This window comes from Mercenaria mercenaria, chromosome 6 (genome assembly GCF_021730395.1).
Source record: "Mercenaria mercenaria strain notata chromosome 6, MADL_Memer_1, whole genome shotgun sequence".
Taxonomy (NCBI): Eukaryota; Metazoa; Mollusca; class Bivalvia; order Venerida; family Veneridae; genus Mercenaria; species Mercenaria mercenaria.
Window position 1 is genome coordinate 26,529,890 of NC_069366.1, and position 144,179 is coordinate 26,674,068.

Consider the following 144,179-nt stretch of genomic DNA (forward strand, 5'->3'; position numbering starts at 1 on the left):
TCATCCAAGACTTCAAGATAACAAATATTCTGACCAAGTTTTATAAAGATAGAATCAAAAATGTGCCCCTAGGGTGTAAACAAGCTTATTCTTTGATTTGACCTGGTGACCTAGTTTTTGACCCCACATGACCCAGATAAAAATTCCTCTGATATTTCATACAGACAAACATTCTTACCAAGTTTCATGCACATCAAATGAACGAGACTGTTAACAAGCTTTTCATTTGATTTGACCGGGTGACCTAGTTTTTAAATCCATATGACCCAGTTTCGAACTTGGCCTAGAAATCATCAAGATGAACATTTTGACCAAGTTTCATGAAGATAAGGTCATCAATGTGGTCTCTAGGTTATTAACAAGCTTTTCCTTTGAATTGACCTGATGACCTAGTTTTTGACTCCACATGACCTAGTTTCGATCCAGGCCTAGAGATCATCAAGATCATCATTCTGTGCAAGTTTGTATCAAATCAAAGCATAAATGAAGCCTCTATATGGCTAAAAGTGCCAAAATAGAAAATTTTGCCGCTTTCAGGGGCAGTAACTCTAGAACTCATGATGGAATCTAGCCAGTTTTCGAAAGGAATCAAGATCTTATTGTGACTTAAGTTGTGTGTAAGTGTGGTTAAAATCAAATATAGAATGTCACTTCTATCATGTTCACAAGATAAAAAATAACAAATTTTGGCTCTTTCAGGGGTTAATAAGAGGCCATAACTCCGGAACCTATGAATGGATCTGACAGATTCATCATGGAATCCAAGATTTATTGTTGTTAAAGATATTTTGCAAGTTTGTATCAACTCAAAATAGCAGATTTTGGCCCTTTAAGGGGCCATAACTCTGGAACCCATGATGGGATCTGGCCAGTTTTCGAAAGGAACCGAGATATTATGCGAATACAAGTTGTGTGCAAGTTTGATTAAAATTGATTGCAAAATGTGGTCTCTATCGTGTTCACAAGAAATTGTGAACAGACGGACGACGGACGGACGGATGGACGGACGACGGACAAAATGCGATCACAAAAGCTCACCTTGTCACTACGTGACAGGTGAGCCTAAAAGATGTTTGAACTACATTTTATATACATATATTAGTTTTTGTCTTAAGTTAAGGAAAAACCTTTTGAACTGACTTGAGAAATGCCTATGCATTGATACTTTTGACAAAGATTAGTGAAGAAAAAAACATCAAGTAATGCATGAAAAGAAGTTGTTTATTTTTTATAAAGTTGGTTGTTATGTGCCCTAAGAACAGTCATGAAAGCAGTACCATTTGAACACATATGAAAAAGGATGCTTCTGACCAAGAGCATCTATCAGGCGAGAAAGGAGAATATTTGCTCCGATTTTGATGTCTGAAAATGGCTTAGATTGCTGCATTTCCTCTTGTAGAATTTCACTTTACCCAGTATTCGAATTATCCGTGTAAGCAGAGGGTTCCTGCCAACCTGATATGCTCGAAATATGTTGTCTGAAACTGCTTAAAATGTTGTCTTGTAATAATAGGACGGACGCCCGAACGCCCATTCCTGTCTATAGTCCAGTTATTCAGCTTCGAACAGTATAACTGTCAACGATTGTTTGTTTGCATTGGCTTAAAAGGGGCAATAAGTCTTTTTGATTTTCACAAGTTCTCTTGGAAGACTCCGAACCCCATCTACACATGCGCTTCGATTAACCAAACTAGCTGTGTTTTGTCGAAAATTACCTAAAGCCGCATGATCTGTCTATTCTGAAGAAGAACCCCGAACCCCTATCTGTACTAATATTATCCAGACTAGTAGGGTGTGATGTCAACTTGATTTACTCGGTGTATATAGACGCACAATTTCTCTCTTTCAGGGAAGGCAACCACCCCCGCCAGGACCCCCAGCCCCACCGACCCGACTCTTGGTATATACAAGTCACTACTGAACTTAGCATGGAGACATACTTAGTGAACTCTATGGAGAAATGTTCAACATTAATGTTTTGTACTTAAGCCCATGTACCCCGCCCTAAAAAAACACCCGTAAAAACCCTTGTTTTTTTTTTATTCCGGTCTGGTTACGATATTGTTAAACGTTTTGTTAACTAATGCGAAAATCACCACGGGGGAAGTTAGTTCCATAAAATTGCGCGCACAGACTCCGCACAGCAGCGATCATATATCAAAAGTTATTTTTCAAGATTTGCTTCACGCGGACTGTCGTGGACGGCAGTCTGACTTCAGTATTACTAAATATATAGCAACCTTTTAGCGTTTAAGAAATACGACAGGTCTGCATTGCAAAGCGGTAAAACAGCTGTAAAACATGCCCTTCCAATAGAAGTGGATGAAAGTAACTACTACAAGATGACTGACCACATCTGTAGTAATGAGTGTAAATGCTTGAAAACTAGAATGTTGATGCCGTGTCGAGTCCATTATTTGTGGACACAGTGCCACAATAATTGAAACGATTCAGCCAATTAAAAAACTGCTTCAGGCAAAGATCTGACAAAAGGTTTGATCCTTACAATAAGAAAAATGTTTTTTTCCCTTGTAAAAGCTAAGGCTTAGACAAAACCTTATATGCTCCATGCATGTCAACGTTACAACCTAGAAAAGCTCTAAAATCACTTTGACCCCTAAGCATGACATTGACCTTTAAAATAGGATCTCGGGTTTGCGTGCGACAATCAGTCTCGTTGATGCAAATATTTCTGCAAAATAAAAATAAGATAACTCCATGCATGGTCCGCGCAAGATCTGCCACGGTCTTTGACGTCTAAGTGTGGTCTTTGAGATAGTTACCAGAGCGGTGTTGTACATTTCATGACCTTTTATAAATAGACACCAGCAAACCTGCTATTTTGTTACTTGGTTGCGTTATACGCTTCCAAAGATTCTTTTCACAGAACTTATTAGGCAGGATCGAACCCAGTTAACATATTTCTAGTATTTAGCCCTAAAGCACTCACTTGAGTGTTTGTAAACAAGTTAAAGATTGCATGAAGATGGACATTGATTGAGCCCGAATTGCCATGTGATATACAAGTAACAGAAATATCAAATAACCAAGCCAAAAAAAGAAGATAAAGACAAGAAGGTCGGTGACAATAGCTTGAGCACAGACCTCTGGTCTAATCTAAAAAAAACATCTCAGAAAGAGGATAAAAAAAACTTTAGAAAGGCCCACAGACTCCAAGTATTGTGAAAGTCCTTGAGAAACGGTTAAGCACTCTAACGGAAGTCGAACAGGCAAACGGCAATATGAGAAAGAAGGCAAAGCATAGAGTCTATACAAATTCTCGAACATTTTAAATGAAGAAAAGCAATAGATTGACGTGAGCAAATAAAACTTTGATGAATTCCATAACACTTCATCTGCTGTATTGCTTAGAAGATGAGAATTTGGGTGACTTTGTGTGTATCTATAATTTCAGTGTGGATGTTTAGTGAAATGCTCCGGTGAAATCTTCTTTTACATTTTATTTATTAAAAGACAACCGTTAACCAAGAAGATTTTTCGAGCATCTGTTCGCTAGCTGTGCCCGGAGCAATACCAAGTAACTCGGTACTCCAGAGTCAAACTGTTCGTTCATAAGACAAGAGCAGGCTCAGCTGCAAGAACCTAATGAAAACCCAAACAAGGTAGATATGACCAAAATAATGTGTATTAATCTTTTGTCTACTGGCGGCAAATTATCCTGCCTTTGCGACCAGGCAGACCACAATCAGCCATCACATCCGTGCAGGCTTATCATGATCTGCACTGTTCGCTATTCAGTCAGTACATTTTCACTGAACATCCCTTTGAATAATAAATGGTACTGCCCAAATTGAATGGCGGACCACTTCATTGTAGAAATTAAGCAGGCTAAAGGTTAACAGTTACTGGACAAAGGAGAAGATTCATGAACGATGTCAACTGGCGTATTCGGATAGTGGTAAGTCAAGTGAGTAGGAGTCTTAAATTTCTCCGTGTACATGGAACACTCGACATAAACAGCGTAATCGGGGCGCAAATATGAACGCAGACGACATCAATGCGGTTATGTTGATACGGCAAATGTTTATGGAGCAAGCGCACATGAGATTGTTAAAGCAGTACCCCGAGACAGAATACATCAAGGCATTGTAATAAGGTACTACTATGGGGTGACTTTGTGCTTTACAATGGCCAACCGGACTGCATCATGGTAAAGACTGAAAGTCCTGTATGTGACAGGAATGATCAGAACAGGACAATAATTCATTTAAGACTTGTACATAGTACATCGTCATACAAAGAGTACATAAATACAAATATTGTGTACCATATGATCATGTGTTTAGTTGCAGACAACATTTTATACAGAATAACAACGTTAATAGTATAAAGTATGTAGAGGAACAACAGTATGAATTATAAAATGCTTTTGTAAAAAAGCGCATGTCTCCCCCAATGCAAAGTCCTATAGGCAAGAAGTCAATAGGGGTCAGGAGCAAAAATCAATGAGACACTGATGGTTGGCTGCAATAGGGATCATCTACTTGGCATGTCCAGTCAACCCGCTAAATTTCAACACTCTTGGCCTAGTGGTTCTCCAGTCACTGTTCAGGCTCCTGTGACCTTGACCTTTGTTCAAGTGACCTCAAAATAAATAGGGGTCATCTACTCTGCATGTCCAATCATCCTATTAAGTTTCAACATTGTAGGTCAAGTGGTTCTCAAGTTATTTCCAGAAAATGATTTTACATGAACAGACCACTGTGACCTTGACCTTTAACAGACTGACCCCAAAATCAATAGGGGTCATCTACTCTGCATGTTCAATCATCCTATGAAGTTTCAACATTCTGGGTCAAGTGGTTCTCAAGTTATTGATCAGAACTGGTTATCAATGTTCAGGCCCCTGTGACCTTGACCTTTAACGGAGTGGCCCCAAAAACAATAGGGGTCATTTACTTTGCATGAACAATCATCCTATGAAGTTTCAACATTCTGGGTCGAGAGGTTCTCAAGTTATTGACCGGAAATGGTTTTCAATGTTCGGGCCCCTGTGACCTTGACCTTTCACAGAGTGACCCCATAATCGTTAGGGGCCATCTACTCTGCATGACCAATCATCCTATTAAGTTTCAACATTCTGGGTCAAGTGATTCTCAAGTTATTGACCGGAAATGGTTTTCAATGTTCAGGCCCCTGTGACCTCGACCTTTAATGGAGTGACCCCAAAATCTATAGGGGTTATCTACTTTGTATGTACAATCATCCTATGAAGTTTCAACATTCTGGGTCAAGTGGTTCTCTAGTTATTGATCGGAAATGGTTTTCCATGTTCAGGCCCCTGTGACCTTGACCTTTGACGGAGTGACCCCAAAATCAATAGGGGTCATCTACTCTTCATGATCAATCATCCTATGAAGTTTCAACATTCTGGGTCAAGTGGTTCTCTAGTTATTGATCGGAAATGGTTTTCCATGTTCAGGCCCCTGTGACCTTGACCTTCGATGGAGTGACCCCAAAATCATTAGGGGTCATCTACTCTTCATGACCAATCATCCTATGAAGTTTCAACATTCTGGGTCAAGTGGTTCTCTAGTTATTGATCGGAAATGGTTTTCAATGTTCAGGCCCCTGTGACCTTGACCTTTGACGGAGTGACCCCAAAAACAATAGGGGTCGTCTATTCCAGCAGCCCTACAACCCTATGAAGTTTGAAGGTTCTAGGTCAAATGGTTCTCCAGTTATTGCTCGGAAATGAAGTGGGACGGACGGACGGACGGACGGACGGACGGACAGGGCAAAAACAATATGTCTCCTGGGGGAGACATAATTATTTTAACAGTGAAAGTCTTACAGACATAGCACCTTTAACATACTTTGCTAGGTTTTTTATAACAGCCTGTTGAGTGTTTGTAAACAAAATTTATCATTTTAAACATACTATGCCATTACCAGTTATGCTGGAAATTGTGAAACTGAAAGTTCAGAGGGTCATCTTTTAATCAAACAGAGCCTTAATAGATGACCTGACCATCACAACTAAAACCAGCGTACAGCCAAATGGATGCTCACGCCTCTGGATTATGTAACAACCTCGGATAAAGTGAAGTTCCGATCATTATGAGAAGATGGGTAGTAAAAAAGACGTATCATCTGGAACCAACGTGATGACATTCCATCCATCACTGCTAGTTCAGGCAAGTGATTCGTCAAATGGTCTCCCAAAAGTTCTGATGTTCATATAAAGGACCATATTCCTGGGTAAGTCCAAGCCTTGACTGTTTCAACATGGAATCCTGTCGATCATTTTTGACTTCCTATCCCGTATGAAACAGCAACATTATGCCATAGAAGAATTTGAGAGACTGTTAGATTGTCGTATGTGTCAGATGGCTTGAATTACGACCAAGATATACAATTATATACCAGATTTAAGAACATATGACACCGCGGAAGAAGAATCTATTCATGGGTGTTGCCGTTGTCCATATAAGAATAGATCTAGTACACTGTAGTTAATAGACTGAAAGCCCATCAAGATGCAAAGACTTTTTTGGGACGAACTCGGCACCAAAAAAAAGACGTTCTACAAGAAAGTTAAAGATGGAGGGCGCCAGGTACTTTATAGAACTTTCCACAGGACGAAAGAAGGCTTACTGGGGAAAACAGCAAGAGACAAGTAGTACTCCTAAAGGCCGATACAAGCGGATTAGCGAATTCAATCTATGCGGACTTACAGACACATTAGAACGTGAGAGGACCAAGAAGAGAAGCCCAAATAAGAAAAATATATTGAAATGCTGATTGAGTTTAAAACATGTTTTTGTTTGTGGTGCTTAGCCACTTGGTGAGTTGTTGCAAATCAACGAGTCATGCATCTATCAAGAGCATCGCCTCTAATTTTGTTTGATGATTTGAGTACATTGGAAAGTACTGAGAACTAATGGTATTATGCAAGTTTTAAATAACATCATATGCATCAAAAAACAACTCTAAAAGGTACTGATAAAGATCATCGTGCACGAATAACTTCTAACTGGGGTATAAATTTTGCATAAGGAACCGAGTGTATTAAGCACCTCATCACACATGTTTATAGTGTACAATGAATCGATCATAAAACACCACATTTTGCAGAGCACTGAATTTGTTATGGTACAGTATAAACTCAAAAGGCAGACTGCAAAATGCAACCACAATACATCTCGTCTTATATAACGAACTCCCAAAAGTTTTTAATTCTTTTACAGTTAAACTCGGTATCTCGAATTCCAAGGAATCGAGTTTTACTTAGAGATAACCGAAATTCGACTTAAAATATTTTGTGCATGTGTTTTAAGGACGGGGCTTGTAAATGCCTTGGAGATAGCAGGAATTTTAAGATAAGCGCGTTCGAGATATCTGTTGTTTATTGTAATTCAATCGTGTGGTAAAAAGGGTGGGGGTACTTTATTTTCCTATTTGTCGTATTCACATATTATAAATGTCTGACAAATACCAAAACAAACTATTTTTCAGAATGTAGACACGTCATACTTAACTCTACAGAAGGCATTGAGACATTTTATCCAAAATGCTTCAAAAATCTGACTCACATATGAAATAAGCACAGAAGAATGTTGCTTTTACACTTGACTTTATTTGCTTTTGACTTCAACAATGTATATGTACCTATTATCTACTATACTTATATATACATTATATATGTAATCTATATACATTCACACTTTTACTCATCGTAAACATTTCTTTCTTTCAAACTACACTTGGTACATAATGGACTTTTAAAACAAAACAACATTGTTTCTACATATTACAGGTACTATGCAAGTGAAATAGTTTGGCAATCATTTGGCATGGAATTATCAATTTGTATACAAAAACATCCAAACGAGACAATACATACAGTAAAAATGCCACATGCTCAAAATATTTGTTAAGCATAAATATTGGAAATTTCATTTATTTTCAGAAAATGACAGAAAATGAAAGGCAGTTTAATCAATGAGTTGCACAGTTTTTAGCTTTTTTTCCACCTATTTGAATTAGTAAAATGATTATAAATTATTGAGAATTTATGGAGTGAAAATTTGAGGTTTTTACACATCAGACAGTAACACCAATACAACCTTTAGACAAAAAAAGATGTATATACTTTTTGTACTAAAGAAAATGGGTATTAACTGTGTACTTAACATGTGGAGAAAGCATGCATACTATTATTATCAACAAGAAGTGTGTAAAATTCATTAGAATGAACATTTAATCAACAACCTTTGAATGAGGATTCTTAAGAAAAAATAATGTAAAAATGTTCAAAATATTTGAAATATTGTGGCAGAGTTTTATCTCAAATTCATTCAATACAATCCAAACTGGAAAATTTCTGTGAAAAGTATACAACTATATTTACAACACTTTACATATTATGACATATAACTGAGATTCACTTTTTTTTCAATTCTGTCTATATATTTCCCCTAATTTTCCATGGCCATAAAAACATTTTAAATTATAAAATAACTACATGAAATACAGACTTTCCTCTAAAACTAATCAGTTGCACTGTAAATTAAAACTGGACATAGCTTTGAATAAATTTAATTACTGGAAATCTGGGACATACATATGTGTGACATAATATGTATACAAGATTGTGAAGATGTGTTATAGGAAGAGCTCATTTTATTCAATTACTACGACTGCAGGATGTAGAAAATCAAGCATCTTTAACAGTCATTACAATTATGTAACAGTTAAAATAGAATATATATATTGGTTAATTTAAGCTAACAATACCTAATCACATAAAAATCAACCGGCAGAAATCTTGTGATAAAGATAAACTACAAATTTCATCGTTTTTGCCACACAAAGACAAGAAATTTCATGAAAAGTTTATAGAATTTGTTCCTAAATGATTTTCTAACAATCAGATTCTCACCTAATTCAATTAAATAATAATTAAATATAAAGGATTTCGCATTATCACAGAACAATTTCAATTATGCATACATCTGTAATATTTATAAAGCCCAACATTAGAAGATACCATTTCTATTTTTGAATCAAAGATGGCTGGAAATCACATGACCAAAAATAATCTCCAACTCAAAGTCATTAAGATGCACTGTGTATTCTTAACTATTTATTTTCACAGAAATCAAAACTATGTGCTAGACATACATCATTTATGTGTCAAAAAGGAAGAAACCCTACACTGTTTAACAATGCTGCACTAAAAATACAGCAAAAAGGGCTTATAGGTTAATATATATTCTTAAACAAAACCTAACATTGATAAAACTATATTGTTTTCTGTGTATGTAATATTAACTCCTAATTTTGCATTCTAGGATATTTAGTCTTCATTTTTTTATTCTAGGACACCCAAAATAAGTTAAGCAGCATAACAAAAGCATTGGCGTATGTACTACATCCACACCAGTAAGAAAATTCTTTGTTTTAGAGGTTTCAAATGAAATAGAATAAAAATTACATATTGAATTAATAGATGAAAATCATATATACATTTTAACAAATAAACTAAAATAACCATTAAATTTGTGTATACACACAAGCACCATTGCGTGAAACATAATATACATAATAATAAAATTGTAAAAAGTGCAAAAAAGAAATGCAGGCAAATAAACAGCAGAAACATCTGTAACAACTATTATAGACTATACATAAAACAAATTGCGTCCCAGTTTTATACTTTGATATGCATATAAAAGCAAAGCATTTGACATGTGTGTAACAACACAGTGAAACATGCTATAAAAATCTTTGGTGTAAAAATGACTAAATATATCATGACCTTATTCATGTAAAAGTCAAAAGAAATTTAAAGCCAGATGGTCATTTACATTTCTTGTTGGTTACTGAAGGTGATGCAGTTGGTCACATGGTAAGATCTTGTTACTGCTGGGCAAGGAGCCCTTCCAACCTGACCTTAATAAAATGTAGATCAATTTTGCTTACCACAGGGCTGGGGATCTAAGTAATTATGTTTCAAAGACCATTGTTTATAAAAACCTCGAAGAATCTATATGAACACCTAGCAATTAATTCCAGCTGTGCAAATTTAATATAATATAGACAGTGTAAGCATATGTTGGGGTGGGGGTTGGGGGTGAATACAACAGTACATGAATGCATTTTTTTTTCTTTTATGGTCAAAAATTAAAAATAAAGTAGAAAAATGTCAAAACAATGTCAAAAAAGCTGTGTTCGTTTTTCAATCACATAAAACCCAGACAATATAATGGAGACAACTGGGTATTAAATTTTGTATGCCATGACCTTGACCTTTAGTGATATAAAAACAATAGGGCTCATCTCTATACCACAGACGTTCATCCTACCATTTTTGACAGCCTGTGCCAAAACGTGCTTCAGATATTGATCAACTCCATTAAATTTTCCAATTTCAAGGTCATTGTGACCTTTGACCTAATGACCTAAAAATATTAGGGGTTATCTATTGACCAAAGGTAATAATTCTATGAAGTTAAAAAGCAGTAGGCATAATTGTTCTTAAGTTATCAAGCAACAACTGTTTTCTGTCTAAAGGTCAATGTGACTTTGACCTTTGACCCAAAAACTTATAAGATAATAGACTGACCAGGCAAAGCACTCATAAGTTACTGATCTGAAACCAAGTAGTCTAGTTGCCAAAGGAAAGACAGACCTACAGATAGACATGGCCGGAGTAAAGCAATATACCCCGTTCAGAGTAGGACATAAAAATTCAACTTCTCTTATTCAAAGCAAGACCAAACAACTTATTTTGAAGAACTCAAGTTAAATCTGCATTCAGATGATGTCCTTATTTCATTTAGCTTATAACAAAAACATCTATAACATACTCAGTTGAAAACAGTTTTTCTATCACATTCTGGACTTAGAAACTTCTGTTTGCAATGAATATTGGTTTATCTAACGTTTTGTTTCTGCAGAAATAAGGACAAAAATTATAAGGAATTTAGAATTTTAAGAAATCAATCATTTTTTCATGATGCAGTCCCCAGTGAGTGAAGCTAATTTCTAAGTGCAATGACAGCTTACAAGATATAAACAACCTAATATTTTCACTGTACTCCCTAAATAGCAGGACATTGTCTATAAAATGTAATTAATGTCAGTGAATTCATGTGAAAACTGTGTATATTCATTAACCTTTAACCTGCTGGTGGCAAGTGATTTTGGCTTTGCGATCAGTGCAGACAAAGATCAGCCTACATATCGTGCAGGCTGGTCATTGTCTGTACTGTTCACTATTCAGTCAGTATAATTTTCAGTGAACACCCCTTTTGATAATAAATGGTATTGTCCAAATTGAATGATGGACCAATCCATGATAGAAATTTAGCAGGGTAAAGGTTAAAGTGACCTGTAAGAGACTGACAAAGTGAAATAGTTATTACGTGAAATGTTGTGTAATATTTAAGTAACGGGCAACTTAAGTAACTTTGCACTCTTGGTACATGTATTTTAAATTTTTTACAGGTAAACAATAAATTCATTTATTTAAACTTGGTTATAAAGAAGTCTTAAAGCTTATGAAAAAGAGTGTACCCTTTTCAACTGTGCACCAAGAGAAAATTAAGTACTGGTACCCTATCAGGTGTGGTTTGTGACTCGAGCTGGTTTTAACCCAAGACCACTGATATGAGTGGCCAACACTAGATACAGCTGCATCTGAAATGTTTGTCTAATTTTGTTGCATTGTATTGTCAAAGTTTTGGGTTTTTTTGCCAAGAAAACTTGAATTAATAAATTGTAATTTTTTTTTATCAATGTGTTACTTTGATTGACAATAGGTAACATGTATGCTTAATAATATCTGTAGTACATAAACCAAGATACCGTTATGCTACAAAAGTTACTGTTATGTTACAAAAGTTACCTTTATGCTACAAAAATTACCTTATGCTACAAAAGTTACCTTTATGCTTCAAATGTTGCCTTTATGTTACAAAAGTTACCTTTAAGTTACAAAAATTACCTTCACTGGTAACAAAATACATTTTAGATACAAAAAAGTGCTTTAACAATTATGAAGAAGAGAATGTAACTATATTTATATACCTATTAAAAAACGTATTTCATGTTTCTAAACAAATACTGACTTCAGAAGATGTCTTAAACATCAGTTTAAGTAAGAAAGACAACAATTATGGAGCAAAAACACAACACATTTTACTTCGCTTTTTTCAATGGAAATAGTGTGTCAATTTTAAAAGCAAGCAAGCACATTCTTATACAAAAAAAACCCTGAAAAAATACTGTGAAGTTTACTTGTGGCAGCGTCCAGATAAATGACTTTACTATTATAAAAGACCATATTGCTGTGACAACATTAAGCGATATTGCAAGAATTTATGTCTGTGACTAGATAATTCCATTTTAACTGTCTTAAAAATCTGCAGGGAGAAACAAATGTCAAGCCCCTACAATGCAAAACTTGTAAACACTATAAAACTTGCGTACATTGATGGAAAAAAAGTAACAAATTTGCGTAAATGAGAAATAATGTACAACCTGTAACAATACAGTATGAACACAGTATTATGAACTTGTCTTAACAATAACATGGAAAAACAAACCATATAGAGTAAAATTTTGATATAGTGAAGAAATTATCTTTTTTCATCCAGCCTTGCTCTTTAAGTTTAATACTGCAGGAAAATACAAAATTTTCTGAAGATGAATGTATACTTTTCATATGTTCATTTTATCAGAATTATACTGCAAAAAACTGAGGCAACAAAGTTTACTGTTTTAGATACTTCTACAAGATGTAATGTAGCTTTGATAAAAGTCAAAACTTAACCAATACTAAATACGAAACAAAATAAAGAAACCAAAAATGATAGACATGGTCCAGAGATTCCTGCAAAATAGCTTTATATTTTTTGCTATAAATTGAAATAACATTTTTGAACTAGCTTTTATAACCATTAATTCACAACCATTGAACACTTGATACATGTACATCATACATTCTAGCAAAAATTGAAATTATACATGTTTACTGTGTTCTGACATTTAAAATCTAATAAAAATCGCAGCACAGAAAACATCAAGAAATCTTTGACTCTCAAAGGTATCTGCTTTCATGTACAAAAAAAATACTCAAAACAGTCTAATGTATAAAAAAGTAAGGTCATTAGAAAACAATGTTTGGTTGACAGACATTAGGTCTTCCACAAAATGTGTTAACCCCAATTCCTACTCACTATTTCAGCATGCACTATGTCTTTTTAGAGTTAAACCAAGTGTTATCCTACTCTGTTTAGTGTCTAAACAAAAATACAGAACAAAAATCTAGATCAAACTGTCTGAAAACCAAACATTTAGTTTTTGCAATGACCTTAAAGCTTAACAGTCACTTTAACAACAAAATGGAATATATACATTCTATGTGATATATATATATATATGAACAAGTAATTTTTTTTAAAAATCTTTCAACATTTTTCTCCAAAACCAGTGTACTTCAATTCCACATTAGTACTTTTTCAACTATTCTGTCTTCAACAGAAGTAACTTTTTTAAATCTTCATCAAATTCAAACTGAATTTCCATAAAATCTCCAAAGAAAACATTTAAAGTTTTGTTTTCTTCCTAGAACACCGATCTAGTTTGAAAAATGTTGTGTTTTACAACATTAACCACATAATACTATATTCAGTGAGACTAGTGAGTTAGTGTAATACTTCTTGGCCAGTCACAACACTTTTTCACATTTTTCTGACATAAAATGTTTCACTAGTTACAACAAGTAAGTTTCAAGGATTTGTGTCCGAGTCTGTGCATTGAGTCAACCGTGCTTATGGTTTACCATGGTTCATATTTCAGCTGCACAATACAAGCACGGGGCTTTTTGTTTTTATCTATCAGTTTACAGGAATGATATTTCTGCCATATTTCTATCTATTCTTAGTTTTACTGATATCATGACGCCTCAACCTTTGGTAACGAGGCTCCAACCATATGCATGCTTCGTACATGGTGCTCAAGAGCTGCTGGTGTAGGAAATGATCGGCTACAGAGATGGCATGATGCTTTCCAGCCCCACCCAAGAGACATGTGAGGGGGTGACACCATTCCAGACGATCCATTTGAGTCTACACTGGATGGTGATGTTTTCTCTGATGACCTTGACCCTGATGAACCTGTGGATTTCATGCTGAGATCAAGTTCTCCTGATTCTGCATATTTTGGTTTCTCTTCTCGAGACGGGCTGCTTTCAGATTTACGTCTTTCATCATTTGGGGGCGACGACATATCTTGTTTCATTCGGCTCATTCCAGGCAGGAGAGCCACATCTGACAGAGACTTTGGGGGTGTCGGAAGTCCATTCATAAATGGCGGAAACTGAAATGGGTAAAATTCAGGCCTTGGCGGGAAACCATGAGGCAGATAAGGATTTTCTTTATGGGCAAGCATGAATGGTGGCTCAATAGACATACGTCTTCCACGTCGACTGGGGCTGTTGTTCCACATATGTGTTCCCATGTGTACCTTAAGATTACCTTTTGTCGTAAAGGCCTTGCCACAAACATTACATTTGAATGGTTTGTCACCCGTGTGAGTCCTAATGTGGATTTGAAGTGCACTTGCACTGGAGAAACCTTTCTGACATACAAGACATTGATGCTTAACTGTTGGGTTTTTACTAATAAATGGAGACTGGTTATCAGAACTGGAATAAACACCTGAACTTCTACTTGCTGAGGAAGATGATGACTGAGTAGTTACTGACGAGGAGGATTTTTCAGGTGGTGTCGAAATGTCTTTTTTCGTAATGACCTGAGATTCCACATGTTCTTTGTGACGTATTTCTGTATGATGAGATTCTGTTGAATCATCACTATCTTCGCTATCATTGTCATTCTGATTTGGAGTACACGTGTTATTATTATTGCTTTCATAGTCACCATTTTCTGACCCATCATTTAATTTATGTGTAAGTAGATGTTGTTTCATATTACCACGTGTTGTAAAAGACCTATCGCAAAGGTCACACTTATACGGTCTTTCACGAGTATGGCTGCGATAATGAATGTCTAGCGCACTCCTGCATGCAAACACCTTATAACAAACGTTACATGTTGTCGATTTATTACTACCATCTACTGGTCTGCCATCCATGGCACCAAGGAGATAATTGCACCCTAGACTTCCATCGCCAACGCTTCCAGGAGTTGAAGCTTTCCGACCTTCATCTGATCCGGATTCTGAGCGAGGTGACACTCCACCTTCTCCAGTAGAATACGATGGAGCCAATAGAAATGGAGCTGCATGAAACTGAGACAGAGGGTTTCTAGCCATGGTAGTATCAATCTGGCGTACTCGTTCCTCTAGAGCGGCTAGCGATGTGGAATAAGCATTGAATTTGCCTTCTTGTGACGGATTTGAGTCTTCCTGAAGGTATTTTGGGCTGGAAGATCTTGGCAGACATGAAGGGAAGGACAGGGCATCACTCGACTGGGGAGTTCTTTGGTTTTCATCACTTTTTTCTACCCCATCTCTGGAATTGTCTGGCGTGGATCTGCCATCGCTGCTTTCCTGATTCTGTAATATAATTTGATTATTTTAGAATAAAAAAAAATTGTCTTGAAATAGCAGTTTATAATGAATTTCAGACTATTCTGTTACTAAATCTAAAGCAGATTTCAAAACAAATTCAGAACAATTCCATGACCATTTTCGAAATAACACCAACTTTATTGAAAAAAATAAATAATATATATATAGTGTAAATCATATCTTTCTACCTTAGCTAAGCGAGTGAAATTTATACTATGTTAGAATCGTAAGCAACTAAATTCTGGACTACTTAAGTTTTGCTGTTCACCTAAAAGATTTAACAGACATTGTTTCTTAGTATTTGTTTTTATAAAGCAAATTCTGTTCAGAAAAAAATCTCTTTAAAATGGAACTTTTTAAACTTAGGATTTTAAAAAATGTCCATTGAATCAACAGTAAAATTCTGTCACTGTCTAAATATGTTTGATTGCTTTAAACTGATATTCATTTTTATATCTAAACAAAACTGTGGGATGAAAAAGATTAAGTACCAGTCCCTCCTTCTTGGCTTCATCAGCTGCAATCTTATTGGCCTCGTCATCCATTTCATTCTGTTCCTCATTGTCACTCATGTCCTCAGTACCCTCCTCAATGTCGTCTGCAAAATCAGAACCAATCTTACAGTTTCTGGTATTTCTAGTTTCTATTTTTTTAATTAAAAAATGGAGCTAGATAAAGTGGTCATTCTAATAATTATCAAAACATCATACATGTAGTTGAAACTCAATATTCTCAACTCTGCTCATGGGGCCTCAATTAGACTGATATTCACTGGAATTCTAGTTTTGGTGTTCAGGCCATCAAGTTAACACAAGTGAAACTTCCTAATCAGTTTGAACTGTTGAACTGAATTTCAAAGAACAGTTAGAAATAATTAAAGCCTAGCTTGGAAAAAGAATTAACCCAAAAATATGGATAGGATATTTTTTCTCAAGTCAAATTTCACTTAACTTTCTCTAAAACTGCTCAGCACTTATATTTTGTTTAATTTCAGCATCAATTTTTTTGTTGGGTTCCAGTCTGAATTACTTCTAGTCAAAGAGAATGAACATTCATAAAACTAAGAATGATATTTATTTGACTCTGACAAAGATGATAATTATCTCACCTGGCTCAGATCTCACGCTGCTTGTAAGTTTCTCCTCCTCCCGATCAACTCTTGGTTTCTTGCTAAGATCCAGCTCTTTCTCATATTCTTCTGGGTAGTGACGCTTCATGTTCATACCAGGATGACCCATCATGCGGTCATCCATGCTGGGCCGGGACGATGCATACATGCCGAGATGACTCAGTCCCGGCAGAGTTGGAAGTCCGGACATTCCAGTATGACTGCGGATATGTTGCTGCAGAACGAGAAGATTGGTGAATTGTTTATGGCAAACAGGGCATTGGTGCATCATACGAAGAGGAGGTTTTGCACGATGAACTCCCATGTGTGTCTTCAGATTGCCCTTAGTTGTAAAAGATCGGCCGCAGATCTTACATTTGAATGGCCGTTCTCCCGTGTGAATTCTGTAGTGCATTTGAAGAGCGCTTTTGCAGCTGAGAACTCGGTGACAGATCACACACTGGTTTGGGTCAGTAAGTTTATGCTCTATGTTGTCAACAAGCTGCTGGAGTTTGCTCGTCTCCGATTTGTCGATCTCCATAAACTGTTCTAGATTATCATCATTGTCCAGGATATTTGATGGCAAGATAGTGTTTCTGAATGGATCATTGTTTGACATTGCAGATGAGGTCATTATTGGCGGTCTGTGGTGAGGAAATGGTGGTTGAGATGGAAGTGGCGACATAACTGGGTAAGTACTGACCAGTGGTATACTTGACATTGGCATCACTGGACTAGGTTTACTCAAATGGCCTGATGAAGCCAAAGAGGATACTGAAGACTTTACATTTTCTTTTATGTCTGGCGATCGTCTTGGAGGAATATCTGACCTGTGGCGATCAGGACTAACTTCTTTCTTAATATCAGATGGCCTTGATTCTCGTTTTGGGCTTGAAGGTCGTCTTTCATCGAAGTTTGATTTTGGAATCATTGAATGTGCTGCGATTGGCTGTCTCGGGGCAAGATGTGGCGGGGGAAACATAAAGCCATTCATCAGACCAGGCATCATGAATGCGGGATTTGCAAATGGCGTAAGTGCTGCGGCTGGAAACGGTGACCCTAGAAGAGGCATTGGATTTTTATCCATGTGCTCGGGAACTGGGTTTGGATTCATTTCCACATTTGGAAACTCTGCCTTGTGTCGCTGGAAATGTACTTTGAGATTTCCACGTGTTGAGAATCGGCCGCCACAAATGTTGCATTGGAATGGTTTTTCCCCTGAAAATATATAAAAAAAACATTGTAAACAATATAGCCGTAGGAAATGCTAATTTCTAATGAAACCGAAATGCATGATTACAAGCTATCTTCTTGTCATACAGGAAAATACATTGTTCCACTAAGGTTAGGTTACACTAACATCTTTACATCCATCACTTAGCAGTGACTTTAATAAACAGCTGTATTCAACAATTACATGTATTTTCAGAAACCCAAATACATCTACATGATATATTCGCAACATATGAACAAAAACCAATTAATGACAAAATGTCTCAATAAAAGAAATATAAAATGAAATTTTCAATCTCTACCTCAGAATCTAGCAGTCTGCGATTTTAATCAGAAATCTCAAATAGCAAGTTTCCTACGATTTATTACAATATATTCCAATCTGTTTAACTCGTCAAAAGTCTTCCCGCTTAAGTTATCCCCGACTATTCGCTTCATAAGAGAAGGGATAAAAGTGTCATAAATTGCTATAAATTGTCTAGAAAAATAAACTTTTCAGGAAAGAATGTGCTGATATGTCATAACTTTCACAATCTATTTGTAAATAATTTCCTCATGATTTATACTTATTGGCATATGTAAATGGTAATAAAATAGCACAGAAGTTAGACTTAGTCTCCCGTTTCAATACCTGAACACTATAGAATTCTTCTGGGAAATGTAAAAGTGTCTTGTCTATCATATATCACCATCATTTCTAAATGTACCTGAATTATTTAAGACCGTAATACAAGTAGTCTCGGGTAAAAATAATTTACCATTGAACCTCATTATTAAAATGCTGTTCACTTTTTTTCTCTCTACATCTTAAATATTAAAAGCATTTTTCTATAGTTTTGTCATGTTCAAATCTATGGTTCTTCAGTCTCAAAATCTATCAGTATATACACATTCTTTTCTCAGAGCCTGTTATCTTGATAGTTCATCTTTAACCATTTTTAGGTTTCTTTAGGTTAATTTCAAGTCAACATAATCATTTGTATTCTTTTATTATCAGACTGTCTCAAAATGCCATATAGGGTATTTTCTATGGAGAATTTTGTGAAGCGTAACAAATTCTTCAGTCTTATTACTGAAGAAATACCAGTTCGCACACTTTTACGATTTCCCGATTACAGATCAATTACAGTGCAGTAGATTGCGAGCCATACGTCTAACAGAAAATGGAAACCTCACAACTGTAGCAATCATATATCATATGATTAGAAATGATAAATGACCATAAAAACCTTATAACTTCATACAGATGATAATAAATATCATCGAAACTAAGCTGCCAATTATATCGAGGAAGACCCCTTGACACGAGTCTTCATAATTTCCTGGGGAAAACAATCGGTGTTAATACTCAATCAGCTTCCAGACGCTGATATAAACACGAGGATTTTATTCCACAGAATAACTGCGCCAATTAATCATAATTTCTTATACGGAAATATATAACTTGTAATAAGTTATTAGTCTTTATTCTACGAAGCAGATGTAAACACGCTGTGATGAGTCAAAGGAAATAGGAGAGATTTCTATGCTTCCAAGTGATCTTATAGATTTTATCAATTTGATTTACAAATTCCTAGAATAATATGAACTTTGTACATGATTTGACGTCTATTATTCCATAGGCTATTTTTTTATGACTTTTATTGAATTACAAATTTGAAGGAAAAAAGTATTTATGCCTTAAAATATATTATTAGCCATTTTAATTAACAAAATCCTCTTTGAATCATGCATTACTGTGACTTCATTTTTGATATATCACTTTCAAAAAAAAAAAAAAAAATTCTATTCAGACAAAATTCATGACAATTATACTTTCTCATAAATTAACTTTTCAAAACTGACTTTTGCTCATCTTGAAAGTGCTTCCAATATAATTATGGTTTGAAAATATTGATTAAGTCCTGGAAATACAGTAATCAAGGTTGATATTTTTCTTAATAAATTTTCATTGACTGTCTGGGTAGTGTTACAATGTAATTTCTCAATGTCATCTCCAAGTAGTTCCTTCAATCTGAATAGTGCGAAATTATATTTGATATAATTGAAATTGGTAATAAACAACAATAACCAGGCAATAATTCTCCCGTGATCATACATTCTGAAGAGAAATGAAAATCATACAGATATTTTTTTATTAATCTAGCCTTTACGAAGAAGATGAAACACGTTTCGTACAAGAGAACTGGAATTCAATTGTCCATGCTAAAAAAAAAATGAAAGCAAAATGTTAATATATTTTCTATATTGTATTTCTTATTAATTTAGACAATGATATTCTGTGTCCATTTCCTGATGTACTATCTCAGATATCTAATGAATATAAAGTATTAATTTTTTTCTCACATTGATTTCATAAGTTTCTCACAAAGATCAGATGAATTTATCATTGAAGCTATCTCCTATTTCTGATTTTGCTGTTTCTTTAATCAAAGACCCCAAACCTCTTACAGATAAAGGATTGTTTCTGGAAAGATCCAACTAGTGGAAGAAAATGAAGCTATACATGCTTGTATAAAGCCATGTCAATGGCAACATATAATTTTATGCCCTTTAATACAGTCACAAAATGACCTCTTAATGTAAATCTGTTCAAAATATCAGGGAAAGGGTGGGAGAGGGGGCTGAAAGGGTGGGGGGAGGGCAGGGATGTGGGTGTGTTGGGTTGGGGGCTGAGTCGGGTGGGTTTGTGTTTAAGTGGGTGTTGGCATATGTAAAGCTTTTACACCAGCAAACTTTTATGAAATTCAATCCTTTGAAACAATGAAAGACTTTTTTAATTGCCACCCAATGGCTGACAGACAGAATAATCTTGCAAACCACTACGATTAACCATTTAGATAGACAAAATCAGTACTAAATTTTCGAAAAGGTCAAAATTACTTCTATTTAATACCAAATATCATTTTTTTTTTTTTTTTTTACAAAAAGTGAAATGAGATAGAGGTTGAGAATGATGTGTTTTAGAAGTTTGGAGGAAAAGATGAAACAGAAGCCTATTGGAGTTATCTTGATAACTCTGTCATCCTGTAGCAGCCTAGTAGTGGTGTCTGAAAGCTTACAACTGTTTCCTGATAGACCTATCTACACTGGTGGTAATAGATAAAATCACTAGAGTCCTTCCTATATAAACCTTGCAGAACATTTCATTTCAACCTGATAATAGGTATATCATTTTTTTATGTATTATCAAAAAATTTCCTGATGTTTGTAGAATCTGAGAGCAAAAATAATGTTTGGAGCGTTATCTTCGAGTTAAAATGTATTTCGTTTGTTCTGTTGAGTTCTGAAATTACACCGAGACATATTTTACGTTAAATGCGAGACTTTCCTGCTGTAATGATGGCCAAGACCCCCTGGAGTTTGTCCTAAAGATTTTTTTTTCACAGAAAAAAGGGGACCTTGGTAGAACCTCCAACCTTCCTACAAGATCACTGCTTAGCTTCCTTACATAAAAGAAGTCAGACAGACAGACAGCAATGATGGGCAAGCCTTAATGATTTTAAGTCAAGCACTGCAACCACTCGGCCATGGAGCACTACAACCACACGGCCACGGAGCACTACAACCACACGGCCATGGAGCACTACAACCACTCGGCCCTAAAGGTAAATTTTACAGCATCACAAACACCAAAATACAAACAGCCAAAAACATTTTCAACATAATCAATTATCAGAAAAAATAGCACATGTTCTTTGGAGAGTTTATTCTCTTATGCTTATTCCTAAATATTAATCTAAGATACGTACATGTCCAAAAATCTGAAGTGGACAGCGCCGCCCCCAAACCCAAGGGTACACCGTCCACGAAAAACGCATCATGTATTGGCTCATCTTAAATAGAAGAAAAGATGCATTTTAACAATTCTTGTAACAACAGCTTCTGTTTTTTGTTAAACCTGTTATTATTAATTTCTTTTTGTTCAAAGTAACACCAAAATGTAAATCAAACTAAAAACATACTGTTCCGGAAATTCTCCTGTATTCCGAATATTGCAAAAATTAATTAAAAATGTTTTTGGCTGTGAAGTATTGGCAGTTCCTTGAGAAAAAGAAAAGAGAAGATTTAATCAACGTTGTCAGATCTCATTTATTTATCTCAAACAATAAATCAATTTTCTATAAGCACTTGAACCCTTATTATTTATTGAGAGTTCGAGAAGAGCATCTAGTTCATAAAGATATAGATGCCGCTAATTGACAGGTCCGGTTATCAATATCCCGCCTCGCCGCCAGCAAATACCTGCAGCAAAATGGCAGCTGAAGTCACTTTTATCTGCGCAATATGGCAGCTCCGTTAATATTATAGTTAGAATATATCACAGGACACAGCAGTAACACATTTTAAGGTAGCAGTTTTATTGGCGGTCTCCGAATTCAACGTGGAATATCAGGAACAATTGTGGAATATCAGTGACAGGAGCAGATAGTGTCAGTAGTGTCAGTTATTAGTATTTTATACTAAATTAATACACAAACCAACAATGATTTATTTCCGAGAATTTCACTTAGAATAACATCGAAATGCTACTTTTAACAACTACTGTTCATGATGAAGCTTAGACCGCAACAGAAGAACTCCAGGCCTAATAATGCCAAAATTAAATCATGAAAGAAAACAAGAGCATGTGGGAGGACAGAAATTATACAAACATGACAACTTACATGATTTTTACGACTTCCATACCAATGCTGAACAAAGATTAAGCCTGTTCTAACAAGTGTCAGGATATCATATAATCTATATTTTATCCCTCTTTTTAACCGGAAACAAGTAATCTGTTTCACAATTTGTAACAACTTTTGATAATCTGAGCTGCACCATGAGAAAACCAACATAGTGGGTTTGCGACCAGCATGGATCCAGACCAGCCTGCACATCCGCGCAGTCTGGTCAGGATCCATGCTGTTCACTTTAAAAGCCTGTTGCAATTAGACAACCTGTTAGCGAACAGCATGGATCCTGACCAGACTGCGCGGATGCGTAGGCTGGTCTGGATCCATGCTGGTCGCAAACCCACTATGTTGGTTTTCTCATGGCACGGCTCAAATTTTTTGCTCTACAAAACACATTTTCCCAGTCTTATACCATCCCTCTAAAACAGACTTTCGGATACACTTACTAAATGTTAATATAATTCTAAACTTAAAGTTAAGAAACAAATATTAAGGAATGCCTTTATAAAATCTGTTATAGTTATAGATTTGTCAGGACTTGGCAACCTTGAAGTGTGTCCACTTTTTCAAAATGCAAGAAGTCATATTACTGGGGGATATATCATATTTTACTTCTTAAAAAACACAATGTCTTCAAACAAGAGCAGCCTATATATATAACCAATCCAGTTTTCAAGTAGTTCATTAGAGCTGTGTTCCCAAAGTTAGTCACTATAACCAATGTTTCTAATATAGCATGCTACAAATCTTTGATTTTCTGGGCAAAACTCTGACATGGGCTCCCATGGGGGACTCACTTAATTACAGCGACCCTAGGAAGTTGCAAATCAATCTATTATAAATCTGTAAATAAATGAGCATATCATCATTGAGGAAAATTGTGGGAAACTTGTGCTAGGGTCTCCCATATGATTCCACCCTGCAAACTTCTCTGTTTTAATTGCACTTTCTTTGGTCACATACTTGTGAATTCCAAATAATAGGAAAATGTTTTGAATCAAGAGATTTTTATACACCTAAAAAAATAACTGAAACAAATACCTTGAATTAATGGATCTTACCACAAAATGAAACTTACTTTAACTCATTTTTCATGATTTTCTAGATGTCATTGAATTATTTTTTTTCTTTTTTTTTTTACCGAGTTAAATTTCTGTTATAACAGAATTGTAGCTTTAATAATATATAAACTTTTATATATAGGACAACACTAAGAGTTGTCAACTTCTCTTTATGCACACAACCATAAAAAACAAATGTCCTGCTGTAAATCCAGGAGCCACCAATGCTATCTTCTTCCTGTATGGCTTTTATTTGTTATAATCAAACATTTATAAGAACAAGAAATCAACTGATACTTTGTTCATTTTCTACCTAAGAACTTAATAAAAAGTATCTTTATTAAAAAGGATTATTTTATTTCTCATAATTACATGTATAATGCATCATGTTGACTCAGTGTAATTATACAGTACCTTCAAATTCTTTACATGTACAGAAAAACTGTTGCTGTGTGTATTTTTGTCTACACCTGAGTTGCCTCCCTTGGATGACTATTAGACTATTAAATTGCATAAAAAATGACTTCACAAGAAAAGTCCTTTTGAACTTATTCTAATTCAGTTCATGACTGAAACATAACCATCCCAGAATAATTGCTTCATTAATAGTCAACAATTTCTATTTCACTTTCAATAATGTAAATTGGGAACAAGTCTCAGTCAAATAAAGGTCAGTTTATAATGGAAGGGTCATTTGCATTTTATGTCTTTGTCAATTATAGCCCAAAAATATAAAACTTTTTCTAGTGGTCAGCCTGTTATATAATCTTCATAGAAACCCTACAAATAACATGAAATTTACTATTCTGCATGAGTGGACACATCTATTTGCGGATAATATAATTTCGCCCATTTGAATTTTGTATCGGTCATTCTCTGTCCTTGCCAGACAATAGAATCACTTGAAAAGTGTCTCATATGGCTAGACATTTCCTTCTTTAATATAATATGTTCATAATTAAGGTGCAAAACGCTACAGTGAACTGAACAAATGTTTTGTTTTTCTCTACAATATGCGATATAAATAAAAGTGCCCACTGATTTGTACAGAAACTTAACTTGATTACATTTTTCATTTTCATGGAAACTGTCTAGACGGTTGAATAAATCTAAATTCACATATGCCTTGAAAATGCTCTAGGAAATTTCCAATAAATAAAAATGTAACAGAAAAATTAATTTATACAGACTTTTCACAGTTCAACTCACTGGCAGAAGATATTCTTTCAATAATAAAAGCACTTCTGAATGTACTCAAAAAATCAATAATTTATACCCAGTTTTTCTTCTTGTTTCTATTATGAAAAATAATATTTTTTATTTTTACATATCTTTTTTATTATAAAATATGAGTCACACTTTTCTCCTAATGATATTCAGGTCACTGTGACCCCCTAAAGTATCTCCGACCCTTTACCCAGGTGTTGTAGCATTATAGGTGATTAAATCAACATTTTCAAATTTAATGTCCATAGACATATTTTCTGATCATTATTCAAGATAACTTTCAAAATTATGTCCATCTCTAGGTTAAAGGGGTCCGACTATTTCATTTTTAATGAGCTCAATACAGAAACCACCCAGGGAAATTGTCCGAAATTGTACAAAATCGTTTGAATCAAGATGCTTATGTAACTGCCCTGCGGTTATGCTTCAGAATTCCATTTTGAAGTGAATGGATTTAATTTCATCTTTTAAAATTAATGGTTAAAGAAATATATCTAAACTGGTGTCTTTAATGACACGATACATCAGGTATGACACTTGGACAATGCGTCTTCAGACAAAACGTGTCCATTTCAGCAGTGCAAAGGTCACAAATTTCATTTTGATTATATAGCCCTAGAGGCTGTGTCATAAAATATAAAATATACACACAATTACTACAAGTGATACTTACGATTTATCTTTGACAAAAAATACTAGAACAAAGTACTATTTACCAGTTAATAGAACAGAACCATTTTAATGTCTTTCTGACATTTTATCCCATGTTAAACCCTCATCTAAGGATTCATGCAATAAAAAAAATTGTGTAAGTAAAACATCTTGCAAGAGAAATATTTTTTTAAAAAGCTTATATCTCAAACTTTATATGAATGTTGCATAATGTAATAAATGCTAAAAACTGCTGTTCCATTTTGCCTGATCCAACTCAACCCATAGAATGTAGGTTTAAGTCTTTGTTGGGGCAATGCCTCATCATAATTCAAGTATTTTTAAAAGCTTTTGTTCTCCATGCAGTAGACTAAAAGAAAATTAATTAACAAAATTTCTACTAATTCTCATTATATAGCATACATGCATGCATCACAATACAATGTAACCTATCTTGAACAAACAACACAAGAAAGCCTAAAATATGTTTGTTGCAACATGTACAGCAATAAATTTTGCTCTGGAAGAGTTTTTCCAAAGAATTTTATCAAATTGGACTGAAAGTAATTTAGGTGTTTGTAGGGAATATTTGCCCTATTGAGGTGTCACTGACAGTGGTTGTGTAAAATCTAAAAATCAAAGCAAAAATCACAACTCTTCCGTTACCTCTTCCTGTATAAGAGTTACAGCCAGGAGATAAGTTAATCTTTTGTGAAGCATGCAAGATGCATGTTCACACAAACGCCAATCTCTACCCTGAACAATTATAGGAGTTACATTTCATCCCATGCTGATTATTATAACATAAATCCCTGAACAATCTTACATTTTCATATTCCATGAACAGTTTCATTATCAGAATTTCATAATCTTTCATTGGTTCAATAGTTTCTCTTTTATGCAAATTTTCCCATTGGTTCATTAGTATAATAAATCTTCAATTTCCCTCTCATCTTATCAATTTATTTGCTCGAAAATTTGATCAAATTTGTCTCATCAGCCCTTTATCTGTCCTTTATCTGACAACTCCAATCTTAAACAGGGCCAAACCGTCTTTGAATGTATCTGAACCGTAACAATAATTCTAGCCTCCCATAGCTCTTGATGGTTCAGTAATACCTATTACCTAATCAACATGATTTCATTCAATCTGAAACTGACAGATACTAGAATGAAAGAACTATAAACAAGTGATAGACAATCACAGATGTATTAACCAGTAGATACATTACATTTCCACAACATCTGATCACCTTTTAATGTCCATTTAAAGGGAGATAATTTGAACTTTGTAACCTATGAGCATTCATTCAGCAGCAAATGAAGCCAGTTATTTTCTTCATGTAAGTTATAAATGTAAAAGATTTATGGCTGGAAAATGTTCAAAATCAATCCCAATTCATAAAATACTATATAATTCCTTCCACTTTTTTTCAGTCAAAAAATATCTTGAAAAGACATTTTAACTGCAAAAAGAAATGCTTCTTGATTCTTACTTAGTTAATTTTCACTTAATTCAATTTTCACGTTGAAGAAAAACTTTTTACGGAGGCAACTAATTTCAATCGAACTATACTACAGTTACATGCTTTTTATATGTTCTTATGGAGATTTTCACTCTGTAATTTCAAATAAGTTTAAAATAAACCCCAAAAAAATGTTCGCAGCCCGTAACTATTTTAAAGCGGCAATAAACATCGAGTGCTTGTCGTAGATTCCAATTACCCGCAGTTTCAATGCATCAAAACAAATTTCTGTCATGTGAGCACACCAAATTATAGAATTTGCAGAAATAAATACTGGAAAATTCTATCAATTTTAATTAGCTGTTGTAATTAGCCAAGCAAAAAGAAATTGTAATTAAGGTTTGTATTCCTGTATCCCAAATGCATATCTAATAAAATGTTCACATGTGTGAGAAACGTTTGCGTAACAATTGCCATTTTGAGTCTAATAAAATTCATCAAAATGTAACCGAATGTGAGAAAATTACCATAAAAATGCCAAAGAAACTTAGTTCTAACCCTATCTGTTCACTCTGTCAGTTTAAAAATTAAATTTAAGCAAACGCTATTGAGATAATTGGTCAGTAATTATGCATCAGAATTCCGTCTCATTATCAGGTTTGGAAGTCATGAAACACTGAAATGGTATTGTTAACAGTTCTTGTTATATTTGGTACCAAGAATAAAATAATCACTAAATTAGGACTTTCTCTCCATCAGCAACTGAGATTGTAGCAGAAATCTCTCCATGTTACAAATGAACAGAAACCTATGGTGGCACAGAAGTGCCATGGGCAGATATATGTTCTTCTGTGTAAACACACATTAGTCTTTGCCTGAACTCGCAGTAACTTTTGTGAGCAGGAGGGAAGACTTCCATGTATGTACAAGATAGTTTTTGCATATACGAGGTAGCTTTCCAATGTGCACTACTGTTTGTGCTTGCCAAAATTACAGCGTATGCATCTAAAGTGACCATGTGCACTCGCAAAGACTAATACATGCACATGTGAAAGAATGTCCTTACTGTGCCACCGAAGAAACCTTAGTAACCAAAGCTATGCTGAGGGACATGGAGGCAGTTGCCTTGATGTATTTTATTATTACTTGATGCTACGACCATGTACCATGTTTGGTGAAAAAGCTCGAACAGCCAGACAGGAACATTTACCCAGTCCCAGAGACCCTTAAGGCATTATCTAGTTCTGTTTTCATCAAAAAAGTTAAAGAGTCCAAAATTGATGTAAATATCCATTAATCGTAACATAAGAGCAAAAACATTTGTTCCAAATGGTAGAAATTTACTTCGACATTTTCAAGTTTTTCAAACTTTCTGAAAAATTTCTACTGGTATTTTCCTGCACTCATTTCAAACACTGTCATCATAACTTGAAACAACAGCCCACAGATTTTCTGATGTAAGTCAACGAAACCGCTATACAAGAAACTAAACCAATTTTAATTCTTTTTCGTTAATTAAATCTCTATACCCTACCAAAATCTTGTTATTTTCAATCTTAAAGTCTTGTCACAATAATTGTTGGAAGAACACACATTTTAATTACGAGACTGCTCAGTTGACAGGCAAAGTCTTTAATAATTAACACCCGTACGCGTTTTCTCAAATAACGCCTTCTAGTCATTCTTAATTTTCATATTTACGAAAGAAAATCAATGAAAATAGATATAAGTATCATTCAGTCGTGGTAAGTTTCATCAAAATGATTAGAAGCGCTCCAGAAATTAGATATTTATTAAATTTTTCGAAGGGGTATAGATAGTATAATTACGACCATTGATGGTGGTCTGAAAGACAAACAAGAGCACTAATCGTGTTACAAGAAGCAACATGTCAATAAAACTTAGTTTTACTTTCACGTAATCGAGTTAAACAAATTGTGATACTCTTGCAGAAGACATTCGATTGTCAATGTAAAATGTTGTCCTTCTTCTCAATGCAAAGAATAGTCATAAAGTGTCCCGCCACAAATTATATTGAGAAATCGTGCCTTCTGAACGTATCAATCGTGAATCTTCTAACTTGTAGCACATAGAACCGGAAAATATTCTCTGCAAAATGACGCCAGATCAAGACTGATGAGTGCAAGACTTTCGGCAACTTTAATCGTAATATGTTTTTGCCATCACAAAGTATAAAATGGCTTTTTTTCATATTTTTTCTTTAACAGTTTTCAAATATCTGAGTCATTTCGAGGGTTGTTCATTAAGTTTCTGTATATAAATAAAGATGTTTATACAACAGTGACACCTTTAACCATCACTTCATAACATGCAAATGTAACAACTAGAAGTGCATCTAGATCTCTTAATTATTCATTCAAATCTTTTTCTCTTTCACAATTCAAGACATTATCAAAACCCAAATGTCTAGTAATTGCTTAAATTACAATTCCTTTAATTGAAGCAATCAACTTTTGAAAATTTCTTTAAGAAATGGTAAAAATGTTAAAACACACAATTACACTAAATTAGCATGTCAGGATGTCAAATGATTAATATTATTAGAAACGAAAAACTAATTTTGACCGAGAAAGTTTCATCAAGGAAATTTCAACTTGATTTATATGAAACAGCCTCTTTTTTACCATAAAACAGGTGTAACTCAGTGTCTAATTAGCAAATGTTGTTAAAACAAATGTAAGTTTATGATGTGTTCACCACAGCAACATTAGTAATTTTTGACAAATCTAAACACTCTTCACCAGCGACATAATTATCCATCACGGATATGACTGCGTCTCAAATTTTGCCAAAATTTCTCTTCATTTCGTTTATTGTTTATCTAATTCATAATTTAGTAAGGTGTTCCTTCTATTTTTCTGTCATATTTTGCCCTCAGAGCTGAGGAGTAGTCTACATTAAAGTAGACACGTTTTTCATCGCCGATCTGACCAAGGAACGGACATGTAAATTAAAATTGTTGGCAGTAGGACAATATCTATTACTCTCGTGTGTTTTATTAATTGGATTGTTTGTGTGTCTTATGGATAAAATAAAGGCAACAGCAGCAACTATCGTGCATTATTATATTAATTTTATTAATTTCGTTAGTGTCTGGTCGTGGTACTTTCTATCAATTATGTGATAAAAACTGAAAACATATGGCCCACATTATATTACTGTAATCATATTTGGATATGTACTAGCTAATATTCGACCGAGCTGGAACACGCAAAATAACAGACGTCCTAATGTACCATGTCACTTATTCCATAATTGGAATACAAAACTCATGTTAAAAAATACTAAACATTCTCTGGTTGTAATTAATCAATTTTGTTATTTCTTCGGAGTGTCCTAACTGTGACGGCAGCTGGTTAGCGTCATAATTTTTTTTTTCATTATGACATTACAAATGTCATCTATGGATCGGTTAAAAACAAGCGACCAGAACAGGCCATCACAGAATTTTTTTGGAGAAGTTGTTTTGAAACTTTATGGGTCATTATGTAACAGTTTTGCCAGTTTATTTAAAACTTCAATTAAATGATCGAGCCAAAAATAGAACTGAATTTTGTATACTGCTGACAGCAAACCCATGACACAAGTTGTTCCACGCTGGTCTCATTCTGAATCACCTGCAAACCTCTATTATTAATTGAATGCATATGAACAGCTTTGAGCTGTACTCAGTTAAGAAGTGATAAAAGATATAGAAAATCATATCTGGCAACTACTCCATGAAATAAAAATCTGGGCAGTAATTTGATGAATGATATGTGATAAAGACTTTGTCAAAATTTCTCAAAAAATTGGGATAATTGCCTTGCATAGATCTAGAAAGCTTGCAACATACTAAAGTCATCATTTTAACCCTAAAATCCATAATTTTGATTAAAACTGTAAGATTTTAAGTACGGAATAATATTTATGACAGATATTAAAGACATGTACATTTTTTGCTGTATTTTTGCTGTTATAGAATATAATATGTGCTTTGGTTGTACATTGTGCTGTATCAAACAAAGTAATTCAAAGCAACATGATCAAGTTATGTTTAAAATTTTTATAGTTAATATCGACCTAAAACATACTGGCAACGAAATGACCAAGCTGTACACTCAGTGTCTTTAACTACTTTTTGGATAAAATCAATATAATTATGACACTGACATGTGTCTTTCCTGAAAAGGGAGGTAAGAAAGTTGAACTATTCAACTACCATTTTGTCTGTCTATTACACAGTCATTACAACAGAGTTATCATTTTGGTAAAACACATTCTTACCAAGAGGATCATAATTGTGTCAATCATATTTGCAGCCAGTCTCGGCAAGGTATATTCTTGAATATTTATATCTGATGGGTTCTTTCATTACACACTTAATTATACCTTCACAAATATTTTCATAAGACACATTATTATGTTTTCAGAAGACATAAAATAATGCAAGCTGCTTCATACCATAGATATATCTTTGACAGCCCTGACAGTCTGCACCACAGAAAAGTTTCCTCATGTAAAAACTTTGAATTGATTGTGTTAACGACTTTTTACCTTGCTGCTAGACAGCACAACATACAACATGAATTCAAAAAGCAGTTGTTTAAATATCCTACAGTCTTATTATTTGAAACAGACTATACCACAAAACAATTTTATAGTCTTTATATATATCATGGTTATGTGTTGGGGTCATTCTGCTATGCCAGATAGGGTCAAGCTTCTACAAGCTTCTAAATCTATTCCTACTTCTGCATGTTATGCAGAAACTTTATAGTACTCTTTTCAAATATATTAATTACCTGTATGTGAACGAACATGAATCTGAAGAGCACTGTCACTACCAAACACCTTGCCACATAGCCGACACTTGTGCTTGAAGAACGGGTCATCTCCTCCAAGGTATGACCTTCCTTCACTGCTCTCTGAAAATACGAACAATTTCACACATGTAGGACGAAAACCCTGGATTTGATATTAAAATACTATTTCCGATACATATTCTAAATGCACTGTATTAGAGAGCTTGGTTTTTTATTTATTTTATTTTGTTGGATTTAACGTCGCACCGACACATGATAGGTCATATGGCGACTTTCCAGCTTTAATGGTGGAGGAAGACCCCAGGTGCCCCTACGTGCATTATTTCATCACGAGCGGGTACCTGGGTAGAACCATCGACCTTCCGTAAGCCAGCCGGATGGCTTCCTCACATGAAGAATTCAAGGCCCCGAGTGAGGCTCGAACCCACATCGATGAGGGGCAAGTAATTTGAAGTCAGCGACCTTAACCACTCGGCCACGGAGGCCCCTGGTTTTTTATGACAATCCTGTATACTAAATAATTTTCAATACGTAACATACATATGTATTTGGGTGATAAATGCAAAAAACAAAAACAAAAAACATCTTTCTATCCTGCATAAGAATACAACAAAATTTAAATCAAACTGCTACAAAAAAAACTTGATTTTAAATCATTTTGCAAGCAAAAAATATTATCTTATAACAAATCGGTGTGGACTAATGAATATGTTTTTTTTTCTCTGAAAAGTGCCATGAGAACAATGTTCCCTCGGCAACTTTCCCACAGCTATTGCTAGAAGACACGGAGAACATATTATTTACAATAAATGATATATACAATAGGTTATGAATGTTTCCTTTTTCATTCTCGTAAGAACAACTGTCAAGAAAATGACATGTGTAAAAGCTACCAATTAACTATATAAATATGTGTACAGTAGCTGATACAGGGTGGGTTGTTTATAGAGTCGGTGATAAGAATATAATTACTAAACATAATGGCGCAACCCACGCCTGCATATTATCATCATGATATGACAGCCTTTTGTTTATATACTCTTAGCAATAAAATATTAATTAATACATTTTTTTTTCTCTAGCGATTTTTTTTAGACAAATTGGCAGAGCTGTGCGGGTTTATTATTCGAGTCAGATTTTGCAAGAAACATGCATGGAAATGTTTAGTCTGAGAAACTAATGTCTCGAGTGTTTTCAGCGATTTCTGATTTGTAATGTACATTGTAAATGGTTTCACTTTTACTCATATGTAGAAAATTAATTTACATCAAAAAAAGGATATAAATTAAAGTAGAAAACTGATTAGTATAATATAGGCATTGCAAGCTAGGTTTTTCCGTTTGTTTTTTTAATACCTTTTCCGGTTTTTTCTTGTCTTTATAATAAATTGTTCTAAGGGTCATATTATTTTACGTATGCAAACAGAAAAAAAGGCATGTTCTTTCATTTTCTGTCTATTATCTTATTTCAAAACAAAAAAGATCAATAAACTGTTTTGACTGGTTAGTTAGGAGCTTCTTTTCTAACTTCTAACCAGGAGAGTATTTAATAGTATCATAGTGAATTTCTCTTGGCCAGCTGTAAATGTTCCCCTGCACTATCACTTTGATCTTCTGTAATCTTTTATAATAATAGCTATTTTCGCCATAGAAAAAATGAAAATGATAATAAAGACAAATCTTGTTATCATAAGTACGCCTGTTGCTCATTTGTTATATTTGCAGAAACTTTCAATTAGAAAAATAATCATCCAACTCTGTTATGAATCATATGATTAAAATCTTGGAATGCCGATTTTGTCGAGAAACAAAAAAGAATTTCCTGCCTCTTTTCGACACACAGAAAACATATGTTGCAAAAGTCATAAATAATCCGTCAATTAAAATAGTCATAGAGTAAATTTTCTAGCAGCGTTTTTGGCTTGTGCTGTTTGAATTAATATGTTTTTGGATCCCATCATAACAATCAAAGAGAAAGTGCTTAAAGTAAATGCTAAGTAATTAGAATTATAAGTGATTTATATCAATATTATATCTGACAGTTTCGGGATGATAAAATACTGCAATGTAGGCAATTACCAAATACCTGTCATCCGCTAACCAATCAAACTCATCTTCAATATTTCTATAGAACCATCATAACTGATAAGCCAAAGGGTAAAAAAAAGTAAGCAACATTTCACTTGTTGAGAAAGCCGTCACTGTCTAATCTGTAACTCTTCTTTCTTTTTTCTTTCCATTAATAATGTAACTTTTTACTGACATCAAAAGTAGCTCCTTTAACTAATTGTAGTATAAAAATTACGATAACTGATGAAATTTAGTCTATTCCACCTATGCCTTTTCTCTAACAGTTTTTAATGCTTTTTAACAAACCCCTTACTAAGTACAAATGAGCCGTGCCATGAGAAAACCAACATAGTGGCTTTGCGACCAGCATGGATCCTGGCCAGCCTGCGCATACGTGCAGTCTGGTCAGGATCCATGCTGTTCGCTTTTAAAGCCTATTGGAATTAGAGAAACCGTAAGCGAACAGCATGGATCCTGACCAGACCGCGCTGATGCGCAGGCTGGTCTGGATATATGCTGGTTGCAAACCCGCTGTGTTAATTTTCTCATGGCACGGCTCAAATAAATGTTCAATACATGATTAAGCTTTAATTTCTTTATCAACTCCTTATAATCCTTTTTTCAGATAACACTACACTTTGAAACAGTGGTATGCCATTATTAAGCAACAGTTGTGCATTTTCTGCAATACAGTTACATTTTGTGCATCAAAACGCAAAAAGACGAGCCTTTAATCTCTAAGGTACCCCCATCTGTTCCCGCAGAAACACAGATTCATCAAAAGTTTGTCGATTTTTTTTTCCTGCACACAGTACTAAAAGTAAAGCGCACAGAAAAAAAATAAATCAATCAAAATCTATGTTTATATAAAGCATCATAATTTATTGCAAGAACATTTGGCAGTCTGAAATTCATACTTTGTTAATCAAATATAAGGAGGCGGATGTTTACTTTTCGTTTCTTTTGTGCCGTTCCTTCACAAGGAAATATATTTCCGAGTTATTCATAAATTTATGGTTAGATAAGCAATATAAAGATTACAGGATATTGCTTGAAAGAACATAATATTTCATGCTTTCAAAACCCACCAACAGCATGATATGTTTAATCTTTAAGCCTACGTTAACATTTGGAAACCTGGCTTGTTAATGCACTGTATCCTGAAAAAAATCTCGGCAAATTTTGAAACCAGATATATGTGAGGCACAATGATTAAAAGAATAAAAGGCAGCAAATTATGTTGTTGCAATGGCATAATTCTCTTTGCTCAAAATAGCAAAATAGCAAAAAGTTTTGTGCCTTTTTAGCTTATAATCTGACAGAATAAAAAATGTTGTTTCTTTTGGCAATAAAAAGTCTTAAGTAATGCTGTCAACATTTTTTGCAAACGTATGTCTGGCATTAACAAGGCCATCTTTCTATACAGTGTAAAATGTCCATTATGTCAGTTTGTCAATTTATCTGTAAGGACATTTTAACCATTTCCCTGCTAAATTTCTAAAATAGACTGGTCCATCATTCAATTTGGGCAATACCGTTTATTATTCGAAGGGATGTACATGGAAAATTTACTGACTGAATAGCCAACAGTGCACGGACCATCCGTGCAGGCTGATCTTGGTCTGCACTGGTCGCTAAGGCAAAACCAATTGCCGCCAGCAGGCTAAAGGTTACGGGTATACAAAGCTTTTACACAGAGCCCTAAAATGTAGTTCCATGACAATTAGTTTAAATACAATTTTTGTCAACAATTTTTAATTTTCTGTCTGTAATCTTCACAATGATCAGGCATCTTTCCGAACTTACTGCAACATAATCTAGAAGTTACTTTCTTCGAAAGCCGATGTTACATGCTTGACCAAGTATAATGTTTGCGACATCAACAGCCTAAGCTGTAAATGGAATGAGAGCCAATTTTGACATAAAGATCTGCCGAAGGGCAGTCAACATGAATAATATAACAATTCCATTTCCTATATCAAACATTGATTTCATAAATCGGATGAAAAATGTCGGCAAAAAGATGGCACAAACCAATCAAATATTCCCTTCAAGTGTTGCTGGGGGTTTTTAACACTCATAATTGTTCCTTTTCAAGAGGTTAGTTGTTTATTCGGGTTGCGAAGAAAAGATGAATATTGACAAGGCTGAAATTCAGTACGATATTACTTGTCACTCTGTGTCAAAACGTCTCAATATTTGTTATTGATGGAATTGCAAAATGGTGTTTACGACTATGAAACTTTCAGCCAGATGTGGACAAAAACATTTTCATACACACTAAAAAAAACAAAAAAAAGATGCAAACATTTTCACACTGAAAGAGAAAATCATTCTGGATTCATAAAGAAATTACTGACAAAGGTATGGTGGCAAAGAAGAGACATAAAAGGTTAACAAGAGTGCAAGAATGTCACAATATACGCCCGTCACAGCAAATTTCTTTACTCTAGCACCTGTATTTGCAAATGGAATTTTAATTTTGTGGTTGTTTAGTAATAACTAAGTGTTTTGTTTTTCTAAGTCCACAAAAAAACTCCTTACCAGGTAGAGATACCTTAAAATACACCTAAAATTGGAAAGTAACATCTATGTTGTACCACAGAAAAGTGGTCTTGGTTTTTCCCTACGGTCAATTATAAAAAAGTTACAATATAAGTTATTTATAGTAACAACTAAGGGAAGTTAATCTTAAAAAAAAAAAAAAAAAAAAAAAAAAAAAAAAAAAAATCAAAAAAAAAAATTGTAAGTCCTCACAAAAATCTTTACCAGGTAGAGACTGGTCAAAATACACCTCAAAATTGGATGTAGCATGCATGTTGTACTACAGAAAAGTGGTCTCGATTTTTCCCTATGACTAGTAATGAAAAAGTTACAATATAAGCTATTTATAGTAACAACAAAGGGAAGTAATTCGAAAGAAGGGAACTGCGCATGACACTTCGTCTCATGATGGTGTATAATTGTGTCAAGTTACATCAAAATCCCTCCATGCATGAAGAAGAAATGCTTCGGACAAAGTCATTCTTGTATCTGACCTTTGGCCTCTAAGTGTGACCTTGACCTTAGACCTAGGGACCTGGTTCTTGCGCATGACACTACGTCTCGTGGTGGTGAACATTTGTGCCAAGTTATATCAAAATCCCTCTATGCATGAAGAAGAAATGCTCCGGACAAAGTTTTCATTCATGTATCCTTTGACCTCTAAGTGTGACCTTGACCTTAGACCTAGGGATCTGGTTCTTGCGCATGACACTCCTTCTCATGATGATGAACAATTGTGCCAACTTTCATCAAAATCCCTCTATGCATGAAGAAGATATGGTCCGGACAAAGTCATTCTTGAATTTGACCTTTGACCTCTAAGTGTGACCTTGACCTTAGACCTAGGGACCTGGTTCTTGCGCATGACACTCCGCCTCATGGTGGTGAACATTTGTGCCAAGTTATATCAAAATCCCTCTATGCATGAAGAAGAAATGCTCCGGACAAAGTTTTCATTCTTGTATCCTTTGACCTCTAAGTGTGACCTTGACCTTAGACCTAGGGATCTGGTTCTTGCGCATGACACTCCTTCTCATGATGATGAACAATTGTGCCAACTTTCATCAAAATCCCTCTATGCATGAAGAAGATATGGTCCGGACAAAGTCATTCTTGAATTTGACCTTTGACCTCTAAGTGTGACCTTGACCTTAGACCTAGGGACCTGGTTCTTGCGCATGACACTCCGTCTCATGATGGTGAACAACTGTGCCAAGTTTCATCAAAATCCCTTCATGCATGTAGAAGATATGCTCCGGACAAGGTCTGTGGACGCCGCCCGCCCGCCCGCCCGCCCGCCAGGGGCGTTCCCATAATACGTCCCGTTTTTCAAACGGGCGTATAAAAAAGATTTCTTTCTCCAGCAAACATTATTACTCTAGGAGTGCAAAAGCAGTGTCTTTCATGTACATATGCTGCAGCTTTCGAATACACAGGTAGTAACTTCCTTCTGCACAGGCAGTATAGTTTTAGCCTTAAAAAAAATGAAGTCACCACACTGTGCACATGTGCCATTCCGTTCAGCACATAGACTAAAGCATGCACATGCGAAAGAAAATATACATTCCAAGTTTCCTTCTGTGCTGCCTTACAAAGCTTGGCTATTCTTGTTTTATATTAAGCCAAAATAAATTTAACAGTGTCCATTTAGAAAGCAGGAATGTAGCCGGTAAGGTAACAAGGGCTTCATCGAGAGGCTGTGCAAGTAAGGTGTCACTATCAATGCTAATGATCTATTTTAAAATTGTGACATCCATGATCTGCCGATATGTAGGATTCCAAAATGCTGATCAGTGGTGTTAATACTACAAATCTAAATTTTAAAGAAATTCATAATTTGTACTTCTTATTTATAGATAATAATATTTGAACAAAAATTATTTCGTGATTCACAATTTAAAACATAAAATTCTTCACAAAGCATTCCATGGTATCACAATAAGGGGGATATGTTTGGAATTTAAATCCTCATAAACTGATCTACAAGTGTATTTTAAGATTAGAGAGAAAGAAAGGAAGATTTTATACTTTTTGATGACTACTTATGATAAACTGTCACTTATTTGATACAGTACATAACTTTGAAGTTTGATATTTGTGATGTAAAATAATACTTTTAATCTCCGAAATTATTACTCAGTACTCTTAAGTTCAGATTGATGAAGTTGTGTGTGTGTGTCTTTTTTTCACCATTGCAGGCCTCTATGAAAAAAGAAAGTCTATGTTACATAATATTCAGAAGGCAAAACGGTTCAACATCAAACATGATCCATATTAAAGTGTAATATATCAACTACCACCGTCTTTTCACATTTTCAAAAATTACAATACAATGAAATATGCTAGAGATTATTTAAAATGATTACGAACCCTATTTATGGTAATAATAATAATCTATTCATGAGACAGGTCTCTTCAAATATTTACTAAGAGGAAAAGAGGTGGAAGAATCAACACACTGAGAAGTAAGCATGAAATATGCAAATGTTAATAGATGCATTAAAACGATATAATTTTCAATAATATCAATATTTGCTTTTCGTGTTCTTTTATCATCCTCCATCAATATAGATCTTGCACTTCAATAGACGACTGTAGGGTATTATTATTTCCAATTTTAAAAGTGTTCGCCGTATTTCAAATTGTTTCAAAGTTTATTATAAAGAGTAAATTAATTCAATGCTTGTGTGATCTGATACTTGTTACTAACAAAATGCTTAAAATATTGAAGAATAACTTTGATATGCAAGCCCTTACAGTACTTTCGATGCCAATTCAGGCAGATTATCAATCCTGTGCATTTAATTTAACCATATAATTATAGTCTTAAAGGCCCACCAGGAGTAATCTTGAAAAGGCTGATCAGGATCAATTCCTCATGTGCCTTTAAAACAAACAATATAAACAAGAGACAGAGGTGATAGCGACGGGGTTGAGGAAGATGTGTTCGCCGATGACTTGCTAAAACAAATCTCATATCTCGGAACAATACAGTGTCACTTTTTAACAAGTACAGTCAAATATATTTTATTTAATGTAATAACTTGATACAATAACGGTTGAAATTATGTTTCGATTTCTTTCGGCATTAAATGTACATTTGGAGAAGCGTACTTATGATATGACTCGCACCATGTACTTATATACAGACTCGAACTATAAGGATGATGAGTATAAACTGCTCACAACTAACTTAAAAGATAGATAAAAATTCCCAACTTCCCCATTTTTGTTCGACATCGTCTCCTTTGATGAAAACTGATAAATATTCATCATCGTAGAAAAAAAAATATAAACTCGGGGAAAGTTTCTCTGTTGCTATGGACTGAAAATATCAAACTCATCTGCAATGCACTACTGTTAGTAATTAAACTGCAAATATGTATCCGAATTAAAGTTTTTTGCTAACGATGAAAAGATGGGAATGTTTACAAAGACTGGTATCATTTTTACAAGTCTGTATATGCAAACCACTTAGCAGTCTACCGATTTCAATGCTGGGCACACAAACAGTTTCACTTCCGACAGATAAAAGGCATTTACCTGCATTTTATGAAATCCTGTAAGTCTTTATTCCTGAATTATGGCGCCATTTATGAGCGGTGTTTATTTCGCTATCATTTCTATTGCATTTGCATGTGTCTGATTGTTTCGAAAATTAAAATAAATAGATAAAAAAAAAGTAAAATGCATGATGCAGGAGTGTTCTTCACAAAATAGCTGCATCACTGAAAACAAGTTTTGTTATCACTCCTGGACATCAAAATATTAAGGTATATCTCTATGCAAAACATTAATAATCTTTGTGTACAATGTCTAATGGACACAAAAGGATGTTAAATACTGTGAAATCATTAATATTTGTGGGGGACTAATTTTCGTTGATTTCGTCGTTGAGTCAATCCTCGAAATTTAATCCCAACGAACAAGTAAAATTCCCATTCATTTTATGTTCAGGAGTTGAAATCCACGAATCCATATCCCCACGGAATTGCCGTTTTGACCAAAATCATGAAATTTCATGCCAACGAAATTAAATGCTTTTACAGTATACTTGATGCCTGACATACTTCAATCTTAGTATAGTATATATACTGATAAAATATCTGAAAAAAAAAAGACGGCTAGCAATCATCTAGAGAGTGAGTTCAAAACCCAGGATTTCCCTACCACATTGAACCACTGAAAATATTTAAACAAAGTGTCCAACAGAACTTGAAATTTGAATAATTTGACCTCAGACCCCATGACCAATCACAATTAACAACATACAAACTAAGGGTTAAATTAATACTTTAACGTGGAACAAATCAATATTGTAATGGTCCTTTTTACTTATTATAATGTTAATGAATCTATCCAAAAGCCATTTTCAGATCCATGTATATGCATATATAATCATACTGTATTCTCATGAAAACAATAAACGTATGTGCCACTTACATGGATATGCTTGTTTTTTTTTTACCTTATTTCAATCTGAATTTATTTTCAAAAGAGAAATTAATCACCGTTGATGGAAAATTAAATCACTTTCTATTTAATATGCAAATAGCTATAAGAAAATGATGCTATTAAAAAACAATACAGGACTGAACGTGTCGGGCTAAGATATAAATGTAAACTCATATTTATTCAATATTTTCTAAACAGTCTTCCACTATAACCACAAACAAAGCTTTGGCACTGTAAGATGGAAGGATTAACTTTTTGAAGCAGGGTACCACAAGAAAAGCGTATTGGCACGGTTACAGTACTGTTATGTTCGTCATGTTACCGTAACTGTTTATTACAGGAGCAAGTATGTAACACTGACACTTACTGCAATCCGTACAATACCTGTAATTGTCCACATCACTGTTAATTACCCAAAATGACAATCATGATATGAACTCTTTGATACAAGATGAATTTTTCTGGGATTTAAATGGTTTTTTTTATAAAACACTAAAGGTCCTTTTAACCATCATAGCAATTTTTTTCACAACACAACTTTCTGAGCTCCCTTGGAGAAGCTTTTCACATAAGCAAAAATTATCTCCCCTAGCTGCCATTTTGACTACTATTATAAAACTACTAAAGAATTCACAGAGACTATGCTACCAGCTGACCTAATCACAGTGTTCTTGGATTCTGAAGCAGATGAAGACAACTTCCTCTTATAAATCAAGGTGGAGAACTAATGGCCTCGGACAAATTGTCTTTTTCAAATGGTCAGAGTGGCACTGTATATTCACCTCATCTTGTATTATACTAAGCATATATATGCAGGAAAACTAAATACCAAGATCTACACTATATGTAGGGAATGTTGGCCCCAAAAATGTCAAAAATATATGCAATATAAGTATATTTTTAAAATTTCATTTTATATTTTGTATACCTATTTTTTCTCGCCCAGCTGACCAATCAAAATTCAGGTAGCTATATTGTTCTGTATTAAACTGACTGCTATCACTCTTCTATATTCCAAGATGTAAGTAAAATGCTGAGGACTATAAAATGCCAGCATAGAAAGCTTCTGTCCCTTGTGATAGAAAACTGATTGTGATCAAAAAACAAAATTAATTGGATAAAAAACAAAACAATTGGAATGCAAGTGTGTTAAAATTGATATGGCTCCCAGAAGTATTTATTGTTAATTGTCATATTTACATGTTTCTATGACAAATGTTACGATTTTTTGTAACTTTCGCTAATTTCATAATTACAACAGTTTTATAGGTTGTGAACAAAGGCCAGGACATGAAAAATATGAAAATGTTAGTGTAATCAATTACTTTCCATAGCGTGATTTGACGTTCTATCATATTTAATTATTATTAATGGACACATTCGCCAACATTTTCAACTTTGTTAATGGACACACATGAAAAGATGAAAAGATGTTTTTTGTTTGAAATTGCAACAAAATTTTGAATAAATTTACTTCTTTAATAGTTATGATGAATCTTCCTCCATATACACAGAAAAAAAATCAGATTTTAATAAAATTGTAATAAAATTTCTTGGCCTTTGTATCCACAAACATTCAATCTTCCACTTTTAAAATGCGCTTTAAAGTTGCATGACATCCAAATGTTGTCCCTATACTGTAAACTTTTTAAAATAGTTCCGCTTAAAAGTCAAGTAATACAAATATCATTTATAGTTGTTTTTAAAACAAATTTCATGTGATGAGAACTAGTTTGTGAAGGAGAGATCGGCAAATTCAGCCTGCTTTAACTCCACAACTTGCATTTACAAATCATTCCCCTCTACTATCTGCCCAATCTCAAAAAATGCTTATGCGAACTATCTTTTTTATTCATTGTAATCTTAGTCGAGTTTATTCTTCTCAGGTAGTCATACATTACTGTTGTATAACAATGCAATAAAGAGCCCTTCATACGAACAGACTATAACAGTTTCGATATACACCAAATAAATTATAATATTTCAACGTCTTATCATTCATTATTAAGTTTTTTCAACATAAAAGCAAAATTTACAACTTGAAAATGCTCAAATGATTTTATCTGAAATTTTTTGCAAAATATTGCACAAATTATGGCCGCATTTGGCGCTTAATTCCCAGACATGAAGGGTACTCAATCCGCATTTCAAGGGTCATTGCCGAGTCTTTTTAAATAATATTTTATCATATTTAGGTAAGAATGCTTGCCTTTGATCTAAGTACATCAAAAACATTTATATTTATCAAACAATTAAACAAATAATAAAACCTAGATACTGCATAGAAGGCATATAAATGTGAAATATGGTTCCGATACAAGGTAAACATAAATTTTCAAAAGTTTCTATGCAAAATGTTTACGAATAATCAAACTTTTATCTGCGATTTTAGTCTATGTTTTAATCTCTTCATTTTTGATAAATTTATTGATACAACTGGATAAAATTTCATATCAGTCCTTTTTGTGTAAATGTCATGGGGGAAAATTAATGCGCAAATTTCTTTAGTAAATATTAATAGCTAAAAATCTGATAAATTTATATAAAATTTGTCTTGTTCTATATACAGCTCACATTTTATAAATAATTGATAAGTGCTTGAATTATTACATTTTATCCAATGTTAAAATTAATCCCAGCACAATGGTTTGGGATGATTAATGTATTTATACCAAAGATATAACAGGAAAAAAAACGTAAAAGGTTATATAGCGCTGTATGGTGTTCTATTAGGGCCATCCTCGACCTGTGGATTCTGTAATGGTGAGATTACAATACAAATGCGAGAGCAAGATACACTGGCATAAGTATGGGTGAACACATAAATTTTTGTGCCGTCGCATCATTTTCTGAGCATACCATTTTTTTTTATAATATTTTTGCATTTTCTCAGTCAAATCTAGATTTAGACCGTTTCGTATCTTAATATAAGTTCTTGTTTCGATTCCAATTAGTTACAAAATAGGTGTTTGAAGAACGGACTAATAATGCAATCTTGTCATTGGTCAATTTCAAACAGTGCTCAAAACAGCCAATCAGCTGCAGGCATTAAGAAAGGTCTGCAACCATGGCATCTTAATTCACTCTGGTTTGAAATTTCATGACAGCTTAGCTCCTAAAAACAGAAAATCATTACTAAATTTTATTGAACATTTTATGAATCTTAAAGCAAGATATATTGCTTCTGATGACACTGAAAGAAAATTTCATGCCCTGGAAACTGTAATATTACAGATCTCGCTGGGATTAGCCACTGTTTATGTGTCAAAATTCTCAACTCTAGTTCTCAGAAATAAGTCCCCCATGAACTTTAAACACACACGACATGCATCATGCCGAATGCATGATTTCTCATTTTTCATAACTTCGCATCCCCCTGGAGTCTGCATTTTGCATTTACAAAAAGTCATCAATTTCAATTTAGTTCCCCAGTAGTATTGAGAGGTCCTGTTATTATCAAATCCATTTATTTCTTCGAGAAAATAATAAAGTTTTCATAAATGGAAGTTGATGTTGGTGTCAATGTAAACATTATTGTCAATTTCATCATGTCTCCAGACTGACAGCGGGTCTTAGTTGTTGTGAAGCTTGACAGATTCTATAATCATATTTGATGAAAGGCTCTGCATAACTAGGAACTCCGTCTCTAACAGCGTGAAATATAATAACTCCGCTGCAACGATGTGAAAGGTTTTGTAATTCGTGCTAATAAAACGCATTAACGGGGAGAGTCAGAATCAAATTTAATAAAGCCATAATTCATATTCTCCCGATTTTTACAGATCGTGTGGAAATACGAGTAACAGGAGTTGACGGAAAGGTCCCGCCGGGTCACACAGATTTAGTAACATGATTCAAAGGGCTGTAAGGGGTTAAATGGGGCTAATATGGTAATGAAATTCAGAATGCTCTCCGAGAAATATTGATCTTGGAACTGTCGTAAAGACAAAAGAGAGAGAGCTAGAGACATTGTGAAGATAATTATGACATTGTTAACAGGCTGTTCACTGCAGGACATTGCTTGATGTCTCAAGTAGTTATAGAAGAATGTGCCTTAAGGTGATGAAAAAGAGTACTTTTCAACAGTTACTGTTACTTTCAGTTATTAAAGTATTACAAATGAAGTCGAAATCTCTGTTTTAGCTTCAAAAGAATGGAGATTTTGTTGATTTCTATGAGCAATTAACTACACAAAGTAACTATAATGTCATGGTATTACCAGGAATGAACAAATTCACCATGCTTTTTCATCTTTTTCATTGAAATATAAATGAGCGTGCCATGAGAAAACCAACATAGTGGGTTTGCGACCAGCATGGATCCAGACCAGCCTGCGCATCCGCGCAGTCTGGTCAGGATCCATGCTGTTCCCTATTAGTTTCTCTAATTCCATTAGGCTTTGAAAGCGAACAGCATGGATCCTGAACAGACTGCGCGGATGCGCAGGCTGGTCTGGATCCATGCTGGTCGCAAAGCCACTATGTTGGTTTTCTCATGGCACGGCTCAAATAATGTAAGATTAATTTAAGTACATTGGACATCTCTATTTTACAATCTATTCAGTTATTACAGATTTGATTATATAAACACTATAAATGAAACAATTCTGTCAATTATTTTTTTAAAAGATTATCTTTTACTCTGTCCACAGATCTGTGCATCTTGCTCGGCTGCTGCATGTTTAACAGCCTGTTTTTGACATCCATGAAGGATACATTTAAAAGTTTCAATTTCAGTAACTACTCGCTTCTTAATACTTTCATAATTCAAAAGTAATCCAAAAGGAATTCTTTGTTAATGTTTTTTCTCTTGATTAAGTCATATTCTCTAAAAGCAATACAGTAAATAAACAGATTATAACATGAAGCATCACAAAATGTCATCACTGCATGGATTATTCTGACAGGACACCATTACCGACGATTTGAGAACCCGTCATCTATTACAGCGACCGTCGTCTTTTATTACAACCATATTTGATGAAAGTCTTCATTCTGTCGGGATCAAGTATAAATGCATCACCAAATCACTTTCGCATTGACCCCGAAATATAATATTGATTTCATATTTGTGCTCAACTGACTTAGCACGCTGAGTTTGTCATTTGACAAATTGACGACTTTTCTTCAGCTTCCCGATGCCTCTTTTTACTGCTGTTAATTAAGATGAACTTCAAGTGTGACTGAAGGGTACGAGTTATGTTTTGCTGTTTTCTGTCAGAATTTTACAGTAATATAATTTTTTTACCGAATTTTGGCCAACTGTTTTCATACAATAGGTACTAATAAAGCAATTTTCTACATAAACAAAGGTTTTAGAAAGTTGGAAACTAAGTCTTGTCAATTTCTCCATCTTTATACTCTATTCACTCAGTGAAGACATAGTGGAATCAAGCTAGATGAGCCAACAAGTTAAAGGTAGACCTGGGAAGCAGCATAATGTCATAGAATTAAGGTGTCGGCCACTCAACCAGTGGGTCGCAGGTTTGAGCCCAATTGAGGTCATGACCACATATTGAAATGGGAAGACATGACATGAGTTCTATGCATATAATTCTTAAGGTCTAGCTCTTTAATCTCCTGTATTTCTGAGCAGTTTTAGGACAGTATAGGATCATGGTGGTCAAGATTAAATGTTGGCTGAATCCTGCTAAGGTATAAAATGTCCCTCCTGTGATATGAAATCAGATTACAAGGTAATAAGATTTCATACTTCCCAGTGGTCAGTTCCCAAACTTCGCAGTGGTCAGTTCCCAAACTTTGCCAAGAAACAATCAAATCAGATACAAGACATTTCAGAATGGTCACCAAATTCAATTTTAAAACCTTTAATCTGGTACCAATTTTTCAAGAATTTAAAGCACACTCAATTGCATTCAAGCTTTTTTTCACAAGTGAGATAAAATATGCAAGTACATACTAAAGACAAATTCAAACTGCAATTCGTATTTCAGACAATATACAATTTACTGTGAAATCATTTTTATTCGCGTAGGACGAATTTTCGCGTATTAATGTGCGAATTAAAGACCGCGTTATTATTACTTTTAACTTTATTTTTCATTTCTACAATTGAAAATGCGCGAATTAAAGCCCGCGCGAAACAGTCCTTTTTCACATTTGCGCGAAATTTCATGCCAGCGAATTTAAATGATTTCACAGTATACTGTTTGGATTTACTATTGTTCTACTATATAATTCCTAATACTCTTTTGTGAAAACAACAAATCAATTTTTCTAAGTAAAATTAATACTCCAGTCGCTATCCATTACAACACAAACTTCCATTAAAACGTTTTCGAACTAATTTTTCAGAAACATGTTATCTTTAAAATATCCCATATTTTAAGCAACCTCTCACATTTATGGCTCAATTTTCATACGTTTTCCGTATTATCGGAGATTCTGATGTAATAAAATCATAAGCAGTGTAATATACGGTCCTCGCGGGAGGTGTCTCTTTACAAATTTTAGATAATATTTAGCTACAATATCAAATCATTTCATAACTTTACATTTGTCACAGTCCCCTCCGGAGCAATCATATAATGGTGAAAATATAAAGTAGATTCAGCCCTAATGGTTCAAAGGAGTTTATGTCAAACAACTCATAGGAACGTTTATCACACCCTCACAAACATCATAATTTAATGGAATTGCATTAATTGTTTAATGGGGAATGCAATTTATATAATGAGAGATTAAATTCGTGATATTACAGAATGGTTTTGATTTTTGGCAAAAACTGCGGCAGATATAGTGTGTCATCAACCTCATCAATGAAACTGTTGTAAACAATCTGCAATTGTAAGCTTGTCTTGTGAATGTCTCCAACTGCTGTAAACCATCTAAACTGTATATTGTCTGACTATCGCAACTTTTGTAACATACATGTATCTGCATTGTAAATTGTCTGTTCTTGTCCTGTAAACATCTACCATGTATCTTGTTTTTGAATGTACTGCTGTAAACCATCTGCAATTGCAGCTTGTCTGTTAATGTCTCCAACTACCATGTATCTTGTTTTTAAATGCTTCCAACTGTTGTTACCAACTGCAATTGTATCTTGTCTGTTCAATCTACCATGTATCTTGTTTTTGAATGTACTGCTGTAAACCATCTGCAACTGCAGCTTGTCTGTTAATGTCTTCAACTACCATGTATCTTGTTTTTAAATGCTTCCAACTGTTGTTAACCAACTGCAATTGTATCTTGTCTGTTCAATCTACCATGTATCTTGTTTTTGAATGTACTGCTGTAAACCATCTGCAATTGCAGCTTGTCTGTTAATGTCTCCAACTACCATGTATCTTGTTTTTAAATGCTTCCAACTGTTGTTAACCAACTGCAATTGTATCTTGTCTGTTCAATCTACCATGTATCTTGTTTTTGAATGTACTGCTGTAAACCATCTGCAACTGCAGCTTGTCTGTTAATGTCTTCAACTACCATGTATCTTGTTTTTAAATGCTTCCAACTGTTGTTAACCAACTGCAATTGTATCTTGTCTGTTCAATCTACCATGTATCTTGTTTTTGAATGTACTGCTGTAAACCATCTGCAATTGTAGCTCTCCAAATGCTGTAAACCATCTACAATGTACCTTGTTTTTGAATGCCTCAAACTGCTGTAAACCATCTAAACTGTATATTCAATGTCTGTAAATGCATGCAGCTGCAGCAAGCAACGCACATATAGCAAGCCATGGCAAAGTACATAAAACAATGAACAAATATGATGTATTTCAGTTAACCTTTAGCATGCTAGGTAAATTGTCGTCTGCTGGAAATGTCGTCTGCTTAAATTGTTAAGTTCATTCAATTTGCTCCAAAATTGGAAGAAATATTGTCAGAGTAGCAAACAGCTTGGAACCTGATCAGACGCCGATTTAATCGACGTCTGATCTGGTTCCAAGCTGTTTGCAAAGGCTGTTAAATTCGCCTGCAGCAGGCTAAGGGTTAATTTTCATCAGCATTTAATTTTTTGCTTTTTGGCTCTCACTGCAAGGTCACAGACAGCACATTTTTACTTTTGGTTTATGCTGAATAGACAAAACACAAGTTGCGCCACTGCAGTATGTTATAAACGTCCGACTTAGTGGAACAAACAATGATCTTACTCAGCGGTAAAAAATCTGGAGACCCTTATTCTGCAGCACATTGTATAAATTGAAACTGATTACTGTTCAACACATTAAAAGTAATTTGTTTCATCATTAATGTTATTTCTAAAATCAAAGAAAACATCTTATTTATATAAAATAGTGACTGATTACCAAATTTCTGTAATAAATCACCATTTTGCAATTTTTGTCACTGACGTAATTTGACTTACGGACTTTTAATTCTTCATTTATTAATGTTAATCTTGCTATATTAAACAATGCACATAGTGGCATTTATTCTTTTTTCATTATTATCCTTATTGTACACCAGACTAAAAATATAAACAGACAAAATCTTGTTACCCAGGCCAGCAACTGAAAGTGGGCACAATAACTGGTTACTGGACCACCATAGATGTGACATTATTTTTTAAATATTATGTTTAGGTATATGTAAAACAACTCATCAAATGGCAATGATGTTCCTTATGTAGTTATTAGTGTTCCAGTGCCTATACTGGCACTTGGGCTATGCCCTAATGGAAATATAGGTTTAATCGAGCTAGTAACCACTTCAGGCCCGCCATTGCCACTTAGTAAGAGTACAGTATTGTCTTTACTTCGGCCAGTATACAGATGTTTTCATCTCTTGCTATAAAGGCAGTAGACCCCTGATAACCATTGGTTGTATTCTTATATGCTATTTTGGTACCCTCTGGCCATAGCTCATAAAAGCACGAGACTTTCTGGGCCAAGCAACTGCAAAGAAATGACCAACTACAATGAATTCAAAAACCACATACAGAAAATAGTCATCGTTAAACAGGAATAGATTACAGTTTACTAAAAACAGACTTATATTCTAAACTATATAAAGGACTCGATTAAAAAAAATATTCAGACTGGCATGATTACAACTAATGTCTGATGGTTAATTAAAGGTAACCAAGTCATCCTGCTGTTATTTCCACTGCAAAAAATGCTGCTGCTCATTGTTCAACGTTAGGGGCTGAAAGCCATGACAATACTTAGCTTGAACCAGGATATCTGGGATGAGTGGCAAAAATGCACTGCACCCTCAAATCTACCAGTTATATGCTATTATATATGCAACAACTCATCACAAAGATGAATATTTAACTGTATATTGCAGACAGCACACGTTTTTTGTTTCCCAATTTAGACATCGCCAACCCCGATGTTGATCAATTATTTATTTTATCCGCTTCATTAGACACAGTTGTAAAATTTATGTACCACCGTATAATAGATCACCTTTAAATTTCATTGATGAACAAAACAAACAAAAAAATACCTCAATTAATATTGTTTCTTTTTTTACGAGAATCAGTGCAATTTTACATGATTCGTCAAACTTTTTTCTTATAAATTGTTGAAGTTTCATTCATGCAGATGTTTAAAAGCCCTCATGAATATGTATAAAAGTCTTAAAACAGCGACTGATAATTTACCATGAGTCTCCTCCTATCTTTTATTTCATGTCAAATTTTGAAAAGACTTGACAGTTTTGTGATTGGCTGCTTTTACTTGATGGTTGCTGATTACTTTTGTTGATTATTTTTGCTATTTATCACAGCAACAATGTTCAAGTTATGGGTGTGTTACCTAGCGTCTTACATTTTGTGTGCAAACAACTTCTACACATGTTGAACCTTTAGCCTGCTGGTGGCAAGTGATTCTGCCTTTGCAACCAGTGCAGACAAAGATCAGCTTGCACGTCTGTGCAGGCTGATCTTGGTCTGCACTGTTCGCTATTCAGTCAATAAATTTTCCGTAAACACCCCTTTGATAAACAAGTGATACTGCATAAATTGAATGATGGACCAATCCATTTTAGAAGTTAACAGGTCAAGGGCAGTAACTGAAACATTACTGTCTGTGATAAAGTCAAGAAAGTGCTGTAACCGCCTAAAAAATACTGCCACTGTAGAAAGAGATGAGTTTCTGGCTTCTACAACGTATTTTGTATCCTAGCAATGATGCCTGTTATGTATCGACAATACTTTCTGTTACTGATATTGGATAGTGTTATTGATGTCCGAATCAATCGGATATGTATATGTAATTCCTTTAATCATCTGTTAATTACAGCGAAAGTATATAGATTGCTTGCCTGCCATCAAAGTAAGTAATACCATATATAAATTCTATATGACATAGTTAAAGAGAAAAACTTCCAAGTACCAAACATTAAAGCCACCGCCAGCCGCGGGTTGTCATAAAAACATCATACATACACAATGGTCATGCAACTGGGTTTTTTTTTTACATCCATTGTTTCAAGGAGACGAAATCCCTGCAATAGACCTTTCAATCATAATTAAACATGAAAATCCTTCATATATTGTTCAATTAATTACATTACTACTTCGTTTGTGCATTGGGTCCGTTTCTTTCACCAGCTCATAAATTACCAATCAATTGCGTTACATCAAAAGATCTTACTGAAGTTCATTTCAAATTCATCTTATGATAAACTCAATTGGAATTCTTCATTAAGTAACTGTTGCAACTTTTGTAATTTGATGGCAGTTTATCACGACATACAAAGAACATTTTATTTTACCACCAATCCCGATTTAATGAACTGATTGACGCGTATATCAGAGATCTATTCTTTTGTTAAATTTATGCAAAATTACCTACCAACAACTGAAAAATTATGACGTTCTAGACAATCCCGTTTCAATTTTTTAATGTGTGCAAAAAATTTATCATAAATTTTTAATCACGCTTTTCATTTACCAGGTTTTTTTCTTCATGTTTAAGTAAAATTATCTAACCCATTGCTTGTCTGTTTAAAGTCCTGTTGCATGACTAAAGAAATTTTTTTGATATAATGCAGTCACCTACAGGTCTTTCAATTTTAATACTTTGGAATGGTTGCATTTTGTACGTTTTCTTTCGAAAATTGCTTATAAACTTATCGTAACAATATCAAGTTTTGACTAATGCAAGTATGGCAGAGAAAAAAAAAACACCTTTCAATGACACTTTCGCCACAACTTCTACATGCTACTGATAAGACTTTATGCACTGCCGGAATGACGCATTCTCTTTCAATCATTCCCATAAGCACTTTGCACGGAACAACACAGCTTATTAATTTTCAATTTTACTTAATCAGATTGCCTTCATAATCAGTTCACAATTCAAATCATATTCAAGGGCTTATGCTGATCCCTTCTCATTCATCATTTCTCATTTTCTCCCCGATTCTTTTTTTTCTCCCGGGCTCTCAATCCGGTAATACTAATATCTCATATCTAATATTGCTTATGAATTTGTTTGCCTGAAACGGGATTGCAAAGTAACAGTAAATTAACTGGCTTTCAGACAGCTTCCTCCTGAGTAAATACAATATATAGCACGTAGGCTTATCCGAAGCGGACTTACAACGTGAAATGAGTTCATCATATTGTAAAACACGTAGAAATAATATTTTCATCCGATGGCAAGAGGAAATTGCATTTATAAGCTTTAATGTTCATATACCCATTATATTGATAAAAACTTAGCCCTAAAAGCAAAAGAATTATTTCCAAATGTATCTAATGGCAATCCTATCAAAGAGATTTATGGATTTTATGTTGCCATGGCAATGGATTAATCAATAACAACTCAATAAAGAAGTCTTCATTTAACTTTATATCTATAATACTTACATACTTCATAGATGCATAATTTAGAAGTTGTGTTATAAATAACAATACGCTGCACTTCAATAGGAAAGAAAATTAAAAAAAAACACAAATAAGAACATTCCAATTTCAAGACATTGAAAAGTTTCAAATTTAAATATTTTTCAATAGATAAGAAGATTTTGATCTTAATGAGATGTCAGCCTATGACAAAGGCGAATAATGATCTAATTTGTCATCCAAACTGACAGCTGACATCACCTCTAATGACAGCATATTGAAAAAAAGAGTTGTCTCCCTTCATAATTATCACACTTGAGGTATCTCGGTTTAACAAATTATTGACAAAAAAAAAATCTATATAAATTATGACTGGTTGAAACTAAATGACCCCTTAGGGAGTATGTAATTTTTTTGTGTTTTTGGCAAATATTTTTGTTTATTTTATGACATCAATAGATCGAAGGTATTATTCTGATAAATATCTGCATCAAATTATTCAAATAAAACGTTAAAATGTTATTACTCTAAAGTGGGCAAAACACCACTAAATCTTGATATTATGTTTCTGTAGGCATAATTTCTGCATACTGCATAACAAAATATGCCTGTTTACATAATGTGTTATGGCTTGGAGACATTTGGCATCGCTATATTGTCATTGATACATCTTTAATATTCAACATTATGCATAAAATAAATGTAAAATATATATTATATCGTCTGCAACGAGTTCGTAATGGTACAAGGCCTTTTACATTCAAAAAAGCTTTTGTGATAACATCATAATTTCATTTTGTAGAAATCTGCAAAAAAGTACGAAAATGTGTCCTTAACCAGGACAAGATTTAAATGACTTATGTACAATCTATTAAAGTATACATCTTGTATAAACAACTGTTATATCAATATAGAGGCAGTCTTGTAAAAGTCTTCTTTTTTAACCCTTACCATGCTGGACACGATTGGTTCTGCCTTTGCGACCAGTGAAGATCATGATCAGCCTTCACATCTGTGCATGCACTGTTCGCTATTCAGTCAGTAAATTTTCAGTGAATACCCCTTTGAATAATAAATGGTATTGCCCAAATTAAATGATGGACCAGTCGATTTTAGAAATTTAGCAGTGTAAGGGTTAATATATCTAAAGACATAGCAAATGACGTTTGAATACAGTCTCATTTGTTGAAGAAGTATTTTCAGAACAATTTAGTTTAACCATAATACTCAACAACTCTTTTTCTTCCTGTGGTTCCAAACTGCCCGTTTTCTTTACTTAAACTTCCTTACCGATATCTTCATATTTCACATGAAGTTCCCTTGACAGACGTGTATAAAATTTACAATCTCTTCCGCCAATATATTCAAGTTATTATTACCATATTAATTTGTCCCTGCTGATTTACCATCACCCCTGTATGTTCAAGATATTGAGAAAGTTGTCAATTTAGCACGAGACATATCATAAATCATATCATATTTGCCGATTTATTGAAAAATCTTATTGCGATATTTGTATAGAGGCTTTGCTATCAAATCTATCACGGTCGTGATATTGAAATATTTGTTAATATGACAACGAAAGATGTTATTCATACAGAATGTTCCGTTACAGCAATAACGTCTGCCACATGATGAGAGATATTCATAAACGATGACAATCATAAAGGAATAGTTTTGACCCATACTGACATTCAACGCTTTTTTCTAAGGAAATCGAGATGGTCCTACGAGGGTTATTAATTTCACTATATGTGATTTATGGCAATAAAAACCCATGTTTCATACAAGAAATATCAGGACTGGAATCGTAAAGGAGAATATGGGAATATTTTCATCTGATTACAAAATTCTGACAAATAACTCTCAGATGATTTTTAAGTAATGCAGACACAGTTTGAGTTACAAGCTTCCGCCTGAATTAGGAAAAGCGGACGCAACATAAAAATCTTCTGCAACTATTTTAAATAATTTTAAGTTATGGCTAATAAACGATTAAAATATGAATGTTAAGTCTGTATTTTGTAATAAATGAATGTCTTTTCTTTGAAAAATAATAAAAAAAACATTACTTCATTTGAAATTACTGCCATAATGCTTTATTTTAAAGAAGCGTCTTTAATTTATAAGTCACCTCTACCAATCAATGGACAAAAGAAATATTGCAGAAATATCGCAAACTTCTGTCTGAAGCTTCCAATAGAATTTACATTAAAACATTACATTCCATTAAAGTGTGAACTGAAAATGTACTTAAAAATATCTACGGTTATTACATTATAATGATGGAAATTTCCCATCTTAAGCATTTTATTATCGCCGGACAAATGCAGAAACAGACGTTTTATTGCTTATTTACACGTAATAACAATATTTCTTATATCTTTCCCAATTTGTGTGCATTATCAATATGTATTCAGCAATATTTTATGTTTTGCTCCTATAAACTGTACCTTTTGGATCAAACTTTGTTTACCCAAAGTGCACAATAAAGCAGACGGCGCTTTTATGGTTTTGGCATTTGAAAGGGTCAGATAATAAAATATAAAAATAAAAGGGAATCATATCTAAAACAAGCCCCTGGTAGACAAAGACTTCATTGAATCCGAGATGAATTATAACACAAAAAGTTATTGCAGTTTTATATAATATAAGATAGTCATAAAACATCCTCATTTATAAAACTTACCGACAACTGAAATATATTTGTGATTAAAAGCTTTTTTCAAGTGTGCTGCCAGTTTAGCATTAATATATTTTGTAGTTTTGTTAGGTGTCTCAGGTAGAATGAGTCTGTCTGCTTTAAAAAAAAATATTTTTTTTGTTGCTTTTTCAAAATAATTAGGGAAGTTCATGATATCATTGCACGCAGTAGTTATTTACTAAATACAGCAGATCCCACCATCTTAGTTTTAGAGAATCCATTTATATATAACAGCGAAGAAAGGAAAACTGATGTTAACACATTGATGTTAAAGAGTTTTTCTGTATATATATATGGTCCCAAAATAACTTTTCAAACTAAAGGGCAAGAATACAGAACTGGCCTCCTTCCTGAACACATTGAAGTCCTTCCTGAACACACTGAAGTGTTTCTAGAAACTGTTGCCATCTTTGAGATTTATAAGAAAATTCTTAATGGTTTTTATTTTTCAAATGTATGTTACTGGTTTGCATTTCATTAAGTGCACTGTTACATTTTGTTGTTCCAATACCTTTCAAGCTAATTAAACAAAACCTAGTCACAGGTACTCAAAACACATAACCAACATTGACTAACCTTTTGATCCTGTTCCGCTGTAGTCAAGGATACCAGACGAACTTGGTGAACTATTTGCCGTGGAAACCTGCCCTGCTTTGCTAGCAGCTGACATCAGGAGTGAGGTTGGTGATGTAAAACTGGAACTTTGAGGTTCTGGTGTTGACCCAACTGCTGCCGATGCTGACATTGTTGTCGAAGAAGGTTCTGGTGACTGTTGCTCCGACTGAGTGGGTGAAGTCGCTCTTGACAGTTCTTCCTTTACCTTTTCACTTGTAGAAAGAACTTCCGACTTTGGTGAAGGAGATTCTCGCTGAGAAGATGCTTTCGAAGATGGATCTGGTTTTGGTAAGCCAGAAAGTCCTGGCAAATTAAACCCAGGAAAGCTAGCCCCAAGCTGGCTGTTCATCAGAGCTGTATGAAGCTGTTGACCATTCTGTAACCCACCTGCTACCAACTGTTGTTGTAGTTGGTGTATCAACTGAAGCTGCATGATCTGTTGCTGCTGCAAGTTATACAGAGTTGCATGAAGTTTGCCTACATCTTTCTCCTCTTCTGGATTATTTTCAGCAAATTGTGCCACTGCTGCTTTTGTGGCTTCCATTGGCTCTAACATGACATTAGAACTGGAATTGGAATTCATACCAGGTATCAAACTTTGTAATTGCTGCATGTAGGCAGACAGCTGAGTTGGTGTTATACTAGTTTTTGTTTTTTCACCAAGTTCATTCTCTTTCATGTCATCAAAATCAGTTTCCTCATCTTCAATATCATCTAGAGACTTGTCATAATCATCTTCTATTTCATCAAAATTTGACTGATTTTCAAAGCCATCTTCCTCTGCACCAGCATCAACTTCATCATGACCAGTCTGGAAATTGTCAAAGTTTACTGCAGGATTTGCTTCAAGTTCTGGTGAACCATTCTCCCCATTCACTGCATCTGGGTCATCAGATACTTGTGTTGTGAAACCATTCATGTTACACATATCAGTCTGGTTCTCAGTTTTCTCATTACTGTCTTTAAGCAACAACATGACTGGATTCATACAGTCTTTCTTATGAGAAAGAAGTTCATTTATATCCACGAATTCTGTCTGGCATTTAGTGCAGACGTGAGTGTCTATATTACTGGTATGGAGAGTCTTTTCCTCTGTGACATCCCCTGTAATACAGAAAGAACACAATTTGACAACCATGTATACCAAATAGGTTTCAAAATTATTGAACTTCCATTAAGATTTCATTACATGACAAGGAAAGTTTAATATAATGCCAAATTCTAATATCTTAAATAAATACAGCTTGCTAAAAACAAATCTGTCTCTTAAAAAAATGAAACTTTTAAATATTGTTCTATCAAATGCAGAGCATTTATATGGAAATGTTCTTTGCAGTCCCAAATAAAGAGCAATACGTATTCAAAATGATCCAGGTCTAAAATTCTCTGATGCTTTTTTTTGTTCCAAGTCACAAGTGGATAAAACAATTCAAAATGTAAATAAAGATGCAGAATTCATCATTTCTAGTGCTGCATTGTGAAGACGTCAGGCAATCATGTGCCGATCCTATCGCTAAACACAAAGGAAGTTTTGATTACAACATTCAGCAATGCATCCATCTTTTTTCCATCAATCCAAATTATCGTGGCATATCAATATAAAAACGTAATTGTGCCGATTAGATGGCCGATGATATGGTCAAAGAGCAAGTGAGCAGGAATACGAAGTTTAATCAAACTCAACATTTTACTAAATGAAAGAGTAACTATCAATAGCCGATATCAATGAGCTTTTGCGGAAATAATTGTCAAGGGTTAAGGCCTGAATAATGAAGGTTGTGAAAACATGTGCCCCTCGGGACATGCGTAAAGAAGTCCCTTGACCCAGAAGTAATCAAAGAAATACAATCCCCGTTTGCTGTAAATATGAGCATCCGTCAAATAAATAATTGGAGTCCATCATGAGAAGGATTTGTAAAGAAATATGACATTAAATCTGTGATAATAAGTCTTACTTCTACTCAAGCTATTGAGTTCAAATTTATTAGAAGTTATTATGCTTTGATAACCGACACTTAATAACTCAACTACAAAACATGTTAGAAATTCATGCACAGCAATTCCAAAGCAAAGATAAAGGCTCATATTTCAATGTTGTTAATAAATAACTGCACAGATAATACAGAAATTTCATATCATATAATATATTTGATAACATCTGGCAAGACTTGCTTTATATTAACATCTTAATAAAATAAACCTGTTAATGTACATGATCATCAATAAGTAGCTATATTTTGATGAAGTTTTACAACTATACATTATGGTTTAAGCTTCCTTCCATACATTGTTTTTGTTTCAAGTTATACCAATACAGAGGACCTGAAGTTCCCCTCTGGGCTTTATGTTAAGGAAGAACCACTGACCTTCCTTACAGGGCTTGAAGCCACAATGGTAAAGGAAAAGTGATTAGAAGTCCCTGACCACAATCACTCAGCCATGGAGGCTCTTAGGATTGGGTACCAGTACTTGCTCCACTCCATCAGTAACTGACAACTTCCCCACATGAATCAGAGGATGAGTTCAAAATTGAGCCGCGCCATGAGAAAACCAACATAGTGGGTTCGCTTTCAAAGTCTATTGCAATTAGAGACTGTTAGCAAACAGCATGGACCCTGAACAGACTGTGCAGGCTGGTCTGGATCCATGCTGGTCGCAAACCCACTATGTTGGTTTTCACATGGCACGGCTCAAATGATATCAGACATACTGTTCATTTCCAAGGCCTAACAAAGAAAACTGGTTGTGCCTGGAGACTGAACTTGCTACTTATCAACTGGCCGACAGTCATGTTTTTCAGAACAGCATCAAATCTTCTTTATTTATAGAACACAGCTAAAAATAATTACAGCTTTGCTTGATAAACTTGAAATGTTAAAATTACAAATTTAAATGTCTTATGAAACTCATTATTCTGATTTGTCCGTCGTCAAAATACTGAATTTCCTCTCTTCAAAGCAAAGAAAAATTTGTCTCTGAAAAGTTCAGACCTCAGTAAAAGCCTCAAGTGTACTGAAATGAAATATTCCAAACTGTTTTCATAGCTCTCTCTAACTGCATTAATATTTTTCCAGGCTCCCTAATCAAATTGACACCTTCGCCCATTGATAATTTGTCAACTTTATAAATGTGTGACAGTGCATGCCCCTAGAGATAGCTCATAATCCCAGATCAAATCTCCTGGTTATGATCTCTAATATTCAAATCTTATTCCTTAAATTTCTTTAAACAGACAATGCTAGGAGGGATTTATCGCGTGTTGTAGAGATTCCCATCTCGGGAGCCCTCGGCTTTATAAAGATGAAAAAAATGACAAGCATCATTTTCGAAAATGTCACAAAGTTCACATTAATGTTAATTTGTGACATTCGATAGAAAAAGAAAACCTAGCATTACTGACAAGTGCTGCCATAATTCGAAAAATTTATAGCCGTTAGCTCCCCGCTCCAACACAATTGCTTCAATTTTCTTATAATTACAACATCCTTACGTCACTTGATTTGATTTAGTCCTTTGTCTAAGAAACATCAGCCCTATTGGAAATTAAAACTTGCCACTTTATTAACAATAATTTTGGGCCATAATTACGTTTGTTATGGCACAACCCCTCATCATCATCTATTAATCTGTCATCATGGTGATCGGCACCCTAAACAAAGGCACCGAAAAAATGTCGCAAAACGATAGCAACTGTCCATACCTGTTTTGACCTTCATCCTATCCTACCTTTTGTGTTAATGTGTTCATTCAGACTATATTAATGTATATGCTGAATATTTCATGCCATTTCTTATTTTCTTCTTTATTCAGAAAAAGAATGATAAAATGAAAGAATAGGCAAACATGCAAGTCAGCCCTAACCCTTACCCTGCTAAATTCCAATAATGAACTTGTCCATCTTTCAATTTGGACAGTACCATTAAGACTGTTAAAAGGGGTGCTTACCAAAAAGATACTGGCCGAATGGCAAACAGTGCAGATCTTGATCAGACTGCACGGATGTGATAAAATAAAATTTTAACAAATACCTCTATAGATGCAATGCATTTTTTCTCTCTTTTTTTTTAAAAACAAGATCAAGAATGATTACAAAATATTAATTAACCTGACACTTGTAGATATGAGTAATCAGATACTGATAAAATCTTTAAGAAAATATCTGATATTATATTTGGATCATATTTTGTTATTAGTCATCTGAATAACTTAGTCATCTGGCAATTTCCTAAATTCTAATTCTGTTAAATAGTTACCCTTAGATACAAAAAGCCGTTATAAAACTTAAAAATCCTGTAAAAATCAAATAATTTTATAAAATATTACAACAACCCTGAGCATCCATAAATATGGAAAAAAATAATTAAATAATCATGCAATTTAATCAAAATGAAAAGATGACAATTTATTTAATTACAAAGAAAAACAAGTTCAATAAACAAATATATCAATTAAGAAAAAACTTTGAAATACAAAATACTTATTTACCTAGAATAATCCTGAGGTTTTTATTTCTCATTTGTAACACTGAGGTTAAGTACCTCTAAAATGTTCCAACAAAAAAAAAAACATATGCACTTGCTATCCTTTCGCTAATTAAATTCATAAGCTGTAATTATACCCAGTATATCAGCATTTTTCGCCCAATCAAAGTTCCCAAAATACATTACCTATAATTTCATTGGCAAATTAAAAATTAATATCAAACTTTCTTACAGATTTTATCAGGGTCTGATTATAGAGATATACACGTGTCAGCCTAGTTAATATTTCATAATCTTTCATATCTTGAAAAATTTATTCCCCAAACTGAAATGTCCCAAGGCTACAGTTGAAAATATGAAAGAGAATATTCGCTCATGTTTTTACTTGATCTCTCTCACAATGTTGCCATTGTCTAAGTTTAATATTTATATTAATGATATTGGGGTTAAAAATTCATATTAATCAGAAGTTTCAGTATTTGTGATGTAATTCAGATCATTGTTACCATACTGCCAGTAGTAAAACAGCATTATTACATTGTATTTCGCAGTAAAAGATCATTGTTACATATTGCCATTAGTAAAACAGCATTAATATATTGTATTCAGCAGTAAAGATCATTGTTACCATATTGCCAGTAGTAAAACAGCATTATTACATTGTATTTCGCAGTAAAAGATCATTGTTACATATTGCCATTAGTAAAACAGCATTAATATATTGTATTCAGCAGTAAAGATCATTGTTACCATATTGCCAGTAGTAAAACAGCATTATTAGATTGTATTCAGCAGTAAAAGATAGTTGTTACATATTGCCAGTAGTAAAACAGCATTAATATAATGTATTCAGCAGTAAAGATCATTGTTACCATATTGCCAGTAGTAAAACAGCATTATTAGACTGTATTCAGCAGTAAAAGATAGTTGTTACATATTGCCAGTAGTAAAACAGCATTATTAGACTGTATTCAGCAGTAAAAGATAGTTGTTACATATTGCCAGTAGTAAAACAGCATTATTAGACTGTATTCAGCAGTAAAAGATAGTTGTTACATATTGCCAGTAGTAAAACAGCATTATTAGATTGTATTCAGCAGTAAAAGATCATTGTTATTTAACTTGTGTTTCCTACACATCCAACTTAAATATGTTAACATAATTTTGGTAAAATCTTCACAGAAATAAATTATGTACACAAACAACAGCTGTCTCCATAGGATGACACATGCCCTCAATGGCACTTTGAATGAATAGTTATGGCCGATGTTAGAGTTTAGGACCTTTGACCTACGGACCTGGGTCTTGCGCGCGACACGTCGTCTTACTGTGCCACACATTCATGCGTAGTTATTTCAAAATCCATGCATGAATGACAAAGATATGGACCGGACACGCCCATCAATGCACTATCATGAAGTATGACCTTTAACGTCTAAGTGTGACCTTGACCTTTGAGCTACAGACCTGGGTCTTGCGCACAACACGTCATCTTACTGTGGTACACATTCATGCCCAATAATTTTAAAATCCATGCATGAATGACAAAGATATGGACCGGACAAGCCCAACTATCATGAAAAATGAACTTTAACGTCTAAGTGTGACCTTGACCTTTGAGCTACGGACCTGGGTTTGCGCGCGACACGTCGTCTTACTGTGGTACACATTCATGCCAAGTTATTTGAAAATCCATCCATGGATGACAAATATATGGACCGGACACACCCAACTATCATGAAAAATGACCTTTAACGTCTAAGTGTGACCTTGACCTTTGAGCTATGGACCTGGGTCTTGCGCAGCATTGAGCTATGGACCTGGGTCTTGCGCAGCATGTCGTCTTACTGTGGTACACGTTCATGCCAAATTATTTGAAAATCCATCCATCGATGACAAAGATATGGATCGGACACAAAAATTGCGGACAGACTGACAGACCGACAGACTGACAGACGGTTCAAAAACTATATGCCTCCCTTCGGGGGCATAAAAAATTATACAAAATGTGAAAATATTTTAACTGGGATGGTATGAAATCTTCATAAATTATAAGGCACTAAATCAAAATTAATAACATGACGACTCCTTCAATCATGCAATATTTTTATAAGGTAACTAATTGTAGAAAATTGAACTGTTTGAAAATTGAACAAGAAAATGATGTCTCAATTAAGGTAAAATATATTCACATCAAAGCAGTTATGGGATGAAGAAATAGTCGACAGTCTCATAAATATTGCCCCTAATTTTCTTCTGCATGATCGTATATTAATATATAATATCATTTCAAACAAATAAAAATACTTCTTGTTAGGCTGGATAAAATAATCTATTGGTCGGACTGCAACTTCTCAAAATTACGAACCTTAGTAATTTCAACTTCTAAACCAAAATGATAATATGAGCCGTGCCATGGGAAAACCAACATCTGCGCAGTCTGGTCAGGATCCATGCTGTTCGCTTTCAAAGCCTATTACAATTAGAGAAACGGTTAGTGAACAGCATGGATCCAGACCAGCCTGCGCATCCACGCAGTCTGGTGGGTCACAAAGCCACTATGTTGGTTTTCTCATGGCACGGCTCATATGTTTCTACACACTCATGTTCCACATTTTCACCATACCTTACCCCATTTACATATAACCCAACAAAACTTGTGCAACCACTGAGAATGAATCATCATTATGCTTAGTTAATGACAATACGAACAGCAAGAAAGACTTTAATGTTTACAAAGGCCAAGCCTTGATGGCATTAAGAGTATTCTATACATGTGACAATCTGACTATACAGTACATATCAGCCATAAGGTTTTTTTTTGACTTATACTGGTGTATGTGCCTTAAGATGGGTCTCTATGCCACACATGCATTAATATCATTTATACTTAATTACTTGCTTGTTGGGGCCTCTGTGGCCGAGTGGTTAAGGTCACTGACTTCGAATCACTTGCCCCTCACCAATGTGGGTTCGAGCCTCACTCGGGGCGTTGAATTCTTCATGGGTGGAAGCCATCCAGCTGGCTTACGGAGGGTCGTTGGTTCTACCCAAGTGCCTGCCCGTGATGAAATAATACACTGAGCAGCACCTACCACCAAAAGCAGGAAAGTTGCCATATGACCTATGATTGTGTTGGTATGACATTAAACCCAACAAAACAAACAAACTCTCAATCGCATACAACCAAACATTTTTTGCCTTGGCCCTTTTTTTTGCACAAAACTAAGATTGCTGAGTAATTCAATGGTATCACCTTTTATCCATCCACATCAAACTAATCTTTGAGGCAGATATAATCCATTTGTTAATTTATGGATCATTCTTTTTCATAGGAACATAAAATTATATTTTATATGCATTTTTATTTAGAATAAATCTCCTGAAAATTTTTGACAAGGCAATAAATTTTATTAAGTATGATATTAAAATTGCCTCAGCATTCAGCTTCTTACATAGATTACCACACATCAAGACACGAAAATGAAATAAACGTATCAAAGACTTCCTTTCACACAAAATTGAATCATTAATGAATGCTGTTGAGTATGAGGTGGGTGGGGGGGAAGAGATGGTACCCCAGGTTATAAAATGTCAACAATAAAATTACATTTTTCATAAAACATCAGTGATAAAAAAAAATATTCTTATAATATGTCACTCATAATATTCCCTGTAAGGCCAATTACAATGATATGTGTTTCCTGTCCATCATTACGAAGCAGTGCATATACTGCATGAAAGTACTACTGCATGCCACTATAAATACACAGTTCCTTTTAATGGAATATCAATACATTATCACATTAAAATCTACATCTTTTTTCCGTTATACAGCCATGTCTTCTATCAAATAACCCGTTTACTAAATTTTGTCCTCGATACAAATTATTCATAAACAGAAAAATTCATATTCATAGGGATGTATCCTATGGCATGGAATGTATTTTATATTTTTCAATGTTTTGACATGTTGGATATGAATACCATCCCAAAACTGAAACAGTAATCATTTTATGAGGTGGTTTCAATTTTTATGACTTACTCTGACAGCGTAAAATCACTTAATACAGATTTAATTGCAACATGTCATAACTATGTAAATGGATACTGGTGATAGATGAATATTATTTTTAAATATGTATATCATAGTGCTCTTCTATAGATAAATGTTTTTAACCCTTACCCTGCTAAATTTCTATAATGGACTTGTCCATCATTCAATTTTTGGACAGTACCGTTAACTGTTAAAACGGTTGCTACCAAAAAAGATACTGACTGAATAGCGAACAGTCCAGATCATGATCAGACTGCACAAATGTGCAGGCTGATCATGATCTACACTGGTTGCAAAGGCAGAACCAAGCGTGTCCTGCATGATAAGGGTTAATGGTGGTCAGCTGGATTTTTGTTTATGCCATAGTTTTGTTACTGATAATAAAGCCATTTTTTCATATTCACTCAGAACTTGGTAATTGTGTTAAGATACGACTGAATATAATTTAACAGCTGACCTTTTTCAAACCAGAATTTTTTAACCTAAAAATTAAAATAATAAACATTATTATTCTGCATAAGAAATGATACTCCTTGAAAAAAATAACATTTTTAATAAAATATACATGTATCAAAGATAATACACAATATTACAGCATTTTAGCAGAAAAAAAACAACTTTTGAAAATAATTATTACCTCCCTTTATCTACATACAATTAACATTATTTCAATGATTGACCACCTTTAAACATAAATTTTAAACTAATTTATCCTAATTTTCTTTCCACATTGCTGACTATGGAAAGATTTGTAGCTACAAATTAACACATACAGTAACTTCACTTTCTGTGTACTTAGAAAACTATAAAATCAAACTCACTCAAGTATCCAAGATGATTCAAGAGATTCGTGTAGTTTGCCGCCACATTCCTTATTTTTGCTACGTTTGGTGGAAAACCCAAGCAATTTTCACTCAGCCCCTAGCAATTATGAGCAGTTGGTGTCTTTAAAAAGTGTGAATATGCAATGGCCTAAGACGGATGTGCCCATCACAGCGACCTGGCTGAGATAGTTTATGAATTGATGACCCAGCAACAAAATAACAACATAACCCTATATGACTAAGCACAGGATTTTTGCAAATTGTTAAGAACGACTGACAAATGTATTAATTTGTAATAAAATCATACTGACACTTTTGATATTAATACTTCATTATGCAATAAAATGGTGTATGAATTATATTAAAAACATGATTCGTGACATTAAAACTACAGATTAACCGATTAAAATTATATTGTAACTTAAGTTGCAACAATCTTTTTGCGTGACTTACTAATATTAATATCATTTTCATATTATTCATGTCAAATTTCATTTTTAGTGCCAATGTGTCGGGAGAAAATTATATATAAAACAACCTCTAATACTTAAACGATATTAAAATCCATATTAAATTGCGATGTAAAACTCAAATAATAATATACCCCATCTATCTTGAAATTCCGCGATGTCAAGTTTTAGGTCCAGTAACAATGATAGTGAATCATTTGTTGCGAATATTTTCAATACATCAACAGAATAAAGGATATCGAATGTAAACTATTTTGTATCCATTGAAAAAAAGATACATTCAGAACCCTAAATACCCTCGGCTCAATTATAACCATAAAATGATTTTTGTGACCTGGGTAATTTGTCTCAATTTTTGGCAAAAGTTTTAGCATTAATTCTGATATGACAAGCGTCTGTACCAGCCGCAAGGATTAGTATCAGTTTTTATACACAAGGCCTCGGCAAAGTAAAAATATATATCATAAACAGTAAACTTCTGGCAGATTTTAACTGAGAAACATTGTAAAGGATTACTGAAATTTATATTTGTAACCCTTGAAAGACGCTTCTGATATTGATACAATCTCTTCATTCATTCCGTAATTAATAATTTTATAGATAAATAATTATCAGTTAATAACGACAACTCCTTTAACATGTCTACAGGATGATAATCTCAATTTACAGGTCTACAGAACGAGAACATGTCTACAGAAAGAGGATCTCCATTAACATGTCTACAGGATGAGGATCTCTGTTAACATGTCTGCAGTTCGAGGATCTCTGTTAACATGTCTGCAGTACGAGGATCTCCGTTAACATGTCTGCAGTACGAGGATCTCTGTTGTCTACAGTACGAGGATCTCCATTAACATGTCTGCAGTACGAGGATCTCTGTTAACATGTCTGCAGTACGATGATCTCCGTTAATGTGTCTGCAGTACGAGGATCTCCGTTAACGTGTCTGCAGTACGAGGATCTCCGTTAACATGTCTACAGGACGAGAATATCTTTTGATTTTCTACAGGACGAAAATCTTTGCCAGTGACGGGGCAAGAGATTGGCATCTACAGCGTCCAGCTGCAGTAAGCATTTAAGAAGTTCCTGATATTCTTGGCCTTGTTTAAGAGTACGGGATCTCTCCAATTCAGTACCAGTAAATCGGTAACGAAGCGGGCTTTTAGTATGTTCATTATCCTTTTACGTAACTTTAACGAAATGATTTAAAATTGACACATAATTAGACAGAGCGATTCTATTGTAATTCATCGTAAACTTCAATTGCATTCCTTAAAATAGGATAATATTTCAATAAAATATCTGCGTCTGCTTTTGCATCTCTCGCTAATGCTAGATCTGTCAATGAAAATTTGCATTCTCTTACAGCCCTATCCATTCAAAGCGGCATATTTGGATCTTTACTCATCTTAAAATATATGTCCAAATTTGATTAAAATTTATCCTTCGCTTTTATAATGTGACACCTTGAACAGATAGTCGGGGCCACCTGTTGGCTGTCTCGCTTACAATTATTATGAAGTTAGGTCTTAAATCATTGTCATTTACTTCTTTATTATCACTTCCTAAAACTATAATCATCTTAGGACAAAATGATTTGCACGGGTAATTTGAGACGGAACATCAAAATTGGACCCCAGTTAAACTACCCTTACAACTCACAAAATATTTTCTACCCTTTGTAGTACCTGTACATAAATTTTCCTCACATGCGGGTTTATCTAGTCTTATTAAAATTGTCTTAACACAAACTGTCACTCTTTGTCTGACAGGACAGACTTTTTAAAACTTTTTTTAACCTAAACAGATCCCTTATAAGGAAATTTAGTGTCTTAATATAGAGCAAACAGCAATTTCCCTGCGATTAATTCATTAAACGGACTGGACATCCTTCAGCCATGCACATGGCTTAAGAAGAAGCCACAGGACGTCGAAATATATACAGAGAATTATGTAATTTCCCAATTGTCAATATGGGGGCAACTACCTTAAGACCAAGTGTCTAGACATGTATCATCAAGAAATTTCCACTTTCAACTGAAAATTTTCATGCACCTCGAGAAACCAACATAAATTACATTTAGCCTTTTTTTGTCCAATCATATATTTTTCAATTAATATAATTATTAAAAAAAACTTTTCAGGTAACTGTGCTGATTATAACTCTTATGTCTTTGCTTTTTATTTATTTATTTTCTGGTTTAGTTATACCATAATGCGTTTGATCTGCTAAACTTCACCTCAAAGGTGGTCTAAACCATGCATTTTAAACACGTTATGTTTTGCGGTGGTGTGATTCATGCCCCCGTTCAAAAGTCTTTCTTTAAAGTGTTATTACACTACAACATGGGGCGCGCTTATATTAAAAACCTTCGTCTTAATAAATATGACAATTATAACTTGTCACTTAAAACAGCGCATCTGCCTCAAAATTGAATTAACAGGTGATGAGACTTGTACATTTTTTCTTGATCCTTTTTATTAATATATGGCCTTTGGCTTGATACAAAATACCTAGCATCTTCACAAAGCATTGGGTAATTTAACTTTACCTTTGAGATTTGATATAATGTTTTAACCCTCCAATGAGCAATTTTCTTACATAAAGCCACCCTCCGAGACAAAGACGTCACATTAAAAAGGACTTCAGTAACTATGAACTGACTTAACAAAATACATGTAAAATGTGTTTTTAAAAACCAAGTTTTCAGTCTGAAATAGATCTGAACTGAGAAATAAATCATTTCCGTTGACCAGGTTTCATGTGGTGAGTCCGAAGGTCATATATTGGTCTGGGTAAATTTTACTGTAAAATGATCACATATGAGAACAAATGCTGCATTCCACAAGAATCAGATCACTTTAAACTATGACAAAATTTGCAATAAAATATCATAAATCTTCAAAAAAATACCAATTAAAGTATTGATTTTAAGTGCATAAAAACACTCTGACCACTGCAATCTTTAGTTAGGTCAATATTGAACGCATAAGCCTGTGACCATCAATTTATCCGGCCAACTTTTGCGAACGATTCAGTTCAGAAATATTTCAAATCGTCAATATCGGCTATTACTGCAATCAAAAACTGACCCATCCTTCGCCCGTAATTGTATCTGGATAATTAAAATGCAAATGTCCTTTTCATAATCGTTTTAAGTCAATTTGTTCCGTTACAACGCGGACAATCAAGGTGTGAGCTTTCAATAGAGACAGTTCAGCTTGGATTGTCCCGGATATTGAAAGGGTCAGGGGTTGCACTTTGGGGCGGCTATTAGTAATTGTTGGAATACAGATAGGGCAAGATGGAGCAACTCTCCCTGTGCGTGTGGGCTTGAAATGATCTTGCCCATGTCAAATATTTGCCCGACCTATGACATCACCAATGAAGCTGACTCGTTCAAAAGAACCGGACAAGGTTACAATACAACCCGTCATAAACTGAACTTTTGACATCCCACAACCCTTTGTAAAAATTTAACAAATATTCAAATAGTTGTAAATAAAATCTTAGCGAACTCAAATTTCATAATTCACATTAAATTAATTTGAAATACCTTTTTCCAAAGTAAACAAAGTTCCATATATATAATTAACCAGGTGCAGCTAAATTTGTATCCCAGATGTTTTGTTTACTTGTCAAATTTTATACCTTAATATTTTATCTGATACCCTGGTATATTTATTTTATATGAAATTTATGGAAATATAAATGGTAAGTGACAGCTCATTAAGATCTTGGTATATTAGATTTCCTGATTCCTTCCCAATAATTTCTACTTTGATAAAAATACATATGAAATTAATATTGTTGAATGTAAGAAATGTGGCAAAAATTAATAATGTTTTAAAGGAAAATGTGCGTCAATTAAAAAGTTATTTTCAACAATCACCATCTTGCGGTTTGCTGTTTTGTCGTATTATATGACTAAATAACTCATTTCTCTTCAGCTCGGTACTAAAATCGTCTTGCATCTGCAAAAAGTTGTTTCCTTCAAGATGTTTATACTCTGGACTGCACAGCATAAGCTATTATTATGGGCAAGTTTCCTCATTCATTATAAAACAGTAGAATTTAAGATAAATAACTAAAATGAATTTAACAGCCCAGACCAGGAGTTTAACATGACCACGCAGTGTCTACGATTGTAGCATTTCAAGTTCTCATGTTTCAAATCAAAGCCAGAGCACTACCGGTATTTAAGTTATTAACAGTGGTCATTTAACCTTTATTTTAGTGTTCCCGAATTCTGTTAGTTTAAATGCTAATCCTGTTCTCCACAAGTAACAGACAATTTCCAAGCATGAATGCCAAGCGAACGACGATTCACGACTTAAGACATAAATTTTTGAAATAAAACTGTCAAGTCATCAGGCAGACCAACGTCATAGTCTAGGATTGAAATTGTAAGTTTTGTGTGTTTTCCTGGTGCTGTTACCAGGCAAGACACGGTCTACCTTCTGTATAAATACTATGATAATTAATGAAATGACGAAATAACATTATTTTTTTTCACTGAAGAAAGCCAGAGGACAAAACATGTTAGAAAGGTGTAAAACAGTATTTAAAATATTGCAGTTGTTCTGAGACTATTATACATTTTACGATAATATATAAGAAATTTCAAAAAGAAAATCAAGTAGAATAACTGCCAGAGAATTAAGGAACAGTCCTAAATCTCTGTGATTGATATATTTTTTCAAAATTTCAAACTGAATAATCTTTAAATGTTATAATTAATCTATTTTATACATTATTTAGGGTAAAAAACTTTTACTGCATCCTAATTCAACATGATGAAATGCATAATTTTTAGATATAAATTATATATATTATTACCTTTTATTGTTTCCATTTTTTCTCAAGAGCACTTAATAGCAAAATAATAATTTAAATTCCGAAAGAATTGAAAATAAAATACGACATGCACATTGGTATTTGTATGTCTTCATTTAAAATGATTTTCAAATATGACTGAATAAATGAATTTCTGTCTGTCAAAAAATGGTTAAGGTATTTGTACAACTATGTCAAAATTTTTCAACACTTGGTATCAATCACCACTAAAACACTTAATATTGAAGAAAAAACCTTTTCAAACACTTTATATATTGCAGAGAAACCCCTTTTATAACCTCTTTATATTGGACAACAGTATTAAAATGAAAATATCCCTAACGGTATTACCTAATTTATTACATTTAGATCAATTTCCATTCAAATTATTATAAATCTAAATTAGTTTCCTGCCATCTACCTTCCTGAAAATATCAGGACATAACTATTCATGAACAGTTTATGAACTTATGAATAGTTCATGAATAAAGTGAAATTGTCCAAATGTTTAGAACTATTCTTAACCTGAACTTAGTTCATGACCTAATTCAAGTAAAACAGGCAAGTGCATACATCTGTTCATATCTGACAAGAACTTGTTCAAGAACTGTTCTTTAACCATTCATGAACTAATCTGTGAACAGTTCATGAACTAATATGTGAACAAATCATGAATAATTCTTAAAGTACAAAACGGACAAACATATTAATTTAAGAACTGTCCTTTAACAATTCATACTATTCATGAACAGTTCATGAACAAATTTATGAATAGTTCAGGAATATTGCACTGTATCAAATTTCAAGGATAAGTTTTCAACAACCTTAAGGTGAACAGATAACCATCTTGTTCCTTATGAAAAGCAAGGATGTGCTATTTTTTGGTGATTTTCTTTCGCTTAAATGGAATTTCACAATTTATTTATAGTGCTGAATACAAATCAAATCATGTAGCAGTCACGACTAATGTTCCTTGAAATTTTAAATGATTTTCCAGTCCATTTAGAATAAAATTGACAAAAAGGAAACAGATTAAAACAGGCTTGTTGTCCTTATGCACAATATCTCAACGAACCATTTCACACACGCATACATCAGGTAATTATTGTTGTCTGAAAATGATAATGCAATTAGAAGAACACACCAATACGAGCTTCCAACAAGGTCTTCAAGCCTTAGCTTTCATGTTGTAATTCAACATGCACAGTTGTGAAAGTGACTGCAACACAATGTCAGCAGACTGTAACCAAGCTCTTTAACCCTTACCATGCTAAATTTCTATAATGGACTGGTCCATCTTCCAATTTGGGCAGTACCATTTATTATTTGAAGGGGTGTTTACTAAAAATTTACTGACTGAATAGCAAACAGTGCAGACCATGATCAGACAGCACGGATGTGCAGGCTGATCTTGATCTGCACTGGTCGCAATTTAAGGCAAAATCACTTGCCGCCAGCAGGCTAAAGGTTAAAGTATTGTTCATTCTGCCCAAAGTTCAAACTGAGTACAATTTTTTTTCTAAAATTTCAATCTCAAAATACCAAAAAAAATAATGATGTTCAATATTATTCTAATTATAGAAAAAGAAGAAATTATATATCATGATACACAAAATACACGATTTCAGTTTTTGACAGGTACCAACTTACAACCATCTCTCATGAATGTCACACTACAATATCTTTCTGTATTTGGTTTCATAAGTAACTGGTCTATAAAGAACCAAATGAAGTCAGCGTTTTTATTTACACGTGAAACGAACAAAATAATTAATTTGCCAAAGCCTAAGCACATTAATTGGTAAGTGAAGACTTAAGTACCAAACTGTTTAGATTTTATCATCGAGACCTTGTACACAAGCGCCTCTATCAGGGTTACCCGATTCAAAAGCCGAGGTTTAAATTTGTAGCGGTTTTGTCAGATATACTTCAAGTATTAAACGCGCATAAAACGATCGCTGTCAATAATTTGTTACTCTTTAACCGCATCAGTAATTTCCTTTATGATTCCCTCGGAAACCAGGTATAAATTTATGTCCCGTTTTGGATAAATTAAAAAGAAAAGTTATAATCTCTAATTTTGCAAAATAAATAGTATCAGAAAAGTTTTGTCGGGAACCAATGGGAGCCCGGATTATAATGTTTAATAATGACCTGCCAAAACACTAAGCCCATGAATAATGATGGGGGATTTATTTTGTTATCTATGAAAAATAGAATATTCATTGCCATTTGTATGCATTCATTTGGAATGAATACTGAAATTATATTTTTTTCTACTTTATCAAGGGATTATGCAACACATTACTCAAGCTTTCAAAGATAACCAACTATAAAATTCGTGCCATTCCCAATATAGGCAAACTGGTGTTTTAAACCCATATCCTACAATATGGCTCCACATTATGGGCCTTAAAAATCTGGGTAAAGTCTTGTGGATTTTCGGCAAATTTAAAATATCGTAGCAACTGGCATGAGAAATCTGATCAGCAAAGCAGTGTATTAAGTTCATGGCAATGGCCGAAAATGTAATGTGTTTTAAATATTCTGCCAAAAATGCCCTGTGCCATCCAAGACCATCACAGACTGAGATTAAAAGGGTCATACAGGCAGAGAAATAAATCTAACTAGTGTATTAAAAGTTCCTGGCAATAGCTGAAACGTAACACGTTTTCAGCATTCCGCCAAAAATACTCCAGCCATTGTCGACTGACAGACTGGGATTTAAAGAAGGGTCAAACATGCAGAAAAAAATATATATCAACAACAAACCCAGTAAGATCTTCATTTTTTTCTGGCATATTTCACAAGCAGAAAAAAGAAAGAGAAGAGAAAAAGAAAATCATCTGCGTAATAAAACAAGCACATCCTTGCAAAGATTAATACCCCTTTAAATTAAGTGAACATTTGAGCCGTGCCATGGGAAAACCAACATAGTGGGTATGTGACCAGCAAGGATCCAGACTAGCCTGCGCATCAGCGCAGTCTGGTCAGGATCCATGCTGTTCGCTAACAGTTTCTCCAATTCCAATAGGCTTTAAAAGCGAACAGCATGGAGCCTGACCAGACTGCGGGGATGTGCAGGCTGGTCTGGATCCATGCTGGTCGCACACCCACTATGTTGGTTTTGTCATGGCACGGCTCATTTCATTATCTTTACAACATGAATACTCCCATGAATAGTACTTAAATTTAGAAATTTTGATAATTAGAAAATTACAACATAGACACAAAATGGCCATTGATTATACGGCCCATTTCCAAGCTTATCTCGCTTCATATTTTTCCAATTTTGACAGGAATTTCAAAAACCATATGCCCCTGAGAACATAGTGTGTTGTAAAACATTACATTGCAACACCATTTTTGCAACAGTATTTCCCAGTTATAGTTGGTGGTCAGTTGGTCTAACCATCAAACTTTGATTCATGGCCCGTATTAATCAGCTGTTCTCCACAAGAAGCAGAAAACTTCCCCTCATCAACGGAGGATAAACGACTTTAGCGGCTTTAAATCAGTCATCAAAAGACGAAAATAAAACACATTCATGATTCAAACCTACAACCTTCAGACTGGAAACTCACAGTGAGCTCTGCCTACTGAGCAAACTGGGCCGGCATCGAAACACTTACAATGTAACAAAACCTGTAAAGATTTTTAAGCCAAAAGTCCTATAAGTTTCATTGCCATTGCTTAGTAGTTATGATGGCCAAGTGACTGTGCATCAAGTTAAAAAATAATTTGAAACATATTTTAAATTAATTTTTGTCATAACTGTAGAGTTGTTTAACAGCGCTTTCATCTTGCATTTGTAATGTAGCTGAACTGATTTTAATGCATATTTAACATGTCCCACTTACTTATAATTGTATCATAAACATATATTTTCACATTAACAGTGATGAAAAACATTCTTAAACATTTAAACTGAATACAAGCAAAGTCTGATATGATTTAGTTGGATATATATTTAATATCATCAGATTCTTTTATGGAATTACGTCAGTATCCCATTCTCAAAAACTGGACATCTTCAACAAAATTTCTGAATTTTGACATACAAATAATATTTTTTTAACATCTAATATATTTTAGTGGATAAAGTATTATACTACTGTGTGACTGTCATGAACGAAACCCATGATTTATCAAAAATGTGAAAGATAATTTTCTTAACAAGCAGTAAAATGTCTTAATCAAAACTTTAACCCTAATCAGTTTTGAAAATCTACAATTTTCACATCAGCTTTTTTTTTCCGAAAAAAAAGTATCTATCTTAATTAGACACCTTGCTGGCTTGGTTTGGACTGTATCACTGTTTCATTCGATCAAAACCTTTTTTTCCCATCATTATTTTAGGACCAGTCAAACCTTTCAGATTCTGATACACAATGTGGCATTAATAAGCTCATGTTATTAAATTTCAAAAACATTCGGAGACACTTAGAGAGGGGGGTATCATTATCATAACTTTTCCGATATATTATTTTCTACCCATTGTCCCTCTTAGTGATAAATACCTTTAAGTTACGCCCCTTGGAATCGTTTCACACAGCTAATTTAGAAGGCGTAGAAACTTTATCTTTTTACCCACCTTTTGTTAATGTCCTCCGAAAGATTTGTTAAATTTTCAAATTTGTGGGAAAAAATATCATTGTCAATTTTGAAGAGACATATTTTATTGGTGTCAGACGAAAGAACGGGAACTGAAGGGATTAAACGCACAAATTCAAGAGCCTGATCTGCATAAATTTCGAGAAAAATTACAGTACTTCAAAATGTAAACTGCCATTATATGCAGTTGGCACTAAATAGCGATACTGAATATTAAATAGATCTGTTTGCATCCGCTACAATTTGCAATTTTTGACGTTTTTTTGCTAAACGCACACAATTAGCTATGCCATTTTGAAAATGCTTCATTGATACTGCAACACTATACTACAATTATAATTTCGTGCTACCTCAAAAATGCTTTTAATCCAACTCACAAACAAATAAACCCTTGTTACGGAACAATTGTTCCCTTATAACATCTTGGCTTTTACATCATATTTTATCTTTTTGTATTCGCTCTATCAGAAAAAATCTAATTTTGGATTTTAGATGCTGATATCATTTTAATTACAATATATACTAAACGGTAAAGACATCCAAGGCAGAAATTCACCTAAACAGCGTAAATTACATGGCAATCAAAGTAAGGTGAAAGAGAATTTGTAAATTTTCAAAAAGATATGAAACTTGTGATGTTGTTATCTTTATCAAAAAATGGCACCACAGATTTAACTAATCACATTGAAAATGTCTTTAATCCCTGTATTTTGCTCTGTTCTTTAAATGATTTTATACTTTTAAACTGTGTTTAGTTGTTTACAGATATGAAAGGAACAAGTTATATAACTGATGGGGTTATTGTAACATTCAGTTAAGATAACATCTCATTTTATGATATAAAAGTTCCTTCTGATGTCTGTTTATGATAAGTTATAAATGTATTTTAACTGTTGATTGTAAATCTTTAAGGAAAATCAATTTTCAAAAGCAATCACCAACAGAATGGATCCTAGAGAAAATTAATTCATTAGACAGCTAGCTATCTCACAGAAGACCATTATCTCTTTCCTATGAAATTATATGAAAATGATAGAAAATTTCTCCCTTTATTGTTTCAGATACCTTAAAATTAACTGCTCCAATGTCTCAAATGTAAGAATGTATTCCTAATTAATAAATTACCTCCCTTTATTGTCTTATAAATTACCTCCCTTTTTTAAGATCATAAGATTCTTTAATTTCTTAACTCTTCAAAGCTTTAGTCAGGCATTTCATCTTTTTAAAATAATTCTTCAGACAGCTTTTTTTTCAGATTGACTTTTCATCCTTTTTACTAAAATACAATTCATCAAATTTTTGGCAAGAAAAATTAACAATATTTGACATTGCATGCTTTATATATATGGTTTGTTGGTTTTAGATATCAAAGATAAAAGATATCACTAAATAATGACAGTATTCATAATATCCCTATTGCATGATTATTTATAATTATATATCCTGACTTTTTTATTCATTTCTAATGACTAAAGCAAATATTTTGTGTCATTTCATTGAAATGCATTTTCATTTTTCCACGATCAAAAGTCGTCAGTAGCGACCGCTGAGACAAAATAAAGGCGTCTTTGTTAAACTATTAGTACGATCTCGTGATGCCACAATTGACCTTCTCGACGGTTATCATCATATTCATATCAAATGGAAATATCATATCTCATAAAAATTGCAATATTTCAATTCATTCCGTCTCGAATAAGAAAATGAAACATAGAATCCCAGACCAAAGAATGTTTCACAAGGTTTCTTTAAAAGCTATTCATGTGTTTTAGTGTTGGTTTATGATTTTGTATATTTTATCTGCATTTATCAAAAGCATTTTATCTTAATAGTACTCGATGTGTGTCGTTTGGGCAATGCTGAGGGCTAGGTGGAGGTTATATGTCTGTGGAATAATTTCACAAGGACGTTACTAAGCCCGAGTGAATGATTCTGGCGACATATAACCAATTTTGAGTGTATTAATTTAGGCATTATTATCATTTTGCTATACATTATTTCCATTCTAATATGCCCTTAATATAAAACAGTATATAAAATAAAGTAGCGCTCTTTCTTGGTGACACAATAAAAACATTGAAGTCATCGCACGTTAACGTGACGTCATTTTAGCATAAGTGTTTTTTAACAAGAACAAGCATATTAGAATAAAAGATTATTGGTCAACTAGAAGAAGATTTCATTAAAATTCTAAAGATACAAAACAATGTTTTAAAAACCTGTTGAAAATAACTTAATTCTGTATCTGCAATGAACTTGGTAAACTTCAGGGATAAATTCCACTGCCAGACGGGGTTATGATATACTTATTAATAAGCTGCCATTATCTCTTGTATTAACAGGAACTTGGAACACACCAAATAAATCAGATAAGCAAGATATTAATATAGTCTTGTAAATATATCACATGGTAGAGAAATGACAGAAAATCTGCAGAAAAAGTGTTTTTATCATCTCTTATCATTTCAATTGTCTATTCTCAGTACTGGCTGGCCTTAAAATTGATCAGCAGCAACAGAAACCGAGTAACTATCATCCATGTAAAGTGTTAGCAGCCAGGCAGATTATTATGATAAATATTCTAAAATCTGATACTTGAATATGATTATAGATAGAAAATTTTGTGATAATCTGTATTTTGAGATTTGCCAGACTTGTTCTGAAAAATTTTGGCAGACTGGTTCCACTCAAAAGAAAAATAATCTATAACCCCAAGTAAAATAATCTCTAACCCTGCACCATATCTGCCTGTGATCTAGCTGTGAAGATCACACTTATGACAAATTGTTATATTAGTTTTTAACACCAGTTTAAATGGTTTTCTCTGCTGGGTGTCCTAAGTTTCTCAATGAAATGCCTTCCATGGTGATATTACTGAATACTTGACAGACAATCTATAACAGGCATGGAATACTAAGACAGTTTTTATCAAAATTTCCAGGTTTCTGACATGCTGCAAATTATCCCACAGGCATTTGAACTTTACAGCCAATTTTTTCACATGGACTTGGAACTTTTGATTACATAATACTATGATTCTATAGAGGCTTGGAACTTCTAAGTAATTTAACGACCACCGTTTGTGCAAACTATATTACTCTTTGCGTACACTATATCAAAATAGCATATATGACATGCAGTATTATAAAGGCTTTATACAGCAGCAGACGTTTTATCATTATATATTTATTGAATCTATTATTAATTTCCACATACACCTTAGAGCCGTGTTTTATTCAACTTAGTTTGAGTTTGGCCCGTCAGATGATTTAATAACTTTAGTCATGGAATATTATTTTAAAATGACAAATAATTACATTAGTAGAGTCTACAACTCAGAATGGTAGAGTGAAAGAAGAAGGTCATCTGCATGCATACTAAAATTAAATGCTGCATGAGTCATCGAGACATAAAAAGAAAAAAATCTCAAAACTTTTCCGATTCTTATCGGAGAAAAATTTGCTTCCATTAAATCATATAAAGCTGCATCTTTTTCATAACAATCTTGTCAGATTTATCTATCATGTGTTTCATCGACCTCAATCAGAAACAAAAATCTGCGCAGCCGCTAACAAGCTCTATCCGAGACGGAAATTTTTAATGCGTCAGTGAAAAACACTCAAACTAAATTTCAATTCATAATTTATCTGTCTTCTTCCGCAGTAAGATATTTATCAAAATTTTGAACATATGTAACCCATTCTACAAAGATATTTTTCCTAGATATTCTGCTATTTAGCGGAATAGATGGCGGAATTGCAATTTCAAAGTATCGTAAGGACCACCCAAATAATTATATGGATTATCATTATTAATTGCTCAGTTTGGGGAGGATGGTTCTTTTCTTGTGTAAACATCCTAAACATCAACATTATTTTATCAAACATTTCACAAGAAAATTTTGCACCTTTTATCTTTGTAATCGTGAGTCATGTAATATTTAAAATATGCTGATAATAACACTTGTGGATAGATATGAAAACTTTCTCTTTTCATTATCATTAAACCCTCTATCAAGGATACTTTTAAGTATACAGAGCTTCGGGTCAAAACTTCAAAACAATGATACTAAAATGACCCGACAAAAAAAGCAGCTGTGTTATGCAACAGAACCATTTTATAAAATACCTTATAATGCTTCAAGCCTTATACTATTTTTCTCCATTTGGAGAAAATCAACATAGAAAATTGTTTCTGTTTAACTAAGAAATATATATCTTATATAGAGCAAGCACATAATACCTTTTATTACAAGTAGGTCGGTGGTTCTACCCAGGTGCCCGCTCATGATGAATAATGCATGGAGGGGCACTTGGGGTCTTCCTCCACCATCAAAGCTGGAAAGTCACCATAATGACCCATAATTGTTTTGGTGTGACGTTAAATCCAACAACAAACATTTTTTTATTACAAATACTCACATAAATAATATCATTAAATATTTTATCAAAATTTACTTCCTTTGACTTAAATCATTCAAAAGGCAACCTTAATTGTTTCTCTTTCTTATTACTCCACCCTGAAGTACCCAGGGTGGAGTTTATGCTGTAATCAGTTCTCCACCTCGAAGTCACTGCCCAGGGTGGAATTTATGTAGTAACAAGTCTGTTATACAGAAAACATCCTTTAAATTGTTTTTTTTTTAACTTCTTAATTTACACTGAATTCTGGCATCAATTTAACATCTGATTTTAAAATAGCATATAAAATTTATCAGGAAATTAAAACCAGAAAATATGTATCACATAATCTTGCTTCTATGAAATTTGTCAGCTTTTCAACTGATTTACTACATAATTTTATGGGTCATTTAGAATAATTCTGAAAATATCTACTTTAGATCTGCTATCTTTTACTATACAAAACTTTTGTTTTTTCCCATGAAATTGTTTTTAGTGGCCACCCAGTTTTTTTTGCCTCCTTTTACAAATTAGTAAAGAATAGCTGAAAATCAAGAACCTGTTTAACTGAAACTTAATGCCCATATTTCATCTTTAAAGTGACATTGAGAATTAACAATAAAGGCATGTATCAATTATTAAAAAGAAAATAATGTGATATCTTAAAACTCAAGGAGATTTCTTCCCTAAAGGAGGAATTCTCATGGATATAGAAACAAACATAAAATCACGAGGGAATTCTAACGTCAGAAATGACTCTAATTTCATCTTTTCGGAGACTGACTTAAAAATCAACTTCCTCCCTTAATAAATACTTCAAAAAAAGATGTCAGGTCATTTTTTCCGCACATCTATTTAATCTTCTGTCATTTTTTTCTCGATAGCCGCTGTCACTGTATTGTGTCGAGTGATCTCGGCCCTTTAAGGGATTTTAGATGGCTATATTATAATTGACGTCCATTTAAAAAAATAAATCTGAAATATGAGTGGTCACTTGATATGTCATATTAAAAGCAAATATATGCTCTCAAAATATGCAAACACCCCATCATCTTAAAGTCGTTGATGGACAGATGCCATTAAACAAACAACATGGGTAGAAATTAAGGGACCAACCGGCTACCAGTCATTCATTAACACTTAGTAATCACTGGTTTCTATAAAATATCAAATATTTTCCTCTTTAACAGAAAAAAATGAGTTCTTCTACTTTACCGCCTGACTACTTTTCAATTTCTTCAAAGAAAAAAAATCAAATTCCATTATGACAAGAAAATATTTTTCTAACATCAATATATTTCATAAAAAATCTGCATTTTTGATTCACACATAGACTACTTTATCTAGAGTTCAGTGAACCATATTCCTCATAAAATTTTCTCAGACAAAAATTGCAACGATATCAGTATTGAATGAACCCCAGTATCTTTGATGGCAGCTCAGTGCAATGGAAATAGTGTACTGAAATGCACCATTCTTTGTTTTCAAGTCCACAATTCTCACCTTAGAATTAGCTCCTTTTGAACGTTATTCACTTACTGAGACACCATACAATCTGAATTGCTCAGAATGGAATTTTTGGGCTACAAGCTTGCAGAGTATGGCAATATTAAGATTGACCCAACCAATCAGATTCTTGGGTTTTCTGACTGTGGTCTTCGAACACAGCCTTATAATCGGAGACGTCAGACAGTACCAATACAAGCTATGCCATAGACCCTTGTATCGGGCTTGAGCCCGCAACAACCCTAAGCATGTGTCCATCGCATCAGTTCTGTCACTTTTCCCAGTATTAGTATAGATATGTAAAGAAATCATGAATAAGGTAGAAACCTTCTTCGTTTGATATAAAAAATTATTTAAGAAACTTAAATTAAAGGTCAAAGTAATTTTCAAGTTAATTCAGTACCATTTTTTTTTTTTTGGTCAAAAAATCACTTCTTTATCCTGATTACCATCTTTTATTGTCTCAAACATATCAGTTGTTTTGTGACTATGCAAAAAAACAAATACATATAATAACTTTCTCACATGAAACAGCAGGCAAGGGCGAATGGCTTAAGACGTGCCTTCGGTCACAAAAATTCTTCGTATCAAGTCAACTTAAGGCCCCACAACTTGTTTCATTTCATCCCATGAAAAATTTAATATTTGGAATGCAGATTATATTACATTATATTTTGTTAAAGTTTGTTTACCAAATTTAATACCATTAATATTCTAAAATACTGAAAGCATGATTTCAACAATGGACGCTGGCCAAAAGCAAACATATTCTTACTAAACGTCTTTGAAAAATGTGACAAAATTTACTTTTAATTTCATACAGAATAATATTCAACTTTATACATTTAAGTCCTATACAATACCAGATCTATGATAATCTTAAATTATAGAAGGCAAACATCCACAGACAAAGCGAAAGAAACCTAGTGTGAGTTAGAACGTATTTATTTTATGATATCGCGCAAAATAGCAAACATAAATGGGAGCTGTAAAACATGTTTCCATCAAGAAAATATTTACATAATTCAAAATGGAAATAATATGAAAATCTATGGCTAAATTTTGATGTTTGCTCAAGAAATCGGCAAATGAAATGAGCGCTTATATTTGCATGCATCGTAAAACGATTAGATCATCTGTGAGATATACTCTCGGAGAATGCTTTCATTAAAATTCAAAGCATTAGTATAATTTTCCTTTGTAAGATTATTCATACATTGTTTGTAATATAATGCATAAAATTTGCATTTCATTTAATCCTTTTATTTATTTTTTGATTGGCTTGCGAAAACAGGAATGCAAAACAATTATCACAATACCAACTTCAAAGCTGAAAAATAAAAGGATCCCTAATATTTTAATTTATGCGGTACGATACATAGATTGCAACTATGAAAATTTAAACTGAAATTGTTTTCGTCTTTAAGAATTAAAGAAATTATATTAAATTTCTTCATAATTCTGAATGCCCATAGCAAAGATGCATTTAATAACCAATATTTCCTGTATACCCAAGTCAATGTTTCAAACTTTAATTCAGGATAAAAGCTGCTAAGAGTTAGTATACTGGTGCTAATGGTACCTTTTATTTTGATGCGTGCATTATTTATTAAGACTGGTCAAAACATAATTTCTCCAATGATACATGACAAAAGGGTCCATTCATTTCAGTTATTAATAACAAAACGTAAAATATTTTCAATAGTATAAACTTTTGTATGAAAAGGAATGCAAATTGTAGACATCTATATAAAAGGTAAAAGTGCTAAAACGGCCAGCAGGGTTTCACACGTCAGTTATGTATGTACAATGCCGAACTATTGCACTGTCCTTACCTGGGACATTTTTATGTACGTTCTAATGATTGGTGCAAAAATAATTTTGTAATAATTCTTTACCTGTTTATATAACCATAATCACCAATATATACAAGGAATTTGTAATTTTACAAACAATACTGCCAAAGATATATGACATTTTTATGTTTTGGTGTTATAAAAATCTATTTTTGAAGGCCCTTAAATTTTCAAGTTCTGCATGAACTAGAAGTGCTGTTAACCAATTCTGCAACCTCAGAGAACGATTTCAGCCCCCTACGAATCTGAATAACAAGTAATTACTGTATTTACTTGGTTTGGAGACTATTTTTCTAAGGAAATGAAAATTGAACTCTCTAAACAAAAGGAAACTTTTCCGCACAAGCAGCTTCTTATTACAACTTTCCCACATAATACTAAGTGGAAACTGCTGAACTTGAAACAATCTTGAAAACAGTATCATCAGTCACATGAAAACCTACAAGTTTGTGTTGCCAGAGAGCCTTACCAAAGGTAAATTCTTTTTTCATACTCATCTTATATGAGCTTCTCTTTAAACAGGTCTCTTAAGCAACATAACACCTATTCAAAGAATCTAGTCTGTCATTTGTGTTAATTTATTTTCTATTAAATATAAATAATTCAGTTTCATTTTTGTACAACAATTCATAAATCTATCCAATTTCAATTTAATGTTCCGATATTTTTTTCACTGTTTACACAGGTGGGGGCTTCAATAATAACATTTTCGGACCAATTTGTGCCAGATCGACCCAATGGTCATTTAGTTTCATACAAAAACTTGAATTATATATACATAATAATGTAACGACCATATAGAAGTGGCATTTTTTCATAACAATTCTATCATATTATCAATACACAGAGGAAAAATGAAAAACCCAATTAGCGGATCTATCGTACTGTCCGTTTTGGACTGGACAATGGTCACATATGAAGCTATTATCACTCTATTGTTAAATATTGAAATGAAAAAAGTAGTTTAAGGTCTATCAACTTGCCATCAATTGTAAGGACTAAAAACGGCTTTAAATCATTAAATAATAATAAAAGAAGCTTTTACAATAGTTTCATTTGCATAATATTTTAAAATTGCATAATTCTTAACCTTTAGCATGCTAGATAAAATGTCGTCTGCTGGAAACGTCGTCTGCTAAAATTGTAAAATTCATTCAATTTGCTCCAAAATTAGAAGAAATATTGTCAGAGTAGCAAACAGCTTGGAACCTGATCAGACGCCGATTTAATCGGCGTCTGATCTGGTTCCAAGCTGTTTGCAAAGGCTGTTAAATTCGCCTGCAGCAGGCTAAGGGTTAATCATACTTTATCCTGCTTATAAAGGGTAGGGACTCATACGTAAATACTAACGTTTTTCTCATGTTTATAGAGGTAACGTATGACTTCAAAGTAAGTTTCCATAGTGAGCTGGGACCCTTGCCTGTTTCTTACAGAGTAATTTAGGTTAAACTTGAGATGAAAATATTCTGCTCATAACCAGTCTTAATTTTCATCATCATCATCCTCCTCCTCATCATTATCATTATCATCATCTTCTTCCTCCTCTTCTTGTTCTTCATTGCTATCATCATTGCTATCATCATGAATTTCATTATGATAATCATCACCATCATCATCATCATCATCATCCTCTTAACATATTCATAGTTATCATCATCAACGTCATAATCTTAGTGTCAATAACATTCTTTTTTGTACAGAAAGAAAAAAACAAAAATACCAATGTAGACAATATTAGCTATAACTGCTACATATTTGAACATCCTGTACTCCATCTTATAAACTGCAGCCTTAAGGTATTTTTTCATTATAATAACAAAAATGATATCATATATCAAAACTATAACAACCTAAAATTATTACATATCTTGAATTCATGACTCAGTCCAACATCCTTTGATGTTCAAAAACAAGGTATCATTTTCTACCAAATTCTGTATGAGATGCGGACTTATTCAAGGCAGAGTTTTTATGTTTATATCTTAAAGGGAATTACGATATTACTCCACTGCGCTTTCGTGATTTCCCATATTATTTATATGAATAAGATTTTATTAAAAGACATAAACACTTGTAAATTGTTTCATGTTTAAACCTAGAAAATCCTAAAATTTAACGCCTTTTTAAGCTGAAAGCTTTAATGGCGACGGTTTTAACCTCGATCAGACTGCTTTATGATCGTGCAAGATAAGGGGAAAGGCAGATTTTCTAAATATGCACATTTAGGGTGATAATTCTATCGATAAATTTCACTAAATATAAAATCAGAGACATATATTATAATAAGCGATACATACATCATTCTTAATCAAATATCCCCTATCTCTAAAACTATTATATTTAATCGTTACTTATTCAGCGGAGTCGAGATCCTGTCAGAATCGCTCTATACATCAAAAATTTTCTACTGGTGGTCCGTACTTTGAAAAAATCAAATATATCAGTTCCTTTGTGTGTATGACAAGTTTGAAAATATATTTTCAAAGCTATGATATTTTCTTTGCATGCCTCAGACATAGCGTTTACGTGGGGCTTGGTTACTTAGGTATCTCACAAGTGTTAGAAACGAGGGACCTAAAATTATAACAAAAGATCTTACAATAAAATATTTTCAAATGCTGACAGCTGTATATAAATTACACTTTGATTTGATTTGATTTTTCAAGTTTTCGCATAAATACTTCTACATAATTTATCAGTAACAATACAAGTTTTGTATGAATCATGCAAGAGATTCAGTGAATATTTAAGGTGGTCGAATACCTTGGAAATGAATTAATCACGAATGGCTATCATTTATCAAACTTAAAATTATGTTTAGAGAATTTATCTTCCAAATTCACTTCGCACATTGACAAAATGGATTAAATTAAGGAGAAAGTTCCTTTAAAGAATTATAATAATAATATTCATTATAAATATTCAAAATAAATTACTGATACCCGCAGTCTCTAGCAAATTTACCAATTTTGGAAGGGCAACATATGTGCAACAACAAATGAAAACATTTATATCAGATCACGAATCAATTACTTTATCTTGGAATTTAATTACGTCTGTATTATATAAGAGGGAGAGATGAAATAAAAGAGACTTTCTGGAAGTCAACTCAATGAACTCATCACAAAATAATACATATATAGGGTAACAAAGAACCTGCAAACAAACTTTCAAAGACTGTCCTAAACCATGCAGTAACAGAGGCCCCTATGTTGGTGCGTTTTGTTGACTTTAATAAAGACACACACTGCCAAGATTTTAGATGATATGACGACTTCAAAGCTTTTGATCGTGGCGGAAGACCTCAGATGCACCTCTTGGCATTACCTCAGGCATAGATGGCACACAGGTAGAACACCAACCTTCAATAAGTCGGCTGGATGACTTCCGCACATGAAAGAATTCTACACCCTGAATTAAGGTTTCTTGCCCATAACGTTTCAAATTCGCTGACCTTGCCACTCGACCACTTAATGGCCATCTTCAAATCTAGGCATGACAAGAAAGTATCCTGCCACCTTAACATATCTTTCTATCTTAATAACTTTATTAATATGTAGTATGAAATACTACTTACTAATGTAAAACTACATCAAAATATCAAATGGCTAATTTATCAACTAATTAATGTCCACTTATTCATAAACATGATAAATTGCACAATCTCGATAAATGAGGATATACAAAGTCTGGCCTTGACAAATACATAGAATGGCCTCATCTTTCATCCAAGTTTTATTTTTTATCTACAATATTATTAAAGTCCAGAAGAAAATTTATCATTTTACTTAATATTTGCCATTCATATATAAATTAACACATAAATTCAGCAAAACCCAGTACAAGAGTGTTTTCTATCAATTTATAAAGCTCTGTCTTGTAATAGCTCAATATTTTCTGCAGGTTACAATTTCTGCACATTTGTTCATTATCAGGATTCATCTGGTGAATTAATATTTCATAAATCTCATCTCTTAATTAAACTAACTATTATCATGCCTATAAACCTTCCTTTCAGATTAGAAGCCCTCATAAACTGATATCATATTTTCATATAATCAACTCATAAAATATTCCCTTTTATACCCATACATCAAGCAATATGTGAATTATCAAATATTAGAATATCATATTTTATATCTGGGAAAGCTCATAAAATATATTTTAATATCAATCGAGTAATTAAAACTCAGAAAGTCACACAAATAGCGTTATTTAATAATTTCTGAGAAGTTTTGTAGTTTGGCAGCATCTGATACCATATTTATCCAAAATTTGCACCTAGATAGATTCAAAATCACTGCATTTTTTTCAAGAAAATCAGTTTATCACTTAATTACAACTGATGAAATTACACTTTCAAGTTACAGGTGATGTCCAAAGAATAAATAACTCTCATTTCAAGTAACCGTAATGCAGCGAACAGACCTGCATGAAATTAAAATAAATGTAACTCTCTCTGGTGAGGAAAGCAGAATTTCTGCAGAGGTAAGTTAAAAATAATACTTGACCACTGATGTACATCATTTAAACTATGAGGCACACTTAATAGGGCAACAAGATATTTGATTTACTTCAAAATATAACTTGAGTTTTCCAAATGCCCTATAGGTACATCTCATTTTGCAGCATACTTAATGAGTGAATAAATTCCTAAAATGTTATGTCATATCTCTGACAAGTGTTCTTTTTCAACACAGATCCAAAACCAGAGCCCTAAGTCATACAAGAGTCAACTATGCATCTAATGAAAATGTGACCAACCAACCAGTGAAAAGCCTGCTATGAAATGTAACCTGTTTTCTGATTGGCTGACTGACTACATGCTCAGCAGACAAAATATCAATGGCCTTGACCTTGGAGGTGCCAGAGTCTATACAGTCAACTGAGTAAAGAGATGGAACATAATCATCAATGACCTTAACCTTGGTGATGCCAGGGTCTACACATACAACTGGACAATGAGATGAAACATTTTGTGTGTCATTTGTTTGTATACCTTGCTGACTGTCTTTGTTCATGTGTATGTCTTCACCATTCTCCAGTATATCTGTGTTTTCTAGTTTCTCTGTGACGTCTGCTGCTCCTTCTGGGAAAACTGGTACTGTAATAATAGTAACAAATACAAGTTACATATTTAATTTTGTAATGTCACTCAATCTGTGTTTTACTTATCTATACCCCAGCTGTAACAATTGGTTACAGTGTTTTATACAATAATGTACATAAAGCTATATAGAAATCTATACGAGATTTTACAATTTTTTTAATTTGCAAATCTCCAAGTGCTGAAATTCTCATTATTTTTAGTTATTACTCTAGATTAAACCTTTATTCATATCCCAAAAAATGGTGAAAATGTGAACAATCTGTAACTGAAAAAGAAAGCATTCCATTGCAGACTGGTTACCAACCTCAGAATGCAACAATGGCAATGGTCAGTCACATGACTTCGTTTGCACACAGTGGCCAGTCAGAAGCTAGAGATTTTTGAATGTTCCACAATCTCAAGTTTATTTGCCTGGAACGCAAAACACAATGTCCCAAATCTTAAATCCTGTATTACTCTGTTTCATTTGGAGTTTCAAAGTAGTCATAAATCCATAAATGAGCTGCACCATGAGAAAACCAACATAGTGCATTTGCGACCAGCATGGATCCAGACCAGCCTGCGCATCCGCGCAGTCTGGTCAGGATCCATACTGTTCGCTTTCAAACCCTATTGCAATTAGAGAAAACGTTAGCGAACAGTATGGATCCTGACCAGACTGCACAGTTGCACAGGCTGGTCTGGATCCATGCTGGTCGCAAATGCACTATGCTGGTTTTCTCATGGTGCGGCTCAAATTATGAGCAGAGTTAACTGACCATTATACAGACCTAAAAATATTTCTACAACAAAAGATCTAAACTAACTCATCTAAAGGACACAAAGCATTAATATGTTGAAAAATAAGTGTTTGCCAGCACAACCTCATAAACTTCTGGTATGGTAATTGTATTTTGGATATTAAAAACTGAATATTTGTACGAAAGTTGTCTCAAATATATTCTTTAGTATTTCAGCTGTCATAATTTAACCATCAGTGAGCATGTTATTTTATAATCAAAAACTCCCTTCAAATATTATTGACACAAAAATTTGTATATTTGTGTTTAATCGCTTGAGAAAAATGAAATATGACAAGCGTGAAATATGAAAGATAGAAATAAGTCATAGGTTAAACTATGTATCCTTTATGACAAACATTTGAAGTAAGCCCGACTAGATGACTGAATATATTTTAAATGATAAATATTGTATGTGTCTGCCATAACGCCGTAACCTAAGGCTTCAATTAAGTCATTCAACGAAATCTTTATCATCTATTTTTTTCTTAATATTGTGATGATTTCGCAACAAGTAACAACCATGTGAATGATGGTGTAGTGAATTATGCTGTCCATTCTCATTCTTGTGCAGATAGAAGATTCTAGCTGACTGGGGAAGGGGCCATTATCATTTTACCGGTCAAGGCATCAATATTGGTATTTTCAGGGAACAAAGTGAATCATATCTAATTCTCATGTACATTTTTCATTTAGTACAATAAAAAGTTGGGTTTTTTTGGTAACATAGTGTTCAACTGCTATTAAATTATGATTTATGGCATCAAAATGAACACTATCAATCAATTAACTTTCTTTGTTGTATCTAAAGGTATTCAGAAACAATCTCAACCATGTCCTTAAGGAGAAAAACAAATGGGGTTCAATATTCAAGGGGAGGCAATTCTTGACTGTACTTAGGAAGATACTGTTCTCAGTATAAAAGTCAATCACTGTTTCGCAGATTTATGTTACATTTTAATATTGTAAAGTAGGTGCCATCCTTGCAACAGACTTGTATACCAAACTAACTTCACTTTATCAAGAAACCATATCAAAACCACTACTCAAAAGTTTGAAAGCATATCATGTTCAATAATTCAACAAGGCACCGCAAGTTTTATGCAATTGAACTTCTCGAGACAACAAACAGCAGCATCTATAACTGAGGTTAAACTTTCTCTCCTTTCTAACTTTATTCTCTTTCACCTAAAGCCAAGTTTCAGATCTCATAATTCATCAATTTAAAAAAATTTGCTACGATCTTCATATCACTGCACGTGATTGCACGTGATTCTTGCACTACGAATCCTGCCGATGAAAACACATTATCTGCCAGTGATAAAATCCACATTATTCATAATTTAACATAACTCATTCTAGATAAAAGGAAACACGAACACGGCAGATATCTTATAATAATCAGAAAATAAATTTAATCAAATATGAAATAAACAATATGCCCCGACCAATTTCTTTTCCATTTCGCTCTGAAACAAGAAATACATGCTACCATTGATATGACATTAGCCAGATATAAATAATATACTAATTGTGTTACAAAAATCCTTTTTGGAAAGGAAATTTTCAAAAATAATTCTTACGGCTCACGTAAACATTAATTTAGAACTGGCAGTAATTCGTAATAAATTTTGCGAAGTAAAAGATGTTGCTGCATAAACAATGAGAACACATGCTTTTACAAAACCTTAACTTCAAGAGGTCTATTCAATTGTAAAAGATATAGAAGAATTTGAAATGTAACTGAAATTATTTTTTTGTTATTCTCTGTTTAAACTTGAAGAAATAAACAATGAGCATTAATGCTAATGTCAGAATATATTTTATTCAGCCGAAGATCTGAACATGGTTTTTTCCACAGGTCTGGATACTGTTTAATTGTTAATTTTAGAAACTGTTATTTTGTATATATTATACCACTTCAAAGTTTGGTTGTGCTCTCAAAAGAAGCTGTCAACTGTGTTAGAATAATTTCAATATTTCTGTAGGAAGCTTGTTTATGTAGTTTGCCTGTTTTGTTTTTCCCTAGATTCCGTTTTCTTAATCTTCTCTTTTTGGTAGCAATTTTTTCATGTTCCGTTTCAAATGTTTAAATTTGAAAGTTAGGCATACAGGAAGACAAACTAAATGGCTTTCATGCCTTTAACTGATTATATATATCTTTTGATATAAAAAATCTTACGTGTCTCAATACTGGGCAGATCCTGAAGTCCAAGGATGAATACCTTTCTCGTTATTTAAAGGTTAAAGAGTAAACCAACAAAGCTGAAATGCTCAAATGCTAAAATTTCAGTCTAACACCAAACATGAGTAAAACATTTAATGGGTAAAATCAAACGTCTATGGCATACGATCCAAACACCACAGATTCCGTCAACTACATGTAACACTACAATCAGTCTTATATGGTGAAACCAAAACACATGTCAATCTTGCATGTAAATCTCGTGCAAACAATTTTCATATGTAATTCATATACAAACATTCTCTCTGATGAAAGAGACAAAAGAGTATAAAAAAAAAGTCAAACTTCCAGAAGACGACAGCGAATTTAATCCACTTACTTGCCAGACCCTTAATCAAATCTCTGTTCATTTTTTAATGTTTGTCTTTAAATTTGGTCTTAATTAGGAAATAATTTCATTGCTTGGCGATAATTTGGCATTAATTATAATAATGCGATGATGATGATGTTCGTATTATGATGCCGGTCATTAAACATTTATTCTCAAGCTGGTGTAAATGAAATTAAAACTAGTTCCAATCAACTGTTGGCTTCAGGACAGACTTGCCTACATCTGTTTTTTTTTTTAATCTTATGTCGTCAAGAAAATTAAACCCGATTAATTTAGACAGTGACAAAAGAACAGCATTTCTCCAGAAAAAAAAATGTACAGTCAAACCCTGTAACTCTGGTAACTGCAAGTGACTAATAGTCTAGGTGAAATTCCTTCTCAACTGCGACCATTGACAAATATTCTACCACTAGTTTTTGAAATTTAAAAATATTTATAGCATAAATAAGCTAGTTAATTTCAAAATCAAAGAAAATATCATATTCAAACTATATTTTATTCAAGTACTTAATTTTTTAATATTTTCAAATACTGCAAAAAAAACATCTCATGTTCTCTTTAAAGGTGGTTAATCATATTTTGGTAAGCAGATGGATTTGTTCAAAACTTAAACAACTAATCATTTATGCTAATTTGTGTTCACTGAGTTCTTAATTCATGTCTAATCTTCACTTGAGGTATTTTTAAAATTAGATTTCCTATTCTGCTTGCAAAATTATTATTACCTCCCTTTCCTAATATTTTGACAGACTGAAAATAATGAATTCCGAAGCTATGCACCATTTTAATTTCCAAACATCTATCAAATGTAAATGTAAAACTAGAAATTGCATTGAAATCAACAAAAATAGCCTGCTGTATGACATTTTTAGTTGTTAAAAATTTATTTGAGGGACAAAAAGACCAATTATACTCATATAATGTTGCTTATATATGATTGACCACCTTTAACCTTTAGCCTGCTGGCGGCAAGTGATTCTGCCTTTCCAACTAGTGCAGGCTAAGATCAGCATGCAGGCTGATCTTCTTGGTCTGCACTGTTCACTACTCAGTCAATAAATTTTCAATGAACACCCCTTTAAATAAGAAATGGTACTGCCAAAACTGAATGATGGACCAGTCCATTTTAAAAGTTTAGAAGGGTAAAGGTTAAACAGGCAAACAACCATAGCATTACAAACAACATGATTCTTGTTCATATTTTCTTCTCGAAAGACTGAGTATGCATATCTCTGTAATATGTATGAAATTGGTTGAAATTGATACTAATTCAATCAAGAAACACTAACTAAGTACAAATCAAGTTAATCAAATCAGAGATTTACAAATTCATCACAGGTATCAATTTACATGATATGAAATTGGGCACAATACAGATCAATGGGATATTATAATTGAACCTTTAATCGGGCAATTAGACACACTGGCCAGTCATCTTGAACAAAAGGGAATATACATTGCTGGACTTGACCTAGAGCACCTTTGAATTTTGTGGATAGTGCTTGTTAAAGGATAGTATGCTTGACATCAAATCTGAGTAGCTTGGGAATTCCAGCAAAACCATCTCCTGCTTTCACCCCCACGATTCCCCACCCACACCTCACTCCAGTACAATTCTTTCACAAGGACAGGGGCAAGGTGGTGGTATTCACTGACCTTGACCTTTCTTGCACAACTACAAGTACTGGGAAGACCAAACGGATGATGAGATTTCAAAACCAAAACGACTTAGCTATTTCTGTAGTAGAGTCTAGTTAATCTCATTTTCCTCCGATGGATATGACATCTAAATCAGCAGCCGTCAAGTGCAAAACACAATAAAAGAGATAAAATTAAAATAATAAACTTGACACCAGGTCTGTTATACACATTATTACAATTTTATTCCATTGTCTTTATTAAATCAAAATGAATACTGATCAAACTGGAAGATATCCGTAGATCCAGGTGTTAAAATAATCAACATAACATGGAAAATTTCTTATAAATCAAGGACTTACAGATTAGAAATATAGATGAAATTTCTGATTACTGTACTCAAACATCTGCTTATTTCCTATAATACAGACGCAGATTTCATTATGTGTATGTGTATGTGTACAAGCAAGATTTCGTTATATGTTTTTATATTACAAGTGCTTACATTATCAGCAGTCTGGACACAGGTATATTAATGGAGCATCAGTGTTCACATTAATTTAAACAAAAACCTATTCTTAGGGACAGTGTCCTTTAACTACCAGAAATATTACAATCTTCTATTCAAATTCCATTAGACATTCAATTTTATGTTAAGAACAGATAAAGCTGCTGTTCAAATACAGAATGACAGATAGAAAAGCAGTACTTTCAGTTTTGTTCATGGACATATAAATTCAGAGTCATAAAGGGAGGTAATAAAAAATAAATGATTCAAAAACTTCTGATCAAATATATTCAAAACCTTTAAACAACAAATATAAAAAATGTTGCTGCAGAATCATAAAGCAATAAGAACCTTTCAATACTAACTAGCTTAGACTCAAACACTTTATCTAAGTACAAAAAGGGGACCTAATTTTGTTAAAATGAATGATGAAATTTGATGATGCAAAAGCCTTGTTTGGAATTTGTACACAATCTGTCAGGAAATTTCTGAGAAACCAGCTTTCGTGGAAATTTTCAGTTATACTTCCAAGTAAAAAGGGGAAATAACTTTGTAAACTGTATGTCAGAGTTATGGAACCTGGTTCAAACATCCATGATGCCAAAGGGTTACATATGAAAAAGACCTATCCCAAACAAAAATCTAATGAGCCGTGCCATAAGAAAACCAACATAGTGGGTGTGCGACCAGCATGGATCCAGACCAGCCTGCGCATCCGCGCAGTCTGGTCAGGATCCATGCTGTTCGCTTTCAAAGCCTATTGCAATTAGAGAAACTGTTAGCGAACAGCATGGAGCCTGACAAGACTGCGCAGATGCGCAGGCTGGTCTGGATCCATGCTGGTCGCAAACCCACTATGTTGATTTTCTCATGGCGCGGCTCATATGTATATGGAATATGCAGAATGTATGAGCTATAAGACTGAATTAACTGGAAGCTATTTAACATACAGCCTGCCTTTCAAAATATTTTCCTTTGAAGTTACTTTTTCATTCAAACATTATATTGTTAAAAGCAGCTGCCTCACTGCTTTACAGTATCATATAGAGTATATTTTGCATTTATTTTGCATCATAACACACTAGCAGAGCTCCTTTGATTTTCATGGTATTTCTACCTACAAAGGGATTATTAGCAGACGTGTGATAAAACAATCATGTGCCTTTCTAACAATTTACATGACAATTTTAGATTTATAAATGATAATGAAATATCTAAATACATGCCAGTCACTCAACACGAGTGTAGAAATAAAAATACTATTTGACTATAACTGTAATAAGAATTCTAAACCAACATTCAATAAAATAGAAAACAAAACATTTAGCAACAATAGACGTCCCTGAATTCTGCACTTTGAACTGCAGTTAGAACTTCGTATGTGTTTCCTTTTGAAGTACCGGTACTTTTTTTTATAATTTAGATCTCGGAAAGATAACTTCATTAATTAATTGGAACAATATTCGTGTCTGTTGCAGATAATAAAGTGAATTTTCTCTGCGAGGCGAAAACTACAGAAGCAGTTTCTATGATTTTCAGAAAGTTTTGTATTATTATTTAAAATACATCATTCAAAGTCTGCGAATAATTTTTATGTTGTACACCCTTATGATAAACGCTTTTTTCACAGAAGGTTGTCGAACACTGGGTAATTTCTAAAGCATGCCAAAAAGGTTACTTTCCCCATAACAGAAATACTGTTTGCTAACTGTACTTTTACTTTCAAAAACAAACTATAAAAACTTGTTGACAGGAACTCTTTAAAAACACTTTTTAAATACTAGAACTTTTTCCAAAGCATTAAATTGATATTCTCAGTCCTGCAAACTGCACAGCTGGCAAAAACAATACCACCATCTTATTATTTTGCAAATGTTAATTCTGATATTTCTCAATAAATAAGTGCCTACAGTTATTGCATGATTTTATATTCGCCCCTAGATATTTTATGACCATCATTTCTTTATAATTTATGTTGATGTCTTTTGACAAAATTGTCCCTTTTCAGAAATTGCAACAATAAAATCGAGTTAAGAATATGGTATTATAGGAGTAAGGTATAAAATTTCGACAAAGTAGAACAATTATATATCCTTCTAAGAGGTTTCAATAACATATAAAATTCTTCCCATTCAAGTTAACGAAATATACTCTTTCATAATGCCGAAATAAAATTCTCATTTATACCCAGGTTCATTCTTTTTCCCATACAGAGTTCAAAATTGATACAAATGACTATTTTGTATCGTTAAAAGTTACATCCGAAATTTATGACAAGCCCACTGTTTAAATAAAACCGTTTTTGTAATATGGTGAAATTAATATTTTAAAAACATCTTAAATAATTAAAAAGAAGGAAATGTACACCTGAATACACACTGATTCAAGCTGACAACCATAAATAAGCAACATTATATCACAGTAAAACATCTGGGAACCAGATCCAGATTAAAGCAGCTTTCTCACACAGTTTGGGTATAAATGCAACCATTCAAAATTAAAGCAACTGAATCACAATTTTTGGGTAAAAATGAAACTGTCTCAAATTGTGTTAAAAATTAAATCAACTACATCAAAGATATTGGGTAAAAGTGCAGCAGTCTCAAATTGCTTTCAAAATTAAATCAGCTACATCACAGATATTGGGTTAAAAATGCAACTTACTCGAATTGTACTTTAAATCAAAGCAACTACATCACACATATTCATTGAAAATACAACTATCTTAAATCTTTCCTAAAAATTAAAGCAACTAGAACACAAACGCAAACTTGCAACTATCTTGAACCATTTTGAAAAAATAAAACAACTGGACTACAGATATCGGGTAATAATGAACTTACTATCCCAAACTGCTTTAAAAATTGTACTTTTGTTTAACCCTTAGCATGCTAGATAAATTGTCGTCTGCTGGAAATGTCGTCTGCTACAATTGTAAAGTTCATTCAATTTGCTCCAAAATTGGAAGAAATATTGTCAGGGTAGCAAACAGCTTGGAACCTGATCAGACGCCGATTTAATCGGCGTCTGATCTGGTTCCAAGCTGTTTGCAAAGGCTGTTAAATTCGCCTGCAGCAGGCTAAGGGTTAAAGAAGCATTTGGTGTAAACTTTCAGATATGCAATTCTTTTCAATAATGTCCCAATAACACAAAGTTTTGTTTTTTGGAGCCTGAAATGGTTTCAAATTATAAACAAACTCACAACTGTACAGTAGCATCAGTCTGTGTCTTTCTATGCAAGAAGTTTCAAAATGTGACTGTGATTAGATATTGAAAATTTTCATTCCATTTGTAAGCCAGTTGCTTTAAAATCTTTCCTGGTAAATTTAAAGTTTGTTTCAATCAAATTGAGAAACCACTGTACAGAATCAATCAGGAATGATGTTTTAATTCTGGAAATGTTCTGCCTGATGTTGTCCCCAGCTAGGTAGTGGGTGGCTAGTGCAAATCTAAAATTTCATCTAAAGTTTAAGACAAGAAAACAGCTCAATCAAACAGGATATAAAAATACAGTAAAACAAGTCTAGAACAGTCTTCCAAATTGAAATATTCCCCACAATATTACTTTTATAAACAGTGAATGTCTTTAAAAGGGTTAATTTTTCTTGGTATAAATTCTGTAAATCTTAAGAAAGAGACAATCAGGCCCGCATAAATGAATCCCTATTAAGTAAATAAGGACACCCAACCTTCGTTACTATTTTTCTCCAATGTAATTATAATGTAAAATGTTGTTGTTTTTTTTTCAGGTTTATTGCACATTCTTACATCAAATCAGTAGAAAAGGCATTAAATTGTAAATATAGCGAATTAAATTCACTAAAACAGCCCTTAAAAAAAGAGAGACAAAAAAAGAAAAGGTCATTTTTAAAATTGTAACAAAATGTGAAGCATTTAATAAGCCAAAAAAACTTTTTTACCATTCAATAATACGTTATTCTATAAAACGTTCCGAAAAAAAAGAAAACCAGTCTTAACAATACTCGCAGACAATGATCAAACTCATTTACGGTTTTCCATTGTCATATTTACTGAGAAAGTTTTCTGGGAAACAATTTATTCTGATCAGATCTTCTGTCTCATGCATATCGAATAATTTTATCAAAATTCTGTACAGACATTGACTGGAGAAGTCCGCCAATAATCTTACTCTGACATACCAGCGTCATGTCTTTATTCTATTTCATATTCTTTATGCTAAAAAAGTACTAATTGGGTAAATATGTTTGTCGTTCTCTTTTCCTGTGCAGACTCGATGCCCAGACTCAACAGAAAGAAGATTATGAAGTTTTTGTCTGCTTTTGATAAAATGTTTACGCAAATTCAACCATTTTTAAGACCCAGAATGGTCCTGGGCATTCACCAAAAAGTTATTTATAAATAATAAACACTTAAAAACTATAATAGCCACATATCAATAAAATAAAAAATGAGAAACAATATTACATAGTACATAAAGTCCTTACCAGAACAGAAATCTTGAAACAATTTGATACTTTTAGAATTCGTAGTATAGCTAGATAGTATTTCTTCCTGCCAAGTTCTATACGGAACTGCAAAGGCTTTATCCAGTTTCGCTCATATGAGTTGCAGCTTGATAAAAATCTTTGACATTTTTACTTTTCTTGCTCCCCTATTCTAATTTTCCCAGAAAACAATTGGAACAGACAACCTAATACATATGACGCAAAATCGCAAATCATAGAAAATTGTTCCTGTCAAAATTTTTCAAAACGTCTTCAAAATGATCCAAACTCACAGCTGACGATAAAGTTATGAGGGTATAGAATACAATCTTTTTTCATCTATCAATGTGTTATCGGTCCTTCTATCTTTAGGCTACCATCGCTCACATGACATCTTTTGCAAAAATGCCAGTTATAGTTTCTAGAATATGGTTTATGGCCTGACAAGCTATGTTAATTTCAACTTTGTTTTATAAGAATAACTATTTCTGATGCTTTATGCCAGTCAGAGAGTCGAATGATTTTGGCAGGAACTATTTTTTTCTTGATGTATACAGCTGCTTAAAATAGTTCCTGGACAACCACTGTCAAACTTATGAAGGAATAATGAGCAGTGCTTTGTTTGTGGGAGGCAAAAAGCTTTTAAACAAAAAAATAATATCTGGACTGCAGGAGTCTGAACAAAACTAAAAATTTGTGACAAACACTGCTGACAAATGAACTCGCTCCTTCAAATTACTGATCTATTATATTATGCAAGTTTGTTTACAAAATTTTTTTATTTATTTATTTCAGTCTCCTCCATTTACAAACATCAAATATATACAAATAAATAAACATCACAGCATTAAAAACACATGTAAATGGCCATTCAATTTTAGAATTATAAGAGACAAGTACAACTATAAAAAAAAAAGCAGCGGCAATGAATAATAAGCGTCATGTCCTCATCGATACACTAAGCACAGCATTGGTTAAAATCTATTAAAAACAACAAAATTAGTACACACTCCATTGGAGCTATATCTATAAAATTTTACCCACAAGATGTTGTTCCCAGAATAATGAAATAATTAATTATTTCTATTAATGAAAAGGGTATCTTTACTGGTGAACCGGCTTCTTTAATCTTTTTTTTCAATTCATGTTACACAAAACAGTGGCTATTTCTGAAAATTTCCAGACCCTATTTATGTCAATCAACCTTTTCATGTACAGTTAGAAGTCTGATTTTTACTAGCATTGTTACATAATAAATCCAGTAACCTGTTACAATCGGCCCACTGTTCAGTTTCCTCTGTGAATAGAGACCAAAGTTATAAATCTGATTGGCCCTAAATCATTCATCCCCTATAAAATACACAAGGGGCTTCAATGGAGGGATGCTGGAAAATCAATTAACCCACCTGTAGATGATGTTATATCTCCTTAATGCACCCATATGTCAAACTAATCATTATATAATTGGGCCAAGCATCTTACATAATCAATTAATTAAGGAGAATGCATGCACAAGAATCATACCTTACTGCCTCATGCCAAAGAACAATTACATTTTGCATGCAATCTTGTTAAGACAAAATAAAAAGCAAAAAGATCTTCTGATTTCTTATGATTAAAGTCCTTTGGAATAATTATTTTCTCACAATAAATTAATGTGGATTTCACAGGGACTTACTGACTAAGATAATCAAAGAGAAGCTGGTGAAAGATATACAATGAATCCCACAGGGACTTGCAGACTAACCTAAGTGCTCTCCCAACGGGAGTCTACATTACACTACTCAAGGAGAGAAAAATAACAATCAGCAGAATAGTAAATATTTGTACAATAATAATACAAGAATTATGGCATAACATCCAAGAATTATGGCATGAGTGACACTTCTAGGAAATAGAGAAATAATAACAAACTGGCTGAAATGACACCCTTCAATACTGATGTCAATTAAGTAATCATCTGTCAATTAGAGGTCCTAATTGTAATTAAAATATACCAATTTTGAACAGTCCTTTTTCTAGCTTTGTACATAAATAAAACTATATGAAAAATATAATTAAAGGCCAAATACGTAATAAAATGACAACGCTCCTGGGCAAATATATTTTGACTAACAAATATCATAATCATTCAAATTATACCGCCGAAAATATTTCTTTTGATTTTTTATATGTATCGGTATGTATTTTACCTTAAGAAATATATCTAACAGTAACTAAACCATTCATCTTTTGTTTTATTTTTCGTATGAAAGTCTTTGTTTTTGGATAAGAATTATAAGTGGGTAATTTATTAAATCAAAATTAAGCTATGTTTTAATAACAAAATAAAAGTATTTAAAGGAACAAATTTAATAGTACAACTAAAAAGTTGCTGTATTTAGCAAATTTGTGCATATATATATAACACATTTTTAAAAGAAAAAAGTTGAATCAACGTTTCATATGAAATGAAAGAACAAATAATGACTTAAAGTCTTTCATTTTTTTACACAGCAATAAGGTTAGTAAAATACATCTGAAATCATATTTTCTTTTAGATATTTTTAAAGATTTGTTTTTCATAAATGTATTATAAACATAACAACAGGCTATACTGGTAGCCAAGATGAGAGAAATGGCAACCAGTCTGAAATCTTTATTTTATCTTACTGTAACCAGTCTCAAAATCACTTATTTATCTCCAGGATTTTGGTAAGGGGATAATATTCCTGGGTTATCTTACATTTCAATTATATATAGTCATCTACCATGTTAATTACATTCAATAGGATTTAGGGGCCTGATCCCTTTTATCACACAGCTTTTATACAGGTGTAAATGATATTATCTGGCTAAAGCAATTTAAGAACAAAGAGTCAGGATAGGCACTCTAATAAGGGACTCATTTTATCCCCTATTGAATAACTGTTAACTTCTTGTCATATGTATAATGGCTGGTCTGTCTTGTTCTAAAGTTCCCCCTGTATTAACTGCTTTGATCTAGGGTATACATTCATAACAGCATGTAACACTGTATTTTTTTATCTTTTAGTGAAAAAAATCTAAGATTTGTTCTTGCATCATACCAATTTCCTTTCACAGGCGAGATATGCCTTGATATCACATATCTAACAGAGGTTAAGATTTAGATATTACATGCAGCCTTGAGCCAAAATTCTCCGAAACAATTTCTCTAAATTGGAATTTAATTATACTGTTAAAACCTGAATATCATCTTATATTTCAAAATTAAATTTTATCTAAATTCAATTTCATTTTTTGTCAGCTTTTGTTTTACCAAAAATTATTTCTCTAAAAAAATTAAACTGTTTGTAAATACAAGCAATATAAAATTTAATTAAACAAAAAGAAAAACTTATTTTTGAAAGAATGATCAGAGATCTTTCTAAAATTCATAAATACATGTATATATCACTACAAATTAATGTTCTACAATGTAAATCTGTAAGGCCATGTAAGGAAGTACTTTAAGAAAAACAATCTAAAATTATCTTGCTAATTTTAACTTTCTGGCGCATAATGTCAACTCCTTAACATCAAAATACTTTTATTAATTTTGTTATTACCAATGTTATACAATAATAATGCAGAGGTAATCGTTTATAAAAATCAAAAATAACAAAGATCACATGAAACTAAAAATCTATGTAATGTAGATAATAATTTAAGATAACATTTACCGTATATAATGGAGCGGTGGAACCAATATATAATAATAAAGGATTAATTTGATAATATTCATAAATCCTGTGTAATTTTACATCACTATAAGAAAACACCAAGATACTATCTCTTAAAGTAATGATAAGAAAATGTATTTATTTCAGCATAAAACCTACATTGACTCTTATGTCAATATTCCAGTAATATGAAAATGGAAAGATTGTTTGCTTAAAGTATTTTAATTCTATACATTGTATCACTAAAACAACTCTCTGGGCTGTTGAGCAAGATTGCTAATTCTTTGTGAATGCCCCATTTGTTTAGGTAAAAAGCTAGAATCTTTTCAATTATTGTTAATATCATTGATAGAAAAGAAAAAGAGCAATTCAGTAAATAAACATCTCATCTGACTTCTGAGTTTTACACAATGGCAAGTGATAAAAAATAATTATGAAAATAAGAGAAAGAATGTGCATGTTTACACAAAATAAAGCTTAGATTTAATTCCATAAACACTAAAAAACTTACACAGTTTATACATATATTATTAATTCCATAAACACAGTTTGTACATACATCTTCACTACCGTGCATATATATCCATATTAATTATCATAATCTCGTAAGTTCGTACATAAAATTTCTCAAGTAATTCTAAAACTGCTACCCTGTTATTAACTATTTCCTGGACATTTCACTGAAAACCTGACAAATTCAGAGAAAGTTTTAATTTTACTTTTGCAGGACGTTCTCACTTCCATCAATAAACACCCGACAGCTTGCACGTGCAAACGGCGACACCGTTAGAATAACATTTACGTGCAAAGAACAATCGAACAAATTACCATTTTCTTCTTCCGTATTTTCCAGTAAAATTTGCATCAGTTGGGGGTCTCAATTAATTTTTGTTTTTTAAAGAGCTCCTTAACGGAAATAGCTGCATACGATAGAAAGAAGTGTAATTGAAACATGTCATTAGTGAGATAGTCAATTTCAAGAGTACCGAAAATGTCCTCACAGATTTTGATAAAAATAATATAAGATTTATTGAAACATTCTATAAGATAGAAATATAATGACATAAGCAGTTTGTTTCAAACTCTTTAAATTCAAACTCCCCAAAAGGCAGAAATGTCAGAAGAAAAATAAAAAATAAAAATATATATTTACCGTCTGTACCAGTCACTTACACACAGAAAATATTTTTTTCCTTAATTACCTGTCTTTCTTAAAAGACGTATCCCTTTTCCTCGTCTTCGAGAAATTTACAAACCAAAAAAAAAAAATAATTCTTTAAGTATAAAAGATTTAACACGCTCTTCTCTTAACGCAAAATCCGTCTCTTTCCTAAGTCCGATAAAACCGAATGCCAGCACTTCAACGATAAAGCAAGGAAGCAACGTTCGTAAATTTCTGAACACTTCATGCCATAAAAATCCGTCGGCAAATAAACTTTAGTTAAAAAAAACTTCACCACTAATATAAATTTTCGCACATATCCGCGCAACTTTCACTTTCAAAAGTTATGTACACTATTTTAATAAACCTTATCTAAAATAAAAAATATAAATAGAAGTCCTTATTTCTTACCGACTGAGTTAGCCGCTATTGCCGGCGACTCTAAGTCGGGATCATCCACATGCCTAGGTCGGGCCTGCTTACGACGAGACATTTTCAAGAAGCTGGATACATCTATTCAATTGTCAATATAATAAGAACAGCACACGTTATTTCTCTCTGATTTATTCACATAACAGCCCACTGCGCATGCCTGAAATATGATTATCAATATCGTAGCCCGATTATCATAATCAAATTGTATCGCGTGTTTTGATTGGTTTTGATCCCAGGCTTCAATTATTCGTGTGAATAGCCATGTCGGCTCGGTAAATGAAATATTGGAGAGTACAGAGAATGTATCAGTCGGCATTTCATAGTTGAATACAAAACATATTGTTATTTTCGCACTATTATCAATAAAGGTCCCGCGGGCCATTGGTAAATTGCTTTTATTCCGTGGACACAAGAGATACGTTATGTAATACTTTAAATGAACCCTGTCATAAGACTTTCCTACTTTTGTTGCTTTGATGTGGTAAAAACCTAATGATCTGCATCTAGTATAAATACTTTTTTTTCTCACTCGTAAAACTCCAACAAGTTATAACTCAAGGGAGGGAATCGAATTGGACATAAATGCGAAAAACGATAAATGAGTCCGGAGCAGATGATATAATGTCGTCTGCGCGATCTTTAGATCTTTTTGTAACTCTTTTTATCTGACAAATCATTTACAACACAGGGTGATTTTTAAAAGAAAATATGAAATATTGCTATGGTAATAGTTAGATGCTTTTGTAAGATACGGCCCTGTTTTATCTCGGTCCTTTCAGTCGGCTCATTGGGTAACTCCTGAATTGTAACTATGTGTCATAATTAAAAACAATTTATGAGATTTTCAGTTAATACGTACAGATATCTAAATCTAAAATCGAAGAAAATATAATTCCCTTTTGTGAGGATGAAGTAACTCAATATCTGTTTAAACAAAATAGACACATAGGAATTATTGTTTTGTGTCAAAAATTTTGAAATGTGACACTATCGTTATGCGTTTCAAATTAGAGAGGGAGCAGTCAAAAATGAAACATGGATGATTAAATTTCTCTCATCTTATAAAACACACTTTGTCATGTTGTATACATGTGAAAAGAAATTACGCGCCCGAAAATTAAATGCTCGCATTTGTTTCTAATTTAAATGTATTATTTCAGAAAATTTCATACACATTTGGTTGCTTAGAGACATATTTTAAACATGATAGCATCGGCCCGAAAATGCTATAGATAATAGAAAACAAAAATCATGAATAGAAAACCTTGTTTTTGTTAGTTTTTGTTAATTCCAAGGTATACAAATTAGCAATGTGGTCGTAAAATTACTTAAAAAAGTATCGTTTTAATGATGGCATTTAATGAATCTTCTATTCAGATTAAGCAAAGAAAAAAACCCCGTCTCAGATGCATTTTTTGTTACTACTGTTAAGACTGGAAATGTGGGTAAAGATGAACGTCATTTGATTATCAATTAAATGCAGTGTATGTATTATGAAAAAATGTTTTCTGTGGTGATGTGAGACGGTTGCTATTGTTATCAATGTCCAACATGTTCTGTTTTTTTTTTTAAACATACGGCATTCAGTTAGCCCAGCAAGTCTGGTTCAAAAATCCCCCCCCCCCCCTCCCCCCCCCCCTCCCCAGCCCAAAAATGAAAAAAAAAAAAAAAAGAATAGAGAATTCGACATGGGTCAGTGGTCATCATTGCTGTGAAAGTTATTAACTTGGGATGAAATGATTGAAGGTCGCTTCATAGATAGAAAATGGAAATGATGGGTGGATAACAAACTTATGTAACACCCTTTTCTGAATGTGAGAAATCTAGATAATGATAACAATTTTCGTGAAATTTAATTTGTTATGTCCAAAAGAAATTACCGGTCATCTTAATATAATGTCTTTGAAGACAATAAAAATAACACCTACATGTAAATTATACCACAAGAAACATTTGTATGGTCAGATGAATTAACTGTAGGTATGGTAAAAGACCGCGGGTCGTGTAATAAAATGTCGCGTTTATTCTTTAAGCATATTTATAATATACTGTTGTGCGACAATAAATTCCAAAATAAAGTCCAGGTGTTTATTTTTCAAATAGATTTCTTTGGTCAGATTTTCATAAAATGACCATAGTGGTATGATGTATAAAAGGACTATAAGCCGTGTGAAACTTGTGTATCCCAGTTTATGGGTTTTTCGTTTGTCGGCGCCCTTTGACACAATACCAAAGAATTATTGAGAATAAATCACGTTCCTATCGGAGTCTTAGTACACTGGTGTGAGTCTTGAAACCGACGAATAATCTATCATTTTCGATATAGATCACTGCTTTTGTTCATCATCTTGCATAATTATATTTCATGAGCGTATATTCACTCCCGATCTCCATTTTAAAAATATGGAATCGTACCATGCTTCAGTTATTGATTTTTTTGTTGCGTTTGCAAACTACCCAGGTATCGAAATAAGAAGTTGCGAATTAGTGGTTACTCCACTGCATGTAAATGAATTAATTTTTGTCCAATTTTCAAAAGATTGTTGGTTTTTTCACCACTTACGTCAATGACACGTTGACGCACCGACCACGTTAACGTACTGTTGTGGAAGCGCCGGATATGTTCAGTTAGTGTACTGACAATGGTTCCGACCATTGTGCTCTTTGGGTAGCAAAATCATTACATAATAAAACCTGGCCAGTTTGTGAAACAAATACATACGCTTCAAAGTCAATAAATATTTCAAAGTTTCTTATGTGACATGCATTTTTTTTCAAGAAAATGTATACATAACTTACTTAGCGTAGACAAACGGCAAAATAAAATTTCTGCACGTAGCGAGTACATTTAACTGGAACTATTTTCACCTTAGTTGTTGAACAAATTGGATGAATTAAAGTAGACTTGGCAATAGATTGTAATGAATCCGTGAGGGAAAAGATGTATGTATGCATGGCATACAGGGGTAAAATACGCACTTTTTAAATGTAGCGCACACACGCACGCACACCACTCTGTTAGATAGACATCACATCTCTCTACCAGTCGAATGTGAGTATGTAGTTAAGTCTACCGAAAATGTAAATTGGAGAATAATCCGCAAAACAGTTCCTGGTGTTAGTATGATTGTATTGAATGATTATTTAGTTAAGGCCAAAATTTAGTATTACGGTTCCTTGTGACCAAATTCTCTTAAAGTATGTTAGTAAAACGTAAACAAATTATAAAATTGTGTTCCATTTTGCCGTGAAATAAATTTAAAAGTCTATTTTCTGTTGTAGACGTATAGAGAAATTATACTGAACAATATTTTGCCAATATCTTAAACAAGTACTGAAAGTTCTTTGTGTTTAATTAAGTATACCATTAGACTAACAATATCTAAATTCATCATATCATATCATATCATCAGAACCAAATGACGCAAATTGTTTTATTTCATTTTACTACCACGCCCATTTTTTAAAAATAAAAATCACAAACTACTGAAATGAATACGGAGCTGTACATTTTGATTTTCTTTTTGCTACTAAGGGGTTAAATACCACTAATATACTAAATGCTTTTTTTCCCCCGATAGGACACGACAATGATATAATTTGTTTCTTACTTCGTGTTAATTTAGTGGATTTTTGTGGTTTATTAAAAAATAGGTTTAAATGAAAAAAAACGAGTGAATTTAGACGATGGCAAAATTTGATTTTGTTAAAATTTTAAAATATTATCAACAATATACTGCTTTGAGCTTTATATAATATAATACTAAATTTTAAAATAGTACTTTCAGATTTTTTAAGGTATTGACAAAATAACAAAAATGGCGTGTTATCTGTTTTGTTTAGTATATGTCAGAGGTAGACTTAGAAATTGTAGAGTGTAAAACAAGATCTCAACTTAATAATAGCGCTACTACTTCTAACAATATCAGATATTCAATTTTGAATTGCTTAAAGTTTTTGTTTTAATTTTGTTATACATTTGCTCCGTATTAAAATGTCATCGATGACGAATTATATTTCAGCGGAATTTTATTCCGATCCTATTGTAAATTGTTTTCATCAATTAAACCACTTTTCAAGAACTTTTTCGAGATTAAAATGCGTCAATCAAGCCTGGCTTCTGACATTGCCCAATCGATTTTGAATACTTGCGAATATAAATCTATCATTAACATGATGCCTTGAATCAGTTTAAATTGCACCCTTAGAAGTCCGGGAAGTGTTAAATTCAAAATCAAACTCCAAGATCTTAAGGAAATATATCAAATCTTAACATATATTTAACTCAGCTGTACTTGTCGTTTTCTTATTACCGTGGGTAACAAGACGTGTACAAAACGGCAGAATTACCACTTTCAATAATTTATCACTTCATTTTCGATATAAAGCACTTAGATCTATGACTTCACAAAAAAACACTGATCATGCTGCAGCTAGCTCACTGCCAGTTAAATGTTGCGAAGAAACACAATGTGTCACTGGTTAAATTTAGTTTATAGTGTTCTTTACCTCAAAATACAATATTTATTGGTACAAATTTTCCTATTATTATTACAGTATCATACTGAATCCTAATTTCTGGAGAACTATAAAAGTGAAAATTTCAGCTCTCTCCCTCTGCAGTTCTGATGCCATAAAAATTATATTGAAAATCACATTAAATATTTATTTTCTATGTTATTATCGGGGCAGCAAATGGGATGAAGATGTATATATATATATATATATATATATATATATATATATATATATATATATATATATATATATATATATATATATATATATATATTTCTTTTTTTATATTGTGTTGTATTCGTTATTCGTTTAATGTTTAATTCGATCGTTTTGCGAACACTATTAACATCTGATTTTTGGCCTATTAATGTTTTCTAATTTAATTAAACTGTTTATTATGAAATTCTTTCAGCTTCAGATCTAAACTGCAAAATCACCTGCTAAGTTTGTTAGAGACTTTCAGCAAACGTTGATTTTTTTTCAAATGATCGAAATACAGCAATTTACAATTATAACATTTAAAATAAATTCAGTATAGATAATCATTTCTCCGCATGTGCAAGGCTGTGGAATGGTCTTCTTGACTGCTATGTGGTGTAAGACCTTTTGTATTTGTGCATGCTAATGAACAAATGTGAGTTTTGATTGGTCGCAAAGTGGCTATCAGCACTGTTCACTCTCATGCTTAAAGGAACTAACCCAAAAATTTTAGGAGAAAAATAATTTCTCTCAAACATCCATAAGTACTCTAAAAGTGACTAACGGTACACATTTATTAACATAAGAGTTTTGCAAGATATCCTGATAAATAACCAACACTATTGTGCAGAAGGTAGTAAACCGTTGTGACGCTTTTAAAATAATGCAGAAAGTTTACATTCTTCTTGCATTTTTACCAATATCTAACTTTTGTTTTCACCCACTTTATCATTTTTAGTGTCATACATACATTCTATGCCAAACTTGGTGGAAATGAACATTTTGAAAAAATTCACCAAAACCGTGGGCGAGTAGCGTTGATTGTTAGTTGGCCATATTCTGACGGTATTTTTATCATTTTCACTTTTGTGCTTAATAGTTGGTTGGTCGTATACAGACGACAACACTTTTCATTTTCACTTTTGTGCTTAATTGTTGGTTGATCATACAGACGGCATAACTTTTATTTGTGCTTTTTAAACTGTTGATCAGTAAAACTTTGTATTCATGCTTTTGTTCTAAATTGTTAGTGGGCCATAAACTGACGTCAAAGATATGTTTTATTTGTGCTGCTGTGCTTGACTCTTGGTTGGTGATGAACGGTAAAGTTTATTTGTGCTTCGGTGCTTAATTTTTGGTTGGTCATAAACTGACGGCAAACATTTTATTTGTACTTTTGTGCTTAACTTTTGATCTGTCATTAAGCAACGATAAGACTTCTCTTTCGTGTTTTTGTAGGCCATAAACTGACGTCATATATATATATATATATTTCATCTGTGCTGCAGTGCTTAACTGTGGTTGGTCATAAACTGTCAGCAAAATGTTTTGTTTGTGCTTTTGTGCTTATCTGTTGATCGGCCATGAACTAACAATAAGACTTCATATTCGTGTTTGCATTAAACTGACAGCATTTTTGGTTGCGGGTTTATCCCTCTACCAAAGTTAAAAGTGTATTTCTGACAATCATATCGTCTGTATTTGATTCCGAATCACATCAAAAGGATGTTCATGTGCTATACAAAATTGTCCCATTCATGAACAATGCGGATGAATTTTCAATGAACAGGCAGTTCTTATTCAACCTGTATCCACTGGCACTGACCATTTAGATTATATAAGATCTATCAATGATAAGGTATTCCAGCCCATGGTTACATCACAAGCTGGGTCAGGCAGTGTTCATCATAGATATGATGCACATTAAATTTGTATTTGTTTCTCATTCATGTATATTCATAGACTAGCATTTAAACAGAATTTAAACCTCCAAAAACCCGCAACCATCAGACATTTTAAGGTTTTGATTTTATTTGTGCTCTGTGTTTCAACATGGTTGGTCATAAAATGATGGCAAAGCTTTCTATTCAATCTTGTTTGCTTGACTGTCTGTTTGTTGTAATCTGAATGCGAGCTTTTACTTGTTCTTCTGTTTTGTTATCATAAACTGTATCTGAGCCATAATAGCCTTTCATGTGCGACTGTTGTTCGGTCAAAACTGACTAAAAGTCCTTTATTTGTGTCCTACTACTTGGTTGTTGGTTATACTCACTGCGAAGTAGTTTGTTCTTGACGGTTGAATAGTCATTAAATGACCTCGAAGCTTTTATTTGTGTGCATGCGTGTGTGTGCGTGCGTCCGTAACTGTATAAGTCACATGCTGTTCCAGATATAACATAAGGTGCCTCTGTTTGGGGGGAAATGTCTTTTTTGTGTAAATGCAGTTCATCATTTTTAGGCACTAGCAAATACATCCCTTCTGTAGCTTTTAAAGGCGAAATGGGATGGGTCCCAATAACTGTAGAATAATGGGAATTAGAATGCTGCCATTGCTACCGTTGTTTGAACTATGGCAATACACGTATTAATAAAAATATTTTGTTTGGTTTTGTACTAAAGATGGTTCAATATGTTAAAAACTTGCATTTTGTTGGTGGTTCAATATGTCAAAAACTTGCATTTTGTTGGCAAGGATAAATTTGTATCTGTTAGGCTAAATGATTCTGCATTTGAGCCGCGCCATGGGAAAACCAACATAGCGGCTTTGCGACCAGCATGGATCCAGACCAGCCTGCGCATCCGCGTAGTCTGGTCAGGATCCATGCTGTTCGCTATCAATACCTATTGCAATTAGAGAAACCGTTAGCGGACAGCATGGATCCTGACCAGACTGCGCGGATGCGGATGCGCAGGCTGGTCTGGATCCATGCTGGTCGCAAAGCCACTATGTTGGTTTTCCCATGACACGGCTCATTTAACCTTTTTAAAGTAGACAAATATTATGTACTGCTTCATGCTCAGTGGACATATTTAATATTGAAAGGGTGACCAATGTACATTGCCCTGATCGAAACAAATTATGAACCTACAAATCATTCAAGAACAATTATTGTATAGAGCAATATTGTAAAATGCTTTAACCATTACCCACCGGTCTGCACTTCCTGTATTTAAGTGTGATGTTGCACCCATATGGCTTGAAACTGGTCGCTATGAAGGATAACCAGAAAACCAACGTCTGCAATGTGTGAGTCAGAAATGCATGTTTTTTTGTGTGTGTAATATCCGTCGTATATGACTGACAGAAACTACTTAATACAAAAAGTTAATACTTTAGCACTCAGTGTTAATACAGAAAAACTTCCTCTTTTATTCACTCATCCAGATTTGATAAGATTTCTTGTAAAAAGCTTCTGTAACATATTAAAACATAGAATTAATGTGCTCAATATATTTGTTTTTATCTTTTTCTAAAGCGTATATTAACTTCTTTACGGCATATTTCAGATGTTGCTAACGTATGTGTCCTTGTAGCTTATTAATTTTTCTCTTGCTATTTTTAATATAGAAAGAGGCGTCTATTAATATGTTTCTTACGAATCAAATTGGTGCGGATATCTGCTTTTTGGACCATTTCATTTTTTTTTACTTTAGTACACATAGTGCAACTGTCAATGATTTTTTCGGCACATTCAAATGTTTCTCCATGATGAACTTATGTACAGAAAATGAAAATGCTCATGTATTGTAGTGTGTATAGTGACATATTCTCTTACAACTCTTAAAGAACTTCCATGATCATGTATTAATGATATGTATTGTTTAAAATTGTACGCTTTATGTCTTTAACTGGAAGAAGCTGAAAAAAAGGAAATATTTTTTGTACTTTATGTGTGCGTGAGTATGTGTGTGTGTGTGTGTGTGTGTGTGTGTGTGCGCGTGCGTGCTATACAGTTGTTTAGTCATAAGATGACATTGAGCTCCCTAACTGGTTTTCCTTGTGCTTGTCCGTGGTTTAGTAAAACATACTAATAAGCATTTCTTGTACTTTCATACTTACAATTGAATGGTTCCACATTGACATGTGCCTGTTTGCTTGACTGTTGGTTGGGCATAAACTGATTGTGAACCTTTTATTGGTGAGTTTGTGCTTGGTTTTATGTTGGTCAAAACTGCCTTCTATTTATTTTTGTGCCTGACTGTTGACTGGTCATCATAATTATACTGTTGCTTGGTCAAACTGACTGTAACCTTTTGTGTATGATTGTTGGTTGGTTAGTATTGAATGTAGACTTTTTATTTGTAATTTTATAATTTCTGCACTTTTGCTTAGTAGTTGGTGTTAACTAGTTATGGTGTCTGCTTGACAATAAGTTGGTCATAACTGACTGTGAGTGTTTTTGCTTCGATGCTCAATTGTTACTTGGTTATAACTGACTGTCTGACTTTTATATGTGCTTTTGTGCTTAACTATTAGTTGGTCATAACTGGCCGTGGGTTTTCCATTCAGGATGTTGTGCTAAACTATTAGGTGACGATAACTGACTTTTTTTCCTTTTATTTGTGTCTTTGTACTTTGAACTGTTCTTTCTGTGCTTCATAAGTAGATGGCCATATCAGTGAGCTTTCTATTTCTGCTTTTGTGTTTGACTATCAGTTCGTTATGAATGACTATATTTCTTTTATTCATGCTTGTGTGCTTAATTATTATCTGGTCATATACTAATTTGAGACTTTTTTGTGCTTTCTATAAGTCAAACAGGAAAATGTTCACAGTAAGTCATAACTTACTGTAGACGAACTATGTGCCTTTTTCGGTGCTTGCCTATTAGTTTGTAATAACTGACTGTATGCAGCAATGGTGTTTTTTGTTTTTGCTTAAAGGTCCAATACTAATAGTAAAGGCCTTTTATGAAAATAGGGGAAAAAACTCGCAAAGAATTGATTTTTGGTGTAAGCATTCTAAAAGACGTATGTAACAACATACTAAAAGTATAGAAAAGTATCATGGTGCAAAATGCATTTTTTGGAGTAAAACGTTAAAAAATATAATTGAAACTATGAATTTCTGGAATCGACCCATAATAATTTCATTGTTTTCATTAAGAAAGCGAAATTTTGCATGTTAGTAGAGAATTATAACACAAAAAAATTTAAGCTCAAGATTATTTAAAAAAAAACCAAGATGGCCGCCAAAATCCAAGATGGCCGCCATTAAATTTTCATTATACAGGAAAACCGTTTAAGTATTTCAAAAACTTCAAATAGTGTGAAAGATGACCAGCATCATAGAACATACATACATTTTATTTCAAAACGCACAAACTTCAGTCTTAAACAAATTCAAGATGGCTTCCCGATTCCAAAATAGCCGCCACAAGATCATTTAGGAATACATACACTGAATAGGAAAATTGCTCTAAAATGGTTTGACTGAAAATATTTTTCTTGCATCAAACATGATCCCCGGTTTTCTTCTGATTTTTATTCAGGACTGAGGATATTCTTCAAGAAAATGTAAGTTACAGACACTTAAAATAGGTCCAGATGTGTTCTGCAGCCATTGGAAATATGACAATTTTATCTAGAATAGAGAAGAACAGCTATTTAGTGTGCTGTAACATACAAGGGCATATTGGTAAAAAATGAAATCTGGCCACATGGGAATGGTTTTCTTTGACTAGAATGGATAGAAAATGACAAAATCATTGCAATTTTGCGTTAAATATTGATACAACACAAACAATATCACATTTTTAATGTTTTGGTTGTACAGTATTGTTTCTCAAAAACTGCACATTGGTATCCTAAATATTACTGATTTTTAGTAGTCAAGGGTACAACCAACATATTTAATAGTTACTGCTTAAATGTGTAATTTGTATACAGATCCGGGTAGAAAATTACAGAACAGGGCAAAGTAGGCTACAGTTATGAAAACTGATTGAAAATTATGTTGTTACAGCTATTTTTGCCAAAATTTGACGAGTTGTCATACGTTACTGAAATTACCATAAAACCTTAGACCCTGTTGGTATCAGACTATAACCTTGTGTTTTTACATGCATCTGGGTTGTTTGTACATTTCAAATGAAACTTGCACAATGTTAGAGAAACAAGTTTATCTTATAAGCATAAAGACACGAAATAGGCAAATAGCGCAATTCTTCGCATAATGGCGGATTCATATAGTCCTCGATTTTATTTTTTGCTCTGTAGAACTATTTTCCTTATTTTCTTTTCAATTCTTGCTGAAATCACATGACAAATCTATGCTTGACATGTTGGTAGCATTTTCATAATGAAATGATAACACTACAGTACTTGTCATATATACTAGAACATACACCACCCTCTACAATTTAAGGGTCTCATTCTTTAGCTGATTTAAAAATTTGCAGTTTAAAAAATGTGTGTTTGACTGAAAATATTTTTTTCTGCATTAAACATGACTCATGCTTTTTCTTTTTCTTTATTTTAGTATTTGACAATATTCTGCCAAAACAATTTGAGTTATAAAAATTTAAAATAGGTCCTGATGTGTGCCACAGTCATTGAAAATATATGAATTTTGTAAAGAATAAAGAAGAACGGCTATGAAGTGCGTTATAACCTTTACCAAGAACATAAATTGATAACATTTACAAAAAATATGCTTTGCAAAAGCAAAGAAACCTATATCATAACAACACTTCCACGTAGCATATTATATATCAATACTATGTATGTCAAATTAGAGTTATATGACCCAGGAGAGTGCCTATGCCTTTAGTATCTTAAACATTGTAATGGGTCCAGTCACTAAGGTGACAATGTCTCAGACTAACTGACAAACTATGTAGAATGTCCTTTGTTAAAACACGTAGAGCTAGTGAAACCATATACCTCATATATATTTTTTTCTCTGACTATCTCGCCTAAATGTTTTGTGTTCCAATATTTCATAAATAATTGCAGTTATCAGTTATCAGGGATATAAACTAGCTATTTTTATTTAGGGACCCAGACTGTCAAAAATAAATATTTAACATTAGGTATATAGGCATTTTCTCAAACAATTTAGGGGCCCAGCCCAAAATCTATATAGCCATGGCCTACTGGGCCCCTGCTAATTTGTATCCCTGGTTATGAGCTAGATAATTTCAGGGATCAGGCAAAAATCACTCAATGTTTCAAACTAACAACCTTCAACTAATGATAATCAGCTCAAACTTCTATAGGCTGGGGATGCTATATTTGACAGGCCTTTTTGTTGAAGTTCCCGTCAGACAATGGCTTTGAATTGACAACATACAAAAATAGAAAAAGAGGAAACTCCACAGGTTGCTCAACACAACAAACACGAAAATGTTGCAGGCTCGGTTTGATTGAGCCTGTTCATGGACGGTAGTGGAAATGCATGCTACCGTCCACGCCCTCTAGCCCCGGGTTGAGCAGATTTCAACATATACACATGCTAAAAGTACAAAAAATAATTCAGAGACATCCACAGATGTGTTTTCACATAGATGTTCAGCCGATGTTCTCTTACTTGAAGTTGCAACTCAGTATGATTGCCCTGACTCTTGGATGCTCAGTGTTTATATCATGCTATAACATATAGCATTAAACCACCATATTGGTATGAATGTTGAACCCCGTCTGTGAGCTGGAACTCTCTTACTGACTCAGAAGATTACCAAACCAAACGTCTCTGTCTCAACTTTCCAATGCTCAGCCTGTATTTGCTATCGTCTATCCCGTAAAGGTTTAATTTCTATGTGCTGGCCCTAAAGCTTGACACCTAGTTACAATACTGCAACTATTTTTTAGTCTCAAATCTTTTTTTATGTAATTTATCTGCCATTTCAGCGTAGCTGTAATAGCTCATTTAAGGTACTTGGATAAATTATAAGTTGAATCCTCAATCGCTGGATAGAAAATGACTTCACTGTAATCTGTCTTATTAACTTACCTAGCAGAGGTGTATTTTAATTGCAGCTATAACTTGTTTCTGATAGGTCCAAATTCTAACATATTTTACAACAAGAACATGAATACTTGCTCTAATAAATAGTTGGTTCCCTTTTACTATTGTATATAACATCATGTGTGATGATGAAATCAAGTTATCACTGTAATTAACCACATACAATACACTAAGTAGCTGTTCTTCTTTATTCTATATAAAATTGCACGTATTTACAATGGCCGCAGAACACACCAGGACCAATTGAAAATGTAAAATGTCTGTAACTTACATTTTCTTAAAGAATATTGTCAGTTCTGAATAAAGATATATAAAAAGCTGGGGTCATGTTTGATGCGGGAAAATATTTTCAGTCAAATGATCGAGACTCCAGATTGTAGAGGTGGTGTATGATCTAAGTAAACATGGCAAATTCTGTAATGTTATTATTTCATTATAAAAAGGCTACCTACAGATCAAGCATAGATCTGTCATGTGATTTCAGCAAGAATTGAAAAGAAAATAACGAAACAAAACCTGAGGACTATTTGACTATCATCTATTTCGCGCCATTTTTCTATTTAGTGAAAACAGAACTGTAAACAATTTCAATGTAATTTTTCCAAAAACATGATTATCATATGGAAAATGATCCTACTAAGAAAAGATGGGAAATGATCCTACTAAGAAAACAAATACTTGTACTCATATATGTTTTGTTAATAAATAAGGAAGTTATCGCTGCTTAACGACAATTTCTACTGCTGAATGACTCAAAAATTTGTGTCTGTATACTTCACTATTGCCCCGTATTGAATCTTCTGGCAGTATGTTTTCCATCTTAAGCTGCATATAACAATTATCAACTTACTGTATGTAAAAGCAATGATATGAGACAATTTGACATAAAATCAATGATAATTCTGGTTTAAAATGTCGTTTTTTATGGCGGCCATATTGGATTTAGGACGCCATCTTGCTTTTTTAAAAATTTCTAATTAATCTACGTTTTGTACAATATAGTAATCTAATGTTGTGCCAAATTTGGATCTCTTAAGATACATAATTCTGTTGCTATGGGTTGATTCCAGAAATCCACAGTTTCATTTATTTTTTTAACATTTTTACCCCAAAATAGACATTTTGCATCATGATACTTTCCTATACTTTTAATATGTTGTTACATACATCCTGTAAAATACTTACACAAAAAATCAATTCTTTGCGAGTTTTTTCTTTTATTTGGCATTTCGGCCATAAATGGCCTTTACTATAAGGAAAGTGAACATTTTAATTTCTTTTAAAAAGCACAGAAACTTATTCATTTTATTGGAAAATGAAAGTTGGTATATAGAAATTCGAAATAAATCGCAGTATATGTACAATTATTTTTCTATGAAGTATGAAGAAAGTTAAAAAGACCTGGGGGGTCATTCTGTCGATTCATTGAAATTTCAATATAATACACATACATTTCTTTGAGTTCCAAAGACCTTCTGTAAATTTTGACCTGCCAATCTTCATTATTTAGTGTCTTGCAGAAGTTTATGCACTGGCAATGAAAAAAATTGCCAACTCACTTTCCCTTAGTAATGGACCTTTAATGCTTAAATGACTGATGGTTTTAAACTGATTGCAACTCTTCTGTTTCTGCAAAGATGTCCCTTGTTTGTTCTGGAGCCATACTTTCAATAAATTTGATGTTACACTTCTTAACATCCGGCCATAATTCGGCAATTCTTTTAATCTCTTAAGATATATTGACCACACTGGACCAAGCTTCTTGCAATATATGAACATATAAAGGAGAGTACTTTTAAACACTCTAAAATATACTTATAGTTACGTGCCCACCTCCCGTTCACCTCCCTCCCGTCAATACCCCCGTCCCCTCACCCCAAGCAAAAACATCCAGGAAGCCGAATGCTGTGAAATAATAGAATAAATTATCCGACACTAAGCTTTGTTGTGAAACTTTTAGAAAACTTGTCCAGATTCATTTACAAATCTACACAAAAATAACCAAACGTTTGTCCCGAATCACCCAAATACCATAAATTTAGGCAGGGAAAACTACTTAGCACTTATATGCAAGACAGTTTGCCAGAACTATCCAACATTTCTATATTCTAGACCGTGAAAACTTAACAATACAAAGCAAGAAGTATTTTTTATCAACTAAGTCATTCACATCCCTATATTCTGAAAACAATAAGACACCAACATACGTCGTGAAAATGCAATGGGTAGTCCAAGGTCTCCCATATATCTATATTGTAAACTTTGAAAAGTACCCGAGAATGATATATAATTTGAAAATGTGAGAACGCTGTACAAAGTCTCTCATATACCTAAATAGCTCATAAAAAAGAAAATGAAAATTCAAGCAGATAAACTCTAATGCATTATCTGACGTTATATGCGTGTTTAAATTATTTTGTAAACAAGTTTTGAGATATCAAACTTGTCTCTTTACGTGATACTTAAGTGAAACAAAAATTGAACGATTGAGGAACTTGTATTGCCATATCTGCCATTTTGTTATAGTCTATGTGTGTATACCGAATATATGCAGCTAGATCTGTTTCTTCTTCTTTCTTATTATAATCTAGCCTGTGGAAGTTACACGGCACTTACCTATGTTGTGAAAATGCGAGGAAGTTTGTCCAAGGTGCTAACAAACTATAACTTGTCAGAAAACCTAAGAATATTGATTCTGAACACACGTTGTTGCGTTTTTACAACACTGGTGAAAATGTGATTTTTTTTCTAGATTAACCCTTATCATGCTGTACACGATTGATTCTGCCTTTGCGACCAGTGTAGAGCATGATCAGCCTGCACATCCGTGCAGTTAGTCTGATCTGCAATGTCCGCTATTCAGTCAGTCTCTTTTTCGTAAGCACCCATTTTAACAGTTAATGGTACTGTCCAAACTGAAAGATGGGCAAGTTCATTATAGAAATTTAGCAGGGTAAGGATTAACAATCTGTCATCACCACGGTCTTCTAGTGATATAATCGTCTTTAACGATTGACCCTTATAGAGTTAGTTTTGTATTATCTAGTCCCCTGATCTCCTCGATATCTTCAGGTCTATGTACCATCTCTCCAAAAACCGTACTTGAGCTGGTTTTCTTGTTTGCTATACAATTGTAGTAATAATAAATGACCGTATTAACTTTTGAAAATTGTACAATCTGTATTTATTTCTTTCAATATTTCTCAATTTATATCTAACCCTAAATGAAACGTTGCCTGTTAAATATTTACTTTCCATAAGAATAACTTATTTACATATACCAACTGACGGCTAGCCAAAATTTCAATCCAAATTTTAATGTAGAAATAAAACTTTATACATTTGATAAATTATATTTGTTAAAACTCGTGTTGTTTAATTTATATTTTTATTAGACGAGAGAATTTTTATAAATACGGTAATAAAATATGGATTAGAGTTGCATAATATCAAAGAAACACAAAAGTGGTCTGGCCATAAATTATTGTTACAGGTTATTCATCAAGATTTTAAAAATAATTGGAAATTTTTATTGCCTATTTCAAAACCAGATTTTGCATTTAAAATTGATTTATACCTATATCAAAAGAAAACTCATTGTTATAATTTCATTTAAGAGTGACGCGTATGTGCGTTTTGAAGAATAAAATTAATAATAGATGGTGGCGATCTTGCGTGCAACGGTTTCGTCCATACATGTTTAATGGACATTTGGGTTAGCATGATATTATTTATTTCATTATATCGGATCATAGTGAAGGTTGATAGAACTTCCATGCTATAACATATTCTCAGATATTTGAGCCGCGCCATGAGAAAACCAACATAGTGCATTTGCGACCAGCATATGGATCCAGACCAGCCTGCGCACCCGCGCAGTCTGGCCAGGATCCATGCTGTTCGCTAACGATTTCTCTAATTGCAATAGGCTTTGAAAGCGAACAGCATGGATCCTGACCATGCGCAGGCTGGTCTGGATCCATGCTGGTCACAAATGCACTATGTTGCTTTTCTCATGGTGCGGCTCATTTCATCATTCTTCGGACGTCAATGTAGCTCAACGTGCACGTGTCTGTCCGTACAACTCGGAGAATGTCGAAATCACATGGAGAATACGTAATATACCGATTTATCTTACGAGAATATACGTAATCACACGGAAATAGCCGATCGTCAGTACGAGAATGTAGACGTAATCACACGGAGATAGCCGATCGTCATTACGAGAATATACGTAATCCCACGGAAATAGCCGATCGTCAGTACGAGAATCTAGACGTAATGACACTGAAATAGCCGATCGTCATTACGAGAATATAGGTAATCACACGGAAATAGCCGATCGTCAGTACGAGAATCTAGACGTAATGACACTGAAATAGCCGATCGTCATTACGAGAATATAGGTAATCACACGGAAATAGCCGATCGTCAGTACGAGAATATACGTAATCACACGGAAATAGCCGATCGTCAGTACGAGAATCTAGACGTAATGACACTGAAATAGCCGATCGTCATTACGAGAATATAGGTAATCACACGGAAATAGCCGATCGTCAGTACGAGAATATACGTAATCACACGGAAATAGCCGATCGTCAGTACGAGAATATACGGAAATAGCCGATCGTCATTACGAGAATATAGGTAATCACACGGAAATAGCCGATCGTCAGTACTAGAATATACGTAATCACATAGAAATAGCCGATCGTCAGTACGAGAATATATGGAAATAGCCGATCGTCATTACGAGAATATACGTAATCACTCGGAAAAACTAGTAGCCGGTCGTCATTACGGGACCACTATCATAAAGTCGTTCAAGCACTGGTTCCAAGATGCCTATCCATATCTAGGCTGCTGGGACCGAGGTTGTGTTAAGCACATTCCTGGACTCGAACCTTCTCGATATGAATCAGACGCTATGGCCAATATCATTACGTACTCGGTCTTGTTGAATGCGGGTTATATTCATTTTATTTACTTCAAAATAGTGGGTAGGTAAGTATGTGAAACTTTTTAATTCACAAATGAGAAACATTCACGAAAATGTGCCTGTTGTTTCCAAATTGGAATTTTAATTAAGGTTACTGTCCTAGTTGCTTTGAACTAGTTTAGTAATTTATTGAATTCTGCATGTCACTGAACACCGATGTGATAACAATAGCCGACATAAAATGGTTGCCACCAGTTCTAAAAGAAGCCTTGGTGCTATCGTCCCATAGAAAAGTGGACCATCTATTATATCTGCAAGCGTGAAACAACTCGTTAACAACATTTAGAATCACTTTCAAGCTCAACACTATTTAGCGCTTTCAATAAGCTGTACTACCACCCTAAGTTCTGCATCGTCCGGAGTAAGCCATAACTCAATACCGTTTGAACTGGCACTCTCAATTTTGCAACCTCTTGGCCAGTTAGCAGTTATTACAATCATAGCCTGTTACCGTCTGAATCCTTGCTCTTACTGTGAAAGATTTTGCAAAAACTAAATCACAAGTCGCAGTAATGATCTCTTTCTTTTCAAACCAATACTCAGTTTTGTAACAGCCTGGCAACCGGTTTATAGTAATTACATCTGGATATCTCACAAAACAGTCTGAGCTAGCGCTTTTGGTTTCAACGACTTGGCCCCTGTTCACATTAATCACAAGCTAGATGTATACGAATAGCTCACAAGATCCTGGATATTTTTTTCAGTTAGTTTGAAGGCCATTGGTTTTGCAACGTCTTGACCATCGTTTAGAATTAGTTTGGAACTGACCTTGGCGACATGCGGCATCACTCTCTGCATGTCACTGAACACCGATGTGATAACAATAGCCGACATAAAATGGTTGCCACCAGTTCTAAAAGAAGCCTTGGTACTATCGTCCCATAGAAAAGTGGACCATCTATTATATCTGCAAGCGTGAAACAACTCGTTAACAACATTAAGAATCACTTTCAAGCTCAACACTATTTAGCGCTTTCAATAAGCTGTACTACCACCCTAAGTTCTGCATCGTCCGGAGTAAGCTATAACTCAATACCTTTTGAACTGGCACTCTCAATTTTGCAACCTCTTGGCCAGTTAGCAGTTATTACAACCATAGCCTGTTACCGTCTGAATCCTTGCTCTTACTGTGAAAGATTTTGCAAAAACTAAATCACAAGTCGCAGTAATGATCTCTTTCTTTTCAAACCAATACTCAGTTTTGTAACAGCCTGGCAACCGGTTTATAGTAATTACATCTGGATATCTCACAAAACAGTCTGAGCTAGCGCTTTTGGTTTCAACGACTTGGCCCCTGTTCACATTAATCACAAGCTAGATGTATACGAATAGCTCACAAGATCCTGGATATTTTTTTCAGTTAGTTTGAAGGCCATTGGTTTTGCAACGTCTTGACCATCGTTTAGAATTAGTTTGGAACTGACCTTGGCGACATGCGGCATCACTCTCAATTTTGCATCACCCAGACCGCCGTTCACATGCTTTTGGTATTTATCTTCGAACATATTATGTTAGCCAGCGCTCTCAGCTTTTCAAAGTCTAGACCACTGTCCAGAGATTACGTGGTATGGATCTCTGCATAAAGCCCAGCCCATGTTGGGCCTGAGTTCTACGTCTTGCAGCGGATGTGGCAACGTTCAAAGTTTTGTATAGTTGATGCTTGTGCATGGATGAATACCGTTTGAATTGTCCAGCCTTTGGAAAAGCATTAATAGTAGGCTAGATAGCTATCTGTAGCTACATACTATCAGAGCTATCGATATCAAGTCTTTTTACAGATTTTATTAATACTCATGATCGCTTTTTCATGCTAGTTTTGACCAATCAGTTTATAATAATTTTAGAAAACTGGCCCTAGCTCAAAGCAGTCTGGATCACCATTGTCAATTTTGCCTTCACCCGACCACTGTCCTAGTTTTAAATACCTGTTTACTGTTCAAAGCAAGGTTTTTTTTTTTGCAACGAGGCCGAATGGTTATGGTCGCAGACTTCCAATCAATTGCCCCTAACTATTTTAGTTTCAAGTTCCACACAGTTCCTTAAGTGAGGAAACAATCTAGTTGACTTGGGGAATTTTGGGGTTTTAGCCAAACCTCACCCATGCCTCACCGTACGGACACATGATGTCTTCCTCAGCCTTAAAGTTAGAAACCCGCCATACGACACGAACTCATGGCCCGGATTAACAAACAAACTGTTTGAACGACCGCGCTATTGATTCATCACGTGTAAGATTTGTGGTCAAAACATTGTTGTTTTTTTCTTCAATATCAAAGCTAGAGATTTATCTTCAAAGGGCTTTCTAACATGTTGCTTGAATGATATGCATAAGACGTTTCTTTAGTAATTTTAATTTAGTTTTGTACATTTCTCTCTTATTTTATACAATGCAGACATTTTATCAGTGTTTTATGATAATGTATACTGTCAGACATATCAGTTACATTTATTATGCAAATGAAACAATAAATTAACGTAAATATTAACATTAAATGTCTTCCATTATTGAACTAGTGTATCAATTTACAATCGTTCACGCCCTTTGAAGTGTCAAAGTTGTACTCAATTTGCAATTGACCAACAATGACAGATATCGTATTATAAATGGTCTTCAATTCAACTTATTTTAAATTAAGATGGTACACAAACGAGCCTCAGCAAAATTAGAAATAAAAATAGAAATAGTGAGAAGAACGACACAAAACTAGTTAGTACGCCAACGGACTTTGTGTTATCTGGCAGGGCAGATTCTCTATCGATAAGTTATAACCATACTTCGAAAGCTGGTCTTCTGTTTTGGCTTACTTATGGTTTGTAATATGTAAAATTATAGACTTTGATATTCGATCTAAATGTTTTATTCAATACGGTGCAATTTCCAGATGTAATGGCGATTGTTTATCATCGATAACTTCATATTCATCACAAGTAACGTATATATAAAATATAAACATACATGGTGGTCAACGGCCAATGGTCAGCTTATACAATGGTATAAGAAAGCTTACAGATAAACGAAACATTAGGCCAAATATTAATTTGCACAGAGTTTTAAGCGAATCATCAAATTACAGTTCTATGTATATACAGATTTTTTGAAATAAAAAGCATCTTAGTTTGAAACGTTTTATTTTATTAATTTTATTAAATGTGACACATGTGACAAGAACAAACAATAACAAAATACCAGCGTCAACAACTACAACAAAAATGCAACATCAACAACAACAAAAGAACAAGAAGAAGCAAAAACACAACGCGATGCCCAACTGACTTCCGTACTGAAAGTGTATGTCCACTAGAATATATGACAAGTGTAACAGGAAAAACCTTCTTCTAGTAACAACTTCTAGCCAAATACGAGCTCCCACGAATGGTTCAGGAAAACAAGTCGTTTAATTACTTTAGAAAGCATATGACCACCAATGACATCACCCTGATCCATAAGGCAAGCGTTTGTTTCATTTCGGAGAATGCCCTAGCCTCGTTTGACTGAAAAACTTTACAACTTAGAAGCGTTCATCTGTTGTTTTATGAATTATCCTTTGTAGTTAGCACTGGACATTGCTTTTAATGTGCATTCTTTTTTGTAATATGCCTTAATTTTAAAAGAGTGTGTATTCTTAAAATGCACATGTCACATATTTTCATTAGTTTGTGCTAGGTGTTTACTTAGGACGATTTAAACTTTACTCAGAATTTTGCCCAAGGATTCTTTATGGAATACTACCCCTGGCCCCAAAGGCAGAGGGAGTTCATTGCCATCATTATACATACCTGTAGCTGATGTACATGTCCAATCTTTACGGCTTAACTATATCAAGTAGTTCTGAAAGAAAAGACCTTTTACCCACGTACAGTGATAACATAAGGACAATTTTGAAACATGTTCCCATTTTCGTTTGAATTCCCGACCGTACATTTACATGTAGTTTAGGAAGAAAATTGTCAAGCGATAAGCAATGTATAGTTTTGAATTCCAACATGTTCATGAAATCGTCAAACACCATACATGTACTAGCAGTATAAGAGAAGTTGTCAGACGATAAGCAATCCTGCCACTAGAAGATATTTCTAGTCAGAATTGATTGCGATTATCGAGATGCTGTTTATAATACAATCTCTAATATACGTCAGTGTCCTCAACATTTGTCAACACTTCCACCATCTCTCACGAAGGAAGGGGGTCACAGCTAAAAAGTCTCCTTGTACTTCGACCCAGTGTTGCTATATTTTCTGGCCCTTTGGGATAATAGAGTTCCTACTAAGTCGGTGCTTGAAGGACGTGAAGGGTGCTGCACATTTCATTTCTTAATCTAAACCGAGTCTGACCCCTATTTTGCTTGGCTGCGCTCTATGATTATGCTTCTGAAAGATCCTCTTGTAGATCATTTTTTATTAACACATGTGCCGTAATTAATTTCATTGAAGTAAAATTACAGGAGTCATTGGATAATGCATGCACACTAAGCTGGTATACTTCTGAACAGACATATATTTTCTGTAGTTTTTGAAATTTGTAAAGTTTTCAAAGGATGCGGGACTTATTTTTTTAATTTTAATTTTTATCCAGAAGGAATCTATATTGAAAATATTTGCTTTTTGCTTAACTAACAGGGTATATATTCAAATTACTCATGTTAAAATTAAATTTTCAAGTATCTGAGAACGGTTAGGTGCGAGAATTTAATGAATTTTACTGTAGAAATTGGGCAGGACATTTGTCTTCCGCATAATGATCTAATAATCTAGAAACACCCGTACCCTCAGCTTGGTTCTTAATTCAATTAAAAACAAGACAAATTAGGAATGAAAATAATCTAGAGTTATAACATCTTCCCGTTTTTAATTGGTATCGCGCTTAAACGAAATTAGTAAATTGAATTAGTTCATGTCATTTTGGTGGAGCGTGTTTTTTTGTTGTTCTTTATGATTTGACGACTTACGGGCCGTCATTTTCGATTTAGAAAGAAAATTGCTTGGAGGCACAGAAACTACTTTTCCTACACATGGCTAAGAAATATATGGCATTGAAATTGTGACGACAGTTTTTTTTTCTTGTACTGTAATTTCTATTTTGGATACAAACTTACCTTTACTTCGTAATAGACATTGCAAATTAACGACTTTGGGTAAATTCCAGGGACTTTCTCAAGCCATTTAGTGATATAAAATTCAAATCATATATTTCAATTCGAGTTGTTTATCTTGGTTGGCATAAGCCAAACATATATTCACCAAAATATCATGTCCGAATTAAAACTCTTTAAGCTTTTCTAAGGGCACGTTCTACAACGATTCTGTATAACTGTTTCGAATAATAATATAATTTGAATCGTTTTCTTGGCATTTTTACAACATGCACATTTTTGTCTGCATTGCAAAATTATTGTTCCTCCATGCGCGCAATAATTTTGATATTTAAAGGCTCAGATTTAGTCTGTTTGACACACTGTTGGGTAATTTACGTCAAACACTACTATTTTGACTCAGCCTTCTGCAGGATCGTATCCACTATATAAATAGTAGAATTCGCTTACAATGAAGAAAGTTATGTTCCCTTTCTATGTTAAATGATACAAAAAAATCAAGTTCCATTCGTTATAGAAAATATATATGACTGAAGCAAATATGAAGAAGATATTCCGTCCATTATAACTTGGATTATTCTGAAAAAAGTAGTCCATACGACCCGTTTTAGGTATATGATACGGGGACGGTCCCAGTATTCAAATTTTCCGCTTTGACTCGTCGGCCTCAGTACTTCAAAAAGTCCTTAATTGTAATATCGTTTTTGAACACTTTCATAAGTAACATTTTTGTTAAAATTGTGTGCGTGTATGTATCAGGACACGACAAACTAGACATATAATAATGGCCTAGCATGGATTCTTCACACCAATCACAAATTTGAAATACGAGTTTTGGTGTATGTTCTTTTTTCTAATCTTGTTTTGAAATAATCAGAGAAAACAATGGCAAAGTTTATTATTCTATTTCAAAAGTGTGTGTTCTTAAATCTTTAACTTCTTTAAAACGCTTTAACTAGAGGACAATGTTGACTTTATATCGCTCACCTGAGTTTCACGTTTCCGATAGGATGGTAGAGGGTCGTGTAAGAAATACTGGGGATGTAACTTTGAAAAAAACAAACTTGAATGCAGATTCAGAGGAGAAGATTTTCTTTCCTTTTACAGAAACAGGTCTGTCTTTCCTTGTCAAATCGAGATAGAAACAATATTGAAAAGTCCCGAAAGACGCATGACTAAAAAAATGATCTGACATACAACTTCCAATAATATATACATGTCCATTTATTGTTTAAAATGTATACAAAGTATCATTTGAATAGGATGTATACACGATGTAGATGTAGTTGTAATAATGTTAAGTCCAAAAACATTTTAAAAAAACGGCGCATAACTAAACAGATAATTAGACATTAAAATCACGAAACATGCACATTTTATTTTTGATCTTTCACACCGGGGACAACGTATGATCGAAGAATGAATCGTTGAATAAAACAGCTTCACAACTGAAGCATGACTCGCATGTAGTGATTCGGAAACGACTGTTGTTCTGGTAACTTAAAGTACAATGTTTTGAGATGCTCCATAAATTTACGGATTAACAGAGAGTCTTTTTACGTGAAACCGAAGAAAACCAAGTATCTGGACCGGACGAAAATAAACAGATTTCCATTACGACAAACTCAATAAAATTATTTATTGGATATGAAATTGAAGCTGTAAGGAACATAACATATGTGACGCGGGCCTAAAATTATAATTGGAACTAAATTAAATTATGTATTTGACGAGTTTGCGAGAGAAAAATGACACGGATATAACTAAGCTAGAATCAACAAGAATTAAGAAAAGAATGTATTCGATGCGGAACTAGAAAACAAAACGAGCTGGAAAATGGAAATTGAACATAGTACAGTATTGTACCTGACACGAAAGTCATATTATAACACATTTGTCGCCATACTAAATAAAATAGCATGTTTTCCTTAATACTAAAAAGGTTATGTAACATACGAAAGATATTTGGACGGGTACACGATACATAAAAAATAAAAAAAATAAAACATTTGCCTTCAAACATATTTTAACAATATGTATGTTTGAAGGCAATGACATGTGTTCACTATGATGGAATTGTTTTACATATGCAAATATTTCTTCAAAATTGTGGGGGGTGGGGTATCTTTTTTATGACACGAAGTTGTATACAGATATTACTGTTCCATAGTTTCAGACATCGGGGAACTTTACGAAGCAACATTGTTCATACAAATGCTCCAACTGTATGTTATACAGACGTGAAACTGTAAACGACGTTAATGGAGCGAAGGGTCGATTGGCTGTTCATTATTTGTATTAGTGGTCCATCTGGGTATTTTTTATTAGGCTGGTTTTAACATTAAATTCAACTTGAGAAAAAGTCAACGAGCCCTTTTCTGTTCTTTTCCATACGTGAACTGATACCTGCGTTTGCCACCAGTATGGGTGACTTCCACAGGTAGAATTATTCGATTTTAGCAAGACAATAACCAACTTCAGCTGGGAGTTTAAAGATATGAAACTTACAATTATTAGTACTCAACCCAGAAGGGACCAGAATTTGTTGGTTTTTTTACCAATATATATCAACATTTGGTTCATAATCTTCATTATCTACTAGATGGATCTTGAAACAATTTCTTAAACCTTTTATGTTGTTTTTTTTTCTGCAATATTGCTGTCGTGCTTCTATAGACGTTTGAATGATAAGGTCATGTGTATATCCGTGTGAGATATAGTTCCTGGTCATAAATGATAGCTATACCTTGTTCTGGTCCGTCTCGACGGGCCGGTATTACGATAGGATTTTTCTTTAAAAACAAGGAAAAAGACCAAAGCTCTCGAATCCCAAGCGTTTTTTTTTACCTCGCTTTCTGTGCGAGCAATTGCAAATGCATAGGCAAGCTGAGAACCAGCTGTAGCGATATATAAACCCGAAGAGACTCTCATAATAAACGGGCCGCTGACTAGCTGTTATACAAAGCTCACCTTGTGAATATTACTATTTTCTTTTTGGACAGAATACAAAGTATTTCAAGAGCTTGCATCTTCGACCAGTGTGCGTCAAGATTTTGATTCGCTTTTCCATTTTCACACTCTTTGAAATTATTCAAAATTAGAGTAGTTCATCAACATCAAATTCGTGTACGAATTATGGCCCTTTTTAGTTTCAAATTAAATTTGGAAGATCTTTCATTTTAACTTTGAAAATTCTCAGTTGGTGTTATTGATATTTACCACTGTCGTACCTCCATATCTCGCACATTTTATAACACAAGGTACATATCCCATGTATTAAAGTTTTAGTGCACTTTTTATCCTAATTGCATTTACAAAGTAATCGATGAATTTTCTTCTAAATCTTTACCTTCCACATCATCATCCTCATTAGACAAGACACGATCCACAACTCTGGTAACTATGTTTCATGAACTAAGTCTGTTTTCGTCATGAAATTTGATTTTGTCTTGATTTACTTTTCCTTTGAAAAACTTTGAAATAACGTAAGGGGTTTTCTTCTAATTTTTAAGTAGTTGTTCATCATCATTTCCACCCCCACTTCCCATCGTCTGACAGCGAGGTTACTGTATTTGGTAAACTTCTGAAATGTTTTATTATAAGAGGTTACAGCCTGACGTTTTTTGTAATATGCGTATTTTTCGGTGTCCAGTCCTTCTACAGTTGGACGCTACGATATCCACTTTGATTGTGTTTGACGAAGTAGTTTTTAGAGTCCAATGGAACTGAGCTGGTTCGATTCTCGTCATCTCTCCTGTTTCATCTGGCACATCATGACAGCTTTTTTTTGCTTTGTCTAAGTACATGCTAATATGTTTTTATTGTTACTTTTTACATATTTTACACGAGCTTTTTGTGGTTTACATATAGTGTTTTTCTGGCACAGTTACGTATTACATATGGTAGGGATTCACCTGGCGGGGATGAATTTTATTAAAGTGTCAGCACGACTAGAGTTAAGACTGAGATGTTGTGAGTACCAAGATGTTCTTCTTTCAACCCAATGATGGCGATTTTGTCACTGACAGTCCCAAGGCAGTTACCTATGCTGTTTTTCTTTATTCATCTGTTTGATCGTTGTCGTCTATTTGCTTTACTTTGCCTATTAATGTTTTGTGGTAATGTATTGTGTAAATGTCAATCATTTTACCTATTTATAAATACATTACTGAGGGGTTTAATTTTTGGGGGACGCTGTGGTCTTGGTAGTTGGATATTCCTATTGGATTTTTGACCTATTTTTGCCATTTAATATTTAGAATTACTCAATGTATGTTGTTCACTATTAAAGTATTTGATAATATTTCTCAATTACCTATTATATGACAGGGTTCAAATATCTTGCACGGATATTTATTGAAATATGAACATTTTAACGTCCCCCTCCCGTCCTTACCCCCTAAAAACTGTCAAAAGTTGAGACGGTTTAACTCTAACTTAGACATTTTTAAATACATTTGCTTCAGACAATAAATATTTTGCTACATGTTAGTGTAGTTTTACTCTAACTTAGACTTTGCTAAATGTATTTGCTTCAGACATTAAATATTTTGCCAAATGTTAGTGCAGTTTTACTCTAACTTAGACTTTGCTAAATGAATTTGCTTCAGACATTAAACATTTTGCTAAACGTTTGTGTACTTTTACTCTAACTTAGACTTTGCTAAATGTATTTGCTTCAAACATTAAATATTTTGTCAAAATGTTTGTGTAGTTTTACTCTATCTTAGACTTTGCTAAATGTTTTTGCTTCAGACATTAAATGGTTGTTCCACATCGTCACCAACAGCGTGAATGACATGATATATAACATTGACAACGTTGTGCACACGGTTCGCTCTGATAACTCTTGGGTCTTGAAGTCATAACATTATTCCACGACTATCTCTTCAGGCTAGTGTTTGGGAATAAATCTGATTTACAATGAATATTCCACATGGAACAGCATTCTTAGTAAATGACGTGAACACGTTTTTTTCTTGTTTTCTTCGGTGTACGTAAGGTTTGTTTACAAGCAAAGGAAACGATATACCTGCAATCAATTTGGTAGTAATTTTATATATAAGATGCAAAGTATTAAAAAATATGGGTGAACTTGCATTGTTTTAAATCGGTCTTAAATTGAATTTTTGCCCCAGGTTATGATCAGTAATCAAATAGTCAACTGATAATTTACATCAATAACTATAATCTCCCTGGTGCAGTCTCATAGTGGAGTCAATTTGCTGACGACTAGGCGTATTTCAGGGTTTTGCTTTTTATGCAAAGATTGCTTATTGATTAATTGGAAGTAATTAACAACGTTTTTGTAAAAAAATGTTGTACATGTACTATTTTCTCTAATTCTATGAAATTATTATAGGTTCTGAAAAGACACTTTGCCTGGGAACTGTTGATATTTTTCCAATAATGGCGGAGTTCAAACATCGTTTAAAATGTTTACTTTATTTGAGAAATAATAACTGAACTTTACCCTAGTTTAGAATGTCTTCGCCTTTAACAAAACTTGTGTAACGAATTATAATCAGGAGAATTTATGCCTTTCTCACGACATGTTCATATCGATCATGTGAAACTTGCGAATTGAATTTGATATTTTTGACATAACATGCAAACAAAACATTAGTATTTTAATTTCAAAAATAATCTGAGGCGTTAATTAAGAGGATGTTGCTATAAATCCACAGAACTGCTCTATGATTCTGACACGAAAGAAATATATTAATGATGACTTTGTATTTTTATTCATTAGGACTTTAGACGCCTATCAATTTCATTGTAATTAGTTAAGTCCTCAATAAGGAAGATAATTGAACCTTTGACAAAGTTATCATTTTAATTGTAGCAAAAGCACCGGAAGTTGTTTCTCTTTGTTTCATGAATTTCTCTTGGAGAAATTATTGTCAATGTTTTGAACATTTTATCATGTTTTAAGAGACCGCCAACATTAAATCGCCCCTATCGGACGTATTGAGTGTATAATATACTGACTTAAGGTTAGGGTTAGGTTTAACATAGGTTTAATAGTGTACATTCAATGCGTGCGTACACTCAATGCGGGAGAATTAATGCCGACACTTAAGAGACGCGTGCCCAAAGGCAAACAAATGTGGTTCCTTCCAGCTAATTTTTCTGTTAATTGAAAATTCTATCCGACATTTTGCATTTATGGAATTCCTATACAAAAACAATAATAGGTGCCAATATCATAACGAAACAAACCGGGTTGCAATTCAATTTTTGCGTACAGATGCAGGCATTGCAAATATCTTTGCCACTATTAAGACGATGTTATATTAAATCTTCCAATCCAGAGTAAATAATAATTAAATCGTATTATAACGGTTCAGTATTTCTAAAACAGAATGGCAGGATGGTCGATTTTGTGTGCAAAAATGTATCAGCAGCCATTGTTTAAAATACTAGTCCTGACAATAGTGAGCATTGGGTAAAACTAATCAGTGAAGCATTTAGTGCCATAAAACCTTTATCTAACCATATTTGTATTTATAGTTATTTTTAATTGTACATACAATGGAATGGCACCAGTATACTCGTTCAACTCACGTTGTTTTTGTACATTATTAGTTTGGTTTTTTTTTTGTTACAAAAATTTACGGTAAATATATGAATTAAAAACTTGTATATCTTATGGGTATAAATTAATTTTTTAAATAATATTGCTAAAAATTAGACATTACAAAATCTGTTGCAAATTCACTGTTTTTTCTGTCATATTTTCGTCTCCGCGGCAATTAATTGTTCCCTCGTGAGACAGTTTGTCCACAATTTTCTTCGCCTAAATTCATTTTGAAAGATACATCCCACATTGGACGAACGAGGCTTAAATTTGCATTATTTTCATTTTCCCAGAATTGCAATTTTCTGTCATCCATCGAGAAATGTCATTCTCTTTATACAAACAACTTGTTAGGAAGAAATATATTCCCCACTTGATCGAATAGTTTTGCTCTAAATAATTGCGGATCTTTTATGAAACTCTCACAGGGAGCTGTATTCTAGTAGTCAATTAAAGGCTGGAAAAGGTTAGCAATACAATAAAGATGTGTATGAACCTTGTGATTAAGCTCATGTTCTAATAAGCGGTTCGATGTTTCTACCGACATATAGGTCTTTAACAATGAATATTTAAGAAATGAAATGATTTTTTTCAGTGTTCATGCGAAATGAACAACAGAATAGGATCGGCAAATCCATGAATCGCGCTAGTGATATTCATGTTTAATTTGCCGATCCTATTCTGTCGTTCATTTCACTTGAACACCCCCCTCCCACCCCACAAAAATAGTTTCATTTAATATATTTACATTATATTTCCTTTCCATTTGTAAACAAGATAATATTATAAATTTCACATATTTTGTGGCATTTAACATTAAAATCAGCTTCCCGGCCATTCTGTGCACCAGACGGAACAACTGCGACGTCATCTAGCGAACGTTTTCCTTGACTATACGCGGACTTCGTCAAAACAGCGACCTGTTATCACTAAGCAGCGATGAAGTAACTTTTGCGCCTTTCCTTTTGCTGTTCATACGAAATGAACGTAATTATTTTCAATAGAAAATAATAGGGCGAATGTAAATATCTGAAAGTAAACCCTAACGATAGTTTAACTTCTGAAATTGTACTGATTGTCAAATCATATGCCATATATCAACTGTTTTCAGGTATTTACAAACTTGTCACCATGACAGTTCTAAACAAATGGATTTCGATTTCACACTCTGATGTCTGAACTATTTCTACAATTGACCAATGAGAGACCTGTTTCACGGAACATAAAATGACAGTTTCGGTTCGTTTCGGCAATGACAAAGTCATGCCATCTAAAACCCATTTTAAAAGTACATGTAATAGTACATTTCCAAGGTCATGTAAGAAATTGTATTATTATGTTCAAATAAGTTGGAATACGAGTTCCAAAGTATGTATTTATAACCAAAGCGAAATAAGGCCTAAACTGTATAAATTATAAGAATTTCAATCCTTAAAAGCCAAATGGAGCCAAAGAAATTGTTAATCGCATACTGGAAGATAAAAGTTCCCGTATAGTTTGTTATTTAGAACATTTTTTCACTAGTTCCATAGAAATATCTGGCTAAAATTACGTTGCAGGCATGTGTTAGACATTTTTGATGCTTTTTCATAATGAAACAATTACAGTTTAAAATTCTTCATTGGATCAAGCACCGCCTCTACAGTTTGGTGGTCTGATTGTAATCCTTGCCAGCCATATCTTGTTTGATGTAATAACATATTGTTGTTAAATGAAACATGACCAACGCTTTCCTGTAGACTTTTATTTAGAAATGACAACATTCTTCAAGTAAAAATTGTAATGGGTACTGGTGTGCACTGTATCGGACGGAAGCTTATTAATTTTATATCGAATAAAGTTGTGTGTATGTGTGTATACCATGAACGGAATGGACGACGCGCACCTATTTTACAAAGCCCTATGGTAGCAGCCGTTAAGTTAAATACAATATTACCATATAGATGCCTCGGATATCGGAACATTTATTATATTTCCATCCAATCACACCCTGTTATCCATATGTCGTTTTGATATTTCGCAATTCCGAAGACAAATCCCTTTTTATGTCGACCCGACCAATAGCGAGGAACAAATTTCATATGAGATTGGAATTTTCTGACTAAGTCCCTGAAGGCTGGACAATTTATGTAAATATGAGAAAGACCATCGTTCAAAGTCAAGAAAAAAAACTTGTCTTTCGCCGACAGGTTCTGGAACATTAGCATAGTCGGTACTAGTTAATGTGTATATAGGAGCATATTTTTCTGTTCATATATCTACCTTTATTTAAAGGGACTAACCTATTCATTTTAGGCGAATATAATTTATCTAAAAAACCCAATTAAAAGTGAGCACTCTAAATGTGACTAGTGGTACACACTTATTGACATAAGATTTTGACAAGATATTCTTTTGAATTACCAAAAATATTATGCACAAGCTAGTAAACCGTTGCAACTCTTTTGAAATAATACAGAAAATTTACATTTTTCTTGCACTTGCATTTTTACCAATATCTAACTTTTACTTTCATCCACTTTATCATTTCTCGGTGTCATATATACATTCTATGCCAAACTAATTGGAAATAAACATGTTGAAAAATTTCACCCAAACTGTGGGCGAGTAGCTTTAAGGCAATATATACATGGGTGGCTGTCTTTCTTCCATATATGAAAAAACTTCTGAGGGAGGTAATGCACGTCAGGGACATATTTTTTTTCAGTCTTCAATATATATACAGTCATAATGAATGATGCCAATTCGTGAAAAAAGCAAAAGAAAAACAGGATTATTTTTAATACAAAAACAATTATTTTCAGTCATGCAATAATCACTTCAGACAGGTAAAAATAGCTGCGATAACCCATATTCTCATGAGAAACTAGTGTTAACGTATTGCATTAAAGCATTTGTGAAGACATTTATATTTGGCGTGTATCGGTAGATTTTCTGTTGCAAATTTATAATTGGATTTAGAAGACACGTATATTTGTTAGAAATTGACAGATTATCTAGCTTTTGCAAAGTAACAGAAGTATTTGTGATTGAGACATGAACAAGCTTTTCGTTTCGTTTATCATGTAGCAGCAATAACATTTCTAGAGGTCATTAACATGCTCATATTGGCTCAAATGCATTAGATTCAACTATTTGAACTTTGTTTTCGGCGCAGCCGTATTAAGTTTTCGGCGCAGCCGTTTTTCATGGCCTACAAGAACCTATACCACGTGACTTAGTTGGCAAATCAGATTTTATAAAGAGATAACGTCTTATGGGATGTAAAAGTTTCCTTCAATCTGGGCGGGCACAAAAAAATCATTTTGCCCTGAAATTATTATTGTTTCCGTGCAGATTTTTCTTCAAGTTTCAATAATGGTCAGTTGTGACACGATTTTCATGAGGTAATTGTTCTTTCTCAAACTGGTCTAGGAAATTAACGATATAAGGTCAGAAATCTCTTTTGAATAACAATATTTCTTGATTTTTATAACAGAAAATGGATTTGTAAAACACTAAATGATGTAATCCTTGCTTATCAGAAACTTACTAATTTCAATTTGCAAGGGTTTTTTTCACGAGCGCACAAAAAGTTACATTTTGACTATTGCTTTCTATTCAGCTTTTGGTTTTGTATAGATATTCTGAAACTTGTTCATAACATATACACACATGTACTGATTGATAACGTCAGAAAGAAATCGCTACCATAATAAGCGTTATCAGACGTTGTGTGAGATCTCGAAAACATATGTAAATCGATCAATCCAGGTAGTTGTCATGAAAAGTTAAATATTCCCCTTCGTAAATGTATGAACAATTAAAACGTATAAGAGAAGATTTCATGGAAACATTTGGCACACCAGACAAAGTCAGAGCACAACATCGCAAAGTAGGTCAACCACAAACTGTAACATTTTAATTATATGAAAGATATAAAAAGGGGGATGGGGTAAAAAGGGATTTTAAGACGGGAAAATGGTAGGTAAAAGGGAGGAGCAAGCGAGAAAAGTGTGTATGTGGAAATGTAGAGAAGTAACAGTACCTACATACAAGAGAATATCCATAACGAAAGAAACAAAAAAATTAAAAATACTGCTTTTGGTCGGTAAACTATATAAAGGAATCTGCCCGGTTTAAACGCATTTTGGGCATGCCAACCTCACACTTACCCTATATTCGACTATTTAGACAAAATAAATCCCGGCCGAGATAAGCTCTAAAATCAGTGACATAATACCAGACTGTATAAAGTAAAAGTATAAAAAGGGTAAATCCGAGATGTACTCAATAACGTGTTTGAATTCAGAGCATAAGGAGCTGAACTTTTGAGGGCAAATTGCAAGACAAAAATCTACTCCATCCGTACGTTTGTAGGATGTAGGAGAAAAGCATCACAGCACTATCAAATAGAAAGGTGTATCGACTGACTGTAGAACATGCACTGTGCTTTACGAGTTTTGCATAGTATCCTGTTTTGATAAATTCTAACATATTTTCAAATAATTATTTGATTGAAAATAATGTTTAATTTTCCGTACTTGATAAACTACATCCTGTTTACGAAGTGGTGTGATGTTTGTGTTATTTTTCTTTAAATTTCGGCAATCCCTGATGAAATTTAGTGAAAGCGGTAATCCTGTTGTAACAACATTTTTTCTTTTAAAACGCGGAAGATAAAAGGTAACCCCGTTTATTATCCCCGTAACCGTAGTAAAATAGGGGTCGGAATGACACCCATATATTAATCATACAATATCGTAATATTTTCAAAATGTTTATATATAATTAGTAGCAACAACTACATGTGCATGCGCAAATACAAACATGTAACAAATAATTATTATGCTGAGATACAATTTCAATAATTTGTGAGGTATTATGGAGATTTTCAAATATTCTTTAAAGACTTTTTTTAAAGCCGACTTTAAAGATATACTAGAATTAGAAATTATGAAACGACAATTGCATATAGTTTATGTAAACATGCACTTAACAAGTCTATGTGTATAAACAGTATGCATCAGATTTCGAACAGCAATCATTCAGTACATCTATAGCCTAACGCAGTATAAATGTACACTTTTACTAAAATAGTTTGAAATTGTTTTTTAACAAAGACTTTTACAGTACTGCATGACGTTCAATTACAAATATTGCTCTACGTACATTTATTTTACATTTTTAGGATGAAGTAAGTATCTTAAGATAAAAATATTTCAGTGAAAAATGGACAGTGGCTAAGTGGCTATCTTTAAACATTTAATATCGATGGAAAGACAGCAAACAGTTGGCAAAACAGTTGTTGTAATAAAAGATTTCTATAATTAAAGACACTTGCTGCAGTTTCTTGCATGAGAGATGGGGCAAAAATTTCCCAATGATAGAATTTGTTCAAACTTTGTATATGAATACAGTTTCATGTTAGAAACATACAAAAACAATCATAGGTCACCCTGCTTGTTTAGGAGTTATCTGTCCTTAGAATTGGATTTTTCTTCAAATTTGCATATTCAAGAGCAGATAACTCCCGAACAAGCATGGTGACCTTCGATTTTTTTCATAATTCTGTTTCAAACATGACACTGTTTTCATATTTAAAGTTTGAATAAATTCTATTATTGGGATTTTTTTACCCAACACTGCAGTATACGTCCTTAAGATTCTGTAACTTTGAGCAAGCTCATGCAGAACATACATACGCCGTAAGATATTGCCAGAGGGACATTTCCGTCCAGGTGGAGAAAATTTACAATTTCAGTCTTCTTTTTATGAAATATTTTTGTTTCTAAATAACCAATAACAATTATTAAATATAAGTTCAAAAAATCACTTCTAAATCAGGGGTGGTTCAATGAGTTTCACCTTCTCTGAAAAAAAAAACAAAACAGTATTGTAGGTTGTCCATATTTAATATATATCAAAAATATACCTTGAGATTTCATTAAAATTATGAAATAGAAAGACTTATATAGTATATATGTTTGTGTAATATGCAAAATTAGCAGACTCATGAAGACAGATCACATAATCATCCTAGCCAGATATCTGGAAGGAATCGGTGAGTTGAAGCTGTATTATGTCACAAATTTCTCCGCCTGTAAAGAATAGCCAAATATATTCAAGTCTTGAGAAATAACTGAGCCGCGCCATGAGATAACCAACACAGTGGCTTTGCGACCAGCATGGATCCAGACGGTCAGGATCCATGCTGTTCGCTTTCAAAGCCTATTGCAATTAGAGAAACCGTTAGCGAACAGCATGGATCCTGACCAGACTGCGCGGATGCGCAGGCTGGTCTGGATCCATGCTGGTCGCAAAGCCACTATGTTGGTTTTCTCATGGCACGGCTCAATTATATTCGATCAAGGCAGAGTTGGGTCCGTTGTGTTACAACAAATTGATCATTTACTTAGCCAGTTATCAATCTTTTGTCAGAAGAAATTAGATCTGAGATGATCAGAGTAGGGAAATAAATGATGAAGTCAAAATTATGACCGGGCTTCGAGAAAATAGATTTTGGGTCCCTGTAAATTATCTGCCTTTTTCTGATAACTAATGAGAACGTTTTAGCAAATGACTTTAAGCAAGTGGAAAAAAAGTTAAGTGCGATTGTATTCATTTCAGACCTCATCGGGCATATTGCTTTGACATCTATGAACAGTGTTACAAAACTTTAGAACGTTTTCAAAGGAATACTAGAATAAATAGTTCTCTTTTCTGCTCTGGTACTGAGGCTTACTGAAATTATATAAATTGGAATTGTTTTTCCATTGTCGAAAATATTCGTCACGTGACTGTACTGTCTTCATCAGGATTTATTTAGAACAGTCCGCATACAAGAGAGCGGACGCAGTGGTCCAACGGTAACACTGTCTGACTACGAAACCAGAGGTCGTGAGTTCAAACCCCCGCTCCCCCAACTAACAATGGGATAAGAGTCCCGTGTATGGGTGCTTCACAACTGGTACGCTAAAGAAGCAGGGAAGCTTCTGGAATTGGAACGTCTTCTGTATCTTGCACTATCCTCCCACTAACATGACTAACAGTTTTCTGGAGGACTCGCCTGTACGGCGACTATAAATAAGCTTACACTCAAACACACCACGTGTCAGACATTCCAGAACACTTCTTTTTACTCCATTGGCTTGGCCCGGAGAATGTGCTGAAAATGTTCGGAGTAGTCGTGGGCATATGCGGATTGATGCTAATTGGTTTTGGCGCTTATGATAAAATAGGGTTATTATAATAGTAGCTCGATCTGGGATGCTGTATTCGGCTCGAATGGATTTTGTTTCTGCCGAGTGTGATCCGTCCTTGCAATGATCCACGAGAGCCGAATACAAAATCCCAGATCTAGATACTGTTGTAATGACCCTTTTATTATATACCTCCACTGTTTTGTTTGTTGTTTTGTTATCCAACGAAATCATAAATGTCTGTCAATGCTAAAATAAAAATGAGAGAAGTTTTTGTGTGCACTATGTACAGATCTGTGTCAGATCATAGTAGTCCGGCAACATACAATACAAAAGGTACAATACTGAATTTTTTCCTGCCTGTTCATATTTACTTGTGAAATACAAGTTGTATTCTTGACAGAATTTATATAGGTACATAATAAAATTCACTTCAGGACAAATAACTTATATATGTGAATCCGTATTTCACGGACGCAGATATAAAAAAATTACCTTGACGAGATTATGCTATTTAAGCAGTTGTTCAAGATTCCAGTCTGGTACACTATACTGTAATTTCAGTGACATGTGTAAAAGTCATAAAGGATATGACTTAATGTTATTCCGCCGATCTGTAATTGACCTAGAACAAAATTTACCTCTGTCATGAAATATACAATATAAGTTATATGGGTATGCTATTAAATTTTCTCTTTTCCATTCCATTGTGATAGATTGTAATCGAAGATTTTCTCGGCACATCTCCATCAAAATCCCAGCTAAGCTTGTCTACACGATTATTAATTAAAGAACATGTTCCAATTCGCGTGCCGAGTACCCATGATATATTTGCGATCATTTCTTTTGTAATTATGGGAAAGAAAAATAATTTCAGAAATGGAGTCTTATATCGAAGTTCATTGCAGAATTATAGGGTTTTATTGTGTGCAGTCCAAATTAAAACAGAGAAATAATTATCATCTGACTTTTGATTGAAAAACAAAAGCAATAAAACAAATGAAATTTCCAAAAAGCTCATAAAAGGGAAAAGAAGTCCATTTTCTCCTCGAAGTTAGAATTTTCTTAAATATGAAGAAAGCATCTTAATGATTAAGACTTTGATGCGAGCGCTTGATTTATAATGATTCAATCTGGTAATAACTTTTATTTTTCATCTCTAAGAACGTCAATCCCGCAGCATGCAACGGCGTTTTATTAACAGATTTTATAGCTATGAGCATATTTTCTGTCAAAGGCCGCGAACTGGGAGGGATTTCTTTCAGCGGAGGTCAGATTTGACGTGGTTCCAAGCTTCCTGTAACACTGATTTACGGCGTTATAAACTGGAACCATTCCGGAGATGTAACAGTGTGGTAATTACACAATTTGCTGGAACTGGACATAGGGGCTTTTGTAACACTAAGTCATTTATCTACACATTTCTTTGATTTCGGAATGCGCCTCAGAATTGTAAATCTTTTACTGAATAATGATTTCTGTAAGGAGACCCAAATGTTGTTTAACGGAAGTATGCTGTTTGCATTCGGCTGCAACTGGTTTGAAAGAAATGATATCCTTTCTACGGTTCCAATGATAGATTTTATTTTGAACAACAAACATGTCTAGTTCATATGGCTATCAGGTAGTCTGTAAGTGAAACCATCAGCATCCTTAATTGTTTTACCATCAAGATACACAGTTCTTTCCCAATTCCAGTCTTTTTAACTTTGACGGACGTTTGCAAGAGTCAAGACAGGTGTTAACTTTTCGCACATAAAACAATAAAAATGTCACATAAAACATTTTATGTCTTGTTTCAGTATTAACCATTTTACAAATACATTGTTTACAGTCAATTAATCTTGACCAACGACAATCGATAACAAAATATTGATCTGTAAAGATTTTTAAAAATCTATTAAACCATCAATCATTTTACTTTTTTTCTTTGACAAAGAAGTGCTTTTGATGGATGTAGCGAACTGGCTGACAGATATGAAAACAGATCTCAAAGACGAATATAAAGTAAATGTTTCCGATCATTATTTTTAACAATCGATTTTCGATTGTGCTAATTATTCTAAATATTTTTTATTTGTGTACGAAGATCGATACAAATTTATTTTGAACATTACAGTAGAATTTAAAAAGATGTATAAATAAAGATGTCATTTTTCACTAATGATTCGTCAACGCAGAAAAATGTTCAAAACGAAATAGTTTTATTTTTGTTGTTTTTAGATAGTGGTGTATTAGTATTACATAAGATATACATATTGGCTAAATTATGAAAAAAATATTGATGTCTTAAACATTTATTCTGAATATGAATTAAAAAAAAACGACAATGTTAGTAAGCGGCAGTACAGACGACCATTATTTGGTCTCCAATTTTAAATAAAATACACTTCAGAATAGATAAGAACAGTGTTAGTTAATTAAATGGTAAGCACTGAATGAATAAATTTAGGCGTCTCACGTACTAATAGGCGCAATACATGTGTCAGTATATAGTAAACAGTGCTTCCCGATTTTATCAAGTTTAATTTTAACCTCCTCGTTTTATTTAAATACATGAAAACATTGATCTGCTACACATCATTATACATGTGGAATCATTAATAATAACATAGAGAGAAATAATTCGTATTAGTCTAATTGTAGAATTTGTAAATAAAAATCTGTGAAGCGGTTAAAATATAAGGAGTTTTAATTTTCATGTTGCTTTTCAGTTAACTTTGATTAAGATTGCCAAAGAACGCCAAAAGGTACATCAATCTGTAAAACCGGAAATGCACAAAAGAGATTTTTGACAGTTAATTAAAACACCAATCATTGACAGCACAAATGCACAACTTTAACTGGCCATTATCATTTGAACCTGCCGCGTCACCTACAACATTTCATGGGTCATTTCTGTAAAATGCAAATTTATCTGAAATACATCCTATTTTCCTCTAAAAAAATCAATCAAAAATTAAACCATAAATTTGACCAAAATACAACAAACCACCAATTTAGTTTGAGAGAAGTAAATCTTGCCACACTTAAACAACATCTTTAGAACACTTTATAGTCATTTTGTCGCATTTAGTTTCGTATTTAATGAAACCAGTTATTACTCTTGAAATTCATTGCCTCAAAAAATTAAATCTTTTATTTTTAACTATGTGAAAATAACCCCAGGGTCGTAAAGCGTTGCGCGAGCATGCGCAGTTGTGCCAAACCTATAATTATTCCGTTGCCCATTGGCTGTCCGCAAGTATTGAGTGTGGTTGATGACATTTTTACCGTAAAAAACGTTACATTAAATGAAAATTACCGTGTCAAACCAGGAACAAGAGCCCAATTCAGCAGAAAATGGATAAGGCATTCAAGAGAACGTTCGGAGGATCTTAAATACTGTTAATATTTGTTTCGGAATTATTGTATATGTGACGTGACAGCTTAAAGCTTTTTCCATTCCAGGTCACAGCTTAATGTCTACACTAAGAAAAAAAGTTTCAAATCGTTCTCTCTGTTTGCCACAGGGTTGATCCCATGCAATATCACAAATACACATATTATGCGACACTGGATCCAGTTATTTAATTTTTCAGAGGATATGAAATTGAACATGTTAAATCTACAAAAGATAACATCAGAATTTGGCCCTAATTTTTTTCCTTAACTTTTCTTGATATTCGTACGCTCTACCTTTTTGTATTAGCAAACTGACGAACATTAAGTCGATATTAAATACGCCATTTAGATCAAAACAAGAGAGTCGAAAAAATTTGAACTGTTCACATAGCCAAGGATAAGGTTTGTTCTAAATCAGAAACAGGTGGTAATGAAATAAAGAGCGAACATGATTTATTTGGTGAAATTTGTATTTTATGAGAGATCAAATAACTTGTGATGTGTAAGCTGAACGTTTGACAATACCAACATCCATCGTGTCACTTCAGTGAAAGCTTTTCAGGTAGGAAACAAAACACGCAATGATTTTGGGCGAAAATTGAATATATTTGACATTTTTGACGGACTAACTCTCTGAACTAACTTTGTTATAGGTAATGGATAGTATTTAAGCTAGTGTAAGCTGTTCGGCTTACGGGACTTTTAAAGTGTCAAAAGGTTAGGTTATACTAATTTATTTTAACTCGATTACGACTAAAGCTTGAAGTTTATTTGAAACACGCTCGAATCCGCTTCCAGGTAAAAGAAACAGTAACAGTGTCATATGCGGTGTAGTCGAGTCCTTAGATGGGCTCGAACCACCGACCTCCGGGTTAAGTGGCCGATACCCTAACCACTAGACTATCCGGGTCTCCTCTTTAGGGAAATGTCAATGATTGTCAATAAACAAGAGGTATAATGTTTGTTCGTATCACCAGCAAGCATTGAGACGTAAATAAATGAAAGATAATTGTATCTTGTATATTTAGAATGCAGAGTCAGATCAGATGGAAAAATGGGCGTCAAACTCCTCACAAACAGTTATTTACAGAGGTACGCCAAGCTACC

General features: G+C 33.6%; 1 protein-coding gene across 3 annotated transcripts; it reads right to left on the reverse strand.

The window, feature by feature from the left end:
* Positions 1–7,580: 7,580 nt before the first annotated feature.
* On the reverse strand, positions 7,581–103,509 carry LOC123549345 (sal-like protein 1). Of its 3 annotated transcripts, none has more exons than XM_045337364.2 (8): positions 103,346–103,509; positions 88,012–88,116; positions 55,929–57,071; positions 31,795–31,917; positions 21,658–21,741; positions 16,673–17,890; positions 16,056–16,162; positions 7,581–15,549 (listed from the first exon to the last, which is right to left on the reverse strand). In XM_045337364.2, exons 1-8 carry the CDS (start codon positions 103,425–103,427, stop codon positions 13,927–13,929), a joined length of 4,485 nt encoding a protein of 1,494 aa, XP_045193299.2. In that variant the 5' UTR covers positions 103,428–103,509; the 3' UTR covers positions 7,581–13,926. The 3 variants fall into 3 exon arrangements, with proteins under 3 accessions (XP_045193299.2, XP_045193302.2, XP_045193301.2); XM_045337367.2 differs by lacking the exon at positions 103,346–103,509 and adding an exon at positions 102,975–103,277; XM_045337366.2 differs by lacking the exon at positions 21,658–21,741.
* Positions 103,510–144,179: the final 40,670 nt, after the last annotated feature.

Excerpts from the sequence above, each read along its gene's own strand:
- LOC123549345 (XM_045337364.2), bottom strand. The coding sequence starts at position 103,427 with ATGTCTCGTCGTAAGCAGGCCCGACCTAGGCATGTGGATGATCCCGAC. Across the intron at positions 31,918-55,928 it reads CAGCGGAACAGGATCAAAAG|AGAGCAGTGAAGGAAGGTCA; the intron begins GTTAGTCAATGT and ends TCGTATTTTCAG. Across the intron at positions 17,891-21,657 it reads CACTTCAGATTTTTGGACAT|GGGAAAAACCATTCCAATGC; the intron begins GTACGTATCTTA and ends ATATATTTTCAG.